Here is a 142,090-nt window from a genome sequence, read left to right as displayed (position 1 = left end):
TTCATCTGAAGGTTCATAGGAGAAGACTGGCTTCCAGTTAGCTAAGATGAGGGAGGGTCCTAACGCCCACACCCACAGTAACACACTTCCTTCAGCAAGACCACACCTACTCCAACAACCCAAATAGTACCACTCCCAGGGCACAGAGTGAGACCCTGTCTCAAAAGCAATAAACAAACAAACAAGCCAAAGTTTGCATTATACTTATCTGCAGTTGGAAGAACAATAGCAAAACCGAGTCTTCTTCCTAGAGCAAGGCTTTAGATAAACCCAAGGTTTAAATGGTTAAAATGAGAGGGAGGGAGGAGAGGGGGAGAGGGAGAGAAACCCAGGTGTGGTGGTAATGACCTTGTAGTCCCGCATGAGAAGAAGAGAACGGCCAGTCAGAGACTAGTCTAATCACTTAATGATTTACAGGCCCTCCTGGGCAATTCAGCAAGAGCCTGGGTGAAGACAGGCAAACAGACAAAAGACAGAAGACAAAAAACTGGTAAAATGAAACAAAGAACAAACCAAGCTAAGCAGTTGCCTTTGCAGCATAGCAGCCTCTTGTTGCACTCAGCTTTGATTTCAAGGCTGCTACAGTGTTAGACCCGTAAATGTTAAGGTCTTGGGGAACAAAGAGGAAAATCTTTTCAAAGGCTTTATATCTTGTGCTACTGGCTGTACAATATAAATGGATGGAAAATGTTATGTGTTTCACTTTATGGAATACAAGATGTCTCCTTCTGATAAAGCTGTGGAGAAACAAAACAAACCAACAACGTGAGCTCCCTTGCTTTTTGCTGCCTGTGGGAGGATTACCATTTGACCTGAGAATTGGAAACAAAACAAACCACCATTAGTCATGATTTCTGTGTATTGCTGCCCTATGCAAAAGAGAAACGAAAAGAGTAGAAGTCTCCCCATCACAATCCACCATTTAAAATCTTCAAAGAAGCTTTGCTAATGTGTTCTTGTTGCCCTGAAATATTTGGTCTCAGTGGCTAAGGGCTTTACAGACTCACATGTGCGCTTTTGAGTGGGTCTGTTTGGACTTTCCGACTTTTAGGAAAACCTGCTGTTTATCTGTGCCGCAGACACAGCAGTCTGGTCCTCATGTGTCTGCCTTGTTGCCATGGGAATTAAGCCACTGCAGTTTCAGTCTTGGATTGACAGATCAAAGTTCCCGGCCTCCACTGCGCTGAAACCGGATAGTGTGCTCTGTGTGGCAGGAAATGAAAGGTCACCTCAACAGCAGCACTCAGCCTCACACAGACTCTGTGGGGCCATCAATGACAAAAATGTGGATGCTGATGGAACTGTCTGGGTCACAGACAAATGCTGACAGGAAAGGGCATGTTCCCAGGACAGTATCTAAAATTGCAGTGCTGGATGACTCTAGAATCTGCCAAATGATAAATAGCGTTCCTAACCCCTGATTCCTCCCTTGAGGGAGGAGACATCACATGGAATGCGATCCCTGTATTCATTCCCCACATAGCAGACTTGGGATCGCTGTCGCTGTTGACTGGTTTCATTTATAGATTAGTTACAGCTCACACTAAGGGACTGGTAGCCTCTCCGTTGCCTCTTTCCTGGGATAAACACCTTTCTAAGGTATGGTTATCCATAATAAGGGGCTGTGTTGCCATGGGCAAATGATCAGGACAAAATGAATGGGAAGTTAAAGAAACCTGTTGTAACACAATCCAGGACTCTTCCTGAGCAATTCCTGACCATTAATATGTCTTTCCCATTAAACTGCATAAGGGTGTTTTCCAGTAAAAGTTAAATGGTTGGGAAATTTGAAGTTAGGATTACAGAGAGGCTCACTGCTTTTGTAACAATGGAGTGAAATGGGAAATGCTGAGAGGCTCCGCAGAGGAGAGAGCCAATGCTAAGTTTCAGTTTTTCCAGACCTCCTCGAATTTCTCCGTTCTTTCTGTAAAGGAGTGCCTGATGCATTGTTCTCAAGATGCTGTAAAGCACTCTATACTAAATACAGCTGATAAGCCTCCCATCCCCCACGGCCAGCAGCACAGATGAGACAAGAGTGATGCTCACACCCACTCTTAGCACACACATGGGAAGGTGGGACCAATGTGATGGATAAGTCAAACTGATGAAACCTGCCTATCCTCTGAAGCCAATAATTAAACCGAATCATATGGACCAAAGTGACTGGTAGGCTTCTCTGGAAACTAATGATCCAGAACACCTAACCAGTGTACATTTTGCTCGCATGTGCACCTGCCTATGTTGGTCTTGCCTTGGCACTGGAGAGAATTCAAATGTAGTTCAACTTGCCAATCAGAATTTGACTGAGCCAGAACAGATGCTTTGGCCATCCCCCCCCCCCCCAAAAAAAAAGAAAGAAAGAAAAATAAAGAAGAAATTTAAGAAGGTTAAGAAGGAAGCTACTGACTTTCTAAGGTAGAGTTTTGTGGTTAATGACATGTGTTTTAAGTGGTTAACTCCAGGTTCCCTGGAGGTTATAAATTGTTAAAAAAATAAGCTTACGGTCACAGAGAAAGAGACCATTATTTCAACTGAAGTGCCTGAACAAGGCAAATTTTATTCTTGTTCAAGAGATGTGCCACCAAAAGCAGACATGGAAGCCCGAAATGCTTTTGGTTTATATTCTAACTCAGGTGGTGGCTGTGTCTTTTCCCCATTGGCTGTGGTCTGATATCACAATCTTACTCATTTGGCTAGTCTGAAAAGAACTGGCACCCAGGAAATAAAGGAATGAGAAATGGGTCATTGCTACAAGATTGATACAAGAAGAAAAAGGTCACTTGACAGGCTATTTGTTGCAGTAAATATTAAAAAGTAAAAAATCTCTTTTCCGGCCTGGAGGTCTCACTCCTCAGGCCCAACCCTGATATGGAGCCACGTGCACTTCTGGTGCCTGGTCTGAGCCACCACTATGGCCCAACTTGTCGGTGCAACTTCTTTCCCTGGTGTTTTACTACCGCCTGTTCTCCGCCTCTGTCCCGGGTTATTTCTGTACCCCAAAATTCCACAAACACAACTTTACAGCCCAATAGCTTTTCATAGAGGTTTGTATTCTAACTCTCAATTGCACAAACCCTCTAGACAGAAAGATTGCATCAAATGGACAAGGATACAAACTGCCCTTCTATATGAGATATTAGACCTGTAATATATGTTCATAGCTATTTAACTCCAATTAATCCCACCTGGGTCCAGCTGGTCCTTGGGAACCTCCATGTCGCCTTCACTATCTGTCTTCTGACCTCCTCCACCACCCTCTCTACCTCCCTCGCCCCACCCAGTCACAGGCTTTCCTTTATTTTACTAATTGAAATGGGAAGGTTCAGTTTGAGTCCTGTGACTAGAAAGCGCTTCTTGGGGAAGTGGAATTAACATTAAAATACAAACTTCTTCAGGACAATCTACATAGACTAAAGAAGTGGGCTTTTGTGTAAACAAAGGTTTTACTGGATAGGGTGAGGACTCAGATCTTTGTATAAAAGTGGAGTGGTGGGAGAAGAAAACTTTAATTCCTTGTCACAAATACAAGTTGTTGTGGTTTTTGTTTGGTTTTAGTATTGGATAGAAATGACTCATATTTGAAGTAAATTCAAAGTGAATTCATAAGTGAAGTCAATACTATATGTAGTATGGCCTCATCCTGTTGCTAGGCTCCTACTAATAATTGTGCTATAAAGATGCCTTGGTCACCTACCTAGTCACAGAACACACTCCTGTAGTCCCAGTTTCTAGGGAGGCTGAGGACAAAGGAGCTCCTCTGGATTAGCGTCAACACAGACACACAGTGTGTCAAAAAATGTCTTTTCTGTCAGTCAAGGGACAGACTGGTTGCCTGGCAGTGCAATCATTTGAAAGGATGACATTTAGCTGTACTCCAGAAATGCTTCCTGTGTCTCTTTTCTGCTAAGGATGGTGCACTGTGTCTAAACTCCATAAATGGTAGGCAATGCTGGTCATGTACGCATGGTCTGATCACCTAGAATTTTAGTAAACACAAAACAAAGGGAGAAAACCCTTGGCTCCAAATCTTTGATGGGCTTCTCTGGGCATGTGGCATGCATTGCTGAAATGTTATTGCTAGTGAGAACTCCCAGGAGGAAGCTTGTACAAAGCATCCTTCAGACTCTGTCTTGGGAGTTTCCAACACACTGAGATAAAGTATACGAGAAAAATTTGAACTAAAAGAACTACAGATAAAATTTATAGTAAAACAACAACAACAACAACAACAAAACCCAAAAACATAGTGCAGGTAATGACACTTGCTGCCAAACCAGATGATTAAATAGGAGAGAAATAACTCTGGCAAGTTGTGTCCTAACTTCCACAAATGTGTTATGACATCCATGTATGTGCACACAGACACACAAAATATAATTTAAAAGATTAAACACAAATAGAGAAACATTCTGAAATATTTTGTCTATTTTGGTAGATAATAGTTGTTATCCGTGGCCTGTACTGTACCCACTGGAAAAGACATTGCCCAGTCTTTCCCCTGTTCATACTTGTCTTTAAGACAGAAGAAGTGAAAATAAAGCAAGCTCTCTCTCTCTGCTCATGCTTAGAGAAGAAAACTGGAATTGAAACTCTCATCACTTTTACCCAGAATTGCATGGCATTTTTAGTTTTTCATAATGACAAAAATCTGCCATTGTTTAGAGTAGCGTTTGTATACTGCATGTTTTAGCATAGTGGTCTATGTTGAATGTACCCAAGGTGTGTTTTCCAGTTAAACCTTAAAGTGTTTAAACAGGTTTGGTGTCAAGATGCGCACAGGTAAAATGTGGCACTTTAGCCATTTTCTGTGTGTTTGCCATGTTTAAGTGTGGATTTTGTTGTGTTTTTTATTTTTGCTAACCTCAAATCCCATGTCCATTAAATAACAGCTGCCCATCCTGCCCTTGCTCCAGCTCCTGGCAGGTCACTGCTTTCTGTCTTTTACAAATTTTATTACTTTGAGGACTAATATTGGTAGAGCTACATAATATTTGACTTTCTGTGACTGGATTGTTTTGCCTACATAATTGCTTAATGATTCATCAGAGGAAAAAGAGATTCTTAGGTGCTATGGAGGTAGCTTAGGATATCCAAAGTTCCTCACACAGATGTCATCTCAGGACTCAGGGCAGGAGAATCAAGAACCTGAGTGTTATTTACTGCTTCATAATGAAATTGAGGCCAACACGAGATTCATGAGATCATTTCTCAAAAGAAAAAAAGTCATTTTAATTGGGAAAGTTTAAATATACAAAAGAATATGGTTTGATAAATTCCTATGAACTAGACTTTATTCTAACAATTATCATCAATTTGGTATTTTGTTTAATATAATCTGTGGATTATTCTTAAGGTGTTTCCCCAACACTTTACAATGCAAAGTTTCCAACATACACAGATGTTTACTATCCCTACCTCCTAGATTGTATAATTCATATTTTGTCATATTTATTTTATCTCTGCTACTCCTTTCATCCCTCTCTTCACCACCCCATGTTGCCCTTTTAGTAGTTTTAGAAAAAAAATCCCAGATGTTATTTCAGAGAAAAACAGTTTACCTTTTAGCCTATGCATAAAATCATGTTTAACATAAAAAAACATAATCATGACTAAGTAAAGTTAACAATTCCTTGATATCATCTTATATCCAGTATATGTTTAATGCTTGGGCAGTTCATACTGAGTGACATTTGATTTCCTGATATCTTGGACTTTTTGCATGGTCCCTGGGCCAGATTCTCAGCAAAAGCTTACAAGATCTTCCTAGCATCTCCAGTTTAGGCCATGGACAATACCAGAATTGGGGATCCTAGAAACAGTATTATCCAGAGAACCCAGTATGAACACTGCGGCCGATGGCAACTGTCCAAAGAACTCCCTGAACCCAGAGAAATATAGTGACTCATGGACAATGAAGGGAAACAGGTACAGAAATGTATCCCGAGAGAAAAGGCAGGTACATAATGACAGGAAACTGAGATCCTTTGCTGACAGTGAGCACTTGCTGGTCTTGTAAGGGATTTGGGTTTGGTTCCCAGCACATGCATCAGGTTTCTCATAACTGCCTGTAATTCTAGGGAACCCCACACCCTCTTCTGGCCTCTGTGGGTGCTGTACACATGTGTTGCACACAGAGACAAGCATATACACACATATAAAAATTAATGGAAAGCAGGAACTGGAGAGATGACTTAGCAATTAAGAGCATTGATTGCTCTCTCAGAGAACCTGGGATCGATTTCCCAACATCCAGAGAGTGGCTAACATCTGGCTGAAACTCCATTCCAGGGAATCCAAAGCCTTCTCTTGGCTTTTGTGGGCACCAGACATGCACATGGCACACAGATGTACATGCAGGCAAAACACCTAAAAATACAATATTAAAAAAATAAAATTTTAAAACACATGCCTTTAATCCCAGCACTCAGGAGGCAGAGGCAGGCAGATCTCTGAGTTCAAGGCCAACCTGGTCTACAAAGCAAGTTTCAGGACAGCCTATTCTACACAGAGAAACCCTGTCTTGAAAAACATATATATATATATATATATATATATATATATATATATATATATAATTTTTAAATTCAATTTAAAAAGTAATCTATTAAGAATTTTAAAATGGGGGCTGGAGAGATGGCTCAGTGGTTAAGAGCACTGACTGATCTTCCAGAGGTCCTGAGTTCAATTCCCAGCAACCACATGGTGGCTCACAGCCATCTGTAATGGGATCTGATGCCTTCTTCTGGTCTGTCTGAAGACAGCTACGGTGTACTCACATACATAAAATAAATAAATAAATAAATAAATATTTTAAAAATAATTTAAAAAAGGTTAAGAAACTAATGAAAGACAAAAAAAAAAAAAAAAACAAACAAAAAGTCCCCCAAACCCTCATTCATCTGTATTCAGTTTCTGTAACTTTGTCTATTCTTGATATTTTATATAAATATAATCATAAAATATGTAATTTTTCCTGTCTGACTTATTTTTTTTTTTTTACTTAGCACAATGTTTTGGAAGCTCATTCATTTTGCAGCATATGTCTACATTTAATTCTTTTTATGTGTGGAAACATTGCATTTCACTTATCCATCCTTCTTTTCAAACATTTCTTTAAGAACTTATTTATTTTATATATGTGAATACACTGTCTTCAGACACCAGAAGAGGCCATCAGATCCCATTACAGATGGCTGTGAGCCACCATGTGGTTGCTGGGAATTGATCTCAGGACCTCTGGAAGAGCAGACAGTGCTCTTATCCACTGAGCCATCTCTCCAACCTCAACTCTTCCTGCGGTAGACATTTATTTGGGTCATTTCCACTTTGTGGCTATGATGAATCACAATACATTTTGTTAGTTTTGAGACAGGATCTGACTGTGTAACCCTGGGCTGTCCTGGAACTCACTATGTAGATATGGTGGCCTCAAACTCACAGAGACTCACCTGCCTTTGCCTCTGGAGCACTGATATTAAGGATGTGCACCACCCCACCCTGCCCTGAGGATTTTGAAAAATAAATCCTTGTTGGGTTTGAAAGATGACTCAGAAGTGAAGACTACTGGCTGCTTGCCCAGAGGACGAAGGCTCATAACTGTCCCTAATCTCAGATCCAGGGAATCCTGTGTGACGTCCGTTTAAATCCAACATAAGTCAAACATCTGATCAATAGAGATGATCAAAACTTTATTGTAATCAAGCCTCTGCTGATTGATCAAGGCCACAGAAGAGTCAGGAGCTGAACTGCGACCCTGAAGGGACACTGTACAGCATATTTAAAGGATAAAACCGTAAGGGTGGGACCCAGGTGGGCTGTACATTGTCCAATCCTATTTTGACATAAGAGAGTTTAGCAAAGCATTTCACATCAGGATAGGGGTAGGTTTCTGGACGTGGGAACAAGAACTTAGTGTGACCCTGCCAGCAAGATGGAAAAGTTGTCCTTGAGATGTCTGGACTGACACAACAGAAGCTGTTCAGCTATTGGGAAGTCCCTGAGGCCTGGAACTTTGAATTTAGTTTCTCCTTATGAGTAAATGGAGTCTGAAAATTAAATGGTAATATTTAGGGTAAGTTCCCAAGAGCACCAAACAAGCACATGGTACCTGTACACATTTTCAGGTAAAATCCACACATTAAGTAAAAATAAATACATTTTTCAAAAACTTGGTGGGCTGGAGAGGTGGCTCAGCAGTTAAGCATGGACATTGCAGCTGGGCATGGTGGAACACATTATAATTCTGGAGGCAGACAGAGTTCTGAGTTCGAGGCCAGCCTGATCTACACAGCAAGTTCCATAACAGCAGGAGATACACAGTGAGAACCTGTTCCAAAACAAAAACAGTAACAAAACCACCCTCCTCAATTTCACCCCATAGCTGGTTGAATCGTGGATATGAAGCCCATAGATATGGAGAGCCATATTAAAAATGGTGGAGAAACAGAGTGGGAAGAATACAACCATGACCAGAAGCTGGAATCCTCTACTTAAATATATGGGTCTCAAATTGCCGTTTTTTACCTTAGCGTTGACAACTGTGTTCGTGGTTCTACAGTACATAGTTTCTGCTCTAATGGGGTCTGAGATTCCGATGAGCAGCAGGGGGAGTGAGAGGGAAGCCCTTCCTGATACCAGGGCAATGTGCTTGGGTGTCAGGGTGGCCTAGGACATACAGCAAAAAAGCTGCCACAGATAGTTTCAGGAAGTAGGGGAGATGACAGATGTCATTTCCTAGTCCCCTTGATGCCCTCCTCCAGACACGAGTAGTGATTGAAGGCATAAGTCTTATTTGTGCCCTGCAGCTCGGCACAAGAACAGGAAGTAATGAAGACAGGCCCACCCCCTCCCTTCCGTGCCTGAGTCACTTCCAGATCCTGACTCACCCCTCCATTGAGTCAAGTCGTGGTGACAACTTGGAAGAGAGAGGCCATGGCAGGTGCAGGGAACAGAAGAGGTCAGCACTTTCCTGAGCAGAACAAGAGGGACAGGAATGAGTCAGCATGACTCCACTTCTCCTACAGCTTGCTGCCAGGTCCTCTCTGACCTCGGCCAACTAGGCGTGTGGAGTGGGGGGAAGGAAAAGTTCATAGGGCAGTTTTGACAAGCATAGACCTCAACCCAGCTGCAACCAGAGCTGTGCAAGAAGAGTACAAGAGATCAGCCACACTTTCCATCACCCTTCAGTCAAAAGGACCAAGACAGAATGCCCTCCACATCTGGATGAAGGATGCCAAGGCTTCCTCTCACATGGAGTTCTTTGATGAGGTTTTCCTTCTGTACCTATGTGTGTGAGGGGTGGTGGAGGGCGGTGTGAAAGCTGATTCCTTCCCTGGCCCTGTGCCCTCACCCACATACAGTCAAGTGATCAGGTAGAAGGGACTAGCTTAGGAAAGTCCTGAAAGTGATTGGTGCTTATTTGGTTGGAGAGGAGGTGTTACACAAGCACATGTATGTGATATGTACGTACTCTCAGTGTAGCCCAGATGCTCCCTGGAAACTCATCCTACTGAGTAGTTGGGACTACAAGTAGTGTCACCACTCTTGCCACAGTGCCATTATAGTGTCTATTTTTTCACAACCATGTATTGGACACCAAATTGTGCCTGGTACATATCAGCTGGGTCTCCTTAAGTTCCTTTCATCACACCAAAAGCCTCGAAGCACAGGTGCTCTGAAGCTCCCTAGTAGGAAACGTGGACTCCCCTGTGTGTGAGTGAATGTGTGTGTATATGTATGTGTGAGTGTATGTGTGTGAGTGTATGTGTGTGTAGTTTCTAGAAAGTTGGAGCCTAACTGTGCTTCTAGTGTTAAGTGTGAATAGATTTGGTCAAATTATTAGATTGAGAAATTCTTAGCTGTTTTTGAGCAGTGAAATGTTAATAGGAGACGAGAGGCCTAGGGTTTTCAGATTTGGGACGGGGGGGGTTAAGAGGCAGCTGTTGTTGATCAAAAGATGGAATGCCTGGGAGAAGCAGAAAGGACACAGATGTGTCCCCTGACAGCTGAGGTTTAATGGGGAACCCTGACTAATCCATTAGTCCACACTTTTGCTTACGATATTCGAATTCAAACGTTTCCTCTTACAAATAATTCAAGTACCTTCAAACATAAAACTTTCAATTAACATCTATCATCTATTTACCTATATTTATTAAGAGAAGAGGAGGATGGGAAAAGAAGATGAAGATACTAAGAGGTGGGAAATGGAGCAGTCCACGTAGCAAACCTGATGGTGGCGCTTAGGCAGGCAGAACTGTAGCCACCACTGCAAAGCGAGGTCCGGAGGCAGCCCCTCCCTGGGACTGCGGACCGCGTGGCGACGCCCTTGCTGCTGCAGAGCTTAGCCGTGTCTCGGGCGGTCTCTGGCGCCCCCTGCCGTTCACACTAAAACCTGGTCGCTCTCCCCGCCCTCTCCTCCATTTTGCATCTCCTGGGCTTTCTCCTGGCCGTTTTCCCCAGCCTCCTGGAGCTCTCCCTCGTGTTAATTTCAGGGTCATCTCCCGCGGGCACTCTTGCAGAACTAGCTGGTGTCTCTAGGCTTAGAGAGAATGGGCAGACAGAAAGGCTCGGAATGGCTGCCCAGCAGGGCCCAGGATACAAGCCCCTGTGCGGACTGCCGCAGAGCGAGTTAATTCGGCCCTGTCGCCCGGAAACCTCCGGACTGAAACCTCTGGAATGAAGCAGCACCTCTGCTTTCTGGCTCTAAGAGGATAATAGAATATTTTTGCGTTAGTGATTGTGGCGCTTGAAGGGTCATGGAATCCATTCCCCTATCCGCAGGCAGAGGAATTGGGATGTGAGGGAGGTCCAGAACTCTCTGGGCTCAGGGATTTGCAGCTTCTAGGCTCATGTCCCCATAAATACCTAAATGGCATTTCAAGATGGCAGGACAACGTGTTCAAGAGCCAGCAGAGGGGGTTCTTGATGCTAGGAATCAGTCTCCTCCTTAAGTCCTTTGTAACCAGATAATACCCCTCCCTGTTCATCCATTTTACATCCCCATTCCTCCTTTTCTCAAGTCTGACCCTGTTAGTTCTGGGTTTACTCTGTACACACACACACACACACACACACACACACACACACACACACACACACACACACGTCTTCTCTCAGTTTTATGTGATACAGGTGATACAGTGTTACCAAGGAAATTGGGCTCCCATTTGGATTCTTGGTCTCCTTAATAAAAAATTTCAGCCAAGGCTACACAGAGAAACCCTGTCTTAAAAAACAAACAAACAACAACAACAAAAAGAATTTTAAAGCAGACTGAGAATGGATCTCTGGGGTCATTTTAGTAGAGTTTAAAAGAAAAACAACAGGGCAGGTGAGCTGTAATCTAGCCAGCTGCCTAGTGACGGGAGAGTCGGAGTCCGAGACAGCTGGCTCGTTCAGTGATGAAAGCTGGCAGGCAGCTGGATGGCAGGTAAAGAAGGGAATTTTAGAAAAGCAAGTGGTAAAGCCCAAAGTGTTAGGAAAAGATTCGTAGGCTTTTGGCCAGTACCCACCCACCCCCCCCAAAAAAAAAAAAAAAAAAAAAAACAGAAAGGAAGAAAAGGAAAAGTTATACTTTCTGTGTTAGGCAAACTTAGTGCATAGGGAAGCTCTGTGTGCAGCTGTATTAGAGAAAGAGCTTCTGGGAAGCAGATTTACATCACCTCATTAAGGAAATAATTGTTCCTCCCATTGACTTAGCATGACCTCAGGTTAATCAGTTTTCTTGAGGTGTGGTCTCCTCGCCAGGTGACCGACAGACTCGGCTGGATTAACTCTTTGGGTAGGAGACAATAGTATGGAATATTCTAATTTTCGGAGCAAATCAAAATATCCTACTCTGGGTCGTAGGATCAGAGGTAGAACTCAGATTGCATTCCTTCGACCAGTAGAAAAGAACTTTCCCTGAATGAGCTCCAGCAAAACCCTGACACCTCCATCTTTTCAGATGGTATTTTAAATTCTAAGGAAGGGCAGTCATGAAGCTTCCCTTTCTAGTTACCAGGGAAACAGGAAGTGTTAGCAAAGCAGAACCTGAGGGAGGAGTCCATCCTCAGTAACCTCTAAGTCTAATTCTTGGAACGCCCACCTATGTCAAGAATTCAGGCCCCTTGACAGCCTTTAGGGACCTCTGCCATCAAGCATGACACAGTAACAATGCAGACCAGGAAGTTCGTGACTGTCTGGGTCATAGGAAACAACGAATAATCACTAAAGTCTGTCATCCTGGGAAGGTAGCAGTGACAAAGATAGAAATTTAGGAAAAGCTAACTAAAATGTGCAAAACCACACCAGATGTCATCTTTGTATTTGGATTCAGAAACAATTTTGGTGGTGGCAAGACAACTGGCTGAGACCTGATCTAAGAGGCTTTGGATTATTCGAACGAACAATAAACAGACTTAGATGACGTGACTCTTTTTATTAATAAATTGGATATTTTCTTTACATTCCAATGTTATCCCCTTTCCTGCTTTCCCCTCTAGAATCCCCCTATCCCATCACTCCTCCCCTTGCCTCTATGAGAGTGTCCCCCCCCCCACTCCCTCTCACCTCTCCACCCTGGCATTCCCCTACACTCACAGGACTAGCCAATGCTATCCTCTGCTACATATGTGGCTGGAGCTATGGGTCTCTCCATGTGTGCTCAATGGTTGGTGTTTTAGTCCCTGGGAGCTCTGGGGCTCTGGTTGGTTGATAATGTTGTTCTTCCTATGGGGTTACAAACCCTTTCCACTCCTTCAGATATGACTTGTGTGAGGAAAAAGGTTTAGTTACATCATCAAGTACAGCCCCCAGGCAGCTATAAAATAGGAGGAACGTAAGGAGAAAACAGACCAGAAACTAGAGCCCTCCAAACACTTCTGGGGGGCCTGGCCTTCACCCAGGATATAACCAAGGCCATTTTCAGTTTCTAGCCAGTGGCAGGGACAAGAATTCCCAGGATCCTGGTATAAAACTAATTGACCAGTTTCTAATCTCTTGGACTCATCAGTGTCAGCCTTTAGATTCCAAACCTCAAGTCCTTAGCATGAACTGTCTAATTTTAAAGATTTGGCTTGTATCTTATTCATCTGTATTTCAGGCAAACCGGTACTGATTCATCATGACAGTCAAGTATAAAACATCATCTTACAAATCTTAAGGAAAAATAAAGCCCAAATCTTAAAGAACAAAGCAAGATTTACAAGAAGCTCAATAGGTAATGCAGTTTGCTGCCGAGCATAACAACCTAAGTTCAGTGTCCAAGATTCACATGATGAGGAAAAGAACTGCTCTCCAGCATGTTCTTTTGATCTCAACATGCCTACCCCCAGCACATAGACTAGCTAAATGAATGTAATTTTTTAAAAACCATTTAAAAATGCAGTGATTATAGAGAAACAGTTGTAGACAGATGGTTGTAGAGGAAATCAAAGAAGCATATTAGAACTTAAATCCTCAACCTGACAATTGGCCTTTTTGTAAGTCAAGTTTGCCATTGACCAAGAACAGAAATGATTAACCCTTTATCACACATCTCTGAGATTATTACTTCCCACACTTGAGGTTAGCATTTATACTATATATGTCTCAGACATTCAAACTCATAAGAGATCTTCCAATCTGTAGGTGTCAGAGACATCCTGTCTGTGGTAGGAGAGGTTATGGCAACCTACTTGGCCATACTCTAGTATACTCCTTCCCCGACTCCTCCCCTTCCTTCCTCCCTTCCTCCCTCCCTCCCTCCCTCCTTCCTTCCTTCCTTCCTTCCTTCTTCTCTTCATTTCTTTGGTTTGGTTTTGCTTGGAAGCCTTGTGTCTCCTCCTCACCATTATGCATATCTCACGGTGCCCACTGTCAATTTAGTGGTTGGCACATGACCCCATAATCAGTGGAGGAAATCTGGTGAAGGCTGTGAAACCTTCTAGGTTGTTACAGATGCATGTAAATCACAGCCTTAAAGTCAAAGTTTAATTTTATCAGGTATGTTGGCACTTGCCTACGATCTCAGCTTCGAAAGCTGATGAGTTTGAGCCCACGAGGCCAGCTTGACAACCATAGGGAAACTCTCAAAAGAACAAAATTTAAAATTATGCCACTCGATATCAGAGGCCACCATTTGTAGTTCGCTTGTTATAGCTAGAGAATGCTTGTTATAAGGCAGAGTGCAAGGACATTTTTGTTTTCTTTTGTTTTTCAAGACAGGGTATCTTTGTGTAGCCCTGGCTATTTTGGAACTAGCTCTGTAGACCAGGCTAGCCTTGAACTCACAGAGATCACCCTGCCTCTGCCTGCTGAGTGCTGGAATAAAAGGCATGCATCACCACTGCCTGGCTAGGATGCCTTTGTTTTTAATGGCTAAATAGTATATTCCATTGTGTAAATGTGCTACATTTTATCTATTCTTTTCTTGAGGGTCATCTAGGTTGTTCCCAGCTTCTGGCTATTATAAGTAGAGCAGCAGCGAACATGGCTGAATAAGTGTCTTTGTGCTACAATAGAGCATTTTTTCTGTATGTGCTCAAGAGCATATTGCTGGGTCTTGAGGTAGATTGATTTACAACTTTCTGAAGAACCATACTGACAATTCTGAGATTTTGGTTTCTTTTTTTTTTTTTTTTAAAGCCACATGAATAGTATAAGAATGTGCTTTTTTTTTAATCCTGGGTGTGGGGACATGGGGCTGCTTTGGACTGACTATAGCTGACTAGGATTTGCCTCAAGCTCTAGCAGAGGTGTTCTTTTGGCCATCTGTGGATAGTTTCTGGGATTGTGTGATGCTTGAAATTATGGGAACTTTTCAGGGGATAGATAAATGGGTTCTGAGAGGAAATATTGGTGGTTGGTGGCAGTTTAGAGGGGTTGCTTGCAGTTTCTTAGTAGTCCATGTTCAAAGAAGAAATAAAAGGAAAAAAATTATATTCAGGTATTTCTATCTCTTCCCACTCTATGCTTCCTTCTCTCCTTTCTAGTGATAAGGGGTGAAACTACAGGGGATAAAGGCTGGGAAAAAGAAGTACCCACAAAGAAGCAAAAACTAGCTACAAGGAACTGCCATTTGATTCCTAGAGTGGTTGTACAAATTTTCACTCCCTCCAGCAATGTACAAGTGTTCCTCTTTCTCCACATCCTCGCCAGCATCTGCTGTCATCTGAGTTTTTGATCTTAGCCATTCTGACTGGTTTGAGGTGGAATCTGAGGGTTGTTTTGATTTTCGTTTCCCTGATGACTAAGGATGTTGAATATTTCATTAGGTGTTTCTTGTAGAGATTCATCTATCTGCCTCTGCCTTCTAAGTGCTGAAATTAAAGTATTATTTTTTAAAATCTCTCTCTCTCTCTCTCTCTCTCTCTCTCTCTCTCTCTCTCTCTCTGTGTGTGTGTGTGTGTGTATGTGTGTGTGTGTGTGAGTGTGTGTGTGTGTGTATGTGCCTGATACTTATACAGCTCAGAGGATGTGTAAGATACTTATATAACCCATGAAACAGAGCCCATAGAGTGTCACATCCCTTGGAACTGGAATTAGAGGCAGTTGTGAGGTGCCTGATGTGGGTGCTGGGAATTATACCTAGGTCCTCAGGACAAACAGTGACCTCTATTAACCACTGAGTCATCTCTGTAGCCTTTTCTATTCATTCTTTCTTCTCTCCCTCTCCGCCCTCTCCCTCTCCCTTTCCTTCCTCTCCCTCTACCCTCTCCCTTTCTTTAGAGGCAGAGTCTCACTATGCCATCTTCTTGGCTGGCCTGTAATTCACTATACAGACCAGCTTGGCCTCAAACTCATACAGTCTTTGGCCTCTTCCCCTTGGTTGCTAGGATTAAAGGTGTCATCACCACTCTTGGCTTACTATTTATTTTAAATCAGAGCTGTGTTATGTTGCTCAGACTAATTTTCAAACTTCTGGTCCAAGCAATTGTAGTACTCTGTACTCTACTATTTTGCGTCTTTAAATAAAAAAAAGATAAAAAATAAAATAAAAAAGATTTTATGTGTATGAGTGTTTTGCTTACATGAGTGTTTGTAATAATAAATAATAAAAGTTGTGTGTCTTTTATCTAGGAACCCAATGATCAAAGTGAGGGAGAAACTCCAGATTGGGATTAAAAATTTATACAACAATGCAGTGCTGGAAAAGGCTATAAAAAGGCATCAGATATCCTGAAACTGGAATTACAGATGGTTTTGAGCCACCATGTGGGTGCTGAGAATAGAATCTGCATTCTCTTAACTGCTGAACCATCTCATCACTCCAGGCCTCTGCAATGCAATTGTTAATGGTGTATTTATTATCAACCTCTCTTTTGAGACAAGGCCTCATGGGGCATAGGGTGGCTTCAAAGTTGTCATGTGTAGCTAAGACTGACCTTGAATTCCTGAATCTCTTGTTTGTACCTCACAAATGATGGGATTACAAACATGAGCTGTGTTATCAATATGAGATAAAGGCAATGGAATCCTTTGAAACTTTGAATGTCAAAATAGCGTGCTTTAAGATGCCATACTATTTTGCTTTTTCTCTATTCAAGTAATGTCCTGAAATGGACCTATTTTTGATAATGATTAGATTAAGTACTTGTTCTATAGTCTTTTGCTGGGATCATCTGTGTAGAATTTCCGAGAGCTAGGGTTTCATTCCTCGGGATTTTTTGCATCAAAATGGTTTTGTACTAATTTCTCCCTGTGTTCTTTCCCTAAGAAATGCAAATAGTTTCCAGATGTTTCTAGGCCACTCTAGTAGCTGCTTAATGGGGACAAACAGGAAAATATGGTATGTATTTTATTAGTCCTCACAACAAAATAAAATTCCAAGATAAAAGCTTTAAATGCAAAACAAAACATCATGGATATATATAATTAAAAATAAGGGCAGAGCTGTGTATGGTGGTGTACATGTGTTCTCTTTACTATTGTGATGTGTTTCTTAATGTATCTTCATTTATACATCAGTGTATTTTCTTTTTTATTGGATATATTTTATTTACATTTCAAATGTTATCCTCTTTCCCGGTTTCCCCTCCATAAACCCCCTCTCCCTTCCCTTTCCCACTGCCTCTATGAAGATGCTCCCCCAACTACCCACTCCCAACTCAAAATCCTGGCATTCCCCTACACTGGGGAATCATGCCTTTACTGGTCCAAGTGCTTCTTCTCCTATTGATGTCCTACAAAGCCATCTTCTGCTACATATGCAGCTGGAGCCATGGGTCCCTCCATGTGTACCTTTGGTTGGTATTTTAGACCCTGGTAGCTCTGGGGTATTTGCTTGGTTAATATTGTTCTTCCCATGAGGTTGCAGACCCTTTGAGCTCCTTCAGTCCTTTCTCTAACTCCTCCAGTGGGGTCCACGTGCTCAGTCCAATGGTTGGCTGAGAGCATCCACTACTATAATTGTCAAGGCTCTGGCAGAGCTTCTCAGGAGAAGCATTTCCATGTCTCTACATCTTTTAAGTATATTTTAAAGCTGGACTAGCAATCTTAGAGGAATAAAGGCAGGAGGATTCTGAGTTTGAGGCTAGCCTAGGCTACATACTGAGATGCACCCCACCTATTTTAAATACGAATAAAAGAAAAAAAAATTTTTATGATTGACAGATCATAAAATCAGCAGTGGGGAAAGAAACATTAAATCCCCTAATGTTTAATTATTTGCTGTGCTTCTGAAGTTTCTATCGTTCTTCTATTAAGGCAGTTCCTTTTGTTTTACAGTGCTTCAGACCAAGCTCAGCATCACACAGAGGAAGCAATTGCTCTGATACTGGGTTGTAGCATCAGGCTCTAGGATGATTTTTTAAATGAAAATGAGACTAGTGAGTGCTTATTCTTCTGCAAGTTATTTTTATTCACTTGGAAATAACACAACATCTTTCGAACTTAACAATTCCTTTTAATGACTGTGTTTAAAGAGTGTGGATGTCTACACAGCAGTGTCGTTAATTACTACTCTTTTTAACTAATAACACACGTGAAGAGTGAAGAACCAGCCTTATACTGACACTAACAATTTCTAAACATCTGTATCAAAGAGTTTCAGACCCATAATTCAATTCCTCTGCTCAAAGTATGGCCAGAGTGAACGAGCCCTGAGAAGAACACTGTGAGAACACTAGCCAGGTAGATTTGAAATCTGACATTTAAAGAACAAAGCAAAACTGCAAATGTTTGGAGTAGCAGACACCAAGATGTCTGACACCAAGCCTGATTGGCTGGTGGAAGAAGAGAACTGGGGATGTCCTCCGACTTCCACATGTGCCTGCTCCATGGTATGCATGCACACTCACACATACACACAATAAATTAATTGAAACACAAATGTTTATTAATATTTCAAATATAATAAAGTTAAGGATGTTAAAAAAACAGTTTTGCTTTTCAAAGTGAAGATTTTTTTTTTCTTTTTGGATATTTTCTTTACTTACATTTCTAATGTTATCCCCTTTCCCGGTTTCCCCTCTGGAAACCCACTATCCCATCACCCTCCCCCTCCTCTATGAGAATGTCCCCCCCCCATTCCCTCCTATCTCCCTGCCCTGGCATTCCCCTACACTGGGACATCGAGCCTTCACAGGGCCAAGGGCCTCTCCTCCCATTGATGCCTGACAAGGCCATCCTCTGCTACATATGCAGCTGGAGCCATGGGTCCATCCATGTGTGCTCTTTGGTTGGTGGTTTAGTCCCTGGGAGCTCTCTGGTGGGGCTCTGATCGGTTGATATTGTTCTTCCTGTGGGGATACAAACCCCTTCAGCTCCTTCAGTCCTTTCTCTAACTCCTCCATTGGGGACCCCCTGATCAGTCCAATGGTTTGTTGAGAGCATCTGACTCTGTATTTCTCAGGCTCTGACAGATTTTTTAAATTACAATTTTAGTCATTCATTTTAAAAAACAAACTTAAATTTAATAGACCTCATGCATTATTAACACAAAAGAGAGGGGTATGAGCTTTCTAATTTGATTACCCAAATAAAATTTCTGAGCTGTTTCTAACTGACATTTAAACTCAGATGGATACTTGGTTCTTTTTCTTTGGCTCTTAGAATATTGCGCTTCACTATGATGAATTTTCTTTCCAGAAAATTCTCCAGATGCAATTTGGTGCATAGCCCAGCAGAGGGCCCCATTTCTATTTTCTGAGTGACGCCCAGCATACGCCCGAAGTCACTGCAGACAACAATCAGCAAATCAGCAGCGAGGACTGCTGTCCTCCTACGCTCCACCCACAAGGCTGGGGCTATTGGGTTCCAGTTCCAGCTGCTGAGCTAGGGACAGATGGTGTCTGCAGTTCCTTTCAGCCATGGAGGCGGAGATAGACGTAGTTTCTAAAAATAACTAGTAGTTCTGGAAGAGTCCTGTTAAAAGCATGCAAGTAATTTTTATTGCAGCCTTTATCTCTCCAAGATCCCTATCCTCTTTTTAAAATATACTTAAAAGATGTAGAGATAGAAATGCTTAGAAAAACATGTTGAAAAGTTACAGTTTAGGGGAACACCAAGGAGCTGAGGTGGAGACGGAGGTTGGGAGAGGGAGCACCTTCATGGAGGCAATGGGACGGGGAGGGGGAATAAGATTGGGGGAAAGGGACAATATCTGAATTGTAAATGCAGAGAATATCCAATTTAAGAAGTTGGAAAAAAAGATACAGATGTATAAGTGCTTGGCAAATGCACACTAAGAAATATTTCACAATAATAAATTGAAAAATTACAATTGCGTTTATTACATGTTTTTGTTTTTGTTTTGTTTTGTCTTGTTTTGAGATAAGGTAGGTAGGCTGGCTTAGAACTCATGACTCTCCTGCCTTAGCTTTCCAGGTGCTGGGATAAAAGGCATGAACCATCAACCTATGGTTGTGTAAATTTGTGTGTGTGTGTGTGTGTGTGTGCGCGTGCGTGTGTGTCTCTGTCTGTCTGTCTTTGTCTCTCCCTGAGTGTGTGTGTCTGTATGTCTGTGTCTGTCTTTCTGTCTCTCTGTCTATCTCTCTCTGAGTGTGTGTGTATGTCTGTCTCTCTATCTGTCTGTCTGTTTCTCTCTCCACCCCCCATGTGTGTGTGTGTGTGTGTGTGTGTCTGCACGTTCAGGAATGCATCTGTTCCCATCTGCTGCCAGAGGAAGCTTCTCTGATGATGACTGACTAAAGCATATAGCAGAATATCATTGGGAAAGATTTTATTGATGCTTTTTAAAAGCACTGCTATTTGGTTTTATTGCAGGTTTCTTGGCTATCTAGTCTCTGGTTCTTGGTCACCCAAGCAATGCCAGGTATAGGTTTCTTCCACAGAGTGGGCCTTAAGTCAAATCATGCATTCGTTAGGAACTCCCACAAATTCTTTGCCGCCATATCTTGTAGGCAGGCCAGAGTATAGGCCAAAGGTTTTTGTGGCTGTGTTAGCATTTACATCTCTTTCTTGGTAGCCTGCATAGTACCTTCTCACACCAAAGACACTAAACAGGAGTGAAGGCTTCATGCAGGCATCAGCTCAAATTGTTCATGTACACTAAGTGGTGTGGTTATTATCCTCAGCAATGGGGCCCAGTTGTCACTTTGACAACAGCCTGGGTTGTTTGGGGATTTCCAGGGGACCCATTTGGCAAAGAACTCAATTGAATGCAGCTCAGTCCCAGTATTGGAAGCTTCCTTTGCTGACAAGAGATGGTCAGTTGGGACTTCATCTCCACCAACATTAGGACACATTATTAGGGTCACCTTCATACATTTTAGAAAGTTTCTACTGCGTGAGATTTCAGTACCATCCCCAAATGCCCTGCAACTCCAGCTGTCTCCCCCTGCAATCCCTCCCTTAAACCCATCTTCCCTCCTTCTCCCCGCCTGAATTTCTTGTTCCCATCCCCCATCTCTAGTTCACCCAAAAAATGTGTTCTATTTCCCCCTCCCAAGGAGATCAGATCCATGTGTCCCTCTAGTCCCTTCCTCTATACCCAGCCTCTCCAGGTCTACAGATTTTAAGTTGTTTATCATTTATTTAATGGCTACTATCCACATATAAATGAATGCATACCATATTTATCTTTCTGAGTGAGAAATAATTACCCAGGATGATTATTTCTAGTTCCATCCATTTGCCTACAAATTTCATTTTTTTAACAGCAGAGTAATACTCCATTGTGTAAATGAGCCCCATTTTCTTTATCCATTCTTCTGGTGAGGGACACCTAGGTTGTTTCTAGTCTCTGGCTATTACGAATAGCAATAACAATGAACATGTTCAACAAGTGTCCTTGTGGTAGACTGCAACATCCTTTTAGTATATGCCCAACAGTGGTATAGCTGGGTCTTGAGGTGGATCAATTCCCAATGTTCTGAGGAATCTCCATACTGATTAACATAGTGATTGTAAAATTTTCCACTCCCACCAGCAGTGGAGGTGTGTACCCTTGCTCCATATTCTTGCTAGCACGTGTTGTTTCCTGTGTTTTTTTTTTTTTTTTTTTTTTTTTTTTTTTTTTTTTTTTTTTTTTATCTTAGCCATTCTGACAGGTATAAGATGAAATCTCAAAGTAGTTTTGATTTTCATTTCCATGATGGCTAAGGATGCTGAATATTTCTTTAAGTGTTTCTCAGTCATTTGAGATGCCTCTATTGAGAATTCTCTGTTTAGATCTGTACCCCATTTTTTAAATTGAATTATTTGTTTTGGTGAAATCTAGTTTCTCCAGTTCTTTATATATTTTGGATATTACTCCTCTATTGGATGTATAGTTGGTTAAAAAAATTATTTTCCCATTCTGTATAGGCTGCCATTTTGTCCAGTTGTAAGTGTACTTTGCCTTATGGAAGCTTTTCCATTTCCTGAGGTCTTATTTATTAATCGCTTGTTTTAGTGCCTGCACTATCATTGTTATGTTCAGGAAGTTGTCTCCTGTGCCAACGAATTCAAGATGATTCTCACTTTTCTATCAGTTTCAGTATCCTGTTTTATATTTTGGTCTTTGATCCATTTGGACTTGAGTTTTTGTGCAGAGGAATAAGTATGGATCTTTTATCCAGTGAGTATTTTTGACTTCTTTATAAAAAAAATAAGGTGTTTATCTGATCTTAATTTAACTTTGGTAAGCAGTGCCTATTAAGAAAATGATCTATTTCTTTTAGATTTTCCAGTTTGGTTGAGTACAGGGTTTAAAAGTATCACCTTGAGGTTCCATGGATTTTCTTGGTGACTGTTACATTCCATTTTGTTTCTGATGTTGTTCATTTGTTATTCCCTCTGTCTTTTAGGTGCTTTGAATAAAGGTTCCTCAATTTGGTTGATTTTTCTCAAAGAACCAACTCTTGGTTTCACTCATTCGTTGTATTGTTCTCTTTGTTTCTGATTTACTGATTTCAGCCCCGAATTTGATTATTTCTTGCTATATACTTGTCTTTAGTGTGATTACATCTTTTGTTGTTGTTCCAGACCTTTTAGGTGTGTTGTTAAGTTGCTAGTATGAGATCACTCCATTTTTTTAAACATTGGCACTTAGTGGTATGAACTTGACTCTTAGACAGGCTTTATTCTGTCATACAAGTTTGGGTAAGCTGTATATTTCTTTTTATTGTGTTTTAGAAAGTCTTTAATTTCTTTCTTTATTTCTGCCTTGACCCACTTTCCATTCAGGACAGAGTCGTTCAGTTTCCATGACATTCTGATAGGATGCAGGTTGTTATTTCAGTAATGTGTCTGTTATGACTTCCTTTGTTACTGAGTATGTGGTTAACTTTGTAGAACATTCCATGATGTGCTGAGAAGAAGGTATAATCTTTTGTATTTGGGTACAATGTTCTGTAAGTATCTGTTAGGTCCATTTGGCTTAGAAAGTCTGCTAGCTCTAGTGTTTTTTGTTTAGTTCAATTTTTGTCTGACTTGGTCATTGGTAAGAGTGGGGTGCCAAAGTCTCCCATTATTTCCATAGGAGAGTCAGTATGGGATCTAATTTAAGCTGTAGTAGTGGTTCTTTCACAATATATTGCTTGGATGCAGCAAAAGAACTGATCCTATCTTCGCATTGATTCTGTTAATCTGTCTTCTTATTGGGCAATTGAGATTATTGATGGTGAGCGATTTCCATGACCAATGATTGTTGATTCCTGTTATTTTGTTGTGGTTGTTGTTGTTGTTGGTGGTGGTGGTGGCATAGCAGTGGCAGCAGTGGTGTCTGTGGTGGTGATGTGTGTGTGTGTGTGTGTACATGTGTGCACATGTGTGTATGTGTGAGACAGAGGGAGAGTGTGTGAGAGAGGGCACTTCCTTTCTTTTGCTATTGCTGGTCTGAGATTATTCCTTGTGTTTTTATGAGCGTATTTAAGCACCTTAGCTTGGAGGTTTTTTCTTCTAGCACCTTCTGTAGAGATACATTTGTAGATAGACATTGTCTAAATTTGGCTTTATAATGGACTATCCTGCTTTCTATATCTATGGAGATTGAAAATTTTGCTGGGTATAATAGTCTTGGCTAGCATCTGTGGTCTCTTAGAGTCTGCCACTCATCTGCCAGACTCGTCTGGCTTTCAGAGTTTCCATTGAGAAACGAAGCATAATTCTAATAGGTCTCCCTTCATATGTAACTTGTTCTTTCCCCCTTTACACCTTTTAATATTTTCCCTTTGTTTTTATAATTATGTGGCAAGGGGAGTTTTATTTCTTACCCATCTCTTTGGTGTTCTGAATGCTTCCTTTTTAAAAAAATTAATCATTCCATTTGTTTACATCTCAAATGATACCCCCTACCTGGTTACCCCTCCACAACCCTCCCATTCCACATCTGTCCTCTCCCCTCTCCCTTTTGCCCCACTCACTTACCCTCTTCCACCCCACTTCTCCAGGATCTCGCTATACTTCGGCATCAAACCTCCCCTCCCAGTGATGTCAAACAAGGCCATCCTCTGCTACATATGCAGCTGGAGCCATGGGTTCCTCCCTGCACACTCCTTGGTTGGTGGTCTAGTTCCTGGGAGCTCTGGGTGGTGCTGCCTGCTGTGGTAGGATAGATAGGATGTTATTGGATGTGTTTTTATGCTGTTGTCTAGGCATCTGGTTTGGGATGATCTTAGGTCTAGGTACTGACTTCTTGATTTGTCTTTGTTAGGTGGCTGTTTTGTTCCTTGGATTCTATTTCCTTTCTGGATTATCAGGGTGTGTGATGGCTGTGTGTTGTCTGATAAAAAAAAATCTTTTTAGACAGTTTTGACTACTGGAGGTTCCAAGTAAAATGTGTTTCTTGATATTGGGAGGTGACACTTAGAAATAGGGAAAGGCTAGGGGTCTGAAGGAGTTCACAGGAGGAAGTGGAGCAGACTGTTCGACAAAGATCTGCTTATTTTGTCCCCTTGGGATGGGGTGGGGAGACAGTGAAGAGAGGGCACCCTGGAGGCTCTGCTATAGCACTGTGGATGAGCTAGGATATGGGTTGATGTTAAGGTGATACATGGCTGGACGGTGGAGAGGTAGGCAGGAAAAAGGCTAGGAAACCGGAAGAGGAGGAGAGAGGGCTTCCAGGAGGAATCAATGTGGAACTGGAGAATGAGCATCTAGATCCAGGTAGATTTAATTGACCATAGGTAGTTATGAATATTTTTAAGGGATTCTATAGGTCATTGTATCTTTGTCCATTGGATGTAAGCCTATTGTGTAGAGGGTTTGTGGATTGAGAATTTAATATATAAACTGTTTAGAAATGCTACCGGGCTTTGGAGTCATGTTTGTGCCGGGCAATTGAGAAATGGAACACCACGGGGCGGTCATATCCACCGGGGACAAAAGCAACAGGGGCGGTGGAGTGAACCGCACCTGAGTTATTAGAGGCGGCCTGGAGAGCCGAGTGGTGTGGGAACCAAATGTGTGTGCTTGGCTTCACACTAGAGTGGCGTCTGCGGAGGGGCGATAAAAGGTTAATGTACTGGCTGGTTTTGTGTCAACTTGACACAAGCTGGAGTTATCACAGAGAAAGGAGCCTCAGTTGAGAAAATGTCTCCATGAGATCCAGCTGTAAGGCATTTTCTCAACTAGTGATCAAGGGGGGAGGGTCCAGTCCATTGTGGGTGGAGCCATCCCTGGCCCAGCCCATTGTGGGTGGAGCCATCCCTGGGCTGGTAGACCTGGCTTCTATAAGAAAGCAGACTGAGCAAGCCAGGGGAAGCAAGCCAGTAAGTAACATCCCTCCATGGCCTCTGCATCAGCTCCTGCTTCCTGACCTGCTTGAGTTCCAGTCCTGACTTCCTCTGGTGATGAACAGCGATGTGGAAGTGTGAGCTGAATAAACCCTTTCCTCCCCAACTTGCTTCTTGGTCATGATATTTTGTGCAGGAATAGAAACCCTGGCTAAGACAAATTGGTACCAACATACTGGGGTATTCCTGTGACAACCTGACCATGTTTTGGGGAGGACTGTGGAAGAAGGACTTTGGAACTTTGAGCTAGAAGAGCCATTGGCATATTAAGAGTTTTGTGGGATGTTCAGTAGGAGCTTGGAAGATAATGTTGAGAACAGTGCAGAAGATGGAGGCCTGGCTTGTGAAATTTCAGAGGGAAGATTAAAGACTCTTTGATCAGGGCTGTTGCTGTTTTGGTTGTGAAGATTCTGTGGTTTTGGTTAGCTGGGGCTAAAAAATCAGCTGTTAATAACAGGATACCAGAACTACTAAAGCAAAACCTTTGCATTACTGGGACTATTAATGCTGGTCAGCTGGAGCTAAGAAATTAGTGGTGATTAAGAAGAGACCAGCATCACTGAGGTGAAATCTTCTGGGAAATGTTTTCTAAGAGGACAAAGAGGATGTGTTCCAGAGATAGCCAAGTTTGTACCTCATACTGTGGCTGGACTTGGTAATGTGTAAGAGTCACCCAGGTGGTACTGGTTTTGAAGGAATGAAGGGGTCATGGAGAGAAGCTGAGGCTTAGCACTGTGAGAGGCCATGGAAGGCCATTGGTGAAGGTGCAGCCTCGGTTGCAATTAGTGCCCCAGGACTGACAGTAGTGTTTTGGAGATGCCGGTACCATGAGATGACCGCCTAGAACAGCAGCAGCAGTGGAGAACAGACAGCTGGAGCCTAGAAGACAAGGTGTGTGCTACAAAGGGCAGAGCTGGAGAAGTGACCCAAGCGCCTGGAGGATCCCAGAAGTTCGTAAGTGGATTCCCAGACACTGGATGGTTAGAGATTGATTTTGCTTTGATTGTGACTGTGCCCTGTTATCTTTCCCTCTTGAAGGAAGAGGACTCCACAGTTTAGAGACTTTGAATTGTAAAAAGACTTTGATTTTTTTTTAAAGAGACTAAATATTTTTAAAGTATTGCAATTTTAAAATGTAAGAATTGGTAAAGACTGTGGGACTCTTAAGGTTATCTAGATCTTGGGGATGAACAAGAAAGTAAGGGTTGAAGCTTAATATTGATTTGTTTGTGTGTCAAGTAGACAAGGGGTCAATTGTACTGGCTGGTTTTGTGTCAACTTGACACAAGCTGGAGTTATCACAGAGAAAGGAGCCTCAGTTGAGGAAATGCGTACATGAAATCCAGCTGTAAGGCATTTTCTCAACTAGTGATCACATGATATTTTGTGCAGGAATAGAAACCCTGACTAAGACAGTCAGGCCATTCCAATTAATATTTAGTGCAACACTAGGAGATTGGATCTAGAAGAAATGAAGGAGAGAGGAAGTCAGCCTACTTGTTGCCCTGATCGAAGTGGACTATGGGTTAGCAGGGAATGCCTGCTAGAATTGGGGCCTGGGATAAAGCAACAAGTGGGGAGAAAGAAATTATGAGGGGAAGGTCTGTGGGATGCACAGTAGATGCCACAGGGGTCAGGGAAGACTGACACGGGTGTTCTCCAGAGCTCAGGATGAGACTTGGGGATTGGATCTGGGGGAACAGAGGGAGAAGAGAAGATCTGTAAGCAGCAAACCTGGTTTTCTGACATGCATGGCTGTGGGTTAGCAAAGGGCATCTGCTGGAGTTGGAGGCCTGGGTCAGCAACAAGTGAGGGAAGGGAGGCCAGAAGAGGGACTATCCATGGGATCCACAATAGATGGGAATGGGAGGTGTGCACAGGGTCTGGGTCGGAAAGTGCGCCAGAGGTATGTCGTGGCGGAGTTGGGGATGAGACTAGGGGATTGGATCTGAGGGAATAGAGGGAGATCAGAACTGCAGGGAGCCTACCTGGTCCTCTGGCAGTCATGACCCATAGGTTAGCAGGGGATGCCTGCTAGATTTGGGGCCTGGGCAAAGTGAGTTGGAGGAGGGAAGCCAGGAAGAGATCACTCATGGGATCCACAGATGTACATGGGGTCTGGGGGAAGGGGAAAAGGATGAAAGCTGCAGATGATGCTCTGCTATAGATCTAGAGATAAGACTGGAGGACTGGACCTGGTGGGAGGAGAGTGGTGAAGGTCCTCAGTTGTCTTACCTGTTTCCCTGGACTGCTCAGCTAACCGGTGTGTTCCTAGGGAATGCCGGCTGGTGTTGGAGGCTGGGATTGTGGGACAAGTTGGGGGAAGGAAGGTTTCGGGAAGAAGATCCCTGTGATTACCTGGGGTCAGAGAGGAAAGTGAGACCACAACAGGTTCTCTGCCACAGAGCTGAGGGTAATATTTGCGGGCTGTATCTAGGGAACAGACAGAGAAGGAAAGATCTGAGCAAAGACTTTAGAAAGTGGTTAGGATTAGATGTTAGGGTGACTGACTGTTAGGGTGGTCTTATAAAGCACAAGATAGGCCAATGAGATGGCTCAGCAAGTCTGACAATCTGAATTTGGTCCCTGAAGCCCATATTGGAAGGAGAGGACCAACTCCCTAAAGGTGTCCTCTGATCTCCACATGTGTGCCTACACTCAAGTACACTTAACCACAGTGTGTGTGCACACACACACACACATTAATATTTTTTAAAGTATGAGGCAGGTTTCAGAGATGGTTCAATGATTAACCACTATCTGTTTTCAGAAGAGCTAGGTTTGATTACCAGTACCTACATGGCAGCTCACAACCATCTGTAACTACAGTTCCAGGGGCTCTGAGGCCCTCTTTTTCTGATCCTCATGGGGACCAGGCACCTACGTGGTATGCTTACAAACATGTAAGAAAAACACTCATATACATTAAATAAATCAATAGATGAATAGATCTTTTTAAAAGAATATGGAATGAAATCAGAAGACACACTTGCACACACACACACACACACACACACCAATACTCACTGATATGTAAACCATCATCATACTGGATAGACCTTTGACCTGGGGTCAGAATTATGAATCTGTATCAACCCATCCACTCATCTACTTACCTACCTATGTAATCCATCTTCCTTCCTTTCTTCTTTATTTCTTCTCTCTCTTATTTCATTTATCTCCCCATTTTTTCCTTCTTTCTGTTTTATATTTTGAAATATAGTGGCCCAGGGTGAGCTATACAATCCAAGCTGGCATCAAACTGTGATCTCCCTGCCTCTGCTTTCCAAGTGATTATATATATATATTCATTCTGTGATGTTCAGTTACTAGTAATAGAAAAATTATGTATGTATAAATAAATGTATGAATAAATCTGTATAAATCTAAGAAAAAAATTTCAAGCTCAGACAACAATAAAATATGACTGTATGCTGAACAGAATGGCTAACATTTAAGTCGGAGGTAAGTGGAAGCAGGTGCACCATCATTTGAACTAGCTTGGCACTACAGAATAACTTTAGAGAGGCAGTCCCCACGAGGCAAGATGCAAATATTCGCGCACCAGGGCCATCCGCATGTGTTACTGAAAGGTTTTTCCACACGTTTCAGCTGGTATCCATATTTGAGTTCCAGGAAATGTGAACAGCAGGAGCCAATTTCTAACACCCATGAGCCAATAACAAATACTAACTTTGTAAATGAAAAGATACTGAAACTACTCGTAAAAATTAGCAAAGCCTCTAAGTGTTTGCTGATCAGAGAAAATGACAGATAAATAACTCAATAGCTTTTCAGAGCAAGAATTTCTAATCAAACACTAGGTCCCTGCTCATAGGATAAGATCCTGGTTAGGATGAGTCATTATCCTCGTGTGTCAAGTCACCTAAGACCAACAGAAACTCTAACCTGCTGCCAAGGGTCCTAAAATCATGCTGGGACTTGTTGCCCCAGCCACTGAGGGTGATATGAGCAATAATCCTCAAATGCCGATCCCTTTGGAGGTGGCTCAATTGCCACAGGCTTCCCTGCTCAAGGATATGCCTTTCTCAGGGCATCCGCATCCATTAGTGGAACAGTAAGCGTGGCATGCATCTTTATCCAAGCTCAGGAAATACATGATGGGTCTAGTTAGCTCCAGAGATTTCTTCAGGGATCAGGAAAGAAAACCGATGTAGGGAGCGTGTAACAAGTTAACTGGTTTTTCTGCTTTGCCCTGTCCTCACCTCTGCAAATGCACTGCTAGCAAGTTAACACCCTAATAAAGTCTGCATGCTAAATGACACTGCAGATCCTCCTGCTTCCAGAGCTCAGCCTATAATGCCAGTTTTCAATCTGGCTGCCTGGACTGTCAGCTTTTAATGCACTAACATGCTAGGCATTCTCATGTTTGTAATCCTAGCTCTCCAGAGCTCGAGGCAGGAAGGTTGGGAATTCAAGACCATACTTCTGTATATGCCTTCATATGTATGTTGTATGTTGCCCATTCTTTTTCTGCTTTCTGTGCTTCCCTCCCTTTCTTCCTTGACACAGGGTCTCCTTATGGAATTTTGTCTGGCCTGAAATTTGCTATGTAGATAAAGCTGGCCTCAGATGTACAGATATCCACCTGCCTCTGCCATCTCCTCTTCTTAAATAGAAAGTAGCCATATCAACGAAGGGCCCACTCTTATGATCTCATTTAACTTTATAGGTCTCATCTCTAGGACTGAGGATAAAGCTCCTAGGGTAGAGTGCACCCCTAGCATGTGGGAAACCCTGCTTCAGTCCTCAGCATTATATACTTAGTGTCATTTCCAGGCCAGTAATCTCAATATTCAGGAGTTGGAGGCAAGAGGATCAAAAATTCAAGGTGATTCTCAGGAAATGTTGTAGAGTATCCACCAGAGAAGACTGCTCACACATAGCTTTAAGGCAATAAAAAGTCTTTCTCAAGTTGAGATTTTATACCCTGGGTTGACATACTTTAGTTAATAAGAACAGTTTGCCAGAAGCAGAACTATAGAAACCAACAGCAAGGTCAGTCTATTTAGATATTTTCCAAAAACTATATAGACTCTAGTGGATTAGGTGTTTGTTTTAGTTTTGGCAGATGGAGCTGTCTAAGTGCTGAGTTTTACAGCCTAAATGGTACTTCCATCAGGGAGTGGGTTGTGCTAAGGTCTAGGGGCCTACTAAGGTCTGGGCCTTGTAATAAAACTACAAAGTGAAACCTCGAAGGAGAAGAAGGAGAAAGAGGAGAAAGTAGTTCTGGGGTTGGATCTATGCTCAGAGGTTAAAAGTAAGGTTCTTGTAGAGGACTTTAGTGGTTTGAATAGGTTTGGCCCCATAAACCGGTGTGTTTGAATGCTTGACCTGCAGAGAGTGACACTATTAGAAGGTATGTCCTTGTTGGGGGAAGTGTGTCACTGTGAAGATGGGCTGTACCAGTCTTCTGTTTGCCTTTGGAATAAGATGTAGAATTCTCAGCTCTTCCAAGGCCGTGCCTGCCTGGACTCTGCCATACTTCCCACCATGATGATAATGGACTGAAGCTCTGAACCTGTAACTTGGTGGTGGTGCCTCTTCAGAGCTATGGAAACCCTAACTAAGACAAGGACCAAAGTCGCATTCCCAGCACTCCAGAGGACCTAACCCAGTGTGCCCTCTGTGGGCACCCATGCACATAATTAGAAATAAAAATAAAGTCTTAAACATGTTTTAAGACAAACCAAATAATATCTGAGTGAACTGAATTGAAAACAAGAAGACCAAACATGTCCTCCTTGATCTCGGCAGTTACTCATGACTTACAATGCAATGGGCCTGCAACTGGGAGAAGGGGATTTGAGGGTACAGAAAATTAATGCAGAAAATAAAATTCTAAAAAAAAAATCAATCCATAGTAATTTCTAAGAAACTAAAATATTTAGAGTTATGACTGGAGCCTTTTTTCCCATGAACAGTTGGTGGTGTGGAGATTGAGTCTCACCCCTTGCAATATGACAAATAACTCACTATTACCCCAGCTCTATACCCATTTTCATTGGCGTATGTTGAACATATAGTATGTATAACTGTTTTCAGTGTACAGGGTCTAGTAAGCTTTGAAAAAAATCCACATAGAACATTCCAATTGGGGTTATGGTTCTAAAGGCAAGGAAATCCAAGAGAATTGTACCTGAACATGCTTGACTTCTGATAAGATCCTCGTAAAGATGAGGCGCAGACAAGAGAGCAGTGGAGGAGAGATAGCTCAGCAGTCAAGAGCACTTGCTGCTGCTTCATCTTGATTCCCAGTGCCTATATATATATATATATATATATATATATATATATATATATATATATATATATATATATAATGGTAGCTCACCTTTAGTTCCAATAACAGGGGATCCAATGTCATTGTCTGACCTCTGCAGGCACCTGCACACACACATACAAGGTGAGGAGAAATAAAAGAAAATCTCTTTTAAAAGTGAGGGCAGAATGGGTCAGGCACTATATAACTCATCCTGGGGTCTAGGGGAATGGCTCAGTAAAATACTTGCCGTGCATTCGTGAGGACCTGAGGATAAAAGGGAGCAGTAGTGTATGCCTGTGATCCCAGTGCTGAGAAGGTTGAAATAGGCAGATCCCTGGAGTTCACTGACCAGCCAATCCAACGAAAAAAAGGTGAGTTCCAGGTTCAGTGAGAGACACTCTCCAAAAACTAGGGGAGATGAGTTGAAAGAGACATCCCAGGCCAATCTCTGGCTTTCAAACATACATGCACATGAACTTGCATACACACAAACACATACATTAGCATCTACCACTATCTTTTATACATATGAGTTTGTCAGTGTCCAGCTGTACGTGTGTGTGTGTGTGTGTGTGTGTGTGTGTGTGTGTGTGTGTGTGTATAAACAAGGGCTCAACCTCCAGCATTCTTCAAGTGCCATCAACTTTGTTTACTATTATTACTTGCATTATTATTTTGTGCATTCACGATGGGGGTACACAGTGCTGTAGTATGTGTTTTTCCTTTGTGGAGTCAGTTTTTCCTTCTACCTTTTTGTGGGTTCCAGCTATCAAACTTAGGTTACCTGGTCTGAAATACAAGTACCTTTAACCACTGAACTACGTTGCTAGACTTCACCTTGTTTGTTGAGACAGGCCCTTCATTGGCCTGGAGCTCATTGATTTAGCTGGACTCGTTGGCTTCCAGGCTCGGGGATCTTGATGTTGCCTCCTCTCACTGGGATTACAAACACAGATAGCCACAATTGGTTTATTTTTATGTGGGATGTACCTGAGTACTTACTTTACTCATGCTTATGAAACATTTAACCAACTTGAGCTGTCTCCCTAGCACCCAATAACTCATTTTGAAGAGCAAGAACTAATCCACTGCTGCAAGAAAGATGTCAGTCCCTCTGATGGTCCCACCTCAGTATTCAAACATGGCAACCAAAATTCCAATATGAATTTTGACAAGAAGAGACCACATCCACACTATAGTAAGGTCCTCTCTGCTCTTCCCCCAAATGACAACTAGTTTGATTTCTTTCACCATAGACTTGTTTTTGCTCTTTTGTGCCTGTTTTTTTTTTTTTCTTTTAAACTTAGGTCAAGGAAATCCATCTATGCTGTTCTATAGTTGTGATTGCTGAGTGGCATTCTATTATGTGATCAGAGTCATCGTTCATGGTCAGTTCTTTTGGTGGATACCAAGGCTGGTCTAGGTCTTTTTGTTTTCAGTTTTTACTTTTGCTAATATGAATAAAGCTAATCTGAATATGTACATACATGTTTTAGTGTGGATATGTAACATGCTGTGGTTGGCTCACCATAGCCAATTTGGGGCCTCTTAACTCTGGTTTAGTGATGTCATATTGGTAGTTTGAAATAGTCACTGCAGGAATCTTTATGCCACAACTGAACAAATGTTACAAATTATAGCTGTTTTCTTCCCAAAAACCTGGGTGTAAACATTTACCAGCATACCACATGGGCCTGTTTTCATTTTTCTAGAGTAAACACTTAGAAATGATGTTGTTGGACTGCATGATTGATTGATTTTCCAATTATTTCTTATCCTGTTTTTGTAGCGAATCTAAAGAAAGAAATCTTGTCTTTTTATACAAGCCACAGACTCAACCCATTACATACAGGTTCTCAAAATAACCACTAACTTGTTTTGAAGTAAGAAAACATGACAGCACCATTTGGGACACAGTTTCTCTTAAATTCATCTATTAGTCAGGGTGGCCATCTGTTACTTAACTTTATCCAAAGGAAAACCAAGACTTAAATCTTATGAGAAAGAAGTAACAACTTTGAACTGGACACATAAAGGAAGTTCACATCAGACAGGGAGATAGGGGTGTTGTTAGATTTGAAAGAGATGGTTTCAAGACCTTTAAGGAAATTTTTCTGTGGTTGTAAAACTGGCAAGAGACCAGTCTTGGGGATAGCGGGGAGGCGGGGAGGGAGGTGGTTTGCTGGGAATTTAACTCAGGGCTTTGTGGTTCATTCTCATGTTGAACTACATCTCTAGAACCATATTAAGCTTTTAAGGAAGATTTACATATATCTCAAATAAAAGAGAAAACACATGTTTTCTGAAGGAAATGCTCCAAGAAAAAGAATGTAGCTACATGTGTGTGTGTGTGTGTGTGTGTGTGTGTGCGCGCGCGCGCGCGTGGGCCTTTTCTTATTCTGATGCTTGGGTAAGTTCAATTTAAGAATTATATTCATCCTAAAATATGTCCACAAATGGCTGCCACAGTATGGCATTCCAGAACAACACTCCCTTCTTCACCTAGCCAGCTGTAGTCTGTCTTTCAAATTCCTCAACCCCTTCCCTAGGGAAGCCTCCCTCCCTACAGCCAGACCTCTAGCATGGATCCGCTAATTAGCAAACGTTATGAGTACAGTTTCCTACAGCTGGTAAATGCTGAACGTCATTTCGTCTGAGTCCACCATGTTTTAAAGACCATCAAACTAAGATATATGAAGAGTCCTTTAAAATGTGCTTTACAATACTGGCCAAACTGCATTCAAGGGTTTCTTTTGCTCATATTCTTAAGCCTGTAAGATCAGTCTCAAATGACCAGAAAATACAAAACTGAAATCGAGTCGTGCCTGCGACATTCAAACCAAAAAAGGACAAGCTTCTTTATTTTCTAGCACTGTTAGGGTTAAAGTCCTAAATGCGCAGTTGTCGCCCTGACTGCGCCTGCGCACCAATCAGGCCAGGCGAATTTGCCCTAGAGACTGCCATTTGAGCCCACCCCTCCTAGTCCGGAACACGACCCACATCCCGCTGGTCCTGTCTTGATGGGCATGAATCTCCTCCAATAAAAACGGAGGGACGAGTCCTGGAGAGCCAATAGCAGAAAGCCGAGGGACAGTGGCGGTGGACTGTGAGAGGAAACAAGAAGACAAGCCCAAGATGGAGGCGGTGGTGGTGGTAGCGGTGTGACAGGTGAGGGCAGGCCTGGTAGGGTTCGGGGTTTTGGAGCAGCTGCGGACCCGGGTATGAAGTCCGGACCGAAAGCACATCTCCAAGATGCTTCTGCCTGAATCTCAACATTCTCCCGCTCGGAACCAAAGCAGTGGTTTGACCCGGGCGAGACCGTCGTCATCAACCGTGGGAGTGGATGGAGGAGTCGGCCTGCAGGCTGCAGTGGTGGTTTCGCTTGCTGCGAGTGGCAATGTGCCTTGCACAGAGCTTGAAGCCCTCGGGGAGGGCGGGGCCGAGCCAAATTGGGTCTGGGGTCTGGGGCTTGGGTGCGAAATTCCAAGGTGAATTCTTAATCCCTTTAAAATATCTGATGACGTTTTCTCACGACGTCTAGGAGATGCTGCTCTCTCCCATGTTCTTTTTTTTTTCCCCTTAATATTCTACGCCACTGAGGGAAATGCCTGAGACTCTTCCCATTATCCCTAGTTCACCCCAATTTATTTTCATGATTTCACAGTGTGTTTACATCAGTAGTCTGTTTGTGACCCCTCAGTAGTTAGCAGGTACAGTTTTGGAAACCATTTCCCCAACCTTACCTCCATTTTCCTCACCTGGATACCATTGTCTTCCTTTTCTTTTTTTCCTTGATAGTGTTTTCTGATGAGCCATTATTGGCACTGCATTTGATTTAGTGTGTAATGTGGTCTATTATCCAGCTGTTTTTCACAGTCCGCAGTGATTCCTATTACATCTCTCTTTAATATAGTGTTTCATGAACCTCTGTGAACTCATCACAGAATCTAGTGACCTCAATTAGCTAGCTGACAGTACCTTTGATTTCTACCATCAGCCTTACAGCTTTGGAATGTCCAGAGTGCCTTTTAAGGTCATTGGTACAGTCTTCATTTCCTCCATCTAAAGACAAGGTCTGATGATCCTCCATTTTCCTGTCCCCTGTCTGTGACTCCTTTCCCTATAGCGTTTGATCACCCATCCTCTCAAGCTACGACAGCCTGTTCATTCCCATCGTGTTCCCGAGACCTTCGATCCTCAGTGCAGTACATACAACCCATTAGTCTCTAGAACAGTCTTGTGTTCTGCACCGCCCAGAACATTGTGCACTGTCTCCTTACTGCAGTGAGTCTCAGATCTTGGTGCTCAATTGTGAGACAAGCAATAGAGATCCTCAATAGAGAAGGGTTAGTTCATTGGGCTCTTTCATAAAGAGTGGGATTCAGGAAGCCGTGGGAGCTTGGAGATGGAAATTTCTGTGTCCTTTGCCCCTCTGCTTTACTAGACCTCTAATTTTTCCTCTGCTCTCTGCTAGGAGGCATATGGCAGCTGCCCAGTCCTACCTCAGCCCATCTTGAAAAAACCCATAGGCGTCATGGAACCACCACGAGGCCCTCCTGTTAGTGGGGCTGAGCCATCTCGGGCAGTTGGCACTGTCAAAGTGTACCTGCCTAACAAGCAACGCACAGTGGTGAGTCACTCAGTCAATACTGGCAGGGGTTCCAGATGGTCCTAGTTGTAAGTCTGGGATCAGAAGCGGGTAGGGGGAATGGCTACTGCAGAGGGAAGGAATAATTGGCTAGGGTACCTGATGGGTATTGGGAAGACCCCCAACCTCTGTATGCACACACACACAGGTGACTGTCCGGGATGGCATGAGTGTCTATGATTCTTTGGACAAGGCCCTCAAGGTGCGGGGCCTCAATCAGGACTGCTGTGTGGTCTATAGACTCATCAAAGGGTAAGTAATGAAATCCTGTGCCATTTACTGGGTCCTTACACACCGCCCTTCTTCAGTGTCATTCCTCCTTGTTTGTCTTGGAGTTTTCCACTATTTGAGGTAACCCAGGTGGCATCTTTTGTTCCCCTTCATTGACTGTTGGAAGGTTTGCAACTCACCATCCACTTAGCCCTCAAGTCCTCAGTCTGTCACCTTCCAGAGTTCATCTGTTTTGTTCTTTAACAATTTACCAGCTCTTTCTTTTCTCATGTTACCTATGGACAGTGAAGTTGGTCTCCATTGACCTTTCTAGTCTTGTGTTTCTTGGTGCCTTAACTTTTTGGATGAAGTTCATGTTTTCATTTTACCTGTTTCAGTGTCTCATCAGCCCCCTTCTCAGGTGCTGGCTTACTACTCCTGAGATGTAGTTTCATTTGCCTCTTACCTCATGGTTAAAATCATGGATTAAATCTGGGATGGTGGGTATACTTGTGAGTCTAGCGCTTGGGCAGTTCACCTAATTGCTTGAGCCTGTTTCCTCGCCTATAAAGTGGGAGTAAGAATAGTGACTAATTTTATTTTTTATTTGAAATTTTACCCTTTTTATGTGTATGAGTGTCTTGACTTGCATGTATGTGCACTGCGTGTGTTCCTCATGCCTATGGAGGCCAGAAGAAGGTTGAAGATCCTATGGATGGCTGTGAGCTACCATGTGAGTGCTAGGAACTGAACCTAGGTCCTCTGAAAGAGATGCAAGTATTCTTAACTGCTGAGCCATGTCTCCAGCCGCAAAGTGACTAACATGTGAGAGAGCAGTTCGTGGAGTGGATTGAGAGGAACGTTTGGAACTTCCCTGTCTACTATGGTCCCAGTCCACCATCACTCATTCTCTCCTACACTTCTTGCAGAAGAAAGACAGTCACTGCCTGGGACACAGCCATTGCACCTCTGGATGGTGAGGAACTCATTGTGGAGGTTCTGGAAGATGTGCCACTGACCATGCACAATTTTGTAAGTCTAATGGGAATGGTGGGGGCGGGGCACAGTGTGGACAGAGAGGGCCCTCAGTCAGGCCTGCACTTCCCTGCTTTGTGGCTGCAGGTACGGAAGACGTTCTTCAGTTTGGCCTTCTGTGACTTCTGCCTTAAGTTTCTGTTCCATGGTTTCCGCTGCCAGACCTGTGGCTACAAGTTCCACCAGCATTGTTCCTCCAAGGTTCCCACAGTCTGCGTTGACATGAGTACCAACCGCCGACAGTGAGCCCAGCCTGGGGGTGGCTTGAGGGATGGGGAGGACAGAAGCCCAAGTACAAGGGCTTACAGTCAGCTAACCTATACTCACCGCCTTCTTGTTTTACACCTTTATGTCCTCAAGGTTCTACCACAGCATCCAGGATTTGTCTGGAGGCTCCAGGCAGCAGGAAGTTCCCTCAAATCTCTCTGTGAATGAGCTGCTAACCCCCCAGGGTCCCAGGTAGGGATGTCGTAGGTGAAAGGCCAGGGGCCAGTGAAAGAAGGATTGGAGGACCCTGACAGATTATGCTTTCATTTGTTTGTTTACGTGATAAATACTATTGAGTACCTACAAGTGTTGAATAAGGGACTGTGGGATCATTGGTAAGGCACCCAATCACTCCAGCTTTCATTTCCTTTCATCTGGGAAGAGGGGATGAGACTTTTCCATAGTGGGTTCTGAAGAGGATTAACAGTTGAGATATTTGCAATGCTTAAAGCAAAATCTGATAGAGAGTGAGTAACAAGTCGTATTATTGATCACAAGTGTATATAAAAACGTCTAGTTTGTTCATTTCGTCCACTATAACCACACCCCAGTCTTTTCTCTTTGAAATAAATGTTACTGTATCAGAAAGTACTTTTATTTCACTTATGTTGGCTATGATAGCATATAGTTTTACATAATATATAAAAATAAGGTTAATGTATTATTATTTGTAGTTATGAGTGTATGTGTGTTGATTTACCTGTGAATTTAATCTAAGAATGGTGAAAGTAACAGAAGAATGTTTTTCTGTAAGGTATAATTCATGGGAGGTGGAGGCAAGACGATCAATAGTTCAAGGCTACCCTCCACTAAGTAGCAAGTTCAAGGCCAGCCTGGGCTACATGAGACTGTCTTAAAACAGTAAAGTTTTTTTGTATCGTGATACATGTGTAATCTTTCTATGTTATGTGTAATGTGTATTACATAATATGATAATATGTGTAATGAAAACGTTGCCACTTTAATATAGGTAATGCTCATTATAAAATAAATAATATATTTGAAAAATACATGTCATTATGATATGTAATAAAAAAGTCATATCTTACCCTTTCTCCAACTATCTTTGTCCTTCATTGTTCCTTCTTTAGACCTTTCCCCAGTGTTACCCTTTCTGAGAACCCACTCCTGATCCCCCAGGGACACTTCTACCTCCTTACTTTATTTATTTTCTTCTTTTTGGTGCCTGTCACTAACTGGCACATTATATATTTGTTTTTTATTCTTTTATCTCTGCTAAGAATGACTCTACAAGAGCAAGAGCTTTTTATTTACGGTATCCACAGTTTGATCTCCTGTTTCGAGAATCTGGCACACAGGAGGCACTCAGTAAATGTCTCTTGAGCAGATGATTGCTGGCATGACCAAGAGACATGTACTGTTTATGAGTTCAACGCACATTCAGGGTGGAGGAGTCGGGCTTTCTTTGCTTTTTAGTTCCTTCTGCAGCAATTTCACAGCCTTTTCTCTATTAGCCCCTTTACCCAGCAACGTGACCAGGAGCACTTCTCCTTCCCTGCCCCTGCCAATCCCCCACTGCAACGCATCCGTTCCACATCTACTCCTAACGTCCACATGGTCAGCACCACAGCTCCCATGGACTCCAGCCTCATGCAGGTGGGTGTCAAGGAGGTGACAGTGGGGAGCATGGAGCATTGCTTAGAGCCATTACTATTTCCATATCCTCACTTTGACTTCTGCTCCCACCTCCTTCCAGTTTACTGCTCAGAGCTTCAGCACCGATGGTGAGAGAACCCCCACCCCTTTCTGCACCCTGAGCTCTCTCTGCCCCACCACCCCACTCGCCTCCACTCACAGCATTCTGTACAACCACAGCTGCTGGTAGAGGTGGTGATGGAGCCTCTCGGGGTAGCCCTAGCCCAGCTAGTCTGTCTTCAGGGAGGAAGTCCCCACATTCCAAGTTACCTTCAGAACAGCGGGAGCGGAAGTCCTTGGCAGATGAAAAGAAAAAAGTGGTATGCCATAGGAAATCCTTGGGGGCCACCACAGCCTGAGTGCTATGACTGAGGGTTGTGGGTAGGCCCCTCTGATGCCACCCATCTGGCCTACAGAAGAACCTGGGGTACCGGGACTCAGGCTATTACTGGGAGGTGCCACCCAGTGAGGTACAGCTGTTGAAGAGGATCGGGACAGGCTCTTTTGGCACTGTGTTTCGGGGGCGTTGGCATGGCGATGTAGCTGTGAAAGTGCTCAAGGTGGCCCAACCTACCGCTGAGCAGGCCCAGGCCTTCAAGAATGAGATGCAGGTACTCAGGTGAGGTCACTGTGTGTGTGAGTGGGACAGGATGGTGACAGGCAACATTTAGTGTTGGGGAAAATGCCATGCTGTGGTACTTCCTGGGTGTCGACAATATTTTGGCCATGTTGGAAGCAGAATTGAGCTCAATTTCTCTCTTAAGAGATGACCCTTTATCCTCTGAGCAGTGGGGCTGCTGATGACGACAATAACGATGCTGATGATGTTTCTTTGGATTAGCATTGCTATTTGCTGGCTGCGAACTAAGATCTAGCTATAGGTCATTCCCATGATTATTTAACACATGAACCTTTTATGTAATCCCAGCTCCAGAAGTGCTCACGCCCATCTTTTTGCTGAGTCACTGCTATTATATTTATTGTGTTGTGGACTTGTTGGTAATTATAATTTTATAATTTATAATTTGCTTTGATGCAAAGAACAATATTAATTCCAGTTATGTAGTTATTATAATTGCTGTAATTAAGGTATAATCAACACTATATTAATTCATTCAAACTGAGAAAGCCAGGGTGGCTGCCTTTTAGCCACTACTGTTATTATGTGGCATATTATTTTGTGCCTTTATTTTATATAAGGAAGGATGTATAGGGTGTGTGTGTGTGTGTATAACCCACGGTTTCATCATACTAAACATTTGTTCAACCATTGAGCCATACTCTCAGGAAGGTATATTTTCTGACAATCTGAGGATACATATGTACATGGGCTTCCCCCCTCTGTCAGATAGGCACAATGGATGTCACAATAAGAAAACTTATTCTCAGTTCATCTCTGTAAAGTTTGATGATTTGAATATGCAATAATTTGCCCTCTATTATATTTTATATACTGGCTTCCTACTATTAAGAATCTTTATGCTGAGATGACTCAGCAGCAAACCGGAGTTCATTCAGTTCCCAGGACCTGAAGGTTGTGCTCTGTTCTACATGCTCTGTAGACACAGATAAACACACAAAAGGAATCTTCATATTCCGTCAGTAAAGCGCTTGCCATGGAAGCACTCGAGTTTGGATTCCCAACACCCAGATAAAAAGTAAAAAGCTGGATGCCGTGGTGCACACCTATAATAGCGCAGATAGGAAGATTCCAGGGGCCAGTCTAGAGGAATTGGCATGCCCCTGGTCCCAGTGAAAAGTCTCTGCCTCCAAACAAGAAGTTGATAAAATAAGTAAATATGTAAACAAAGTGAGTAGCTCCTGAAAACAACATCCTAGTTTGACCTCTGGCCTTAACTTAAATCAGCATATACATGTACTAACAAATACATGTATACTTTATACATACAAATACACAGGTTGTTCAAACAATCTGGGTTATGCAATGAAACCGAGTCTCAAAAAAAAAAACATATTTGCATTTGTGTAGCCGTGTGGTAATACATGTCTGTATTCTTAGAATTTGGTAGCCTGAGGCCTGAGGATCAGGAATTTGAAGCCAGACTGTGATTCATAAAACCATGTTTCAAAAACCAAAACTAATCCTCATCTGTAAAAGTCAGTGGTAGAGCGTGTGCTTAGCATATGAAGGGTTATAGGTTCCACCTCAAGTATCAAAACAGGACAGGAATGTCCTGGTGCTCTGTTGTCTTCTGTGATCTAAATATCATCCCTGTTGTTTACGTTTGTATATTCAAACTGTGGTTAATACTTATATAAAAGAATGTGGTTTTCTTATACACCATATTAAAGAAGTTTATATAATATAGACAGTTTCCATGAGGTCCCAGGTCCCAGAAACAAACTGGAAGTTTCAGGTTGTTTACTGTTTGTTCAGCTCTTTTAAGGACCATACAGATCATTTCTTCACCCTTTGTGACATCTTCATAAAGCAGCTGCTGTAATGATAGCAGTTGTATGTTTTGGGAACAAGAAGACCAAAGAGATTAGAAGTCCTCTCCAAGGTTGTACAATGAGTAACTGGTGAGGTTTGGACTGAATTTGGGTTGTAACATGGTTCCTGTCTCCAGATTCTTTACATCTAAGCCTCTCAAAGTGATTAGTAAACTATCATCCTCCTTGTCTGGGCCCGGTCTCTATCAGTATCGATAAAGAAGGTTGGCTTTCCACTGTCATCTGTAAAATAGCCACTGCTAGTGGTGGTAGGCTCTGCCTATGACCCCAGTGCTTGGGAAGCTGGGTCAGAAGGATCACGGAGAGTTTGATGCCTATCCAGGCTACTTAGTGAGCTCCAAGCCAGCCTGCTATACAGTGTGAGACCCTGTTTCAAAAACAGAAGAAAATAATAAAATAGAATTTTGTTAAGGAAGGTCAGGACATCCACCTCCACTCAACTCCCAGCAGCCCATCGAGTCTCACAGATTGGGATCTGACAACATTCTGGCCCTGAGCACCCTTAAAGACAAGGTAAAATGAGTGACAGTGAAGGTAGCTGACATTGCTTTTCCTGTTGCTGAGTAAACACATGACACTTGTTCTATTTCCTGACCCCTTCCCCAAATCTACAGGAAGACACGACATGTCAACATTTTGCTGTTCATGGGTTTTATGACTCGGCCGGGGTTTGCCATCATCACACAGTGGTGTGAGGGTTCCAGCCTCTACCACCACCTACATGTGGCTGACACGCGCTTTGACATGGTCCAGCTCATTGATGTGGCCCGGCAGACTGCTCAGGGCATGGAGTGAGCCTCACATCTTAGAGAGTTGGGGAGGTGGGAGGGAGAGCTGAAATAGTCTCCAGATAATTCACTACCCACTTCCATCTCCACAGCTACCTCCACGCCAAGAACATCATTCACCGAGACCTAAAGTCCAACAGTATCTACCTGTCCCTGGCTGGGATTGGGGGTGGGTATATCAGAGTGATAGTTTAAAGGGATGATTTGGGGGGTAAGATTCTAGAAGTGAAAAGGGAAGGGCCTGTATCCTGTGGTTTCTTGCCAGGTGACAAAGCTATACCTGGTGAAGGACCATTTAAATGAAGGACCTTTGTTTAGGGGTCAAATGGTTCACGTACTATTGGGTGCTCTGGTCAGGTGAGATATAGTAGTTCTAGATGATATTACATGGTCAGTGTCCCAGGCATGACAGCTTTAGGTGTCATCCAGAGGACTTGTCAGTCTTTGGTCACAGTGGGGGTCCCATCAGTTGTAGATAGTATGAAAAGAGGGGTGGCTTCTGGCAAGAGACATAACTCATGAACACGGGCTGAGAACCATCCAGTCAGGGTATGAGGCATAGCTATTGGGATTCCTTGTAATGGCCCTTGACCCTGCTGGATATCTTCCTACACGAGGGGCTCACAGTCAAGATTGGTGACTTCGGCTTGGCCACGGTGAAGACACGGTGGAGTGGGGCCCAGCCCTTAGAGCAGCCCTCAGGGTCTGTGCTATGGATGGTAAGTTGGGCCAGGCTAGATGGGGAGCAATGGGAGATGTGAACCTTTGCATTGGGACATGCCGGGCAAAGTGGGGATGCCTATGCCAGGTGGGGGTATCTGGACTGCCCATGTTTCACCTCAAGTGGGTGGCACTTGAGTTGTCCTCAGTGTAACTATGAGGATCTGGTACTGTGACCCTCATGGTCCCCCCTGCCCTGTTTGGCCTACCAAAGGCAGCTGAGGTGATCCGTATGCAGGACCCGAACCCCTACAGCTTCCAGTCGGATGTCTATGCCTATGGTGTTGTGCTCTATGAGCTTATGACCGGCTCACTGCCCTACAGCCACATTGGCAGCCGTGACCAGGTGAGCCTCAACTTACCCTCAGTTCCCAGGGCTTCACACTCCAGAGCCCCTCATTTGTACAGACTGTTAATAGTTTTTCCCTCAAGCCTAGGATTTTTCTGGATGAAGAGTCCTAGAATCTGTCTTTTAGATGTCTCATACTAACTTCCATCCTCCTCACACATCCACAAACCCCTGAGCCAGAACCCTAAAAATCCAGATTTTTTAAACTCCCTTAATTCAGAATACCTCTAGACCCCCAAACCCTTCAAGATTTACAGTCTTCTACTGTGGATGAAAATACCCCATGTGTCCAACACTCAGGCCCTTTGTACTTTTCAAATACCCATAGTCACCTCGAATTTGGGGTCCTGGAATAACACTCTAGGTCTTAGGTTCTCACAGTTCTCCAAATTTAATATCTAGAACCTTCCCTGTTCTTAGATACCATGTCCAGATATCAAGTATTTGAGCTTTGAGTATTCCACAATCTACGTAGACTTATTTAGACCCCAGACCCCTACAGAAATGGAAGTTTCCCCAAGAAGCAGTATTCTGCATTTCCCTGAGTCTTCGTATATTCTGGGCTTATGCCTCTCAATAACTCTGGACTCCTATTGTTCTGGGCCATACACACCTACGGTCTTTGACACACTGAATTTAAATCCCTCTCTTTTATCAGCAGAAAATCCTCCAAAGTACTCAAGGGCCTAGTCTCCTCTGTGCCTTAGTACTAGACACCTCTCGTCCTCAAAAATTAATCTAACATATTTTGATATTCATAGTTCCCTGGGCCTCCCAGCCCAAACCCAAAACAACCCATTCCCCCCCCCCCCCCCACACCAGATCATCTTTATGGTGGGCCGTGGCTATCTGTCTCCGGACCTCAGCAAAATCTTCAGTAATTGCCCAAAAGCCATGAGGCGCCTGCTGACTGACTGCCTCAAGTTCCAGCGGGAGGAGCGGCCCCTATTTCCCCAGGTGGGCTGGGTAGGAGGGCTGGATACCTTGGGGAGATGCGCTGTGAGACAGAGGAAGATAGAGGCATATATTGAATGTGAACCATGTTGAAAGCTGGGGATTGGGGATGTTGGAGTGTCTCTGGGACTCTGGACTCCTCTCTTCATCTCCACCTGCTCCCAGATTCTGGCCACGATCGAGCTACTGCAGCGGTCACTCCCCAAGATTGAGCGGAGTGCCTCCGAACCATCCTTGCACCGCACCCAGGCAGATGAGTTGCCTGCCTGCCTTCTCAGCGCAGCCCGCCTTGTGCCTTAGACTCCACTCCCAGCCCACTAGGGAGCCAATTTCAGCCTACCATGCCAAGGCACACCTTCCTACCAGCCAATCATTGTTCTGCCTCTGCCTTGACACTGCCTCAGGATTCCCTATTCCACACCCTGGGAAATTTGGGGGACCCCAAAAACTGAGGTTCTCTGCTTTCTACATAATTTGGTCTCCTCTTGGCTTTGGGGATAGTTCTAATTTGGAGAGCTGTTTTATCTCCAATGGCTGGGATTCAGTGCAAGGATTCCACTCAGAACCTCTTTCTAAAGTTTTTGCCTGATGTGTCTTCACTGGATTTTGGGGTTCCCAGCACCCCATGTGGATTTGGGAGTTTCCCTTTGTCTCCCCCACTATTCAAGGACTCTTTACCAAGAAGCACAGAATTCTGCTGGGCCTTTGTTTGTTTATTTTGCTTCCCGACTCTTCTCTTGGGGTTCAGAGCCGCTGAGGGGTGGGGCAAGTCCAGGCAAGGAGTGGAGGTTGGAGGAAGATGCGGACCACACAAACAGCGCCACTGCACGCATTACCACAGGCGGCACAAACAAGGACCACATATGCCAAGCATGGCACAAAAGGAGGCCAAGTCAGTCACAGACACAGACATTGGCAAAGGTGGGGGAGTGGGAGGCCATAGGCCTTCCTTGTGCAAAGGATTCTGAGAGGATAGGTGGAGTTTGCATATTTAAAGACAGCTGTCAGAGGCAGGAAATTGGGGAGGAGGTTTCAGGGAACTTAAGGGTCCTAGAAGTGGAAGGAACTTCCAGTATGTTGAGTGGGGTTGGGGGAAGAGGTGAAGGGAAGTCCTTGAGGGACTGATTGGTGGATGGTAGGTGACATTTGAAGATGTGGATCTCCAGAGAGATGATCTATGGAAGAGGTTTAAAGATAGGGGTTTCTTGTGGAATTGGAAACTTCTGATTAGGAACAAGGTGTGCTGGAGAGATTCAAGACCAAGAGTAGAATAGGGTTTTCCAGGAATTCCGGAGCTCTGAGAAAGGATTTGATGAATTAGGTCAGAAACAGGTTTTCTGCCACTCAGGAACTTCCAGGGAGGAAATCACCCTTTAGAGGTACCAGAAGTAGAGGTCTTCAGGAATTTGGAGGTGACCAGGAACAGGATTCTAAATGGACTTGGGGATTCCCAAGCATGAGGACTGGATTAGGACCAGGTTTCTCAAGGGACATCTTGAGGAATGAGAAGTGGGGGTGTAGGAGAACCAGGAGAGAGGGGTTCTCAAGGGATTTGGAGATTCCAAAAGTGAGAAATGGATTCAGGACCCAGAGAGGGTTGTCTAGGGGTTTAGGGATTCTCAGAGTGGGGTGTCAGTCGGAGAAGAGGCTGGCGAAAGACTTCCTCAGGCTGCGGATGGTCTCAGCTTTCACCTCATCCTGGCTAAGGCTGGGCCTGGGCGGGGCTGGCTCTGGAAGGTTGAAGGCATTGGTCAGAGACTGGGATTTGCTAGAGAGAGACAAGGTGGAGGCATGGGAGGAAGGGGGGAAGAGGAAGGGGAGGAAGGGAGAGAAACACAATGTTACCCCAGGCCCAGCCCCAGCCCTGCCCCTCTGATCCTGGGGCTGTGCCTGTGACCTTCCCACCCCCAAGCATGGCCCTGAACCCCGATGGATTCTCAAGGGTGAAGAAGCTGAGACCAGGGAGGACGTGGGGTCAGCTAAGAGGGCTTAGTTATAAGATAAGGGGGTGTAGTTTAATGGGAAGATTCTCTGGCCCAGTTCTAGGCCAGTTTGATATGAAGGATGAAAAGGGGATTTCCAGTCTAAAGTAGTCTCAGAGAGGCCTGGGCTAGGGAAAAGTCTAGTAGGAGGTAACCCAGTCTTGTGGGAGAGGGAGCAGATGGGGTGGGGGACAGAGAAAACTTTTGAGCTAAGGGCTAGGGGGATAGAATGGACAAGGAGAAGCAGAAAGGGTGGTGTGGTTATCTGGGAGAGTATGAAGTGGCAGGAGGATCTGGGGATGGACCAGAAAAGCATCTAGACTAGTAGGGGAGGCTTGAGGAAAGGCCGAAGAGTGAACTTGATGGAAGGCTGCAGCTTGGCCTGAGGGAGTTCAGAGATGTCAGGGAGGAGGGTGATGAGAGTTCAGATGGGCAGGGGAGGTACTGGAAGTAGGTCAGTCAGGCTACTGGGATGGACCAAAGGTCTGGAAGAGGGACTTCCCCAGGGCCTGTAGGGGAGGAACCTGAACTGAAAGTAGAGATGCCGGGGATTCTCCCAACTGCTGGGGCTGAGACAAAGGGGGTTTGGCCCAGTCTGGCTTGAGTTGTCAGGCAAATGATATCTGGTTTTCTTTGGGATCTGGGGATGCCCTACTGTGAGCAGCAAAGGCCAGGGTCGCTATATAGGTCCCCTTACTTGAGCTGGGGGTGCGGGGGTCCCCCGGCAGCGGCGGTGATAGGTGGTGGCACATCCTGGCTGGGTTTCTGGGCCAGCTGTGGTTTGGCAGGACGTCCAGCAGGACCTGGGCCGCTGGGCCGGGGCTGCTGTGTGGTGGGTGGCCCAGTGCGAGGTCCTGGACCTGCCTGGCTGGCCTGACGAGTGGGACCAGCAGGGCCTGGGGGTTTCTGGGGAGGGCCCTGGCGCTGCTGCCCTCCGGGTGGGGCTCCTGAGGCCTTTGGTGGAGCTGGACCAGAGATAGATGCCTGACGGGTAGCCTGCGGGGGCCCCGCCTGACGCTGTGGAGATGGGGAGGCCGGTGGGCGAGCTGCTGGAGGTGCTCCAGGGCCTCCTGTCACTGGCCGTGACTGGCGGCCTTGACCCTGGGTCATTGGTGTGGCCTGAGAGGCAGACTGCTGAGGTGCTGCGGTGGGACTTGGTAGGCGCTGGGGCAGAGGGCTGCCAGCTGGGGGTCCAAGGCCAGAAAGATGTTGCTGGCCTTGTGGGGGTGGGCGCTGCTGCAGCGGGGGTCCCTGGCGCTGAGGTCCTGGGCCTGGCTGTGGAGGGCCTCCTAGAAACAGGAAAAAAAGAACAGTGAGAGTGAGCAAAAAAGCGGAAGCTGCTTGGGATGGTGGGAACCCAGGAGGCTTTCCCTCATTTACCCTGGGGTGGAGGTCGTTGTTGAGCGGGAGGTCCTGCAGGCTGCTGGGAGGTCTGGCGGCCCAAGGGCAGGGCTCCTGGGGATGGAGTCTGTGGTAGATGAGTGGAATTCAAGAGATTAAAAATAAGTTACCATAGAGTGGGAGCAACAGCCAATCAAAACGACATAGATTCCTTGTGTGTTGGGTGTTGCCCCATTTGTGGCCAGTTGAGGGGATATGGGGCTATGAGGCCTCTCGCCCCATACTTGGTCAGGAGACTCTTAAGAATGGCAAGGTAGCAGCAATTTATTAATATCACATATGCATAAAGGTGGCACCAATAGTCCACGGATACCACCTGGATGGCATCAGCTTGATCAAGGGCTGGCCTCCTTCCCACTAGCTTAAGACGGAGGGCCTGACCTGGCTGTGGGAGCCCCTGCCAGGGGAAGCATCCCGCTGCCGAGGCAGAGCCTGAGTCATCTTGTTGACCACAAGTTCCACGATGAGCTGCTTGTCTTCATCCTGGTGATCACCAATGAGTGGCATGGAGGAGCCCACCACCTGTGGGAGGAAAAGGGATCCAGTATTGGGGGAGGCAGGAAGTGCGTGTGAGGCCACAGTGTCAACAACACACTTTCGCTTGGCAAAAAAGCATGGTGACTGCAAAGAAGAGAGCTCTGTCTGGCTTCTGAGGAGCACCGATTGTACACCGTAGGGAAAGCCTGCCAGTTCCAAGGCTCCGGACAGCTTTGGGGGTGGAGTGTTAGAGCTGGTTCTGCACTCAGGGTCCATGGGGCAAATCTGGCCTGCTACTTGTTTTTCTGTGGCTCATGAGCTAAGATATGTTCTATATCCTTTTCTTTTCCTTTTTTTTAAAGGAAGCAGAACCACAACCAAACAGGCAAGCCTAAAACCCACCAGTCTAGCCCAGAAACCGTAGGCATGATCTCACCCCACCCTCCCAAGTTGCTAGGGTTACAGGCATATAGCATAGTTCAGGCTACCCTCAAACTCTTCACCCGCCTTCCAAGTGCTGGGATTACTGTTTCTTACTGTACCCAGCCTCTGATGGCTTTCAGTGGTTGGGGAAAAAAGATTTCATGTGTGCAAAAGATAGGGAATTTAAACTTGGTGTACTTAAAAGTTATAGACATAAACACCTAAGTGGCATCCATATGGACAGCCGCACTCATCTGCCACCTTATTTGTGGCTGCTTTTATGGACCTTAATCAGAGTATCAAACTGCATGATCAACAAAGCATAAAATATGTACTGCTGGTCCCAGCTTTTACTGGGCACTTTGTCTTTTACAAAGTGCTTTCTTGTGGTTTCTAGGACACTTTCAAGGTTAATTAAGTGCTTTGCCATTTACCAAGATCTCTCTATTCACAGAACACTTTATATCTTAGCAAGTGTTACCGTTCACCAAGGATGTCCAAGTTTTTACCATTGCCACTTGCTAGGGATGTCCCAGCTCACATAGTACTCTGCAGTTCCCACCGCCCTTCCCGGAGGACTTTTGAGTCCTGAGATGCTCTTTTCGCTCCTTCCCATGCAGCCACTCTTCCCTCTGAGCCCCCCAATCCTGGGGGGGGGGGTTCCCACCTCAATAATGTGGTCCCTTCCGTCCTTGCCATGCAACGCTTCCACTGCGCAGATGTCAAGTCCCCCAAAAATCTCTGAGCACGTGTCTACCCACAACTTGTACCTGCCAAGACAAGAGGCAGGACAGCTTGTTATTGCTCTGCTCAGATAGTTCTAGGCCACCCTTCCTCCTCTCACCCAATCGTGTGTCTCACCTGTCAGACATGGCAATCTGCTCAAGCATGGCGGAACCTGTATTGGTCTTCCAGTTCCCTGACACTGATGTCCTCCTAGTGAGGGAGTGGGGAGACAATTAGTGGAGCTTGAGAGGCATGAGGCACCCCCCCAGGCCTCTGTCTCTCTGCTCACATGTAGGCCTTGTAGTTCTGCCCAATCTTCTGGACGCGCACATCATATTTAGCATCAATGAAGGGCTCAGCGGTGGCATATGTCTTAGTGAGTGCCACCACACTTGCAATATCCTGGAAGTCATGTTGGTTGTCTACCTTGACCTGTGGGTATAGGCATGGGATGAAGGCAGTAGTAAGGACTGAATGAATCTGGAAGGATGTGTAGACAGACACAAAGTAGATATGCCATGTCACCCAAACATGCATAATTATGGGTAACCTGTTTCATACATGTGCACACAAACATAAAATTGTTTGTATACAACTCTGAATATGTTAAAGACCACTCTTTTTTTTTGCAGTGCTGGGGACCAAACAGGGCTGTTCACATGCTACACAAGCTCTCTTCTACTGTGCTACATCCTCAACTCAAACCATCCACTTTAAACGGGGGAGTAGAATGAAAGGTGGAATTACATTTCAACAGAGCTGTGAAAATAAAACTGCACATAGGGCACAAAACCTCAGAAGCTGAGACACACTCAAACTTACAAATTACAAGTCTGCTTGCTACATACACACAGACAAAATCAGCTGGATGGAAAGCATACTGGACCCAAAGAGCCTGGAACATAAAAGATGATGTGTGTTCATCACAGAGCCATGCTTCTTATACATACATACATATATACATATATATATGTGTGTGTGTGTGTGTGTATATATATATATATATATACACACACACACAAACATACACATATGCTTGGTATACTAGCACAGTAACAGGGCATACAGAATTGGCTGATTGCATGAGTAATATATGGGCTGGAAAAAGCAGCTAAATATGAAAATACAAAATCCAATTAAATTAAGACATCCCAGAATGTATCATCACACAACCTTACTGTTGTGTTCAATACACAGATGTGCATCTAATTACATACAGTGCCAAGAACATGCACTATACAAACATGCACATATATGTCCTGCTGGAACTTACCTTGCCCATCCCAGAGTGTGCATGGCCCATCTTCACAACCACGGGGTATGTTGTGCTGCTGAGCTGGTAAACATGAAAGCAGAAGAGGCATGGTCAGAGCAGTACTGCTGACCTCCAAGAGTTGGTGACCCATAGAATATGAGCCATAGCGGTTGCCACATTTTTCCCCAGAAAAAGGTTGGTCGAAGACAAGCAGAACTGCAGTCCGGAATTTCACAGCAGCTTTGAGTCCCAAACTGAATGCACAGCCTTGCCCGATGGTCTATTCTCTAACCCCTAGGCTTTCCATGTCTGCTTTCCCAGGCAGAGGCCTTAGATGAGGGCAAGGAAACTTCCCAGAATAAAGTTTGTTTTTATAATGAATAGATGTTGGAGTTTGTGTGTGAAGGTGTGGTAGTCTGCATGCAGCAATGAGGCATTTAGCCACACCTTACATGTAAGCTTCATCTTTCTGTACACACACACACACACATACACACACACACACACACACACACACACACACACACACAGAACTCCATTCAAAGCCAGGGGTGTCCGCATCTCTTGGGAAGTCCACATCCACTGAGAAACAAAACCAGAAACTTAAATCACATTTAGTTCTGGGCCTTCACAGAGATCCAATCAGTCGGCTTGTGTGGTCATCCTGCCAGCCAGGCGCGCTTAGCATGGGACAGCAGCCAGTACTCCTAAGCAACATGTACTCCACACTCTTAAGACTCTTAGAGCTTGGGCTGGAGAGAGATGGCTCAGAGGTTAAGAGCACTGACTACTCTTCCAGAGGTCCTGAGTTCAAATCCCAACAACCACATGGTGGCTCACAACCATCTGTAATGGGCATCTAGTGTGTCTAATGCCCTCTTCTGGTGTGTCTGAAGACAGCAACAGTGTACCCACATACATGAAATAATAAATCCTTTAAAATAAAAAACCTTTGAGCTCACATATGGGCTACCTCTCCTTGCTCTCACCTACATAACAGAAGGATATACATCAGAGCCACTCATGTAGTATAGAAGCACACACAACTCCAGAGGCATACCATAAATGGGCATATGCAGCACTCACTGCAAACAGAAGAATCAATACAACATATAGAAGGTGAATGCATTCACATAACTCAGACCTCATCACATTCCTGGGTCCATGAAAAGTATATCTAGACATTCAACATGCTTCTCTCATATCTGCAATACAAACATACAGTAAATCAGTCACACAGATAATACTCCCAGGCATGGACACATCCAGGCAAGTATGTGTTAGGCAAAGATGTGTTAAGTCTCCCTGTGCCCCAGGCTAGACAAAGGGTATGAGGACTGTAGCTCCACCATACCCATGTGCAAATCCAGGGCCTCCTACTGACAGGGGCTCTGGGTTAGTGGCAGTTTCCAACATGCACGGGAAGCCCTGTAGTCTAAGGCTAACTGATTAACCTTCAGGTCTCTCCCTCCCTCTACAATCTTTTCCTTCCTCATTTCCCAAATGAGTGGCATCATGGGGAGGCGGAGGGCTGAGTGGTATGGTTTTGTAAAGGGGGGTGTTGGTAAGGATGTCATCCAGGCAGCAGGCCAAAGAAACAATGCCAAGATGTATATTGTGCAAGTATGTGTGTGTAAGGAGAAACCTAACACTCGGGCATCTACTCATCATATAGAGAAGCTTGAGACAGGCATAGTTACAGTTGCAACCTTCCACTCTCAGAAGCAACACACTCAGGCACACACCTGGCTCTCAAGAAGGGACATGGAGCATGCTGAGGGACATATGCCACCCCCCAGAGGCACAGATACACCAGAGACCTGTACATACACAAGAATACCTATTCCCATCTGCTGAACTTTATGGATCCTTTTCACAAACCTGCTTTGCTTCCTCTGTTCATAAGATGAACACTGTGGGTACGTGTAAGTGTGTGCCTGTCATATGTGCATACAGGGGGTTTGGAATTTCCTGGGGAGCTGTAGCCTGCTATCTTGTCCTTTCTTCTTCCCAAGGCCATACAAAATCCCAGGTAGATACTGTCTTTCTGGGCCTCAGTTTCCTGATCTGTACAAAGGGAATAATCAAGATCAAGCACTTAATACTCTGTTGATATCATAAGGTATTAGCACGTGACAGCAGATCACCATGGAAACCTCACACCTACCCAGTTTGGCAGATAGTCACAGGCCAAATACTGATGTCCACCCCACTCCATCTCAAACCTGTACAATAACCTGAATCCTCAATGCAAATAGTTGGCAAAACTGTGCTGACTCAGGTTTCATAGCTAAAGAGCTGTCGTCAGAAGCAGGGTCATAGAAGAGGCGAGACAGTACTTTCCCTGTTGTTACGTCTCCTCAGTCCCGCCACCTAGTTACTCAGCCCCCTGTCTCATCCACATTCTTATGCCTCACTTTCACAATCAGATGCTTGGAAATGTTGGTTTCTTTCCCTTTCTCCTTTTCTTTGAACCTCCTCCCATAGCCACAGTAATTTCTTCACTGTTTTTCCTGGACAGATCATTTGACTCCTTTCTGTATCTGTTTTCTCACCAAATAGTGAAAATATGAATCGTACCCCACAGATATGTTGGGAAGAATGAGTCAATTATTTTAGAGAAAGGAAAATCTTAGTATACACATATAATAAACCTGAATATTCAAAGTCTTGGTTACTATTGTTGTTATTGATTTAATACCTCTTCATTAATTAACATTAAGGAATAAGGAGGACAATAGCAAACAAACAAACAAACAAACAAACAAAATTCCTGGGCTGGCAATGTAGCCCAGCAGATAAAGATGCTTGCTTCCTCCGTGCCTGATAACCCAAGTTTGAGCCTCAGAACCCATAGGGAAGGAGAGGACTGGCCCTGCAACTGGCCCTATAAACAATACAAGCATGTCATGGCATGAGTACTCAATAATCATCACTAGCATATTCTCTCTGTGTCCTCACTGCGTATTTCTGGCTGTTCTGGAACTCACTATATAGACTATGTCCCCTCTAATTCTCTGGATCAGCTTGCTCTCTGCAATTACAACCATTGTCATTGTTATTGCTCTGTCCTCCCTCTATTAATTGAGGGTGCCAATCAGCCCATAGACCCCTTCCACAGGAGCCCAGGGAATACTTCTGCATCATCCGGAAGCTGGTTGGCAGCAGTTGCCTCATCCCACCCCCACCAGGGGCGTGGACTGGTTGGTGGGGGAAGGGGCAGGACAGGATGGAGTAGGGATGGTTTTTCTACTGACTCACTAGCTTTTACCATCATTCACCCCCCTTCCTCCCCACACAGCCCCCTGCAATGCTCACCATTCCCTGCTTGTCAAGATTGTGCCCTGCTTGAGTTAAGGTTTAGGTAAGTGGAGTCAGGAAGCCTAGGTTTAAATCTGTGTTTTGTCCTGTGACCCTAACAAAGTTCTTCTTCACTTCAGTTATTTGCCTGTTTGGTCTTGTTTCTGTTTTAAGACAGAGAGGGTCTCTTGTAGCCCAGAATATCTTCAAACATCCTCACTGGTGTATGTAGCCACAGCAAGGTTTGGGGAAGAGGTTAGGCTCTGTCTGCATGCAGCCCCAGTTCCTCCCCAGTTCTGCGGCATCAACTGCCATCTTGGATAAGTCATAGACACTCTCAGTGTATCAGTTTCCCCACTATGTATTTATGCCTTTTCTCCCGTGTCCTGTCCCTCAACTGCTTTTCTAGTTTGTCTCCCCTCTGCCACCCCTCACCAGAATTCCAGATCCATAGGAAAGCCCTCCTAGTGAGTTTGTTTCATAGTAGATGAAAGGCGTGGGAAAGAAGTTATTGGCTTCAGCCATAGGAAGTTTGGGGAATGTGGGAAACCGGAGAGGCACAAGGTTTTAGGAACTTGGGCGGTCTTTATTCTGCCCTTCAAGGCCGCCAGGAAGGAATGTGCCTGACGTGGAGCTGGGGGAAGGGGGTGCGGTGGGCTGGCTGGCAGAGGAGGGAGTATCTTTGGATTTATCCTGGGGCCCGCCCCTAGGCTTTGACTCCAGCGGTGGGTGGATGAGTAATGCGTCCAGGAAGCCTGGAGGCAGTGATTTCCGCGCCAACCCCGCCCCTCGCAATGCCATTTATTCTCCACTGCGCAGTCCCTGCCGCCATCACCGCAGATCGGGGCTCCTAGAGACACGCTAGAGGTAAGTGGGAGCCGGGTGTCCTGGTAGAACTGGGGCTTGCCTGGAGCTTGTGTTGGTGCAGCCACGTGGCCCATCCAGTCCCTTGCCAGACTAACCGCTCAACTTGACTTCCAGGTATCAGTATCCCTAGTTAGCCAAGCGGGGATATAACGGGAGAGCGTCTGGAATGATTGTTCCAAGCTGGACTCTCCAGATTCCTTCATGCCCTTGGCATTCATCTCCAAGTGCTCCAAACCCGCAAGACTTTAATACCCTAAAGGCTTCTCAACTTGCCATTTCCCCTGAATTTCTCCATGGTCCCTCAATCCTTACGGCTCCCATAGCTCCCTTGTTCTCTTTGCCATGTCTGGCTCCTGGAACTTCAAAAGTTCCTCTGCCTTCAAAATCCGTAAGCATTACCATTACTGTAAACCTCCAATTTCCCCAAGACCCTTAATCTCCATTTCCTCCAGCTCCCTAAAACCCAAACCTATTCTAAATCCCCCGATATCTCTGAACTCCCCAGCCCATTATATTTGAATAGCCCTAACTCCCCATTATGTCTCCAGTTTCCCAAACTCCAAATTCATCACTACACAAATTCCAGACTTCCCCAATTCTGTTACATTCTCAAAGTTTTCAGCTTTCTTATTCATCAACTACATTCTCTAACCTGAAGAGTTCCCAAATCTCTCTAGGGCCAATGGCCATGTAAGCCATTGGTTTGGGAACCTACTAACACCTAGTCTTTCCCAGCAGATACCACGATGGGCCCCTTTGCATCTCTGGCCTCCGGCATCCTCTTGTTGCTATCATTGATAGCTTCCAGTAAGGCCTGTAGCTGTGCCCCACCTCACCCACAGACAGCCTTCTGCAACTCGGACCTGGGTGAGTCTGGCCCCCTTTCTGTCCCTCTTAGTTTAAAAGGGCTCATTAGGGCAGTTGTCTCTAGGACCCTTCTACTTACCCTTCTGTGCGTTTGCTTTTTTGCCTTACTAACATCCTTGGGCCTGAGCTCACCTTTGTGCTGGCTGCTCGTAGTACGATGTACATGCTTCTTTGTAGTTCTCAACATGGGTGGCTGTCTCAAAAGTTATCTTACTGAGGTGCCTGCCTACTTGCTTTAATTTTAACCCCAGCCACATAGGACACCTGATCCCTTGTTAAATAATGCTGTTAATGACTTCATTCAGGACCATGACAATCAGAATTTGCAGAGAGAGAGAGAGAGAGAGAGAGAGAGAGAGAGAGAGAGAGAGATATGATAATGGGCTTAACTCTCAACATTACATAGACAAATGAGTAGAAATATCAAAGGCAAGAGGATTCAGGCTAAATTCATTAAAAAGATTTATTTTTATTTATGTTTATGTGTATAATTTTGTGTGTTCCATGTATGGTGTGTAGGTGCTCGTGGAGTCCCCAAAGGCATCAGATCCCCTGGAGCTGGAGTTATGAATAGTTGTGAGCTACCCTATGTGGATTCTGGGAACCAAACTTGGGACCTCAAAGGGCAGCAAGTGCTCTTAACCATTAAGCCATATCTCTAGCTTCCAAGTTCACTTTTTGTTCTTGAGATTAGGTCTCACTATATAACCCAGACTGATCTTGAACCCCTGATCCTTCTTATCAGCCTTCCAAGTGCTGAGATTACCAGTCTGTGCCACCACACCCAGGTTGGGACTCTTGAGGAAAACTGGCTAGTGTAATTGTCTGGTGGCCCCATCACATACTGAGGAGAATCAGATGAGGGTGGGTGTTTTCACTAAGCTAATTTACGATACTTCGCTACAACTGGATTTTAAAGAGAAACTTCACTAATGAGCTTGGAAGGTTAATGAGCCTGAGTAAATTGTGGTCAAGCAAAGCATATATAGTCACCCCCCATTCTAATTTTCCAACACACTTGATAGCCACAAATAACCCATATACCTTTTCCCCCCTCGGTACTGGGGATTGAACCTAGAACCTAGGCAAACACTGCACACTTGAGCTAAGAACCCAACCTTTTTTGTGAATTTTTTAAAAAGACTTATTTATTTATTATATATGAGCACACTGTAGCTGTCTTCAGACACACCAGAAGAGGGCATCAGATCCCATTACAGATGGTTGTAAGCCACCATGAGGTTGCTGGGATTTGAACTCACAAGCTCTGGAAGAGCAGTCAGTGCTCTTAACCATGAATTTTTATTTTTAAACAGGTTCTCACTAAATTGTCTAGACTGGTCTTGAACTCATACTAAAGTGACCCTCCATCAGGCTCTGGCAGAGCTGGGGCTACAGGCCTATGCCACCACACCTGGCTACTTAATGTTAGTCTGTCTCCATAAGAAAATGGATTCCTGCGTTGGGTCACTGTCCTTTCCCGAACACCCTGAACGGTGGCTGGCATACTTCGAGTACTCCAAAATATTTTTTGAGTAAGCCAACAAATGGATAAATGAAAAGGGCTTAAAACAGTGCCTAAAAGAATAGACAATATATAGATGAATCAACTGATGGGGAAGCCATTAAGTGTGCTGTTTCTATTTGAACTATGCTGTATATATGTTTTGCTGCTATGGGTTCATGCTGCCTGCCCATTTGACTCCCTATTTTCCCCTTCCTTTCCTCTAGTCATAAGGGCTAAATTCATGGGTTCCCCAGAAATCAACGAGACCACCTTATACCAGCGTTATGAGATCAAGATGACTAAGGTATTTCCCCTCCCTCCCTCCATAGCAGTACCTAACCTCTTCCTCCCCCTCAAAATAGAAGCATCTAGCCTTTCGTTGGTGTGGATGTTTTCGGTAAACTTGTGATTTAGATAAACTGCCATCAGGAAAGAGAGTGGAGTGGGAGGATTATGTCAGTAAAAGATACACTTTTTGTCACTCCTGGGCAGATGCTCAAAGGATTCGACGCTGTGGGAAATGCCCCAGATTTCCGGTTCGCCTACACCCCAGCCATGGAGAGCCTTTGTGGCTATGTCCACAAGTCCCAAAACCGCAACGAGGAGTTTCTCATCGCGGGTGAGGTCCCGCCCCTTCGCTTTGGGCCACATCCCTTCATCCTCAGATGCTTTCTGGCAACTGGGAGGAGCTAGGCTCTAAAGGGAAGGGGCCTGGTTAAAATGGGAGTGGGAGGGTCTGTAACCTAATGCTAATCAGGTGATCACTCCACTACGACACCACCCAGCCAATCAAAAGCCTGTTGGTTTCTGGCTTCTCTTACAGGCCGCCTAAGGGACGGAAATTTGCACATTAGTACCTGCAGCTTCTTGGTTCCCTGGCGTAGTCTGAGCTCTGCTCAGCAAAAGGCCTTCTTAAAGACCTATAGTGCTGGCTGTGGGGTGTGCACAGTAAGTACCTGGATCCAGTTTCCTCCTGAAGATAAGTCTCAGAATGGTTTCTTTTTCCCTTTGGCTATTGTATGCCGTTGTAGCTGCTTCCCAAACCCAAGCACTATCTTTGATTTCTCTTGCCATTGCTCCACCCCTGGGACTGCTCTTTTGGAAATTCTGGTTGTTCTGTTATCTTGGGACTGCCTGTTCCCTGAACTTTCGCTGTCTGTCTAACTTTCCGGGACACCACTGTCTGTTTCAGACCTCCCTGGACTGGGTTTGCTTCCTAGGCATAATCTGCAAGAATTTAAAATACTATTCTCCAAATCCACAGGGACATGTCGGCCATCTGGCTATTTCAAAACCATTCATTGGTGGCACCTGTGACCAACCCCTCTCCCCAGTCATTTAGGAGAGCCCTGGTGCCTTTTCTCATGCTTGCTCTCCCTTCATGCCAACTGCTCCCCATACTCTAACTTCTCTGCCCTGTAGGACGGGTCCTCAGGAGGCCTGCCTGAGTGACTTCAAGTGACAGGTCCCTAACCACAATTCCAGAACACTAGCTTTCTGTTCCCCACATGGGGGAAGCTGGTCTTGGGTCTAAGCACAAGTAGGACAACACCAACCCTTCCAGTTGCCAGAGGGGGGGGGGAGGAGAAAGAGAGACAGACAGACAGGGAGGGAGAGACAGAGACAGGGAGTGCATGTGAAGCACACTATGTAGGGGAGAGAACAGAGGAAAGAGAAATCTTCAGAGATGGGCCTCTCTTCCCTCTTCTAGGTGTTTCCCTGTTCAGCTCTCCCTTGCAAACTGGAGAGTGACACGCATTGCTTGTGGACAGATCAGCTCCTCGTGGGCTCTGAGAAGGGTTACCAGAGCCGTCACTTTGCCTGCCTGCCACGGAATCCGGGCTTCTGCACCTGGCGATCCCTTGGGACCCCAATCACCCACTAAAGGCTGAAATCTGAACACTGTTTACTTTTTCTCCCCATCTTTCTTTTTCTTAAATGGTGAAATAAAGAACTGTCACACAGCAGCAGCGTTTCTGTATAATGTCTGGGAACAAACTCAAGATACTGGGTCTTTTTTTTTTTTTTTAAATCAGGGACCAATAAAAAAGGAAAAGATGCAAAATGTTGAGTTTGGAGGCTGGAAACGTAGCTTAGTGGTAGAGCGCGTGCCTAGAAAGTCCTAGGTTCAATCTCTATCAAAAAAGAAAGAGGAAAAAAAAGGGCCAGATTCGTCTACAGAACGAGGTTTTGAAGTTCAGAACAATGCAGAGAACCCCTATCTTGAAAAACAAACTAACAAAAAAGGCGTCAAGTTTTTATACTTTACAAAAATTTTGATATATTGGTGACAATCTCAACATTGACATTAGCACAGAGAACCTGCAAAATCAGCAATGATCATTACTTTTCGCTATCAACTAAGATTTATTGAATACTTCCTTTACTCAAAACTTAGAAACATCTTAGTAGAGTTATTTTTTTGTTTTCTCTTATCTTGATGAATATGCTGATGTGTATCAGGCTTATACATGTCATGGAGGCAAATGATAGCCTTGGGTGTGTGACATTAGCTTTACTTTATTCGACACAGGGTCTCATTGTTCACTACATACACCAGGCTAGCTGCCCTGGCACTCTTCTTTCTCCCCTTCCCAGTTTACATACAGATGCTACCACTGCCCAGCTTTGTGTGCATCCAGTACCAGGTCGTCATGTGCAAGTGTTTTGTCCACTAGGACATCTCCCCAGCTCCATTTTGCCAACACCCATTTTAAGACAGGCTGGCCTCACTGCAATCCTCCTGCCTCTGTTTCTTCATTTTTGGGATTATAATGGACATGTTCCACCAGGACATGTCTACTATAGACATTTCTAATTCTTACTTGCCCAGGCTTCTCTAGTTAATAAATTACCACACACCTGAAAATTCCCCTATTCACAGATATTACCCATTGATAAGTGTTGGAAAAATACCCTCACATTAATTGGTAAACATCTCCCTGCCTCAAGGGTTATCCTCGTGTCAAATGAAGATTCTCCATCCAAGCCTTTACAGTTCCTAAATCCGACTTAAGTGAAAAGAAGGGTACCCAGAGATGTCACCTAGCCAGGGACTCTGGAAAATGAGACACAGCTGACCTTATATTCAGACATACACTGAAGCAAAGGAGTGATGCTGAAAACCCTCTTGTTTCTTTCATTCTGACTAAGTAGGGAACACTCAGTGTACACAGATATGGGGTTAGGGCTTAATGTATTTATTTTCTTTTTTCCTTTGTGGTACTAGGGATTGAACCTAGGTTTTATATATGCGACATGAGCAGCAAGCCCTGTAAAATTAGGCTATATACTCTAGACCCATGTACAGTTTAAAATTAGGACTATGCATGTACTGGCTGGTTTTGTGTCAACTTGACACAAGCTGGAGTTATCACAGAGAAAGGAGCCTCAGCTGAGGAAATGCCTCCATGAGATCCAGCTGTAAGGCATTTTCTCAACTAGTGATCAAGGGGGAGGGTCCAGCCCATTGTGGGTGGTGCCATCCCTGGGCTGGTAGACCTGGGTTCTATAAGAAAGCAGGCTGAGCAGGCCAGGGGAAGCAAGCCAGTAAGTAACATCCCTCCATGGCCTCTGCATCAGCTCCTGCTTCCTGACCTGTTTGAGTCCAGTCTTGAATTTCGTTGATGATAAAGAGCAATGTAGAAGTGTAATCTGAATAAACCCTTTCCTCCCCAACTCCCTTCTTGGTCATGATGTTTTGTGCAGGAATAGAAACCCTGACTAAGACAATGCAGGTCTCAAATTGTGACCCTCAAATTTCTTAATCATCTTTCTCTGTAAAATTTGAACGGGAAAGCTGACAAACATTGCTCTAGGATTTCCAGCTCCTATAGATGGGTTCAGGTCTGTCCAAATTCTTTCAGCCCTCAGGTTCTGACCCATACTACAAAGATTCTGGTATGGGAACCAGAATGTCATATTGAGGCACCCAAGAGAACACTGAAGTATTGTGTTGACCTAGAATGTCAAGAATTTGCTTGATAAAAAGTAACTCCAATGTGCCTTCATTAATAAACAAAAGGACCCTCAATTCCCTCCTGTCAGGCTACCCATCGCTCCTATCAACAGGAACAGGCACGCATGGTGCCTTTGCCTGTAATCCTAGCACTTGGAAGGCTTAGGCAGAGAGATCATAAGTTTAAAGCTAGCCTGACTTACATGCAATGAGCCTCTCTCTTTCTCTCTCTCTCTCTCTCTCTCTCTCTCTCTCTCTCTCTCTGTGTGTGTGTGTGTGTGTATGTGTGTGTGTGTGTGTGTGAGAGAGAGAGAGAGAGAGAGAGAGAGAGAGAGAGAGAGAGAGAGTTGGGGGTGTAGCTCACTGATCTAACTTATAAAACAAAACACAGAAGTACAGACTTCTGTATGACATTCTAGGTCAGCACATGTGGCCCCCAGGGTCTCTGTGGTCTTTACCTTATAAACTTTTACGTTGCTAGGAGACTTAAGCAGGCCCACGTTATACTCTATATATTAGGATGAGCAAAATTTTAAAAAGATTGTGTCTTCTATATTGCTCAGACTGGTCTGAAACTTGTTATGTAGTCAGAACTGGCTTTGAATTCATAATCCTCCTGCCTCAGCCTTCTTAACCCTGGGGATACAGGTGTCACTCAGACAGGCAGATTCTGAGCACATGGTATTTATTCACTTGAGTAGGGAATGCCTGCTGCAGCAACAATGCAGAAAAACCGTGCTGATTGATGGAACTACAAGGCAGAGGACTAGGTCCTGTTTTTGCTCTGCGAACTTTGCTGGCATTGCTTCAGCTGCCTGAAAGATTTTGGCAGCTTCTGACCAGTCACCAAACTCTAGTACTAGCTCCCCGAACACCAATGAGACTCCCTGACTTCAGGCCGGTTCCTTAGAATCCTCAATTATTTTTAAATAGCCCCTGGAAGGAAGCCGAAGGCTGTAGCAGGAGAATACAACTTAGTACTGAGAGCCATTCTTCTACTAACCTGTCAAGCACGCAGGTAGGACCTGGATCCAGACCCAGTATGAAGAAGAAAATGCATGCATGACCTGATGATCAGCCTACCTGGCACACCACACTTCTAAGGAAGAAGCATGGTAGTACAATACATGCCTGAATTTTTTCAGATGTCAGATCATCAAATTCTGAACTACCGTGGGTAGCCAGTAGCTGGCCTGTTGGCATGTCTGCACGCTCCACATCTCCTTTAATGTGCTCCTTCGGCATAGAGAGCTCACTGTCTAATCTGAGGCCATGTTCTAATTAATCATAGTCTGTAGGTTTCCACTATGTAAGTAGTTTCTCAATGCAACAAAAGAGAAGCTGTTCCATCTCCAGAGTGGTTCATCTCCATGAGCAGCACACAGGCACTGCACATTTGCTGGGGGGAACCCTGGTAACCTTTGCAATGGTACCAGTACATCATGAACAGGGCTGACAAGTGCCTCAGGGAACACAGAGTCCAAAGAGTATATAAGGTCATTTCTCCCAGAGACCTGGCACAAGCTCTTGGCAGTATTTGTAGTTCTGGGAGTCCCTATCTTCCATCACTTCTCTAGTAAAAGCACTGGACACACTTAAAAGTCAGCACATTCATTTGTGACCTTCTTTGAGAAATTTGTATCACAGTTGAGATTAAGTGCATAGATGGGGTCACAGCTCTGTGAATCTAGTCCAATTCATGACGTGGGGGAATTTGTCCCTTTCCTGGGCCTCTTTAAAAACTGGGGATCATAGTCCTTACCCAGACCCTTTAGAGTAGTAAGGGCAGACAGATGATTATAAAGTATGATTGCCCTGTGGTGAGTGAGTGAACGAGGTTCAGAGTGAATGTATGCTGCTGATGTGGGCTCCAGGGTCTCAGCCCTGTGGGACTAGCAAAACCTTCTCTGAGTAATGCTCAGATGGATGGCAAAGCCTTCCTCAGGAGTTTGAGTGCAAGTGCCGACAGTGTGTGCAGAAAATGTTCACTGTAGCTCTCTCTCCCCATATTTATGGCCTGAGGACTATCCCCTGTAAAGACTGATCCTATCAAGATTAGCTAAACTTGCCTCCTTGATTTAACTGTATACCACAAACACCATCCCCTTGTTTAACTGTCTGCAATAACCCCATCTCTCTGTTCAGTGATATATAAGAAACATTCTGAGATGGGGGTAGTGGGGAAAGGGCTATGGTTTCTCCATCAGAGAGCCTGAACCATTCAATCACACCTTTTCTGTATGACTGTGTTTCTGTGTCTTTTCTTCATTTCCTTAAAGCCCCAGTCACGCCAAGTCCCTAAGGCCTCAAGAGTAATTTTCCCCCTCTTTTCAGTTTTTAATCTCCCATGTATGTCTAGTTTTGCCTGCATGTGTGTCTGTGCTCAAGGAATCTAGAAGATAGCATTAGATTACCTGGAACTGGAGTTCTGGCCAGTTGTGAATCACCATGTGGATGCTGGGAGTTGAACTTAGGCCCTCTGGCAGAACAGCCAGTGCTCTTAGAGGCTGAGCCATCTCTCCAGTCCCAACCCTTCAGATATTTTGAAGGGTGGGGATGTGGGGGTTAGTATAGTGATACACACTTTTAATCCCAACACTATGGAGGCAGAGTGCAGGTGGATCTCTGTAATTTTGAGTCTAGCTTGGTCTATGTAACAATGTCCAGGCCAGCCAGGGCTGCATGGTGTCGCTGCACTTGCCAAACAGGTACACAGGCCTAGGTTAGATCCCCAGCCTGAGCCCTGTACACAAAGATAGCACAGAACTTTTATATTAATAACTAAATGTGGGCTGGAGAGATGGCTCAGTGGTTAAGAGCACTGACTGCTCTTCCAGAGGTCCTGAGTTCAATTCCCAGCAACCACATGGTGGCTCACAACCATCTGTAATGGGATCTTGTGCCCTCTTCTGGTGTGTCTGAAGACAGCTACAGTGTACTCATATACATAAAATAAATAAATCTTAAATTTAAAAATAACTAAATGTATAATATTAATAACTGTGACCTAATTTCTACCCAGGTATGAACCCTGAAGTTCGATCATCTATATCCTACTCTTGCTCCTGTCATGCACTCTTGGGAAAATCAGATTGCTGATTTGTGCTTCATTCCCTGCATCTTCAAAATGGGCATAAAAACATGCCTAATTCATAAGAACAATGGATGTATGAATAAAATAACATGCCCAGTGCATAAAATAGTGCTAGGAATGTAGTTATTTCAAGTAGTAGTCACAGTAAATAAAATTTAATGTACATCTTCAGTAGTGATAATTATCAATAATGATTATTACAATACTATACATTGTGTTTGACATTATTGGAAATATTGTATAGTATTAGTAGCAATGACTTAATGCACCCTGGAAACAAAGCTCAGGTTAATTCACGATTGTGACAATCTCCCTTCAGAATGTAACAGATACTTAATAGGTTCCTTTGTAGTATTACTGGTATGATGCTTATAAGCTACTTTCTAGTGTGCAAATCTATCCACTGACAAGTATCAACATTCTCAAAGATTTCTGAGGAAAGTCAGCCTCCCAAATGAGGTACTGTTACCGTGCAATCCTCATTGTGGACAAATCCCTACTTTTATAAATCTCTACTGTTGTCAAGGCTACAGAAGCTAGATCTCCAAGCCCTTGTAAATTCTTCCTTCGATTAGGCCTTTCTCTTCAAGGAGATAATCTGTTCTGTCACAAATACCTCACTAAGAAACAATATTTTATTACTATTTCACAGACACCTCCCCATTAGTTAACTTATAGGCAAATAGCTCTATTTACAAATACTCAGCAGCAATCTACTGCCTGCTGATAGACCCCAGCCACAAATATCTTTCTTAATAATTACCCACCTGTTGAAACCCCTCTTGCTGACAAATATCTCTTTACAACTATCTGTTTATTACACAATATTTGTTGGCAAACTTCCCCACTGACAAATTGTGACCTACTAGCCTATTTCTCTATTTGAGTTAGGAATGATAAGCCTCCCCAGACATATTTTCTCCCAGTCCCCTCAACTAGTTTCCAATCTGGTTACTGACAAATACTACCACTAAAAATTATTTCATTAATAATCCTGATAAAAAATCCTTCAATTCATAAAAGCCTATCTATCAATATATACTTTCTATTGATTGACCCCTACTGACACATTTCTGATCTTAGGCATTTCCAGGTATGGAAAATACCCCTGCTAGAATATCTCCCAATATATACCCCCATATGATGAACCTTTTCTCCCAACTCTCCAGTGACAGATGAAGAAGTCAATTTGTGTGTGTATGTTTTACTGGGGATTTAACCCAGAGCCTAGAATATGCTTGGCAAGTGCTCTACACTGAGTTATGTCACTTGCCCAGAGAAGTTGATTTATATAAGGCACAGTCTTTCCACTTTTTATTGGTAGTCAAGCTCCACAAAAGAAAATTATTACATCACAAATTCTCTCTGGAGAAGTCCCTTCCTCCATCTCCCTTCTTCTCTGAGAGAGTGAAGACACTCCTGGGTACCCCCTATCCTGGCACATTAAGTCACTGCAGGGCTAGGTGCTTCTCCCACTGAGGCCTGACAAGACAGCCAAGTTAAGGGAATGTCTGGAAACAACCTAGATGTCCCTTAAGTGAAGAATGGATAAAGAAAATACGGTACATCTACACAATGGAATACTATTCAGCTATTAAAAATAAAGACCTCCAACTCTTAATCTTTCTTTTGTCGCCAAAGTACTGGGCTTATAGGTATGCATCACCACATCCAATTTATGTCTGAGATGGTTGCTTTTTTTTTTTTTTAATTGGGACAGGGTCTCATGCAGCCCAGGCCTGCCTGGAACTCCCGATCCTCTTGCCTCCATTTCCCAAGTGCTACCATTAAATGCAGGCACCACACCTGGATTTTGTTTTTGTTTAAAGGAAATTGAGGGTTCAGAAAGGTTAGGAAGATGGCTCAGAGGCTAAGAGCACTTTGATGTGCAATCCTGAAAACTGGAGCTCTGATCCCAGCACCACATAACAAACCGGCATGATCCTGCAGAAAGATCCTGCATGAAAAGGAATAAGGTAGAGAGCACTAGATAAGCATATTTAAAGTTCTTCTCTGGCCTCCATGTGCACCCTCGAAAGTGTTCATATGTCATACACACAAACACACTCAAGTACATACTTTCATTAAAATAAATATCTTTAAAGAAAGACTTATAGTCAGTTAAGGTGTTACATGCCTGCCTGTAATTCTACCAGTTAAGAGATTGAGGCAGGGGGCTGGAAAAATGGTTCAGTGGTCAAGAGTATATACTTCAAGAGGACCTGGGTTTGACTACCAGCCCCCATACCAGGGGCTCACAACTACCTCTAATTCCAGTTCCAGGAGTATCTAACTCCTCTAACTTCTACAGGCACATACCCCACCACCCATACAACTTAAAATAATAAAAAGTGAAAATTAAAAAAAACAGACTGGGGGAAAAGATTTGTAGTTTCAACTGAGTCTGGATTATATGGTGAGACCCTGTCTCACAAAATAAAAAAAAAAACACAGTGAAAGAGATGTAGCTCAATGGTAGTAAATAACTTGCCTAGCACAATCCCTGAGATTGATATCCAGTATCACACACACACACACACACACACAGACACACACAAAAAGAAGGAAGGAAAGAAAGAAGGGGGAAAATGTGGTTAGAGCTCCAGATACTACAAAGTAGCTCCTGGTTCCAGTGGGAACTGCACCTGGTCTCCTGAGAAAGTAGTTCATGCTGGCAGCAATGTCTAGACCACACCTCCCACATGTGGACAACTTATCTTCCATCGAGCTTGTGTGTCCTGATGAGTTCTTTGTGGAACTCTCTAGCAACTTCTAATGGAGGTGGAACCCCTTCTTAAGTGTCTTCTGGCCCACTACCTCAATATATGAGCCCTTCTCTGACACCAGATGATCCCAAACCTGTCTCCCAAACACTCAGCCCCAGGTTCCTGCCATGAATCCTGCCTTCCTTTAGTAATTCTCATTGCAGGTCAATTGATCTGTTCACATTCTGGAGGCCCTCAGAACAGAGTCACCATTTCAACCCACTTCTGTAACCAACACAGGTTACTGTGCTTCTACTTTTAGCCTGCAATAGCAAATTCACCCATAGTGGCTGAAATTTTGGAGACTTGGGTTTCATGTGCATCCTAGCCAAGGCATACCAGGGCATGCTTCTACTGACCCGTGGGGTATGGCTTCTTCCCACAGGCCTCTATGGCTGAGAAGCCATAGGTTGAGAGCTGAGTCCTTGGAAAGGTCTGCCATGAAAGGCCTTCTTGAATACTGATAAGAAAAATTAGCATTGGTCCTTGAATGGCAAGCCTGCAACCATCTATTTCCTCTGGGTGGTCCAGTTTGTCCCCTTTTATTTCTGTTCCCTGCCCTCCTTTGCTTGTCCTCATTTTCTCCTTCTTTGTCTCTGCTCCCTATTCTGTTCCACATTCTCAGCCATCTCTTCCTTGTTCACAGTCCCTACTCTCGGGCCCCTGCTGTAACCGCTTTACCTCCCCTACACCCTGCTATCCCCTATGTCCTCTTCCTTGTCTATGCTCCCCTATCCCTGTTCCCAACCCTGGGCATCTGACCCTTGTTCCCAGCACTTGGGAGACAGAGGCAGGCAGGTCTCTGTGTGTTCGAGACCAGCCTGCTCTATACAGTCAGGCGCTGGTTTAAAACAAAACAACAAAAACCACTGACCACCCAAAAGAAACTCCCACCTCATCAACACACAACTCTGTCCTTCCTTTAATTCCTCACTCACTCTTGTCTCCTCCCCAAACCTCAAATTACCACATCCCTGATACTGTTTATTGTTACCTCAAAGTATCCTCTCTTCATGAAAACCAGGAATCCTGGACCCAGGGAAGGGACTAGAGCCAGAGGGGTCTTGGAGTGGGACATTACTTGCTGTGAGCACTCAGTAACTATTTGATGTGCCACAAGTTATCTGATATTAAACTGCAAAAGAGAAGAACTCCCTATTTCCACAGCGTACACCTCAAATTTGTGTGACAAAATTGATATGACCAAATCACAAGGCTTGGGGAGTGGAAGTGAAGAAACATTCAATTGTGCTTATGGAAACCTTCCCCTGCCTTACTCTAGTCTCCACTTTTGACCATTTAGATACAACCAAGCTAGACAGTCCTCAGAGGAATCCTGGGTCCCGCCTGGAAGCAGGTAGGCGTTGAGTTGGAGTGACTCCAACCTCAAATGGAATATGGGCATTCTTACCAAAGGTTCCTGAAGCAGTATGATGCAGTGAAAACCTAGGCCTAGCGTTTGATCCTCCATGGTTCACAATGAGGTGGTTGGACAAAAGAGGAAAAGACTTGGTACGCTGTTCTGTGGGCAGTCCAATGCCTCTGCCACGCCACTTCTGCTTTAGATTTGCCTGTTTGCCAGGCACAGAAATCCTGCTCTCTGTGCATGACAAAGTAACCTCTGCACAAGAATCCAGGAAGTATGGCTGTCTGACCAGATATCAGAAATGAATGAGAAAATATTAAGATGTTGTGCTGCCAGGCATGAGGGGACATACTTATTATCCTAGCAGGTTGGAAGTCAAGGCAGAAGGATCAGGAGTTCAAGGCCAACCTTGGACACATAAGGAGTTTTTTTTTCCCCCTTTGGTTTTAAAGAAAGGGTCTTTCTACACAGACCTGGTTGTCCCAAAACATAATATGTAGACCAGAGTGGTCTCAAACTCAGAGAGAGCCTTCTGCTTTTGCCTCCTGGGTTGTGACATTAAAGACTTGCACCACTATGCCCAGTTACATAAGGAATTTGAGGTCAGCCTGGGTAACATGAGACCCTGTGTCACAGAATAAACAAACAAATGAATAAACATGTGACAAGGAGAACAGAAGAGTTAAGGCCTTTTCACATATATGAAGGGCGGGGACTAGTTACTTTTAAGGTAGAGTGTAAACTGCTATCTACCTACCTGCTACCATTTGGATACAGCTTGAGTGTGTTCCCAGAGGTTCATGTGTTGGAAGCCTGGTCCCCAGTGTGGTTGTGTTGATGGGATGGAACTTTTAAAAAGTGAGGGTCCATTGGAAGGTGGTTAGGCCCTGGGGGATACAGTGCTTGGAAGTCATTAATATAGTCCTCATGGGACCTTGGTAAGTTCCCTTGATGGGTTGTTATAAAAAGGATGAGCCTAGTCCCTGTCTTCCTGTCTTGTCATGTGATCATTCCCTCATGCACGCACTTCCAGAACAAACTACAGCAGTGCTACACACTCAGTATCAAAATCTATTTCAGACGAATAAAGAGCAGCAGTGCAAAATATAATGCTGTACTATGAAGCCCCTCTTATCTCTGATCATTAGCATTGTCACTGTTATCATAAGGTGCATTTCCATATGTATATAGCTCTGCCCAGACTTGGAAGTCTTGATCCATTGCTTTTTATATTTATTGTTGTTGTTATTGTCCTGTATGTGTATGATGTGTGCGGAGACTGATTCACATGAACCACAGTGTGTTTGTTTGCTCCTGTGAAGTACTGTAAAATTTAAATAATAAAAATATTTTTCCTTTTTTATTGGACATTCTCTGTATTTACATTTCAAGTGTTATTCCCTTTCTCCCTTCCCCCTCCCATTGCTTCCATGAAGGTGCTCTCTCTCCCAACCACCCTCTCCCACCTCAGCACCTTGGCATTCCCCTACACTGGGAAAACATGCCTTCACTGGACCAAAGGTCTTTCCTCCTATTGATGCCAGAAAATGCTACTAGTGTTTTAGTCCCTGGGAGCTCTGGCGGGTTTGGTTGGTTGATAATGTTGTTCTTTCCATGGGGTTGCAAACCCTTTCAGTCCCTTCTCTAGCTCTTTCATTGGGGTCCCTGTGTTCAGTCCGATGGTTAGCTGCAAGCATCCTCCTCTGTATCATTAGGCTCTAGCAGAGCCTCTGTGGAGGCATCCATATCATGTTCCTGCCCATAAGCACTACTTGGCATTATCAATAGTGCCTGGGTTTGGTGGCTGCATATGGGGTGGATCCCCAGGTGAGGCCATCTCTGGATGATCTTTTCTCCAATTCCTGCTCCTCTATTTGTCCCTTTATTTCCTCCCGTGAGTGTTTTGTTTTCCTTTCTAGGAAGGACTGAGGCATCCACAGTCTTTCTTCTTTTAGAGCTTCATAAGGTCTGTAAATTTTTTCATGAGTATTCCTAGCTTTTTGGACTAGTATCTGTTTATCAGCGAGTGCATACCATATGTGTTCCTTTGCGGCTGGGTTACCTCACTCAGGATGATAGTCTCTAGTTACATCCATTTGCCAAGGAATTTCATGAAGTCATTGCTTTTAATAGTTGAGTAGTAATAATAAAAATCTTAAGAGGTATTTGGTGGCAGAGGTATTAGATTCCCTATAACATGGTAGCGTTAATGCCTCCTCTAACCTTATCTTCATCATTGATAAGGTTAATCAAGGGCTCTCCTTCTCATTCTTTTGTGTTTACTCTCTTATGTGCCCTTCTATCAACTCATCTACTTCTAGATAAAAATGTATAGGTATATTTTTATAGTCATATTCTTAGTAAATCAAAGACCTGAGTATATAAACTGACATTCTAGAGATATCAGTTCATTTTAGCCAACAATAAGGAGCAAACATGTTTTTATATCTTTTAAGAGTTTTTAATCATTTCCTCATAAATCTGTGTGTAACTTTTTCCCTTTATGCTTGCAGTGTTATACAGGTACATAATAAAATATGATCAGAGCTATCTCCCATTTCTTCCTCCAACTTCCCCAATATCTTGTATGCTTTTATAACCCATTAAATCCAGTCATTAAAATATTTAAAATATTTTTGTTGTTATTGTGAATACTGTTTTCTAATATATTTTCTGTTATTGTTATTTGTGTACCAGAAAACTACTGATTTTCATCCTACATTCTGTTATGCTGCTACTACATTATTGTATTGCCCAGGTTAGCATTATAATTGGTGCCTTCATATCATCAACACAGGTACTTTATTATTTTGGGGGATCAAACTTAGGGTTTTGTACATGCTAGGCAAGTACTCTGCTCCTAAGATACACCCTGGCCCAAATAAAGATTGTCAAATGTCCTCTTACCCATTTTTATGGCTATAGTTTTTTGTTAAATATTTATTTCATGTATGTGGGTACACTATCACTGTCTTCAGAAACACCAGAAGAGGGCATTGGATCCCATTACAGATGGTTACGAGCCACCTTGTGGGTGCTGGGATTTGAACTCAGGACCTCTGGAAGAGCAGTCAGTGCTCTTAACCACTGAGTCATCTCTCCAACCCTATAGTTGTTTTTTTTTTTTTTACATCTAAGTGCATTAGTTCGACATATCTATAATAATTTCAAAAAGAAGCAGAGACAGTAAGCACCTTTGCCTGTTCCTGATCTTACTGGATATACCCTCAGTGTTGTCTGTGTGGTTATAGTCATAGAACTGAGATATGCAGATTTGATCATGATAAAGCACTACCAATTGATTTCTATTTTAAGTACTTTTATTAAAATAAACTGCTAAAAGTTTCCTACATAACTATGGGAATAATAATTTTCTCCTTAGATCTATCAACATACTGCATGATTGCAATATATTAATTTAAATGAAATATTATTGTATTTTTAGAAGGAAACTCTCTTACCTCCCTCCCCCAAAAAAAGAAGAAAACGCTCTTGATCTTCCTCCTTCCTTTTATCTTTTGTTGTTATTTTATTTGAAGAGACAGAGTTTCACTCTACAGCCTAAGTTGTCCTAAAACTCACTATATAGTCAAGGCTTGCCTGGAACTTGAGACAAGCCTCTAGAACCACCATAAGTGCTCTTCTTAATGTATTATTGTTGTTGTTGCAAAGTGGCAAAGAAACAATAAAGCAAAGAGATAAAACAAGACCAAGACACAGTATCAAGACTGAGAGCAAGTCACATAGGTGAGGGTTCTGAAGGTCTAAAGACTAGTGTTTTCTTATTATTTTTTTATATTCTATATTTGTTAGTTAAAAGTTCAAGATTTTTTTGCATTGATATTCATGGGTAAATTTATATATGGTTTAATTGTGTGCTATCAATGTCATAAATGCTTTAGAAAAAAATAATGAGCAAGGTTTTTTACTTTTTATTATTTGGAATAATTTGTGATTTACATGTGAAAAGATAAAATCAGTATAGTTTTAAAACCTAAACATTTAATAAGATTTTTGGGAGATGCTTTCATGAACTTATTCTATAACTGAGACGAATCTGAATGCCTGGTACTTCTGCCTTTACTGCATAATGTTGGCGTTTACCATCACACCTGACCAAAATGACTCTTTTCTGCAGCCTCTACAGTGACCAAAAATGTATAATAATCTAAGAAAGCTGCCATTTCATGAAGTGTGGTAAATTCAATGAAAATTGTAAGAGATCATTGTTATTGAGATCCTGCACTAGGGTCCAACAGACAATAGGGAAAGACAATCAAATGGAATCACTCATCCTAAAGTTTCTCATAACTAGATCAAAATGAAGATGCTATCTGACCTTCCAAAAAGTCAGGAGAAATGACAACCAACATTTCCAAGCAGGCTAGTGTCAGTTGGCATACCAAGGAAGGTGCTGTTGTTTCCTGTTGGTTTGCTTGTTTATCTTTACAAAAAAAAGATAACGTGGAGCTGGAGAGATGTAGCTCAGGTGGTGCAATGTTTGCCTTGGATCTGATCTTTAGTTCTACATAAAATTGAGCATGGAAACAGATACCTATAATCCTATCACTCAGAAAGATGAGAGCTTCAAGTCATCCTCTGCTATATGGCAAGTCTGAGGCCAGGCTGTGCTACATAGCATGAACCAATCTCAAAAATTAGTTAACAAGAAGTGACCTCATCTTATCCAGTTATTTTCCTATGGTTCTACCTCCCCATGCCAAGCTTGTAAAGAGAGTAAATTTGAAATGGTTAATGTGATTTTGTCTTTTGTTTCTGCTTCCTTTGGTTTTTAATGTGTATAAAACTACTCTCCTCTGCTCAGCACATCAGAACACATTACACGGAATAGGGTGTTGCTAGCTGCTAGAATTGAAAATAAAGTCAATTAGAATCATTAAACTAGGAGGCCTGATCTTTTCTGGAGGGAAACAGAGGATCTGGGAGAGGCGAGGGTGGGAGGAGCTACTGGGAGGAGTGGAGGGAGGGGAACTACAGTTGATATCTAATGTATGAGAGAATTAAAAAAAAAATCATTGAATTGTAATTTTGCCTTTTGACAAGCACTGGATGAGATGGAACAGGGCAGGAATTCCTCCAAAGCGCCATTTCCAAGACAACTGGCTGACCTTGAAGCTCTACACAAGCAGAAGTGAAGTTGTAACTGGTCTGCCAGGGCATAAAAGGCAGGCCCTAACATGCACAACAAGGTCATCAACAAGGCGTGGATGTTTACACATCATCCAGCCAGATGTCTCAAAAGAAAAAAAGAAAATGGGCTCAATTAAGAGTGGCTCACTCACCAACCAGGCAGCATACACAGGCTGGCCCGAGCCCCTCCCCTATCCCCCACACATATACAGCAGCGAACTGTCCAGTCTGGCTTCAGTGGGAGGAAATGCACCTAATCCTTGAAAGACTTGAGATGCCAGGGAAGGGAGATTCACCCTCTCAGAAGCAATGGGGAAGAGGAATGGGAGGGGGAACTGGGAGGAGGGCAACAGCTGGAATGTAAATAAATAAAATAATTTTAAAAAAGAATGGCTCACGAATGGAGAGGAGGCTTCTGTGGCTGCACATGATAAATAATTATAACTTTAAATAATCAGCTCAGGAAAGTCACTAAAAACGCAACAGAAATATATTTGGGGTAGGTGGGGAAGAAACTATTCCCGAGTTGCCACCTAAGATTAATTAAGATGAACAGTTTCAACAAAAATGTATGAGCTGTGCAAGGAATTAACAAAACACAATACAAACACAGGGACTGTTAGAAGTCAAGCCTTCCCCTTGCCTGCCTTCAGCAACCTAGTGCTGGCAGCTAAACTATGTATGTCACCACTCACCAACCCTTTAAAAGGTCCCCTCCATCACAAGTTAGTCTCTTACTCTGTTCCTCTCTCTTGCTGTGTCTCTCTCTCACACCCCTCTACACACCTCTTGCCTGAGATCTATTGTGTGGTGCGATCTCTGCTGCATCATTTATTGGCTCCCATCTGCCAAGACACCCTGGCGCTAAATCCTCTCACTGGTGTTGCTGGCTCTATAGGTTCTCCTGGTGCCTGTGCACCCACCACCCTCAGTACCACTCCACTGGACTCTCCTACCACCAGCAGCCTAAACCACACTGGGACCCTACCCATCTGTTCCACCTACCCACCTTTTGGACCACCAATCAATTATTAACCTTCCATCGATCACTGGCAATTGGTGAGTGATCCCTCTCATTTGGCTTAAATGCTTCCTGAGTCTCTGGTAATCTCGGAAGTGGAGGTACCCACCCATGACCCTTTCCTCTATGTGGGCACCTATGTGTTTCTCTGGCTCTTGCAGCCTTCTGCATGTGTGTGATGTCTCCCTTCTCTCTTGCAACCACACAGATTCAGCTCTCAGCCCTGTCTTGGAGCTTATAGGAACACACTAACTAGCAGAGTGTTCAGTTTTTTGAGTCTCTCTTCCTCCATGGACTCAGATTTTATTACAACAGCTTGGCCTCCGTACAGATCAATGGCAAAAAAAAAAAAAAAAATATGGTGAACTCAATTTCCGAATTCTCACAAATTGTTAGCAACTGCACAGAAAAATGACCTGTAATATCTTATATATCTTTGCTTTGCTCTACACTTTCTCTACTTCCCACTCTTAAAAATACATCATCTCTATGATTTCTTTGTACTTTGTTGACAAAAATGTTAAGATTATGCTGTAAACTCTTATCTGAGGATTTGCAAATTCATTGGATATAGTACGAAATCTGTAACAAAATTTGGCTTTAAACTTGAAACAAAAGGCTTATAATAAAAAATCTATACATTTGTAATTCAACTCTGGATTAGGATATACGTAACTTGTATTTAAGTCTATATGCATATGTATGTGACTTGGACTCAGCTCTGAGTGTATGTGGCTTGAATTCAACTCTCACTATAAACTTTGTGTGTGTGCTAGGAAAATAGCAACCATGTGGCTCTCTACCATCTTTTCTGGTAATTTCATCAGGAAATAAGCCGCCACATGGCCGGCAAACATCTTTACTAAGGTTAAAGAGGATATGCCATGTGACTTCACCACCTTAACATGACCACAGAGCATAAAGCAACATTTGTAATACTTCTTAGTCCCGTTTATCTGTTTATCATTGTATCTCCTTTTAGACTAAGGAAGCAACAACGTCAAATATCTTGGATTGATATGGACTTTTATATGATAATACACATTCAAGGTTATATTTACTACAACATACTATATATGTGATTTAACTCTGTCTTCGACTATACTGTATATGATAATAATATTTTTTAAAGATTTATTTATTTATTTATTTGGTATCCGAGTACACTGTCGCTGTCCTCAGATACACCAGAAGACATCAGATCTCATTACAGATGGTTGTGAGCCACCATGTGGTTGCGGGGATTTGAACTCAGGGTGTCCAGATAGCCAGCAACTCTCTTGTCATTTTTAATAGATTCAGGAGCTGCTTGATCTGTGTTTCCTGCTTACTCAGGTGAAATCCATCCTTCTCAAGTCTCTGATGGGACTGATAAACGGGCTAGTGATAGATTTGTCAGAGTAACAGCAACAACCAAGGCTTTAGCCGCCTTCTCAGTTCTTTATGTGTAAAAATAAGGTCACAAACAAGATTTCAAAGTAACTTTTTACTATTCCTTTATTTAAAGGAATTGGCTTTACAATGACTGCTCCTAGTAATTGACCACTTGAGTCTTGTGGTGAACAATTGGGTAGAAAAAAGGTAAAATTTATGTAATATCTGAAAGGATGAAAGCTTAAGTAGTGAGGATCTAAAAATCTTTTAGGGTCTAAGATGTGTAAACGCAAGTTATAAAGATCTGAAGATAAGAAGCTTTAGTTGTGATAAGAAAGTGACTTAAGGTATAAAAATAAAAATGTTCCAGATTTCTACAGGTATACTGCTGATATACAAAAACTTCAAAAGTTCAGAGTTTTAACATTAATCAATGGAGTTCTCACAAAATATTAATCTAGATCTGGTAAGCACTGACTACTATTATCATAGTCACAAGCTCAAGATTTTAAATTTCCCTTTGTTATCTTCTTTCAACTTTTTTATTGGAAATTCTCTGTATTTACATTTCAGATGTTGTCCCTTTCCTACAATCCCATCCCCCTGCCTCCATGAAGGTGCTTTCTCTCCCAAATACCTTTCCACCTCAGCTCCTACACTGGGAAAACAAGTCTTCACTGGACCAAAGGCCTCTCTTCCCATTGATGCCAGACACTGCTGTCCTCTGCTGCATATGCACCTGGAGCCATGGGTCTCTCCATGTGTGCTCAATGGTTGGTGTTTTAGTCCCTGGGAACTGTGGTGGGTTTGGTTGATTGATAATGTTGTTCTTCCCATGGGGTTAAAAACCCTTTCAGTTCCTTCAGTCCTTTCTCTAGCTCCTTCATTGAGGCCCTCTTTCATCATCCTCTAAGTGTAGATTTAAAAGTGCTTTTCATTGTCCTAAAAACGTCCGTCTAATCTGTATTTGGCCAGTCTTCTAAAAATAGGAAAGAGGTCCTGCTTTTGCCGTCCATATTCATACTGAAAATGAAGGGAGGTTTTGCCCTTCTGCTCCAAGGGAGGTCTCTGTACTCCCTGAGCTCACCTTAAAGAGTATTCATGCTTTTAACCTAAACTAATTTCCTAAGCTTCTACTATAACAAGAAGGTATGAGTCTACAGTCTTTTCTAGAATGTAGATTTCAATAAAGATTACAGTGTAATGCTAACATGTCTAAAATTTATCTCTTTTAGTAAACTTACAAATTTCTCATAAGCTTTGTGGAATCAGATTGAATGCATCTTTCATTGGTCAAATGAACTCCAGATAAGTGCTGTCAATAAGCCTGTTCCCTTACTTGCCTACTTCACTTATTCCTGAGGGTGGGATCTCTCTCTTTCCCCCTGCTTTTGGGACTCCCCTACCCCAACTACCAAGATCATAGGCCTAAAAGTAAGAAAAAAAATCCCATCTAAACTCTTTATCCTCTGCCCCTACCACTATATGTAACACCTGTTCCAGCATCCTGCCAGATCCAGGTGTTCCCTCAAAATCTGCATCCCAGACAACTAGTGACTAGCCCTAGGTGGTCCAGCTTCAGAAACTGCTTCAACTAGGACTGTATTTCCCTTGCCCCAGATGATCCCACAGAGCCTGGACAGCCAGTGAAACAGCCTGCTCTTCCAAGACTTGGCCATTATCCCAGCTTTCTTGGGTTCCCAAAGATGTCAATGCTCTCACTAGGTCAGCAGGAAGTAGTCTAAAGAGTACAGTGTCCCCATCCCTGCCTCACAAGTCACCCCTTCCTATTTCCTCACCTTTTATAATAAACAAAAGGGAAGGATGTTAGAAATCAGATGTTCCCCAAACCTGCCTTCAGCAACTCAGTGTCAGCAGCTAAGATACATCATCACTAGTTGCCAACCCTTTAAAATGTCCACTCCATTACAGATTAATCTCTGTCTTCTGGCCTCTTTGTCTCTCTGATGTCCCCCTTGAGATGTCTTTTTGCTCCCCTTCCCCCCAATAAACCTCATTTATAAGATGGTGTGATTAGCAGCTGAGACTTTGGACTTCAGGAGGCAGTGAAATGGTAATTACAAAGTGCTGAAAGGAAAGGCATATACAAACCAAGAAGTCTGCATCCAGAAATGTTACCCGTGATAGTTTTAATCGTCAATTTCACATAATCTAGCATCCTCTAGGGAGAGAGTCTGGCCGAGGGACTGCTCAGACTAGGCTGGTTTCCGGACCTGGACCGCGGAAGAGTGGAGGAAGCCAGCTGAGCACTGAGCATGGGTACATCTCTTTCTTTCTATATGATTATGGTTGGGACAAGCTGCTTCGGGCTCTGCTGTGGTGACTTTGATACTATGATGGACTGTAACCTGGAATTGTGAGTGGAAAGAAACCTCTCTCTCCACTAAATTGCTTTTTGTTGTGGTATTTTATCAAAGCAATGAGGATGAAACTTGGACACTGTCTTTCAAAATTGAAGAAGAAATAAAGACATTATCAGATAATATCTGAAATAATTAATCATTAGTACATCTATTCTATAAAAACAGTCAAATGAAAAAATTGTCTAGAAACTTGAATCTTCATGAAGAAATAAAGAACAAATGATAGTAACCATAGAGGGATTTTATATATGCACACATGCACACACAGAGATATCTACACACACACACACACACACACACACTTATTTATTTATTTATTTATCTATCTATCTATCTATCTATTTATTTATTTATTTATTTTTGAGGTCGTCTCTTATAGCCCCTTGAACTCTATTTAGCTATGGCTGACCCTGAACTCCTGATCCTACTACCCCTAACTCCAAATGTTGGGATTCCAGGCATGTTCCACCTGGCCTGTCAAATAATGATATGAATGCTTTGTTTTGTTTGATATACATTTTTCTTCCCTTACTTAAAGGTAACTATATAAGGCATAATTATGTTTATAGTCTTTGGTGCACAATTGGTAAAGATGTCATTTGTATGCCAACAATATCATAAAGTGTAACAGTGACTTTATTCACCTGATGTAATTGTTGTCTCCAAGGCTTACTGCCTCTGTGTGCTGACCCAGGCCTAGTTCTGGAAGCTTCTAGCCTTTGTACAATGTAATCTAGGCCTAGAATGCTTTCAGCCTCTGAGACTTACTACTGAATGAACTCTCTCCTTAGTATTTTCTGATCTCTGGCTGGGTAATTCAACTCAGCTGTTCTGGCTTTAATTCCTCCCCCAGCTAACTGACTCAGGCTGCTTCTCTAGTTTCTCCTGAATTGCTCTACTTGGCCTCAGACTAACTCTGGCAATCTGTTCTGAAATTCTGACTCGTTCTCATTCTCTAGTTTGTTCTGTCTTTATCTGTGTCTACCTTGTTCTCTACCTGCATCCTGTCTCTGTACAACTGTTCCAGTAAAACTGCCTCTTTCCTCTCTCTTCACTGCTCTCTTAAGTAGCTTCCCTTTCATCTCTTTTTATGAGAGTTGGACATATCCTATTTTGTCAACTCTTTATCTGCCACTCAAATTCCAATCATAGCTGTATAAGTTAAGAAATCACCTGTAATCCCCAGGAAAAACACTAAAACTATATATTTGGAAAAGTGAATATTGAAAAAAAACCCTCAAAATTGCAAACACAAGACTAAAAGAATTGCTGGATATGGTGGATCATACCATTAATCCCAGCCTCAGGAGGCAGAAGCAGGCAGATCTCTCTGAGTTCAAGACTAGCCTGGTTAGTATAGTGAATTCCAGGATTTCCAGGGCTACACAGTGAGACCCTATGGAATGTGTTTTTAGTGACCCTAGGGGGTCAAGGCAGAAGGATTATATTTAAGATATGTCTGGGCTATATTATGAGTTCAAGGACAGATTGGACTGCAAAGTGAGATTCTGTCTTAAAGAAAAAAAATAAAAGAAGAAAAATTGCAAGCATAAATCCTAACTTACTAGTAAATAGGTTGAGTGAAAATAAATTAAACACTCCATTTAAAGACAGAATGGGGTTGGAGATTTGGCTCAGCAGATAACAGCACTTGCTACTCTTGCAGAGGACTCAGGTTCAATTCCTAGGAGGAAATACAGGAACAAAGTCTGGAGCAGAGACTGAAGCAAAGGCCATCCAGAGACTGCCCCACCTGAGTTCTGGCCCATATATAGCCACCAAAGCCAGACAATTGCTGATGCCCAGAAGTGCATGCTGACAGGAGCCTGATATAGCTGTGCTCTGAGAGGCTCTGCCAGAGCTTGACAAATACAGAGGTGGATGCTCACAGCCAACCATTGAACTGAGAATGGGGTCCCCAATGGTGGAGTTAGAGAAGGGATTGAAGGAGCCTAAGGGGTTTACAACCCCATAAGAACAACAATTCCAACCATCCAGAGATCCCTGGGACTAAACCACTATCCAAAGAGTAGAAATGGATGGACCCATGGCTCCAGCTGCATATGTAGCAGAGGATGGCCTTATTGGGCATCAATGGGAAGAGAAGGCCCTGGTTCAGCCAAGGCTTGATGTTCCAGTGTAGGGAATTATCAGGGCTGGAAGGTGGGAGGGGCTGGGAGGGAGCACCCTCACAGAAGCAGGGGCAGGGGCATGGGATAGGAGTGTTATGCAGAAGAAACCTGGAAAGGGGATAACATTAAAATGTAAATAAAATATATCCAATAAGGAAATAAAAGAAGACAGCAACAACAAAACAAAACAAAAAAACAAACAAAAAGCCAAACCAACCAACCAACCAACCAAAAACCAGAAAGTGCTTGCCTACTCCAATAACATGAGGTGTTTTTTCTTCTACCTTTTCTATCAATTTTAGAGTTCTGGGTCTTATGATAATGTTTCAGAAAACTAAATCAGACCTACCAATAAGTAGACCTAGCTACATCATGCCTGGGTAGTTACCCAAAAGATATCACAGCACTTTTCCCAGCAGCTAAACTGTGAAACTAACAAGGAAGCACATAAAATGTGGTTATATACACAATGACATTTTTTAGTCATAAAGGAAAATGAAGTTATATCATTTGCAGAAAAATGGATATAAATGGAGATAATTATATTAAGTGAAGTAAGTTAGTTTCAGAAAGACAAAAATCACGTTTTCTCTGCAGGTCCTAGATTTTTTAAAAATAGATACATAGAATTGCATATATACAAACGGCATGAAAATGGAATCAAATTTATCTGGGGACCAATGCAGGGCAAGGGGAGAAAAGTGAGAGGGAGTGTAGCCTGATTTTGGGGAGGGTGTTGCTCAAAGCACAATATATACTTACATGAAAATGGCCTTATGTAATGTATGTATCATAAAATAAAATACAGAAAAAATCCTTCTACCAAATATTTAAAGAAGATGTAACATCTATTTCCCTCCCCCTAAAAAATAGAAAGGAATCAAATACTATTAGGCTTTTCTATGATAAAAAATAGTGTTCTGATACCCAAAGTACATTATAAAAGAAAACTACAGGCCAGCACTACTTCCAAATATAGATGCCATAATCTTTAACAATGTACTATCTGAATCCTACAGTGGATTTACACTATGACCAAGTGAGCCCAGTAATGCAAAATTTTACAGCAAGATATATTAAAAAACACATTTATGAAAATATAAAATTACATGAAAATAAATTAATGTAATATAGTATATTCATAGAATAAAGAGCAAAAGCCACATGATCACATCAACAAGACAGCAAAAGCATTTGACAAAGTCTAAGACCCTTTCATGATAAGAACAATCACTTGGATAGAAAGATAACTTCCACCAACACACTGAGCAGGTAAGATATGCCAGGTGGAGGGCTTTAATTACTTCATATGTATTCAGTAATTTCATTCTCACACTAACACTATGATTCAAGAAAAATTATTACCTGCATTTTACTGATGGATAATCTAAGGTGCATGGCATTTAATGAAGTTGTCTTGTGTTAGTAAATAGTAAATAGTAAATTGTAAGGCCAGTATTTGCACACAAAAATTCCAGCTATGGAGTCCATGCTCATAATGGCACTCAACTGAACTGGTTCTCACAGAATAAGGAATAAATAATAATGGTGATAAATACATTTTGGGGAAATTGGATTTTCATAGATCTAATGGTTTGGCTGGGCATGGTAGTGCATATATCTTTAGTCCCAGAGCTAAGGGAGGCAAAGGCAGGTGCATCTCTGTGAGCGCAAAGCCAACATGGTTTCCAAAAGAGTTTCAGGACAGCAGAGTGGTTACATAGAGAAACCCTTTCTTAAAAATTCAAATCAAACCAAATAAGACAGAACTAATGCCTTGATATGTAAATAAACCTAATTCATACATTTTAAATTTATATGGACAACCATAAATACTTGTAATATTAGAAATAAAGTCAATAATACTATGTTATCACTGATATTTAATTATAATTTAAGTCATAAAATTGGTAATGTTTATTTATGTAAGTAAATATAACTTGTAGCACTGGAAAAATTAGTAATTAGTTGTAGACTTTGATGGATTCAAATTTTTAGTTATAACTAAAATTTGACTCATAACCATTAGCACTTATAGTTTCTAGTAACCATAATGTAAATATCAATATCTATATTGATATATATATATCACTGAAATATTAACAATTTGATTTTTTCTCAGCATAAATACTAATAATGTATATAGGTAACCTTAGTTTGCTACAAATGCAATAAACTATAGTATTAGTTGTTACATCTAATACATCAAGTATTAGTAATGATAGTTTCTATTTGAATACACTTCATAACAAACACTTCTAATTTGTATATAAGTATAATTTGTGATATAATTACCTATACTCTTTGATGATACTAGTAATGATTATTTGATTTTTAATGTAGCCAGGCTGGCCTCAAACTTATAATCTTTCTGCCTCTACCCAATCATTGCTGGGATTATAGACCCATGCCACTATATCTGGCTGATTATTTGATTTCTAGTAAAATTATAATTTAATTTATAATATTGGTACCCACAATGTATATCAATTGCAATAACATGTACTATTTATGATCATTTGTAGTAATAATGACTATATTTTGTGACAATAAACAATTCAATTCTTCTATTTGTAAATAATTTATATTACTGCTATTGAACAATTTAGTTGTCATTCTTAGTTTTAAATATGGGTAAAATTTCTATCAGGATGAATATTTAATAATTTTAGTAGTAATTATTTGCTTTCTACATGGAATGCAATCTGATTCAGCATGTTAATCCTATTAATTCACACTAGAAATACATCTTTAATACTGGTAAGAATGAATAATATAAAAATAGGATTTGATAAACATTAGGATCGATAACTTAATTCATACTTGTAACTATTAAAAAATTTGTGGTCCTGGCTGAACATTTCTCATCAAAAATTGAAAATATGAAATGTTCCCAATGATGAACCTTTTGAGCACCACCATGTACTCCACAAGTGTCATGTTCTACATGTGATCTCATATGCCAGGGAGCAGTCAAGACATAGGCTTTCTAAAAATACTGTACAAGAGTAAACTGGAGTTTTGTGAATAAGGTATATGTGAAACATTAATTTCATGTTTAGACTTCGGCCCCAGACTGGAAAGAGATGGTTCAAGGATTAACAGCTGTTACAGAGAACTGAGGTTCAGTTTCTAGCTCCTACATGATAGCTTACATTGGCCTGTAACTCCATTTTCTGGGGATTTGACACCTTTTTCTGGCTTCCGTGGGCACTGTGTGAATATGGTACACAGACACATACATATAGACAAAGCGCCCACACACATAAAATAAAAATAAACTTTTAGATTCAAGTTCCATGCTCAAAATAACTTATACATATACAAATATTTCAAAATCCAAAAAGAAAACTCTGAAATCTGAAGCATTTATGATTTCTAAGCATGTTGAACAAAGGCTATATAATATCTGGTGTGTGAGCACTGTGAAAGAGTTGTGACACACAGGTTGAGAACTGGTGTAATACTCGGACATCATATTACCAATACAGCCATTGGTAACATTACAGTAGTTCTGAATCTTCTCCACTTCGTTCTCCCAGACTTACCATCTCTTTGTGATTGGGATAGAAAGTCTGATCAATCAGAGGGAATTCCTCTGTTCCAAGCTTCTTGTGTAGTCGAACCATCTGGGCAAACTATGAGAACCAGGAGACATGAATCAGTGAGTTCCTTATCTCAGGGGAATCTTTAAACTGATAACCCAAGTGCTAATTTGGATTTGGAATGTCCTCAAGGTCCATGTGTTAACAATTTGTTACCTAGAGTGCTACTGTTGGGAGGTGGTAGAAATTTTAAGAAATGTGTCTGTCCTACCTAGACGTTTTAGGTTGTTGGGGAGGGGTACTCTCACAGGGGATTGCCGTCGTCTTCTTCTCCTTTTCCTTCCTCCCCTCCCTCCTTCTCCTTTTCCTCTTCGTCCTCCTAACTCTCCTCCTTCACTTCCAGGCCACAAGAAAGGTCGCTTTGCTCCACTGTGCACTGTGCTACAAGCCCCGAGCATCAGGGCCAATATACCATAGATTGAAACCCCAATATACCATAGATTGACACCCTAAAAACTGTGAGCTGATTATGTCATGTATTGTTAGTGATGTAAAGCTAACTTGCATATTAAACTTTTAAGCATCTTCACTTCTGAAAACACAGAGTGGCCCTAGATTCCCACGTGCACATATGAGCCATTCCATCTCCATTAGTACGCTTCCGGTAACTTACCACCCAGGGTTTGTCACAGAAGTTGTAGACAGAATGCAAAGAGTTGACACTGGGGATCCCAGCATACTGCAGCCCAATGACCAGACTGCGGTAGTCTCCGTTACGCGCCATGCTGAAGGCATGCTGGCGGATCAGCACGAAGTCTGGCTTCAGAGACCTGGGTTGGGGGCACAGATACAAAGGTTGAGCTCCCCACCCCACCCCCCACACACCAGAAAATTCCCTACCACTCTTTTGAATTTCTAAGTATTCATAAGTCCTGGAAATTGCAAAGTATTTTCCCCCTGTGTCCAAATGCACAAGATGGCCCTGCTGCCTGGAGCATTGTAGCCAACCTTTTCCCATCTGGTGATTGATTTCTTTTCAGACTTTCCGATCTGCTGAAGGTCAGCTTGCAACTCTACCCACGCTGCTTTGGCATCTCCCTGGTCTCAGTCTCTCAGATTCCCAGTTGTCCTCCAAGTGTGTTGCTCAGAATAGACCGCAGCCTCAGGGGATCTGTGAGCTCTTCCCTCTGCCTGCAATATTTCACCTAGCACACCTACAGGAATCTCTCCTTCACTTTCTTTAGGTCCTTCTCAACCGTTTCTTATGCTACCAGGTTATGCTCTATCCAAATTGCAAACCCCACCATCATCTTCCAACAATCCCTGTATCTGCTTTACTGTTCTGGGTTTTCCTTTGTGGTTTCATTTTTTTGCTGTTATTTTTTTTAAGATTGTATATATATATATATATATGGTCTGTCTTAATGCACATCAGAAGCAGGAATCATATCTCATTACATATCCCATTACAGTTGTGAGCCATTAAGTGGTTGCTAGGAATTGGACTCAGGACCTCTGGAAGAGCAGTCAGTGAGCCATCTCTTCAGCCTCTGTTGTTTTGAGACAGGGTTTCCTCTGTGTAAACCAGGTTGGCCTCGCACGCACAGAGATCTGCCTGCCTCTGCCTCCTGTCTATATTTTCTCGTTATCTGCTCAAAGAACAAGTTAAAGGGCTTTATATTTTTGGGGATTGTTTTGTTTTGTTTACCACTAGGTCACTTAGCATGTAAAAGAGTTCTTGGTACACAGTAGGTGCTAAATAAATGTTTGTTGGTGTCAAGTGCTGGGAATAGAACCTACAATAAAGTAGATGTTTAGCAAATATTTGTTGAATGAATAATTGAGGAGTCTCCTTGTGGTCTGCTGGGCTCTATGGCTACTTAGAAACCCCCATCCTGCCACATTCTGCACCTAAGAGTTTGCTCACTGAAGATGTGTGTGAAGCTAGTGTCTCTTCGTCAGTTCCAAAGGAGTCCCTTAGGCTTTTCTCCATAGTGCCTTTTCCATGCTCACCTCACAACTTTGACCCCATTCCGAAGAACTTCCATGTCCACAGAGAATCCACCATTGGCATGAGCCACAAGGTTAAGATCAGAGAATTCAGCCTGGAAAAGATAGAAGATCAGTGGTTTGCCCATATCATGTAAGTGTGAGTAATCAGTCTACAGCCCGCAGTGGCGTTCCAAGCGTGCCTCCTCAACTTACTTGCTCTACTTTAATGTCAATTTCTCCATGGATCTTCTTCCCTTTGAAGTATTTTGCCCTGGGGAAAAATACAGAGGGGCACATCCATCAGTGTTTAGCTCTCAGACATGAACCTTTCCCCCTTCAGTGCCGGTACAGAAACCACATAATATTTTAAAATTGTAATAGTTTGTAAAAATTAATGACAGTGCTCTGTGAACAATTAAGACTAGTGTAATATCTGTGGAAGTATCTAAAAGATATTGTAAAAGGCCATAGAGAGCGGATGTGTTCCAAAATATGACATCTCACCCCATTACTAGTCTAAATATTCCAGTAAAGGCTGTGGAAAATGAATGGTGTTATGTCAATTATAACAGACTTTGAACTACATGGAGGTCTGTAAATGGCTAAGAACCTCAGAGAGTGTAAACATGTGACCTGCGCCTGTTGTGTGATGTGTTCCAGTGCCTGTGTGGTTCTTGGTACTTAAGTCTGCAAGGGTCCAAAGGAACTCTGTTCTCTACCATGAAGCAGCAGCTTGATCATGGTGTCATCCTGCTATGGGTGGACAGTTGCGTCTGAATAGGAGCTGCCAATTGAGAGGTGAAGGCTGTGGCTGGTTGTAAAGAAGCTGAAGCCAGCAATGATGGGGGAGGGAGGAATGCATCTGAGGATGAGGGGAAGCCACAAGAATAGGAACGGGAGCAGCAGCAGTAAGCACATAACAAATTGCTTTGTCATTGTTTCCAGCCCCACCCAGCTTCCAGTAGCCTTCTCTCCTAGGCTCCGGATTCCTACCAGACAGGCTATTTCACAGAAGTTCCGGTTCTGATTTCCACTGAAGGGAGATGAAAGTAAGGGATACTCCTAGGAGCAGTGGTCACGGGCATACACATAGTCAGAAACTCTGATACATGTATATTGCACAAATAGGTTCTTTTGGCTTCACTAATGAGCACAAAAGGACTCAAGAGCAGTTCTCTTTCTCTGTAAACTCTCTCTTTGATCTGTCTCCTCCATCTGTGTCTCTGTCCCTTTCTGTGCCTCTGTCCTTCTCTGCATCCATCTGAACACTCTTTCTCTCTCTCTCTCTCTCTCTCTCTCTTACACACACACACACACACACACACACACACATACACACACACACACTGTTTCTTATCAAATATCAGAAGAGAATCTTTTAAAATCTGCTTGGTTTCCATTTATAACTGATAATAAATGTGGACGACACATAATTTCTTAAGGTTAACCCCTGACCTATTTCTGGTCTCATGGGGGTATAGGGGTGTGATGAATAGTTTTATGCCAACTTGACAATAACTAAAGTCATCAGAGAGGAGGAAGCTTCAATTGAAAGAAATGCATCCATCATTGCTTTTCAAGTTTTCTTTTGCTTGTTGACAAATATACTTGCTACTTTAGTGTTCTGCTTAGGATCCTCTTTGGGATCAACAAGTTGTGGTCCTTTTGACAGTTCCTGGATTTGTCTCCACTGGCCAATGTGATATCTAATTTCCTTCCTTTTAAACTTCCTTCTTTCCTTTCTCCACGCCCCCCAAGGTCTCACTGTGTAGATCTGGCTGGCTGGAAACTTGATTTGTAGACCAGTCTGGCCTTGAATTCACTGAGACCTGCCTGCCTCTGCCTCCCAAGTAATTTGATTAAAGGCATGAGTCACCATGCCCAGCAACCCTTAATTTCTTGAGCTGAGCCCCAGACCTATTTCTGGTCTTGAAGGGAAAACGAAGGTGTGCTAGGTAGTTTTATGTCAACTTGACACAAGCTTGAGTCATCTGAGAGAAGGGAACTTCAACTGAGGAAAAATGCACTGGGCTGTAGGCAAAGCTACAGGGTATTTTCTTAATTAGCAGTTGGTGTAGGATGGTCCAGCCCACTGAAATGGTGCTACACCTGGGCTAGTGGTCTTGGGTTCTAAAAGAAAGCAGGATAATTTTTTCTTGTACTCTTTGGTTCTACCATTCAGTTTTTTGGGCACTTGCTAGTGCTGAACATCCAACACTATGTCTTGAGAAATTGAGGAAATCAAGGATTTTTTGCTCACAGCTCAAGGAAAGGATGCAAAATCCATCAAGATCAAGACTAAGAACAAGGATAATATGAACTTCAAGGTTCACTGTAACAGGTACCTTTCTACCCCAGTCATTGCAGACAAGGAGATGGCAGAGAAGCTGAGGCAGGCCTCTCCCCCTTACCCCTAGTTTGGCAGTGAAGGAGCTGAAATGAACTAAACCTCCACATATGATTATTAAAAACACCAAAAGGTCAAAAAAGAAAGAAAAAGAAAGAGAAGTGAGGCTAAGCAAGCAACGGACAGCAAGCAAGTGAGCAGCACTCTTCCATGACATCTGCATCTTCACTGGCTCTCTTTGAACTCCTGCTCTGACTTCTTTCAATGATGAACTGTGATGTGGAAATGTAATTTCTAACTTGCTTTTGGCCATTGTGTTTCAACATAGCAATGTTAACCATAAGAAAGAAGGTTAGCCTCTTTTTCTCATTCTGGGTTGCCTCTGAAAGGCCATCTCTGCCCCAGAGCACCCCATGGGAACAGCTGAGGCCTCTGACCTGATGATGGCCTAGCCTTTCCTCTGCTCTTTCCTCATTATAGTCTTGACCCCAAAGGCATACCCAGTAAGGCCTTCTGCATGAAAATCCCTGCCTCCTGAGACTGTTCTAGAAAGCCAACCTATAATACTGGGCCATAGGAGTCAAACTACACACGAAGACTCTTAACATGATTCTGTAGCTGGGTCATCCAGCTCCCAGTCGGAAGTGAGCACCCTTAGTGACAGGACAGCCCATAACATACTATAGCCGTGCAAATTCCTCTGAAGCAAGTGCAGTTTGTGCTGGAACCTTGATACAGATCAATGTCATATGATCTGGCAAGCCCTATGACACTGGAGGTGTCAAGAGCGGCAATGAATGAAAGGGAATTTTTTCTCCTGAGGGATGAGGAGTGACAGACACCCTGGGATCCTGGTGTTTGGGAGTAGCAGTGATGGTGGACTGCAATAGGAATCTAGGGGAGGAAAAAGAAGCAGCTGGCGAAGTAGCCTTGCACTTGACGGATGTGAGGGAAATGGTAACCAGATTGTGGTAATTGTTTGTTAAATGGCACTGGTTAACTATAAAAAAATCTGATATAACTGCCAACTCAAGGCAAAATATGAAAGGCAGAAGATGTTCCTGGCTCTTTTAAAAGAAACCTTAAGGTGTAGCTAGAGAACAGATGGAAGGGAGGAACCAGACTCAGGATTCGACTTTAAGTAGGATGGAACTTCAGAGAAGAGTGGTCTACCTCTCTGCCACACCATGTTCAGCCCAACAGGATAGGAGTGGTGTTCTAAGGCTTGGGACAAGGATACATGGATAGACACAGTTAACCATCCTGACCTTACAGGCCCACCTGAACCCATTGCACCAGCAGAAGCAGTTTACTCACCCTTACTACATAGACAGCTTCCCTCTGTTTGGGAAAATGCAGAATGCCTTAAGTAAACTGGGTACTTTATAAGTCAATGTTGGGGGCTGTAGAGTGGTGAAGAGCACTGACTGCTCTTCCAGAGGTCCTGAGTTCAATTCCCAGCAACCACATGGTGGCTCACAGCCATCTGCAATGGGATCAGATGCTGTCTTCTGATGTGTTTGAAGACAGCTACAGAACTCATATACATAAAATAAATAAGACAATGCCTTTCCTGCTCAGGATATACTCCAAATTACTACCCAGGAAAGCTGACTAATAACTAAATCCTGTTCACAGTATATCTCCCAGACCCAGAGACACCCTAATGTTCATATCCATGACTGACCCCAGTGGGATTAGGAGTTAGTGCAGAGGAGAAGTTCAAATAGGAGCTTCTGAGATGGTATCTCAATGCCCCTACCAAGGCAGTAAATCAGGGCTGGGTGTATATGTCAGTGGCAGAACTAGGTTTCAACACCAGCACTGGGGATTAAAAAAAACAGTATATTGAAAGCAATGCTATACAAATGCTAGTAAAAGAGGCAAGCCAGAAAGAGCTAGAGGATATGAGGACACTTCTCTCATCATTCTCTATTGAGCTGGCCAGTTGTGTCTCTGGGGAGACTGGAATTCCAGAGATTCTTGTAGACCACTGCAAAATGTCACCAACTAGTACCTCTGTTTGCAGCTACCATGCTGGACATGTTATTATTACAGATTAATAAGATATCAAGTATGGCATAAAGCTATCAATTTGGCAAATGTACTTCTTCAATTCTGATTAGGAAAGAGGACCAAAAACCAGTTCATGTGGCATGGGTAAAATCTGTTGATGGTTTTTCCCTATACAGCATTCTGCTGTTTCTTTCAATCTACATTATAATATAGTTCAGAGGAATCTAGAGCATCTGGACATCCCACAGAATATCACACTGGACCATTATTTCGGTTACATCTTGTGGATTATGTAAGATAAATAAGAGATGGTTAGCATATTGCCTTGACAAGACACATGTGATCTTCTGAAGTAGTAATGGTAGCTCAGCACCCAGAAGCCTAAGGCAGGAGGATCATCAATTTGACACAGGGACATACCAAAACCATGCCAGATCAACACTTCCAAAGATTGCAGTAGAGTTTTGAATTTCATGCCATTTATTGTGAAGAGATATAAAAGGCAGGCTTCTTTCAAACTCTGGAAGCATCATATTCTACACCAGGACCCAAGTTTCAAGAGATATGTGTAGTGGCTATTTCTGGTTGTCAACTTGACTATGTCTGGAATGAACCACAACCCAGAATTGGGAGGCCCACCTTTGATCTTGATCTTGAGGCATAGAGGCTAAGAATCTTAGGAAACTAAGGTAAGGAGATCTCTGAGTTCAAGGTCATCTGGGACAAGCAAGTCCCACATCCAGGTGTGGTGGCACACACCTTTAATCTGGGACACACCTTCAGTTGGAGACCTACATAAGGACATTGGAGCAAGGAAGGCTCTCTCTCTCTATGCCTTCCTGCCCTGTGGGGCTCTGCCTGCTTGCCTCGTGGGACTGAGTGTCTTCTAGATCCTTGGGCTTCACAGCTGCTGCCCGCCATTGTTAAAGAATTGGACAACAAACTGTAAGTCACCAACAAATACCTTGCTATATAGAGACCATTCATAAGTTCTGTGACTCTAGAGAATCCTCACTAATAAATATGTAAAGTTATGTTATGAGTATGGGTCAGAGTATAAGGGGGCTCTGTGGCAGATCTAAGATGTAGGGCAAACAGTCTTATCACTTAGGATATTTGACCTGCCAAGTCTTTTAACACCAGATGTGTCATTAGTGGAGACAGATACATAGTGGAGCCTATTAGAAGCCTAAGTATGAGACTCTCAGGGTTCTGGAGCTAGGCCATACCATCTTCAGTAGGGGCTTAGATACCATTGTGGTTGTTGTACTTGAGATGGGGTCTTACTATGTAGCCCTGATTGTTTTGGGACTTACTATGTAGCCCATGTTGTCATCAAACTAGTGATCCCTTTACCTTAGTCTCCTGAGCTGGGGTTGCAGGCAGGTGCCACCATGACCTGGCTCAATTATATGCCATCTGAGAAACAGATTCCACCATAGTATTTCTCTCTAATAGAGACAGAATGCTTGACCACAGGGCACCAATGGACTGTGAACCCAGAACAGCTCATTATGAGCTGAGTCAGGCCACACCCACCAAATAAAGTCAGATATTTATGGACAATGTTGAATGGTTTATATGGTTGTTTAGGGGCCAGGAAGGAAAGTGACAAAAAGATCATGACAAGGAGGTCTGGGACACAGACTGTGGTTGAACATATGGAAGTGGGCAAAAGGGGATGATAAAGATCTTTTTACTGTGTGCTAACACCCACCAGGCTTCATCCGCCATTGAAGTGGTACTAGGCAACCAAATAGATAGGATGAGTCAGCCAGATGATGTCAGCCAGCCTCTAATGAGCCACCCCAGTGCTAGCAGATGGGTGCACAAATGAAATGCCAATAGCAGCAGAGATAAAAGCTGTGTGGAGTCAACTTTCCAGCCTTCCAGCAAGACAGATCAACATTGAATCTTTGATATGACACCATGTCTCAAGACTAAGTAGCCACTTGGCAAACTGACTGCACTGGGCTTCTTTTACTCTACAAAAAAAAAAAAAAAAAAAAAAAAAAAAAAAGGTGATCTGGTTTAACTAAAAATTTCCATGTTTGAAAGGTTTGCCTTTTCATTTTCTGACTAAGACTAGCAAGCATCTCTGTCCAGAGGTTTAAAACTATACTTGATCCCCAGCAGGATGGGATCCCATATAACATTGCAGCAAACCAAACGGTACGTGTCATAACAAAGTAAAGGTGTGTTTATGAAAGCAACCAGTGAGGTTCCTTACCACACCACCCAGAGGCTGCTAGCCTGAGAGAATGAAGCCATAGGTATGACCTCATTTTGGAGCTGACACCATGCAAGAATGGGCATTACCTTCCTAAAAGCATGGAAACCCTCAGTCCATAATTATTGGGTATGTTATTCTCAGAGTAGGTAAGAGTGCACGAGTCTGGGAAGTTAGAGGTCACAGTGGGAATGGCGCAGCTTACCATCAATCCCAGTGATCCACTCTTAGAATCTGTGCTTCCTGTTCCCTCAGGAATTTGCAAGGTTAGGGGTCCCGGTTCTCCAAGGGGCAACACAGGAATCTTATTAATTAAACTCTAAGCTATGATCACTACCTTTGCACTTTGATAAGTAAAGAGACGTCACCAGCAGAAGAATGTAACATTGATAGCTAGGAAGTAGGAGGTAGGGCTGTTGGTAAACAGCAAGGGCAGATGTGAGCGAATTTGGCACCCTGACCACCCGCTTTGGCATCTGTTGAAACTCTTTGTTCAGTTTTCATGGTAAGTAAACAAGAAGCAGCCAGAGTCTGAGTCAGGTGTGGGGACACAGGCTCAGGGATCCCTCAGAGATGAAGGAATGAATCACCCACCAAGGAAGGCACTGAGACCAACAGAGGTGCTAGCTGAAGGTGAAGGGTCTGTTTCCAGGGAAGTCTATCTAAGAAAAGAAGTCACAGTAAGAAACACAGTTTACATAATCCACTATATACCTATTTACATAATAACTCATGCTATACACACATCTATACATATATATTATATAAGACCCATATGTTTTATGTCAAACATGATTCAGATATGCCTTATATAATATATACTACATAAAAGATATATACATGTCTCTAGGTTGTATAACAATATACATAAGTATACATATACAAGTGGAATTAGAGTTTCAGCTGGGCATAATCCTACACCTTGGTAATTCATCACCTGGGAGATAGAAATAGAAGATCATGAGTTTGAAGCCAGCCTGGGTTACATATCAAGGCTTTCTCCCAAAAATTAGTTTTGGTAAATAATTACCTTTACTGTATGCAATACAGTTTTGTATTTCTTGTTCCACTTTCTTCTATTTTGTGAAGAAAATTCTATACTTGTAGATACATTATAGACTATAAACTCATTCTATAACACACACAATATGTAGTTTATGTCATATATATTATATATTATTGGAATAACAGTCTTATCAAATATCTGCTTACTATGTAAAACATGCTCTGTTCTCTACTTTTATTTGTCTTGCTTCGTGAAGAATGTAGCATGCTGATCATGGGCAATAGTTGACCCACAGATTGAAATACACAGGAGCAACTTATCTCTTAAACATTAAAAAATTAAACCCTCTCATCTTTGAGGATGCAACATCCAAGCACAGAGGCTCAGTGTGAAAGAAGAGTGGTAAGGACTGAAGAGACGACATCAGGTTATACATAGGGATGCATTTATTTCAAAATTGTCAAATTCATTTATTCCAACCTGAAACCCTCAAAGCTTGCATGGTTCCGAAGGTCTGCAAGTTCATGCAGAGCTCTGTTCCCAAACTGAGCCTGGCATACTTAGGCTCTCTCCTTTCCATGTCACCTAGCAGACACTAAACGAATATTGGCCAAATTGCCTAGAAGAAAAAGTCTGAAGGAGCTGTTGCAATAAATGGGGGTTTTGAGGAATAACCTTTTGCTGAGTTCAGTAAGTACTCAATAAATGTTTTCTGGAGGTTAGAAAAAAATAAAAGAAGGCATTGGATTGCCATTACAGAAAGAGGAATGGACACCAGTATTCAATTGAGAGACTGGGGGAGGGGCAATTAAATAACCTGTTTATAGGGTTGGAGCAGAGAAGGAATGTCTACCAATATGTAATATAGGCTTCAATAATATTTGCTGACTTCAATGAAGAAAATGGAGCCCAAGCAACAGTACCCTGGGGAACAGCACGTAGTGAAGGCATTCTGAACTGTGCTCAGTGTATATTTTAAGGGTTGCTGGAGGAAAGGTGAAGAAGCTGCACCGATGACAATGTGGTTATTTGAGCAGAATACAGCAAGAGATTAATAAGTACTTTCTGGACTAATGAATGAGGGGAAGAACCTCTAGTGAGGTGGCTACAAAGTGTGGGTGTATAGGCAGGATCTAGTCAAAATATTGGGGGGAAAGGGCTGAGGGGCTAGGAACACTGGGTGCTCTTCCAGAGTTTCTTGAGTTGAATCCCCAGCAACAGATGCCTTTGTGTCAAAGACAGCTACACTGTACTTATATACATTAAATAAATAAAGAAATTTTAAAAAATAATGAGAAATTAAACTTCAGAGAGGCATGTTCTTCAAAGTATACAATATGTGCATATTAAATGCTTTATGGGGTTAAGTAGGAAAAGTTATAGAAAATTCAGCTAGTAGTTAGGATTGGAAGACAGGGGAGCTGAAGGAGGGTTCTTCCCAGGAAAGAGAAGTGATTCGACAATATGCATTTCACATGCTGTCACATAGAAAGTATGCAACAAATATCTGGATAATGGATTAAAGGGCTTAACATGGCATAGTGAAGGCTTCTGAGGGAGGGGTGACCAAGCCAGTAAGCAGATGGTACCCAGTAAGTTTTGACTGAAATAGGTCTCTGAAGTGTAAGCTCTTAAGGCAATGGCGAGGACTTCCAGAGCCCTGGCAAGAGGAGGCTGAGGATGACTCATACAGTTGATGCTCAGTAAGTGTCAACTGGCTTAAATAGACTAACAGTATTTTGGTATGTGGACTTAAGGTTGGGAAGAGCCGATCCTCCGGGGTTACTAAAGGGAATGGGTGGGGGTAAATCTTATTATATACTTGGTTCTGGGTTAACGTAGGGCAGCTTTTAGAGGCAGGCTTCATCGCTGGGCAGGTTCTCCTAGGGGTAGTGAGAGGAGATGCACTTCCTATCAACAACAGGTACTGCATAGGTGCAGGCTGCATCTACTGCAGGAAACTGTATCCGAGGAGCATAAACATACTAAATTTCCATACATGCTCACAGGAGGTACTGGAGGAAAGGGTCTTTGGAGGGAGGTCATCAGACTGGAGTACAGAGTTTACTGAACTGATTCGCAAATGACCTTTGAGAAAGGCTAAGAATTGTTTGGTAAATGCCCCCTTGGAGGAAAAGCCCCAAATGGAAAGGGGAAGGGAATGCATAAACTTGATCTAGGCAAACACAGTTCTTTTTATGCAAGGAAAATTTTTGTGGACAAGACCTAGACCATAAATGCTCTTAAAGAAGGATGAAAGAAAAAAGCCGTTGGCAAAAGTGACTCAAACGACGCCCAAAGCAACTGCTAGATGTTTGGATATTGGATTAAGTCTTGTCACAGACCTTTATGGAGAGGTCTTTGGCTGGGTCATGCAAAAGGTGCTCAGTATACAGTGATGGAAGTCCCTGAAGAAAAAAGCATTGGATAAAGGTTTGGGCGTGGGGTATATAGCTGATACTCAACAGATGTTTGCTGAAAGGAAAGGATCCACCAAAGACCTTTGAAAAATGTGTCTGGAAAACAGGAGATTCAGGAAGCACTCAATAAAAGTCTTCTAGAATCATTACGGGAAAAGGTCATTGAGGAGAGACTGGTAATGAGTCACACACAGAAAGCTTAAACCCTCACACGATTCGTGCTTGGAAAATGATTCTTTTGAGGCAGGTTTAGGAATGGGACATGTCCAGCATTTAATGCCTCTTAGATCTTTTGGAGAAAACGTGTCCCTTCAGATCACGCACCTGGACTTGGAATACATAGAAGGCATTCAGTCAGGGTTCACAGGATCCATTCGAGTCAGCTTGTGATGAGAAACTGGGGTGGAATACACTACAGGCACACTCAATCACCGCTTACAGACAAGTCTAAAAAGGTCTTTGAGGGCTCTGGGGTGAGACATAGCATCAATTGGGTACACCTTCACAAGATCCATTAGAGAAGGCTTTAGGGCAAGGGTAGGGGCAACCAAGCGTGAATCAGACTCTCAAAGAGTGCTCAAGGAAGAAGGCATTAAAGCCAAAGACCTCCAGGGAAGGGGGCTGTGCAGTGAGGTATAACGCAGGTGCTGAATAAATGCTTACGAGACTCATTGTGGATGAGGCCTTCCAGGCAAGAGTTGGACAGAGGCGGTAGGGCACATTTGGCCCTTGAAAGCTTTCTCCATATATCAAAGCCAAAAGCTTTTGGGAATGAGTATTAAGACGAGGTATAGGCAACAGATAATTGTTTCTTGTACCCATTTTAGTTTGGGGAAGGTAAAAGCGGGGCTTAAAGGAAGAGCTGAGCACAAATCATTAAAAAGAAGGAATTGGGTGAGGGGCCAGATATCAGGCGCACAAGTGGCGCTCGATAATTGCTCATTCACTGTAGAAACATCTGGGGACCCAGGCCCTCGAGGAGGCGCAACAGCGGCTTACCAGTCGGTGTGCGGCTCGTCGATGACCAGCAGCACCCTGGAGGCGGCGCCCCCGCGGCCTGCACCCCCAGAGCCACCGCCCACCTGCTCGCTGAAAGTGGCGGCTGCGGCTGCTGTGGTCTGCTTGACCGCATTAGACAGCGATGAGAAGAAGCCACCGCCCCCCGAGGATCCGGGACTAGGGGCTGCTGGAGAGGCCACCGGCGCAACTGTAGAGGCCCTCTCGGCAGAGACAGTCGCGGAGCCGGGCGTGGCCCCAGGGCTGGCGGCTGAGGGCGGAGGCGGGGGCGGCTGCGGGCGCTGCAGGTCTGTCATGTACCCATTCGGCAGATTGGCCATGAAGTTGCTGTCCGACAGGCGGCGCCGCAGGTAGTTCATGGTGGCGGCTTGGGGCAGGGGATCCAAGGGGCAGTGGGTCCTTGGGCCGCGGGGGCGGAGCGCGAGGGGCTCAGGAGCACAGCGGCGCTCTCTGGCACGACGCGACTCCTCTGCTGCCCGCTGCAGACTGAGGCAGCGCTGAGGCTCTGCCGCCGCAGAGCGTATGGTCGCGCCCACACCCCCCTATCTTGCACCTCTCGTGGTGCGGTCCAACTGGACTCAGGGCAGCATGGATGCGACCAAGGCGGCGAGGAAGGGGAGTTTGGGGAGGGCTGGAGACTGACGTCAGCTCGCCTTTGGTGCTGGGGAGGTGGTGGAGCGCGCCGGCAGCGGGGGCGAAGGCTCTGTCCGCGGTGCTAAATCTGACAGTGCGCACGCGCCGCGCCGCATCCTCTTCCCCTCCCCCTCTGATAGGGGGATGCGCAATTTGGGGAGTGGGGGTGGGGTTCTTGTCCGGAGGGTCTGGACATAGTAAGGAAGCTCCCTCCCACGATTCTACCCTGTTTACCAGCCTCTTCCTAAATCCTCAGGCTAAGTTGCACTCATACACTATTACCCTTCCCAGCTACTTGGGGTTCCAGTGTTAATTTTCACCTCTGAAGACATTTTGGGGTCGAGGGTGGAGATAGAAGCAAGTAGAAATTCTCTCCTTACTGCAGTTTTCTCGGCGAGACGTCTCCTACAACACTGTCGGGTAAAGAAAAGAGCACTGGGTGGCGTAAACATCAGCAGACAGGCGGAGGTGGACACTTGGGTAGTTTACATATCCATGCCCTTGGTGGTGACAGCCTGAACGAACACATGGAATAACACAAATAGAAAAGCAGGGAAAGACACAGGGTATAAGTACATCACAGAACACACACACACAGGCATCCAGGTATATATGTAGACACAGAAGCCCAGGGTAACACATTCAGGCAACACATTGACATACACCCAGAGAATCTCACACATGCACACACATCTAAAACAAACAAACAAACAAACAAAACACATGCTCCCAGATGAGTAAGGAAACTCATGTAATGCAGAAGCATTTCCTACAATGCTGGCTCTGATGTGTATTAAGACTCCTCCACATGCACATATTTAGTCTATATGTCCTCATTGCATAGATGTCTTCCTCCATGTATGAGAACTTTGCAGACAGGAAGCCAGTTAATACTTTCATATGAAAGAATAATGTAATTTTGGTGGTCTGAATAAGAAGGTTCATATATTTGAATGTTTAGTCACCAGGGGTTGGCACTGTCTGGAAAGATGAAAAGGATTAGGATGTGTGACCTTGTTGGAGGAAGCTTGTCACTGGGGTGGGCTTTTGGGGTTCAAAAGGCCATGCCAAGCCTGGAGTCTTTCTGTTGCCCATGGATCAGCATGTAGCTCTCAGCTACGTCTCCAGCATCAAGCCTGCGTTAGCCACCATGCTCCCCATCATGGTGATAATTGACTCATCTCTGAGACTGTAAGAACGCCTCAAATTAAATTTTTTTAAATGAGAATTGAACTGCCTTGGTGATGGTACCTCTTCACAGCAATAGAACATTGACTAAAAGAGTAATCCACGCAGTAGTAGGATGTAGAAAGCATTATATCTGGCTATAACAAAATTACAAATCTATAGTTGTTTATATGTTTAAATTGATTATCAAATAATCTGATGGATAGATAATATAATCTGTACTTTTCTTTTTAATATACAAAACAATCTTCTATTTATTCAATATAGGGTTCAAGCAGACCCAATTTAAAAGAACAAATAAAACAAAAATAACAGCACAGCTAAGAAATCAAGGAGAAAGGATAGACAATCTAAGAAAAAAAGAGAGCTGGACAGCTTGTGTCTGGGCTCTTGGGTGGAGACCTGCTTTGAATAGGTTTCTTGCAGGTACTTCTTAGATGCTGTGGGGTTTTCCCAGAACTCCTCAGCATGTGTGTTCAAAGGCTATCAATGTTGGGTTCTCCTAGCAGGCTCTGGATAGAGGGCAAGATAGTCCTGACGTCATATAGTGCAGACCACTTATCCTTGAGGATGTCCAGGCAGATGTTGCCCTGGGTGTCCACATTGGGGTGGTAGCAGGAAGTGAGGAACTTCACTGTGGGTGCATTGTAGCCACTGGGGAACTCTAGGGAGTTTATACCTCAGGTCTTCATATATGGTGCTGGCTGCTTTGTGGATGGTCTCTACCCATTTGAACAGGTTGTCTGATTCAGGAAAGGCAGAAATATTGTCACCAGACATCATGAGGGTCATCAGCTCCTGCTGTAGCCTCTTGCCCACAGGGCCCTGGGCGGCACCCCTGCAGCGCTCAGCTTGTTTTTGAAGGCAATGCTGGCAGCAACTGGGTTTTTGGGAGGCCATTCCAGAGGTGCTGGCACCGAGACAGGAGTGTGGAGACAAAAGGCTAACTGCCAGTTTCTACTTTTCAAATGAGGGGAATCTATGAACTTTAAATTATCTCCAAAGAGTCATGTTTGCTGTGATTGGTATATGTGGCAGGAAGATGAAACAGCTAGTGTTGTGGCATCACAACAAAGTGGAGTGGGGTTTTAGTAAGGCACAGAGCCAGAATGACTGGGTGCATCACTGACCCCAGTGAGCAGTGATAGTGGACCCGTGGCAGGAGATACGCAAGAATATTTGGAGTTGCCTGAAAGATTTTAGAATCACCTACTTATTCACTTCTTTTTAAACCAGATCTTGCTATGTGGTCCAGGTTACCTGATCTCTGCCTCTACAGCAATGACATTTTTATTTTATTTAGTTTATTACCAACTCTGGCCATTTGCTCACTTCTTATTTATGAAATCAAATAGTGTGGGATCTGGAGTCACATGAGGAGCTCAAGACCAGCCTTCACAATATATTGGGAAAGTGAGTTAATCTGAATTTTTCCCCCTTCATCTTTAAAATGAGGAAGGAAAGACATAACCTCTGTGTTTTTGAAAGTGCTTGTAGGCCCATCAGAAACCTGCTTGCTCATCTTGTCTCCAGAAACCATGCCTCCACTTAACCTTTTTCCATCCCTTTCTCCTAGGTTCCTACAGTCCTAAATGCAGTATTTCTAAGCCATCCTCATAATCTCTCCTCCATCCTAGTATACTTCAGTCTCAGAATTAGCCTTTGGTTGCCTAATCCTTCTTTCTTTGCAGGATGCCCTCTGGCAATCCAATAAGGAACTCTCTGCATATGGGTATTTTCTAATATTTTAAAATATGTAACTATATCACTGATTTTAAGAAGAAAAGCATGGCCTTAGTGACCTCTTTGGTAACTAAGAAGCAGTTGCAGGTCTTTAGACAGTTTTGGCTCCTCTGGGCCTGAATCAGAGCTCTGCACAACCACGCTGAGTGTGGCTCTTCCTATGAAATATTTGGACTTCTAGTACTTTTAGCTTCCTAGAAGTAATTTTTAATTTTCCTAGGTGGCTTAGTCTCTAGAGATTAACTTTTCCAGATTGTCTTTTAAAGGAAGACCCTCTCTCTCCTTCTGGAGTGTCTTAGCTCTTCAAGGAGAGAGATAAAACTCGCACCAACAGCAAGAAGAGGCATACAGAGTATCTAAGAATCACTTTCGTGTATATTGAGCAACTTACTTAAATATGCATCCCTGACACAAGTTCATGCCAGGATTGTGCCTACAATACCTATCTACAAATTCCATCTTACTGAGAGTGAACACACACACCCCTTACAGTTTTGTTATAGCTATAACCTCATATACCACACATCTAGTATATATAGTCTGTAGTCAATTCCTGGTTGTCATCTTGACTGTATCTGGAATGAACCACAATCCAGTATTGGAGGGCTCACCTGTGATCCTGACCTTGAGGCGGAGAGATACAAGTTTCTGACCTGGATCTTGGCATGGAGATCTTGAGGTTAGTGGCTATGAATCTTAGGACACTAAGGCAAAGAGATCTCTGAATTCAAGGTCATCTGGGACAAAGTAAGTCCCAGATCCATGTTTGGTGGCACACACTTTTAATCTGGGACACACCTTCAGTTGGAGACCTACATAAGGACACTGGAAGAAGGCTCTCTCTCTTTACCTGCTTGCCTTGTGGGACTGAGCAACTGCTGCTGAACAGTTGGGAAGTTGGACTACAGACTGTATAAGTCACCAACAAATCCTCTTAAGATATAGAAAGTACCCATAATTTGTGACTCTAGAAAACCCTAATACACAGTCCTAATTCCTGCAGAGCTTTGGAAGTCTGCTTTACACAGAGATGCGTACATCACATACACAGCCAAGCTTCTACCTTCTTCCAAGCAACTGTCTCTTACACCCTGTAGCAGCAACTAAAACCCCTCGCTTTGACTCAGTCTTCCCAAGATGACCAAATCCTCATTGACTTGTCTCTACTTCTATTCACTGAGTGGATCATATTATATGTTCTGACAAGACTCTGGGACTCACAAATCTACTGAAACACTCCCACAGAAAAGGGTCCCTTTCACCCACTGTACAAAGTTGTAAACTCTGCTCTTAATAATTAATACTGTATTGCTATGTGAGGTGCTTCAAAAATATCTAGTTCATTACTGTTGTGTGCTAGTTTCTTCCTTTGTAAAATGGGGATAATATTGACCCTCCTGAGTTCATTGTGGATTAAATGAATCCACACTATGGAAAAATTTAGGCACTACTGGGCTTTCAGTAAATTGCTTTCTAAGTGTTAGCTATCACCCCGATTATGATGATTCCTTCATAATTTCATCATGAAGGAGCTTGGCATTCAGTGGATGGTAAAAGGAATGAGCAAATTCTAAGAACACTGGTGTCTGGGTTTGTTCCCTTTACTGTGGAAACAGGCAGCTGATCCCTTCCTTGTGTCCCCATACTCAGCACTATTGTTAGTATACAGTAGGCGTTAAACATTGAATGCGTGTTTGAACAAAAGGAATGACTATTTTGAGTCAGCTCACTGGCTCTCAGATGTTCTCACCTTCTACCAGCCCTCCCCCAGCCCAGATGCTCTGACTTATCTCTAGCATAAGTAGACATTAAATTGTTAAATGAACAAATACAAAAAGGTGAATCTGGGTTTGTTTTGGGAGTTCCTCCAGGTCATTGTTAACTCTAACTTCTCTTTGCCCCTTCCCTAGCTCAAACTGCATTATAGCCACCTCCTCAGTGCCCCTACCCCCAGCTACTTGTTGTTGGTAATTGCAGTTTTAGCCTTAGGCTGTTTTCCAGTGGGTGGGTGCAGGTGTTTTCTCAGCTGGGGGCCAACTCTGGTCACTTCCCACCCAATTCATCACTGTAGCAGATCTGCCAGCTGGGGAGGCTCTGGTAGGTGGGTGGGAACCTAGGAAACTTCATAAAGTAAGAGACAACAACTAAACACACAGACCAATCAAAAAGTCCCTGCTAAGGTGATTAGCCAATGGCAAACCCCACGTTGTTGCCCTGTCCTCTAGTCCCACACCCTTATATTTGTGGCAAAGACAGGCTGGGGCTAGACACTTTCAGACTTTCCAAGCTTCAAACACAATACAACAAAATATGTCACAATGGGCCGTTGCTCTGTTGCTCTAGAAAATTCTATTGATTCACTTCCAGGAATGGGGGCAGGCTTCCCTCTTCTTTGAGGAATCTTAGAAAGAGTCTAGAAAGGCTGGTTTTTGAGGTCTAGAAGGTCAGGGGGGTCAGAATGGAAGCAAGGGATTTTAGGGTTTCTTCTCTTCTGGGTCTTTGCAAGAAGGTGCATGTAGACATGGCCGTTTCTCTTCCACCACCAGCTTCTGCCCCTGGAGCGCCTCACATAGTGGCCGTGGGGTCCCCCAGAAGGTAACATTCTTCTCACCCTGACCTTCAACCATGGAAACTGTAGGCCTGGGGTGTTGGGAAAGCAATGGAGGAGAAAATTTCAGGTAAGGCAAGAATGTATTGAAAAAACTTCATTTTTTGAGAGAGTCCAATCTCAATGATACCCCTGCTACAGCTTCCCAAATGTGGGAATTACAGGCAAGTCTCATATCATTTTTTGTGCCTTTACTTGCTAGGAAATGCTCCACCATACTCCCATAGCATAGCATTCTATTTTTAAAAAATATTTATTAATTTGTTTATTTATTTTAGGTCCTACTGACCTACCCTTTTTACCCAGGTGAACCTTGAAGTCATTCTGTACTTGGGAGATCTTGAACATGTCCTTTTGGCTCCAGCATTTCAAGCACTTAAGATTATAGTTCGCACCGGTGCACCTGAATTAACATCTCACTGTGCTTTACTCTGTGTCTGACTGATAGATACTGGGGTATTTCTGATATTTCTGTACTTATGTGCTTCAGTTTCCCTCATCTATAAAATGGCAATAAGAGCAATAATGTTTTACCTTCAAACTCTTTGTCTTTCCTCACTCCCCTTAAATGCCTATTCCAAGCCATTACTTCCCTCCCTTTCTCTTTTCTTTGTACCTTCCATTTTACCCAAATAGAACCTTATATCCACTAAGATTTTTGCCAGGAAGATCTCTCCTAGTAGGCAAGTTCTCGATTCATTTTCATCCACATTCTCTCAAATGGTCTTTTTCCACACAGCCTCTATGTGGAAAACAGGAAATTAAAAACTGGTTCCTAACTTAAGGAACCAGTCTGATCCCCCACATCTAGAAAATCCTATCCCACGGAAGGGCCATTTAACAGCTGGGAAAAGGCCATTTAACCATGTATTGTGTAAGAAGGGATGGGTAACAACCCTTTCTAACTTTTGTGCTACTGTGGTGTCCAGTAAACACTTGGTGAGCTAATCAACTCTGTTCAGAACCTGCTCGCAATCTGGATGTCAGGAGTGCTTCTCCAGAAAGGCCTAATTAGCTTTCTAGGGCCAGAGGGTAGTAGTGGTGGTCTCATTGCCACTCAGCTGTCATTTTTATATAGATTCTATCACAACTCACCTGGGTACCTTCTACCCACAGATCAGGGTTCTTTTTCAGTGACTTGCTAAAAAGGCCGTAGAGTACCTCAAGGGAGTGAAATGTGGAGTGGATACGTTGAGGCATGAGTAACTCAAAAGTATGCTAAGGTGTCAGTGACATGGCCATGTGAAGGATTGTGTGCATGGGAATACAGCTAAGTGACTGCATTAGAAACTGGGGTGCACAGAGGCTGTGAAGTCTTCCCTAACTGCTTCTCCTCTTCCATTTTCTCCTCTTTCTCTAAGCTAGGAGATGGCAGTGGCAAGGCAGGCACCTTTGATCCCGGGGTGAAGCTCCAGTTCAGTGTAACCAATTCCCTTCTCATCCAGCATCATGACCCCCTCCAAGAAACACAACGTCCCTCAACTCACGAGTACTTGGGGAGCAAAGGTGTGCAGAGGCGCTGGCGGACACGAGTGGGATTGGGTCCACATGGTGGTGTGCACAGACCCCAGGTACTCCACTGTGACCATGAACCTTTCACTGCAATGGAAGGGGGTAGTAGAATGTCACAAAGTCAAAACTGGAGGTCTCAATGGGAAAAGGAGACTGCAGGGGCACAGGTTACCCAGCATAGTTACTGCATGGTTGCCCACCCTCAGTGCTGCTTGTGGGTCACTCACAGACACAGTTATGGATGTCATAGCAATGTCGAATATCCTGGAGTTTCCCAGTACATGGCTGCCCATTAAATTTGCGCTTGCCACAGCTCCTTGACCGTGACTGCTGGCCTGGGATTTCATCACAGCTGATGGACTTCATTCTCACACGGCTGCAGTGACTCCATTTTCCCCAGTCCTCCCACTCTCCATTTACTGTAGACACAAGAAGCAAGAGGGTTTGGAGGCAGTAAAGGGCCTCAGGAGAAGGAATGAAGAAGGCTTTGGGAGGGAGTGGTAGTGAACAGATAGATGTGGGAATAAAGGAGGAGAGATAAACTAGGGTATGGGGGCAGGAAGAGGAATATCAGGCAGGAACAAGGTTTTGGCAGCAAGAAGTGGGCAGCAGTGATGGGCAGGGGGCTTAGGCATAGGCATGATGCCTCTTGACTTGCTAACCAGGGCAAGGCGTGGCTGTGTTACAGATGTGCTTCCGAGTAGCGTCCCCAGCACAAAAGGGGCCCCCATGACGAGGTACAGGGTGATCACATGTCCGTTGTTCTAGGACCTGGCCCAGGCCACAAGTCACAGGGCAGGGGCTTGAAGGGCCCCATGGTCCCCAGCCACCAGCCACTGTTGGAGTGGGAAAGAAAGTGAAAATAAAGGCCACCTTAATCATGCACACTTCCCAGCTTCCCTCCCTGTCACCTCTAGACATTTGAGGCAAATTGTCCTCAGATGTTAGGCTTCTTGTCACATGGTACACGAATTCCATTCCCTCAAATGGCACACCATCTTGGTCAGAAATCCAAAGCCCTGATAGCTGTACGCCAATGGCCTCATCCCTGTATACCTGGGCAAGGTGGTAGGCCACTGCAGCCCCGATGCTCATAAGCTGGTCCTGAGCAGGGCTTCCCAGGGGGCTGCTTTGAAGGTGCTGGTGCAGAACATGAGCGACTTCGTGTCTCCTTAGGTTCTTGAGCTCCACCAAGGCAGGATCCTGAGCAGGGGCTCCAGGGTCCCCAGGATGCCCAGGCCCCATGTGCTGTCGTAGGAGTGGAAGGATGAGCTATGGTCAAGCATGCATAGAAGTCTTCTCTACCTGGCAGTTTCCTGTTATAATCCAGCATTCTGGACATCCCTTCTATGTCCTGTGACTACTCTTACTCACTGGGGCAGATCTTCTGAGTGTCACAGGCCTGTGTTTGCTGGGCCTCTCCTGGGCAGTGGCCCCCACACTTAGGAGCAGGATTATCACATACTCGTAGACGGGTCTGAGTTCCTTTGGAGCAGGTGACAGAGCAAGGCCCCCAGGGTCCCCAATCAGACCAGCCACCCATCTCTGGAAGAAAGAGAAGGAAGTGGGGATGACAACTTAGGATTTCTTTCTTTTCATGTGTCCCATAACATTTTATCCTGTCCTATCTCTTGTCCCCTATACCTGGCCTACCTGGACTATGGCAGCAGCCTTCATACTCTTCCCTTTGCTTCAGATTCGGCCTGTCCTCTTCCCAAATTAAGTCAAAGTGAATTTCTCCCCATCCCATAAGCCAAACCATTCAGACTAAAGCCAATGTCTTCACTTCTAGACATCTTCCTTCAGCAATCCTAGCCTCCTCTATTCCCCTTAAAGCCATACAAAGGTCTGTCCTCAGGGCCTCTACACTGAGTCTTATGGTGCTGGGGGCTGGGTCTATGTCCATACTGCTGATTTTCCTTACCTGAACAGCATGACTGGTCCTCACAGGCCTGCAGCTGCCATTCAAGAGCTCCAGGAACCACCTTCTCAGAGCACTGCCCACCCCTGCCCACACAGCGCCTGTGTCGCAGCTGGGACCCCTCAGTGCATGTAACTGAGCAGGGCCCCCATGAGGACCATGCTGACCATTGTGGGGACCTGTTGAGAGGAGCCCATGATCTATCTTGGTATGAAATTACAGGATAGATCATTGAGAGCCTACTTACCACTTAGGGATGGGTGGGTGATTGAACAGGAAGAAGTGAATATACAGGAAATATATGATAAATTTCATTTCCTTTCATAGCAAGAGCCCTGGAAATGCCCCAGGGTCAAAGCCAAATGCACAGTAAGCAAATTTAAGGACTAAAAACCCCAGAACTTCTGCCAGGAACTCAATAAGTCACTACCCTGTAGGGTACCAGATACAGAGAAAGTATTTAGTAAGCAGAATCTCAGAAATCCCTTCAGAAACATCCTAGAGATATACGTTGCTTCTGCACAGGACTGACTGGGTTTGGGTGCCAATATGGGTATGCATGTCAGTGCTTAAAACACATGAACTGTTAGCATGACCGATGGCCCAGAGCTGCTCTCCAACATCTTCAAACCCATCATCTTTACAATGTTATCTGGAATACATAGTAAGCAGTCATAAAATATATATGTACAGTACAGTAAGACTCAACATACATAAACTGGAAGTCATGATTAGGAGATAGGTGCTTTCAGAGATCAAATTGCCACAAAACAATGAATGTGTCTTGATAAGATTTGGTCTTGCCCTCAGAATATTTTTATGGTAGTTCTATCTATGATAAGCACTCAAATATGATGTTATAAGTTAGGAGAATGTAGTTACCATCAAAAATATCCAAGTTATACTCTGCCCACAATGTTTACAGGAAAACCTGACTTTTAAAACACTTTTATATCAGGGTTATTTTATCTCTCCTAAGGGACATTTGGAAGTGTCTGGATTCTGTTAAGATTTTTTTTTTTTTTGATTTGCCGCTCATACAATACAGCCTAACTACAGTTTCCCTTCCCTTCATTCCTTCCAGTACCCCCCACTACAATCTCCTCTTCCACAGATTCATTTCTCCTCCTGTCCCCCTTTAGAAAAAAGCAGGATCCTTCAAAGGATGTTAACAAGATGTAATAAGACTTAGCACAAATCCTCATATCAAGGATGGATGAAGCAACCCAGGAGGAGGAAATGGGCCCCAAGTACAGAGACACCCCATTCCCACTATTAATCGGTGCAGAGTTGTTAAAAAAAACATTTAGGGAAACAATGCACAGCTAAGAACTCATACCCCCAACAAAAAGCTCCAAATGGCAAGATTTTGAAACCCTGAACTATGGTCATAAGGAGGGCTTGTGGGGGCTGGAGCACTTTTAGAAGCTCCAGGGCAAAGAGTACAGTTCTATGTTATAGGGCCAGGTTCCTCCAAACCTGCATGGCTGACAGAGGCCACCATCATGTTCCTGAAAGGCATAGGCAGTGTTGAGACAGCAGTCTTCCACCATGATGTCTCTTCCAAGTAGGCCTTTGCACCTGCCAGAGGACTCCTCATACTGGGTGAAGCAGAGCACAGGGTCTGAGTCTGTAAGACCAGGGGAAAGGGATGGGCAATCAGGAGCGTGTCTGGCCTGGGCATCCCTGGGAGGATATGTGGGCCCTCATCCACTTACCTGTGGCTGGCAGGATAAGCAGTAGCAGCAGGAACCACTGAGGGGCTTGCATCCCAGCAGGCATTTTGAGCACTGTTTCTGCACTCCTCAGAGAGGAGGCCTTGGCTTTGTCTGAGCTGCCCTGCTCCAGAAAGAGGAACCCAGGGCAGGAGGAACTGGGAGGGTATGGCCTTTTTAACTCTGACCTCTCCCTGAAGCACTCTACCTCTTTTCCCCTCTCAGTTTGATCCTACTTGGTCACTCAATCTTTGTCACATAATACCCCAGCACAAACAGAAACCTCTTCTGTTTCAATCAGTGCTTAGGAGACAAATTCTCACTGAAGGGCAGTGGAACCTGAAAGTCTGAAGCAAGAACCACCTAGGTGTGTGAACTTTGGCAAGTCACTTTACATTCTCAGTTTTAGTTTTCTTTATTTCTTTTTTGTTTTTTGAGACAAGGTTTTGGAACATAGCCATACCTGAAATTTGCTTTGTACACCTGGCTGGTCTTGAACAGGCAAGTGACACTATGGCTGGCTCATTTTCTTCCCTGTAAAATGTATAATCCTGACTATAGTTAATTTCATGGGGGTACTGAAGAAGGGTGAAATGAGAGGAGCCTCGCCAGTCTGCCAAGAAGGCATCAGGGCAGCTACTTTATCTACCATCTTGAAAACCTAACCCCTTTCCTAAAAGTGAGGTTCCTGTGGTCAGCATGTATGTGTAGGAGGTCAATTCAAGGGAAGTGAAAAAGAGAAGTGGCATTGTGTGGGAAGCGATTCAGAAGAGGGAGGTTCACTGCCCAAGGGAGAGGGCATCTGAGGAAACACATAGAATCTACAGGGGTAGAGAAGAAACAGCTGGGCCACATTCTATTGTATACCTATGGCAGATAACATTCTCCTCTGAGCCTGTTTCCTTTTCTGTAAAATGTGCCTATAAGCAGGGCCTGGGGAGGTACAGGACTGTCTGTAATCTTAGCTTAAGGCTACAGTGTGAGTTCAAGGCTATCCCGGCTGATTTTGTGGGATTGTCTGAAAAATAACATTTAAAAAAGGGGCAGGGTAGTTAAGAAAATGCTCAGTTAAGGTGCTTGCTGCAAAACCTGTTGACCTGAGTTTAATTCCTAGGGCTCACATGGAGAAAAGAGAACTGACTTAGGTTGTCCTCTGGCCTCCACATGTGCACTGTAGTTCATTTGTGTGGTGCCCTCACCAATTAAATGGATGTGATAGAAACTTTGAAAGGCTGGGAGTAGCTAGAGGTGTTGCTCAGTTGGTAGAGTGCTAGCATAGCATCGATGAAGCCCTTGGTTTGCTCCTTACCACCATATAAATGAGCAACTGGGGTAGTAGAGGTAAGAACATCAAATTCAAGGTTATCCTTGGCTATACAGCAAGTTTGAAGATAGGGTACATGAGATCCTGTTGTAAAAACAAACAAACAAAGGAATGGCTAGGGGTCTAGCTCAGTGGTATGCCATTTGCACATGAGCAGATTTAGGTCTGACACTCAGTACACATTTATAGCACTGGACATAGCACAGATCTGCCACAGACTGAGAATGAAAACACTTAGGAACAGTGCCTAGCTGTGTTTATGAAAATTGGTTTGTTCAACAATTATTGAGTACCTACTGAGCTTCAGAAGTAGTTCTTAGCATTAGATAGATCTCTAAGAAGATAGAAAAAAAATTCACTGGCTTTGAAGTACTTACTCTACAAGGAGAGACTAGCAATAAAACTCTTTGTGAAAGGTCTTCTCCTGTGACCTTCCTGGATGCCAATACCCACTAGCTTTAGTACAGACAAGAATCACCCACAGGGATTCCCTGATCCAATTGCAGATTGCTGGATCCTATTTCTCATTCTCATGTGGTGTGGGGCTCCATTAACACACATCTAACAAATTCCTTAAAGACACTGATACTGGTTGAAAGAATGTTTTGAGAACCACTAATTTGGTCCTTGGTCCCTTTTTAGTTTTTTTGGTGGGTCATATCTAGAGAAAACAAAATTTATAGTGCCTTGTTTCACTGTTAGTGACTTCTTCAGCTCATTTTCCACAAAGAAAATCTAAGCTCCACAGACCCGTTTTTCATTGTTAAAACAAGCCTCAATGAGTGAAATTGTAGAACCTGCTTTAAAAAACAGCACCCTTGGTCTGGAGAGATGGCTCATGGGTTGAAAGTACTGACTGCTCTTCCAGAGGTCCTGAGTTCAAATCCCAGCAACCACATGGTGGCTCACAACCATCTGTAATGGGATCTGATACCCTCTTCTGGTGCGTCTGAAGACAGCTATAGTGTACTTATATGTAATAAATAAATAAATAAATAAACATATAAATAAATAAATAAATAGTCTTTCTATAAAAAAAAAAAAAACAAAAAAACCCTAGCACCCTTGTGCCCTGGGGATGTAGTTTAGTGCTAGACTTTGGGTTTGATTCCCAGCATTGCAAAAATCAAGAATCAAATAAAATCTTGATAGTCCACAAAAAGGAGCTTGAGAAAGGTGACACTTGTTCTCTTGCAGTCACAGATGAGCTTCAGTCTACAAATTGAATTAAGATAGAATAAGTTGATCAGGGTTTAAAGTAGAAGTCCATCAAGAATCTGCTCTTGATTTGGGTAGGGGTGATAAAATCTCTATTATTAAAACAATGTTATTTTGTTACTATCCACCACAGAAGTACTTGTTCTCTGTGTGCCTTGAACAAAGGAATCTTGTTAAGATTCCAAGACTATAGCTGTCAGTGCTTTAATCTTGTGAAAACAAGGCTGCATTATTTAATCACCTTTTGTTCCAGTAATACTAGAATTGATATTTCCTTCGATTCTACACACCATAAATCCTCATAGTCCCGGTGGATGAGGAACTTCAGATTCCTTAAACAAAAACAAAGAATGAGAGTCTGGTTTTATTACTACCTGATATAATTTACTTTTCTCTCCTGTCAGTTTCCCTACAAAGCAAGTTTTGTGTGTGTGTGTGTGTGTGTGTGTTTTTAAATGGGAGATGAGATAGGGTCTTGCTATTTAGTTAGCTCAGGTTGACCTAGAACTTGTGGTAGCTATCTTGTATACCTGGGATTACAGGCTTGAGACACAGTCAGTCAGACAGTCAGACAGTCAGTCAGACAGACAGACAGACAGACAGACAGACAGACAGACACACACACACACACACACACACACACACAGAGTTCAATACTACTGTTGTTTTACAATAAGGTCTTTCTATGTAGCCCAAGTCTCACAGCAAGTCTGTTGCCTCAGAATCCTGAGTATTGAGAAGGGCAGAAACTTTTGTCCATTTTGTTAGCTATGAGGTGTTTAGGACACCAGATAGGCAAGAGCTAACAGAAGACAAACAATAAACACCTGCTCAATCAATACGTGGAATAAAAAAGTGCTAAGAGGGTATCACATGTATTTCAAGTGCTAGGACCAGATAAGACTATCTAGAGACATTCATGAGGAAGGAGTTCTGGGCAAAGGCCAGCATTTCAAGTTTTGGAGAATTGGAGGCTAACTCAGGAGACTGAGCTGGAGAGGCTTGTGGAGAAAAAACAAGAGGAGTCCCTGGCACAGCCATTCTGTGATGTCTGAGACATGGCTTCATTTAATTTCAATCACATTCTCTCATGTCATATATGCATGTTTATTACCTATATACAGAGTTCTAGATCTCTAGTCTCTACCAAAGCCTCTTAGAAACAGGCTCGCATACTTGTTGTTAAAAATTACATTTATTTCTTTACTGTTTGTTTATGTATGCATGTGTGAAAATAAATTTGTAGGAGTTGGTTCTTTCCTCCTATCATTATGAGTCCCAGGTTTGATGGCAAGTGTCTTTACCCGCAGAACCACCTTGCTGGCCCCTTTTTATTTTACTCAGTCAGAGGACAACTTTTCAGAGTTGCTTCTCTCCTTTAAACACGTAGGTTCTGGGGATGGCAAATAGGTTACCATGTTTGTGTGGCTAGTTCACATAACTGCTGAGTCATCTCAACTGATCTACATGTGACTTTGTGTTCATTTTTCAAGATAACAGGGTCATGTAGCACACATTGCCCCTGAATTTATGATACAGCCAATGATGACCTTGAACTCCTAAGCCTCTTGCTTCTACCTCCGGTGTGCTAGGGTTACTGGCATGCCCCACTACGGCTGGCTACGTACATATTTATGTGTGCTTCATTATATAACGATAGTTCAGCCACCATCATTCACTCAGGGCATCCTTGTCTCTGCCATAGATCCCCAGCTTCATTAGTCTCGTACTGACAGTCACAGACACACACAGACACACGGTTAATATTACCAGTACTTTTCTTCACTAGGTTAGTTTTACCACATGTTGCACAGTCCCACCATCATAGAAACTATTTCCTTTGGCCTAACATTTTCTTACATGTAGTCACTACTAAGTCCCCATGATGTTTCTTGCACATACGCAATGGCCATTTCTGTTCTCCTTTCTCTTTAAAGCTATTTAGCCATCCTCCCAAATTCTTTATTTACAGCCTGTTCATTGCAGTCTCTTCTGAAGTTTGTCACCTGAACACACAAAGGCACATTACCTCAGATACCATCTTCATCACATGATTATTAATTTCTTCTCAGTTACCTTTTACCATATTAACTTCTTTATTCACAGGGTTGCGTTTTGTTTTCAGACATGCTTGTACTCTATAGCCTAGGCTGGTTTTAAATGCACTATGTACCTAGGCTAGGCTTGAACTCAGTGATTCTCCAACTTCAGCCTTCAGTGCTGGAATTAGATATGAGTGACCATGCCATATGTACAGTTTCTCACCAGCATTTTCCCTCAGTCCTCTTCTGATCTATGAGACCACTAATTAATTCACAATTGCTATAAAATAAGGCTTTCATTAAGTCTCCTATGACCAGTTTCCTAAGCCGTGGTCCATCAATCACACCATTATTCTCTTCCTATAGTACAAATGGATACATTTGTACACTTAACCTCCAAGTTTCTCATACCCTGGTCATGGTCATTCACTTGACTCAGTATCATTTTGTTTTTCATACACGTGCTTTGATTCAGTTTTATGGAAATGTTTCATTCATAGACTTACATACTTCTCAAACATCATTTGCTTGTCAATTTTCTTTCTCACAACTGCTGACTATGACTCCTTGCTACTGCTGGTCCCATGTGAACAGTCCTTCTTTTCTCCTTAAAGACAGGTTTGTGTTTCAGCTCCTCAGTCTCACCAGAACCTGTAGGGAAGCTGTGATTGTTAAATTCGAACTAGCTGCTACCCACTAGTTGCAGGATAATATATTCAGTCAGTCTGTCTGTCTCTCTCACACACACACCAACCTTTTAGACTTTAGTAAACACAACCAATCCATTTCTGTCTTTCCTATGGTTTCTATAAAGCATTTTACAGTGTCATACCTATGTCTTATCAGTTACTTCTTGGGCCTCATGATCATTTTCTCTGAACAACTTTCCCCTCCCTTCCTTCTTTCTTCCTCCTTTTATATTTTGAGACAGGGTTTCTCTGTAGAGTCCTGGCTATCCTGGAACTTGCTCTGAGATCCACTGCTTGTATTTCCCAAGTACTGGGATTAAAGACCTGTGCCATCACCACCTGGCCACACAATCAATTTCTTAAACATATACTTCATAATTTCACAGACAAACCATGTATCAAATGCTGAGGGTTGCTTGCTACTAAACAGCATGAGTTCTTATCTACAAATTGTTGGGACCGGAGAAATGGCCTAGTCAATAAAACCCTTGCTTTACACGCATGAGGACATGTTTGATCATATAATACAGGTAAAAATTCCGGGCACAGAGGAACATGCTTGTAATCCCAGAATTGGGAGGTGGAACCAGGTGGATCCTTGAGGTTTGATGGCTAGCCAGTGTATCCCAACTGATAAAGTCTAGGTTAAAGGTGAGACCCTGTCTCAAAGGATGGGCCAGTGTTCCAGTGGAGAACATACCACACACAAGACCATGCATAAAAATATCTGGGGTCATAATTCTGGACTTTCCCACACAAATCTAAAATCTTTCAGTTTCTTTCACCACACTGGTGACCAATCAGCAGTCTCTATCAGTGTTTGACATATGCCACCATTTTGCTCCTTTTACAGTCAATTTTGCCTGGCCCTTATTGTTTTTCACATATATTTGTGGCTGTCATGGCTCATTTTGACGACACCAGGAGAAAAAAAATACCAACAGCTTTCAGCAACACCTTTAAAAATATATATTTACAGGAACAATTCCCCATTCTCTGGGACTCTTAGAAAAAAAAGGTCCATTTTGGGGAAGCAAAACAAACAGTGGAGACGAGTATAGCACCGTCCCCCAAATCACCAACCACCAGGTCTTCAGGCCTGGTCTGGGCCAGTGCTGACAGGAGGTGAGCCTGGGAGTCTTTTGCTCCACTCCCCTCCAGCCTAGATTGATATAAGACAGGCTCCATGTCCCCCATTCCTCCCTCCCAACTCCAGGGACACTTAAAAGGGTCCTTTGTACCCGCCTGCAGGAAATTGGGGGGCTGGGAGGGAGGGAGCTGAAAATACATGTTTGGTATCAAAAATAAACACTTGGGGGTGGCAGGAAGACCGCCTCCAAATCCCTTACTTCCCACCCCCCCCACCTACCCACCCATCCGATATAGGAAGAGATGGTTCCCTCTCCCCTATTGAAAAGCCCCATTTAAAAATAGATTATACTATCAAAATGGAAGGGGGTGGGAGACAGACCTGGAGTACTGGCTGGAGGGGCCCCCCAGACGGGGGCCACTACCCCAAAAAACCCTCCATTGGGAGGTAATAGGCAGGCCCCCAGGAAATTTGGCAGACAAAGGAATGGCTTCTCAGGGGGAAGAACAACAAAAGGAATATTCCTCCCTGGCCAAAAGGTTACTTGAAAAAAAAGAACAAGCTGACCGAGAAGAAGGTTGGGGAGGTAGCAATTCCTATTTTAACAGTGTTGATTCCCTGGCTACCACTCCCAAACCATTAAATCGTACAAGTGCTCCCTGGACTCAAATACAGCCAGGAATAATAAAACAAAACAAACTAGCTCTTCAACCCATGTCCCAAATGAAGACAGGGCACCCTCAGTTCCCCAAGGGCAGGCTGAGAAATAAATAAATAAAAGTTCTTCTCAAGCCATACCCTGATTGTCTTGTTTTAGAAAAAAATGGGGAGAAAATGGGGGGGGGGAATGCCTTACCCACTCCCCTAAAAAGGTTGGGCCAGATTCTTCCCAGTGGCCTTCAAAAAATAAATAAATAAACCGCCCCACCACTGAAGTAGGAGACGTGCAAGGGCGGCCACTGGGAGGCTGGCAAAGAAGAAAGAAGTGGTCTGTTTTGGGTGGAGGAGTTAGTGAAATATCCTCTTTCCCAGGAATATCCACCCCACCACAACCAGAGCATAATAAGTCTGTCAGTTAAATTGTTTCTCCTTGAGATGGCTAATTAGAGTTCAGGAGCATGGACGGATGGACTCCAAAAAGGGGTGGTGGTGGTAGTCATGGCTTCTGGGGCCCTGGGGAGAGCACCACGGGGGTGGAGAGGCCATCCACGCTGATGGAAGGGATGTGCACCTGTGCGCTGCCACTGGATGGAAACTGGGGGAAGAAACAAGGAGAGGTCATGGATGAGTATACCATGGATGAGTATGCCATGGATGAGTTACCATGCTAGTAACTCTTACCCTTTCCAACATAGGGGGAGGAAATCCTACCTGGAAGGAGAGCTTGGCTGGACTACGGGGTGCAATTGGACTCAGAGTGCTCCAGAAATGGATGCTGGGGGGCAGCGAGCTGGGTGTCAGCAGCACCGGGGTCTGTGGAGATAGAGTAGCAAGAATGATAAGTATGAGACGATGAAAAGAACCTACTTTCAGCACCTCTTCACGGCTCGCCATCAGATTTCCAGGGTTATTCCTCAAAAGTTCATAGACCTGGAGTATAACTAAGGCCATGCCTATGATATCTCTCAATCTTTCCACCTAGGAGCCCATCTCGATACTGAAACTTAAATGGGCAAGAGTCTATCCATGCACTACTCTCAAACCTCATAAGTGACCACCAGAAGAACTCAACTTCTCAGTCTTAGATTCAATCCCTATACCTCACGAGGAAACCCAATATGCAAACACCATGGAAAGCAGTAGGGAGTCAGGTTGAACAAAGTCCTCAGACCTGGCCTTCTTGATTAGCTCTATCACTTCAACCTAAGACCAAGAGCAGCTTGTAAGCTACCAGTTCCAATGCCACCCACTAGGCTGCTAGTCCTTGCTCCTCTGCTAGGCACTCACCAAGGTATGTGTGGGGAGCAGGGACGGTGTTAGCGCTGGCCCCGGTGCCTGAAGACCAGAGCTTGTTCCTGATCCTGGAGTCCGTTCTGGTCCTGGGCCACCCAACAGGCTTGGGCTAAGTGGAAGTTCCAGGTCCCTGGGCTTCCGGCCCTTCTGGGGTTGGGTGATCTCAGTGGTGGAGGTGGAGAGGCCACACACCTGTGCTGTATTCTCTGTTAGGATGGCTGGGAGCCGAGCCAGCAGGCCTTCTGAGGGTGAGACTTCTGGTTCAGGTTTGACAGCTTCTGGACTGAAACCTCCAACCCCTGCAGTTTCCAATTCTTCCTTAGGCCCCTCCACTTTGACTTTTGGGGGTTGTGGACGGCCAAAACCTGGGTCCAGACTCAACTCTTCAGATTTCTGGTTTGGGGCCTCTGGTGGGGTTAGGATAACCTGGAAGAGATGTGTGTACAAATGGAATGAGTAAGATCGTGTATGTAAAACCTTTTTCTGTGGGTCATCCAAAGATGTCTCTAGAAGGACAATTGGTATTGGGAGCAAGGCTGTACATGCAGCATATTCTCTAACTGGTCATGGGATTTAATGGAAGTGGAAATAATAAATCCTCTGGTGCAGAGATGCTGGGTGAGACTCTAGAGGTACCATTGTCATCAGAAACTTTGAAAATGGGCCCGAGCAATCTGTATGCAAGGCCACTCTAGTGATTATGATGTTCTGCTATAAAAGGACAATTAGTAAATTAGATGTGACCCTTTAAGGAGAGGCATAACTTTCCTCCCTATCTATTTCTTTGAGGGAACTTGTATCCCCTCTTCCACCACTATGTCCGGTACCAGGACAGCCATCTCTATGATGCATACTTTTCCTCCAAGCCCTTTCCTAAATTTAAAGTTCCAGTACTCACCTGCAGGGGCAGACCAGCCTCTTCTGCCTCCAAGCAGGCTTCTAAGGGGTTTGGGCTGGTGCTCCTGCTCCCTGAGGCGGGTGCTGGTACTCCTGCAGGTGTAGTGTTGGGAAGCACTGAGGCAGGCCGAGGATGAAGGGGTGGTGGTGGCGGTGGCGGTGGCGGTGGCTGTGGCTGCGGCTGCGGCTGCAGGGACTGTATTGTGAAGGTAGAATAGAGGCCCGAGCGCATGTATTCATTCCGGCTGCTTCGTGCTAAGCCACCTTGCCCTGATATTCCTGCACCCTTTGGTGTTCCTGGCTTTCCAGTGGCATTGTCCCCTGGGCCTCCATGGACAGTAGCATGGGCCATTGCTACGGCCGAGGTTACAGACACCTCAGGCTGGGTTGGGCAGTCTTCAGTGGAGCACCCTGCAACCTCTGGGTAGGACACAAACTTGTAGACAAACTTCTGGCCGCTCACTTTGCGGATGATATTCTGAGAAACGAAGAACAGAGTGAATGGTGGGTCTTGAGGGCTGTTTCTCCTCCTGATGTTTTTCCATTTGCTCCTATTCCACTCACCATTTTTAGGTATGTGGAGTCTTCCCATGTGTCTGTTTTCCTTTCATTCCCTTCTCTGCATCCCTCCCCAGTTTCAGCTCCTTCTCTAGGCTCCCTTTACCAATTCTTTCTTTAGTGTCCCTTCCACCCATCTTTTTCTGTCATACACCTTTATCTGTCTAATTCTCCTCTCCCCACTGACTACATAAGAGACTGATTTAAGGGACTAGGTAAGATCTATGGACCTGGGTTTAACAGAGTCAGGCTTTAGGAATGTTAAAAAACTGCAATAGTAAAATGAAGTAACTGATACATGTTGGAAGAAACTAAATTAGTGTAGATGAATAGGAGATGATATGACTGATACAGAAGGCTTTTATAACAATGTATTGATTGTTGGGGAGGGAAAATGAGGGTGACTGATTGTGGGGTATAAGTGTGTCAAAACACATGTAAAGGTCAAAGGACAAATTGCAGAAGATGGTAGCCTCCTTCAGGTATGTGGGTCCTAGGCATTGAACTCAGGTTCTCAGGCTTGGTAACAAGAATCTGCTAAACCATCTTCCTGATCAGAGATAGTGGATTTTTAGAAGCTATCAATGCTGATATGAAAGTGTGTTGGTTATTTCTTTTTGTTAACTTGACAAAAGCTAGAGTCGTTGAAGAAGAGAAAAAAATGCTTCTATCAGATTGTCTTTAGGCAAGTCAGTAGGCATTTTCTTGCTGTGGGTGGTGCTTTCCCTGGAGAAGTGATCCTGGGCTGTATAAAAGAGGTAGCTGAACAAACTATAAAAAGCAAGCCAGTAAGTAGTTAGTGTTTCTCTATGGACTTGTCTTCAGTTCCTGTCTGCAGGTTCCTATCTTGATTTCCCTTTATGATGGTCCTTGCTAAGCCATCTCACTGGCAAGAGATAGTGGGTTTTTAAAGATGAAGGAAACCTTTTCCTCCTCAAGTAGTTTTTGGTCATGGTGTTTACTGCAGCAATACAAAGCACACTATGACAGAAAATTAGTACCAGAGAGGGCTTACTGCTGTGACAGACCTGACCATGTTGCTTTGGAAAGGGCATTGGGTAGCATCTGGAACTTTGGGCTGCAAAAGCTTACTGTTCATAGCTTTAGATGAGATGCCGAGGGAACTTGGAAGATAATTTGGAGAGCAGTGCATATGGTGGAGGTCTGGCTTGTGAAGCTTCAGAAGAAATTCTGAGAGCCCCTCAGTCTATAGGGGTCATTTATATATTTTGTATTAAGACTGTGGTTTCTGGTTACCAGCTGTGATTAACAAGAGACCAGCACCTCTGAAGTGAACCCTTTGCTTTATTAGGACAATTGACACTGATTAACAGAGGCTGACAAAAATCAGCTGTGAGTAAGGGGGAGATTGGCATCACTGAGGAATTAATTTTTTAATTAAATAATTAATTTTTATAATAAATTAAATAATAATTAATTTTTCAGGAAGTGTTTCCTCGAGATCAGTGCACAGAATCTGTGGTTCAGAGGGGTCAAGAATGCATATTATTAATGCTGGTAGCATGAACTTGGCAATGTGTAAGAAGAATCTTCCACATGGTATTTGGCATAAAAGCTGCATGCCAAAGGGTTGTGGAGAGCAGCTTGGGCCTGGTACTTTGAGAGGCCAGGAGAAGACACTGGTAAAGACGAAGCCTCAGTTGCAATAGATGTTCAGGATTGAAAGAGTTATAAAGAGAAACTCGGGTTTGGTACCATATCATAGGGTTGGAGTCCCTGCAGAGAGGCTAAGAGGCCAGTAATGAAGGTGCATCCTCAGTTGCAGTGGAGATCCCAGCCTACTGGAGAAGCAAAGACTATGGGACCACCACTTAAAATGGTGAAAGAGTGATATGGAAATATGATATGGCTGCAGATGGTGCAGCTGGAGAAGTGGAGCTGCCTAAGCTCTTTGAAGCCTGAAAGATCATGAGTGAGTCCCAGGTGCCAGATACTGACCTGCAGGATTTACTGCACACTGCTAGAGTACGGTCTTGTTTTCATTTGATTATAACTGGATCTTTCCTCTTGGAGTAAGAAAGTACTTATTTTTTATATATTTTTATACAGTTGAGAGATACTAGATATTTTAGAGACATTAAATATTTGAAGTGTTTAAAAGGATTTTCAAGTTATTTTTATTTTGTGATATTAACATGAGACATTGGGGATAAATGCAAAGTTAACAATTATACTCAAATAGTGATATTGGGTCAAATGTCCTGGTTAGCTTTTTGTCATCTTGATACAAACTACAGTTATCTAGGAATAAGGACTTTCAGTTAAGAAAGTACTGCTGTCAGATTGCTTGTAGGCAAGGCTGTGGGGGCATTTTACTGATTAATGATTGTGGTAGGGCAGCATAGAGTGCTCCCACCCTTGGGAAGGTGGTCATTGGGCAGTACAAAAAAAGAAACGCATACTGAGTGATCCATGGGGGAGTAAGCTAGTAAGCAGCCTTCCTCTATGGCCTCTGCTTTAGTCTCTGTCTCCAAGTCCTTGCTTTGAGCTCTTCTCTTGGCTTCCCTCAATGATGGACTGTGTCATGAAACTATAAGAGAAAGAAACCCTTTCCTTTTGATCCTCATGCTTATCCTAACAAGAAAATAGACTAGAACAGAAATATCACAAAAGAGTGATGTTTCATTACTAGGACCATTCTAGATATGTAAGCTAAAGCATTAAGAAAATGAGGGAACTGGCAGTAGAGAAGACAGTGAGGAGCTGGTGTAACCATGAGGAGGGGGACAGCAAGGTTTGCTTGGGTGAGTCAGAAAACATTCTTTGAGGTATCTTAGGACACATATGGTCTGGAGGGTTTCAGGGATGTCCTGGTGATCTCAGAGGACAGAACAGGTCATTATTTTGGAGGTTTGAACGGAAAGAGTAATGCATGAAACTGGAATACATGCTGTAAACTGCCAGCACAGGTGACAATTATTTTGGGAGTGGGCATGAAGAATATGGGGCACTAGGCATTTTGGTGAATGTCTTAATGCTAGTCATAGGGTATCTTTGTATTTTTCAGGAAATGAAGGAAAAGGGATAATTATTAATATTGTTTTGAAGGTTTACACTGAAGAAATATGAAATAATTAGTGTAAATATTGGGAGGAATACAATGCAGATCTGGGAGCTTGAAAAACCTAAACACTGAGCTGAGGTAGAGATCTAAGAGTGCAGGAGCTGGCACTACACATGTTCTGGAGCATTTAGTTAAAGGCAAAGATTTGTAATCTTAGCACTCAGGAGACTAAACAAGAGGAATGCAAGTATGAGGTCATCTTCAGCAATGCAAAGAAAGCCTGCTTCAAAAATAAAAACAAAATAAAACAAGTGATTAAAGATATTGGGTTCTAGAAAATGGAGTAAGGAAACTTAGTATTATAATGTCAGGATGATTTTGAGTTTAGAAATAAGAACATCATTATTGTGTACTAAGAGAAGATTATATATAAAGTAACTAGGGGAACTTAACATTGGTCTGAGGATTCTGAAAAACACCCTTATTATCTCCAAGCATGCATTGAACTAGAGGATAGAGCAAAAATTAGTAAATTTTAATATTGTTTTCAAAGTTATAGCTATACTACTGAGAACTAGGCCAGAGGTGTAATTTCAGGAATTGCAGGTAGAGACAGGAGGACAGTGAAACTGAAGCCAGCTTAAGCTACATAGTTAAGTTCCAGACAAATCTAGACCTTGACTCATAAGAAAAAAAAAAAAAAAAAAACTACAGGAGATTTTCTGACAGTAATTTCAAGGGTTTCCAGTCCTGGTCTTTGAGGACATACCTTATCGTAGTAGTACCGCAAGGCCCGGCTAAGCTTGTCATAATTCATGTTGGTCTTGTTCTTGCGCAGTCCCCATAGCCGGGCCACCTCCTCCGCATCCACCAACTTGAACTCACCACCATCCCGTGAGGTCCAGGAGATGATGTGGCCGTTACCTTGTTCTCTCAGAAGCTGCAGCAGAAACTGCCACAGCGTCACAGATGGGTCCATCACTAGGGAAGCACTCACGCCATCCCAGGGGTACCTGGAAGACAGCAAAAATGATTCCTTTCCTGTTATCTGGCCTCCAAATCTGTTCCTAAATCTTACTACTATTCCCTAAACAGTCTCTTAAACTTCCTTATGTAGCTTTGGATGCCCCTTTCACACGTGTGACAAAAAAAAAAATAATTGAAAGGAAAAACTATGTGGGCATGTCTGTGTGACTGTATGTAAACATGTGGACATACATGGAGACGAGAAAAGGGGAATGGATTTCCTGGAGCTAGAGTAACAGGCAAATAAGCTGCCCAACATGGGTGCTGGGAACTGGACTCTGCTTCTCTGTGAGAGCAGCAAGCGCTCTTTATATTGAGCTCTCAGTCCAGCCCTGATAAATGTGAATCTTTAGGAGATAGAGGGAAGACAGACTACAATCTGTCTTCAACTCCCAGTTATTGGAGTCTGTGACCACGTTATGCTACATAGCAAAAAGGAATTCTGAGATGAAATTAAGATTATAGACCTTAAGATCTATAAAATCACTCTGGTTTTATTTGAGGTCAACCACTCACTCACTGTATGAGCTCTTTTAAAAGCAGAAAAATGAGGCTAAACAGAGTTTAGGAGCATATTGGCAGGAAAAGGACTTTTCCTGCTATTCCTTATTCTGGAGAAGGCTCTAAGACAGGAAAATCAGGCGTCTTCACAAATCTGGAATGACCCTCAGCCTAAAGTAAATAAGAAAAGGACAGTATTACAACTCAAGAGGCAACTTGAATGAGCGGGAAACAAACCTCTTCTAGAAAGAACTAAAAGCCCTGCCAAGACCTTAATGTTACCCTGGCAAGATCAGTGTTGGATTTCTGAGACTATCAGATGATAAATGTATATATATATTTAAATGACAAAGTCTTACTATGTAGCCCAGGCTGGTCTTGAACTCTTGCCTCAGCGTCCTGAGTACTGGGAATACAGGTATGCACCAATGAACCTACAGAAATGTGTAGTTTTAAGGAGATTAAGTTAGAGATAATTTACAAATCTGGACTGGAAAACTAGAGAAACATGTACGACTTGACTCACATTCATTAGCTATCTACCTACTTTTCTGGTATATGCCTTTTGGTAGCCCCTTCCAAGCACTGTTCACTGTACATGGGGCACCTTTTCTCTTTTGAGCATTCGCCCTCCAAAAAACCAAAGAGTTCCCACTGAAAGGTCCTTTGCTTTAGGAAGCTTTCCTGAATCTGAATGCCTACTCTTTTCTGTCCCTTGATCTCCCATTTTTCTAACCTGTGATTGTTCCTCTATGGTTTAGGCTTTTAATTTTTTTTGATGAGCACATTAATTATACATAACAGGTTTCATTATAGAATTTCTAATATAATGACTTTGATTACATTTACCTCCATTACCCTATCCTGTTCTGCTTCCTTCCCACTGATTACCTTCCTCTTCTCTATGATTTTTTTTCTGTGATCCAATGAGTTTCAGTAGGGTTGCTTACAAGGGCATGGGTGAGTGTTTGTTTTCAGGTCACATGAATCCCTCTTTTTTTTGCCATTGTTGCTACAGTTTTGTGATAGGGTCTTATGTAGTTCAAGCTGTCATCTAACTCCTGATGCTATTGTCTCCCAAGTGCTGAGATTACACATAGCCCGGCACACAAGGCAGCTATTTCTTTCTGCAGTGCTGAAGATCAAATACGTGGCCCTATGCATGTTATGCACAAGTCTAATCACAGAGCTTTACCCTAAAACCATACTTTTTAAAAAACAAATATATATTTATTCCTTAATATTATGTCAGGCACTGCTCTAAGCAGAAAGGCATCTTGCCTACCTCACAATCAACCTAACTGTTTAGACTTCTATGGGTTAAATTCTGGATCAGTCGGTTATTAGCTATCTAGATTCTAGCCAAATTCATTAACTTTTTTTTTGTATCGAAAATCTCAGCTGTGAAACAGGGATAGTAATATGTTTAGCTATAAAATAGAGACCATATATACTTATTATTGTGTGAATTTTAAATATAACATGTTTGGGATATATGCTTTAAGTAAATATTTCCTAGTTTGTTCACAAATCTTTTTTCTGCTATCCCTAAATCCAAAACACTCTAAGAACAAAGGCTTCTTTTTAATTCCTTTGGCAAGAAAACATGATTAGAAAGAAAGCAAGGCCCATTCTGGTTTTTATTGATCCTTGCTTTTGATCCTTGCTTAGTATGAATGTTCATACATTCTGGTGCAGAGATCTAAAAGCAGCTGGTGACAGAGCTGGGTGAGGGTGTTATGTAACGTATCATATGTGCACCATGCTACCTTTCTAAACTGAAAAATTCACAGTTCTGAAATACATCTGGTCTATGGGGTTTAAGATAAAGGCACGGGCTGTTATTTTCATAGGCACTGACTCACTCTCTCATCTCAACTCAGAAAAATTGGCATTTTTTCCTTTTGGAAAGGAGATATTCTTATTACAATATCACTAATTTTACACAAGGCAAAAAGATGTCCAAGTGACTTTGCTATGCCACACTGTTGTGACAGTTCCTGCATTTGACCCAAGTATCATATTCCAGGGGTCTAAGTGGATTGTTATTTATTTTTAGAGATAGGGTCTATATAGCCTAAGGTAGCCCCAAACTTGCCACACAGATGAGGATGACCTTGAACTCCTATTTTACCTGCTTCCACCTCCCAAGGACTGAGATACTTGGTATGGGTCAACATGTCCAGCTTCAGGGGTCTGAGCATTTAACCACTCACACCAGATCCTTTGTGTACATGTTATGGCTTCCAGTTTAAAGTGTTCTTCCAGTTCCTAGTGTTCAAAGAAACGGGTCTGTTTCTCGGGCCTTCTCTTAGGCTATTTTCCTTTTGTTTGCTTTATCTTTTACATTTTATTATTATCCCTTAGAAGCCTGTTTCTTTTCCTTCTTTCCTTCCTGTTTTTATTTTGAGACAGGGTATGTATAGTACTGGCTGTCCTGAAACTATCAGGATGGCCTTGAGATGGCCTCAGAAATCCATCTGCCTTTGCCTCCTGAGTGCTTAGATTAAAGGCACTCACTACCACTGCCGACTTTTTGTTGTTTTGTGAGACAGGGCTTCTCTGTATAATAAATACCTTTGGCTGCCCTGAATTAAAGAACTGGGAGTAGAAGTAGGGGTAAACTACAAGCAATATGTGTGTGTGTTTGTGTGTGTGTATGTGTGTATGTATGTATGTATGTATGTATGTATGTATGGTGAGGGGGGGATTGGGGGAAAGGAGAGAGAAATCTATGTTCAATAAAAAAGCCAAACAAAATATCACCTCAACAGAAGGATGTTCATTGTTTACCTGTTATCCCATCATTACCCTATAAGCAAACTAAAACTAACTCTGAACCTGCTTAAGTCCTTGTAAGGATGGGACATAATCAACCAACTGTCCACCTGGCTGGGGTTGCTGGATTAAGGATTAAGAATAAACCTTTTAAGCTTTTGAAGAACCTATGATTTAGATTTATAGCTTTATTCTTTAATCTGCATGAAATTACAGTATGATCCTCATATGTCCTGAGCCAGTTCAAGGTTCATTTAGCAGAAACAGTTAGGCAGCTGTCCAAATTACAGTGCCAAGGGACAGTGGAACAGAGTCCCCTCCTCGGAGCTCTAAGGGACTAAATAGTCCCCAAACCAGATTCTTCCAGAGGCCTATAGAGTGCAGTGTGACCCCTAGTGTTAAAGATAGGCAATTTCACCACTACCTGAGCTATGCCAGAACCCAGTAATTGAGAGAAATCTGCCCAACTAGTGTCTAGACTATCAAAAACATGGGCTGAATTTGATCACTGCTTCTTTCACACAGGTCCTACCAAGCATCCTAGACACTTGCCCTTCCCAGAAGGCTTTCCTTCCACTTCTCACCTCATTCGCTGGGTGCCTTAAGACAGCTTAGGACACAACAGACAGGAGTCCCTGAATGTTAGTATAATCCACACATTCATAGGGCAGTAAGAAATGTCTCAAAAAAGAAGGAAACAAAATAATAACACCATCCAAAAGGTAGATTATATTACTATCTCCATTCTGCAGACAAGTCAGTGAATGTGGAGAAAGATGTTAAGTAACTTGCCTAAGGTCTCACCCTTGAGTGAGATGCTGGATGCTGGTGGGCAGAGTTCAAACGCAGCATTCATAGCCACTCAAGGCCAGTTCTCTGTGAAAACATAAACGGTCAAGATCCCAGAGTGACAAGTAGGACACTTCCCTGAGGAAGTGATGTTTGGTAGACGGCGGGTAGCAAGTCATAGTGATGTCCACTGGAAGGATAATTCTGGTAAAGGGAAAAGCATATATATATATATATATATATATATATATATATAAAAGCTCTGAAGTGTTTGCCTGAGGCATACAATGTTCCTTGCCAGGAGTGCTATTGGACCAATTCTATCACACCATCTAATCCCTCCCAGGTAGAATTTTTCCTCTGTTTGATCCAATGCATAGAATAACTTGTTTGTCCTTGCAAATTTGTTCTGTCCTGATCTTCACAGCCTCACATTCTGCTCCTTATTGTCTGTGTGACTTTAAGCAAGTTGTTCAACCTCTGTATGCCTTATTAAATACCTGTAAAATAGGGTATTTTACTCTCAAATCAAAAAAAGAATTTTAAAAAATGCCTATATATGTAAAGTACTTTGGAAAGTGTTTGTAGCACATGGTAGAAATGCAATAAATGTTAGCACTTAGGTTGTGGGTCATCTTTCTCCCCCCCCCCAACTTTCTGTAGCACTTTACAACTTTCAGCATTTCTATGACCTTGTCTTCTACCCCTCCCCATCAACTCGTTTCTAGCCATACTGGCTTTTGAACATGGTAGCCATAATCTGGGCTTCAGGGTCTTTTCATTGAGTGTTCTTTCTGGTACACGCTTCCTTTACACATTATGGTGTCATGTGTTTCCTGTGGGCCTTAACTCACGAGTCACATTTCTAAGAGTAGCATGCCTTGTCTCTAAGATTTCAAGCACCTTGATACACTAGTTCTATTTGTCCCACTTCATGTCTGTTCTTTAGCATTTGTATAATATGTTATCTAATTTTACCTATGTACAGTCTGTCTCCCTCACTTTTAGTAATGCTTGCTTTCTATGTGCAGCTTGTTTAGCTTCTCTATCTCCAGCATCTAGAATGAATGCTTGGTACTCACTAGATGCTTAGTAAATAGCTGTTAATATTTAAATAGTCACAACTAACATCTTAATTCTCACATTCCACTTTCTTCTTCTTTATCTACACCCCACTTGGTGATGTCTGGGATACAATTTTCACTGACAGTTTTGTGACAGGATCTCATTTTGTACTTCAGGTTGGTCTCACCGTCACTCAGGCTAGTTTTTATTTCCTGCAAATTCTCTCTTGGTCATCAATGCTGGAAATATATAGCTGTGAGCCATCATGCAGTCTGGATACCACCCCCAAGTTAATTTGTGAAACAGACTATTTTAAGCACCTACTGTACAGAAGGAACATTTTTACATGAAGGTAGAACACTGAATAGCCCATAAGTCTCCATAGGATGACTATTCTGAGGAGAGACAGGCATGTATATAAGCTAAATATCTAACCATTACAGAGCACACAGGGACAAAGCAAGCAGGAAAGGTGCTGGGTATGCAAGATCAGATGGTCAAGAAGAGGTGAGTGTTGGCTACTTTGTTTCACAAAAAAGTCATTTGAAACATTTTTTATATGTACCTTTATATATTATATCCCAAGCACCAGTGTGGCATGTTTTACTGAAACCCAGATGCTAAGACATGAAAGCACTCTCTGAAGCATCTATTTGTGCCTTTTCATATCCCCATCGCCTTTCTGTTACACCTTTTACACTCATTTTATTCTCAAATCAAATGGTGTTCTAAAAATATCTTTAGTGTGTTCCCCGCACAGGGTAGTGAAAAAGTTCCTTTGGGTATGGCAAGGTATGGACCTTGGAAGTTGCCATACAGAGATGTGGGAATAATGTTAACAGAGAAACAGGAGCTAATGCAAAGGCCCTGAGGCTGGCCAGTACCTGCTGTTTTTGAGAAGAGTGAGAAGATCAGCATGGCTTTAGCATGGGTCTGAAATGTGGACATGAGGAGGTAAGGTCAGAGAGGTGACTTGTTTAACCCACATACTTTTTATTGACACTGGAAAGGATATAGTTCTGACTCCCCCATTTTTGCCCAGTACAGGGAGAAAGTAGTTAAGCTAGTCATATAAAGTCACACCACTGCTGGGACTTGAGGTGATGGGTCCTGAGACCAGTGTAGAATGAAGACCTGCTGACAGAAAGAAGAGCAGAAACAAAAGTCTTGTAATTGGAACTAATCTGGCTTTCAAGGAATGTGCCCTCATATGGGATGTAATGAGGTGAGAGAGGGACATGTCAAAAGTGTTCCTTTATCTAAGTAGTTACTGGGTCACCTCTGAGTAAGGCTCTAACCTCCATATGCCCTAGTTTTCTCATTCACCTGTGTCACAGGCCTATGATGAAGAATAAACAAGCTGGAGACTATAGAACACTCTTACTGGCACACAGCAAGTGTTAAGTACATTAGCTCCAACTGTCATTAACATCAGTACCACTACTTGAGAACTATAGCAAAGTAAAATGTCTAGTGGTTAAGAGTGTCTATGAGGAAACACGGTATACATTAAAAGTCCCTGGGTTTCACAAGTACACACTACCTCCTAAGAGATGGGGGCAGAGAAGATTGACCCAATACATGGAGAGAAAGAGGGAAATAAAGTTTAAAGCCTATCTTTGGGAAGGGATTGCAAACTCTGAACTCTGAAGGATATGAGAGAATGTAAACAGTGGAGTGGCAGAAGGCTTTAAAATAGAACTATTACAAAAGTGAGAGATGGTTTGTTTAAGCTGATTCCTATACAACCACAGAGAAGAAAAGCCATCACATAATGATTAAAAATGAAAGATAGGACAAAGTCATAGACTGGGCTGTAGAAAATATACAAAAATATATAAAAAGTACAAAGCACCAAGCTGATCCACTGTTAAAAAAAACATCCCAAAGACCAGATCTACATATAAGGGAGAAAAGTTAGGGTGCTGATAACTAGAGGGATGTGAATGCAAACATACAAACTAATTCATGCTAAGATGGCAGTGGGAGAAGTGGGTAAAGTCATAGGCACTGGGGACTCAAGGGGGCAATAATATAAACTTAGGTGGGCTCACAGTTTAACAATGGGGTGTCTGGAGTGGGTACAGTGCCACATCTTGATTCACCACGATAAACAGGAGTTCAATAAACAAGGCCACAGAAGGCTCCCTTAAATTTGAGGCTAGGGGAAATGGAAACACTGTAGACACATCTACTACTAAAGGGGGACTGGACAATGCAACAGATTGGTTCCCAGTAAGTGGGGGTTGGGGAAGGCAAGATCATGGACGAGTCCATTAAGTTGGGGTGGGGAAAATCATAAGCTCATAGACCAATCCATTAAACAGAGAGCAGGTTAGGCCACGCTCAGATCCACTATACAGGGCAAAAGGAGCAGGCAATGCACGCACAGGGACAATCAGTTAATGTTAGTGGAACCGAACACCGGCAGGCCGGGCCAAGCCACATCCCTTCCGCGGGGGCGAAGATACGTGGGGTCATGGTCAGGGCCCTCCACCTTGTGGGCTTGGGGCTCACCTGCGTGTGGCGCGGCGGTGGCAGCGGCAGCTCCGGGGGGCGGGGGCTCCATACGAGGCCCCACCGCCCCCCAGGCCTGGGTTCCAAGAAGGCGGCGGTGGTGGCGGAGAGGGCAGAAGCAGCAACCAGAAGCCGCCCCTGCGTTTCCCCACCGCTCACGTGGGCCCTCGTGGGAGGAGCCAAGCGTCCTGCTGCTCGCTGATTGGACAAAATGCCAAGGCTCCTAAGCAGATTCAGGGTCTGGTGGTGGTGTTGGAATCCTAACAGCTAAGATTCCACGATTGGCTTAAAGGGAATTGATGGACTGCGGGTGGCGGACTGAATCTATAGAGGTGTTGGGCGGCGCTAGTGCCTCTCGCTGCTGATTGGGTCAAGGACTAGTTAGCGAAGTGCCAAGGTTGGGGCGGGGCGGAGGGAGGTCGCCCAGTTCACACCGATTGGCTTAAATGAGATTGATGGAAGACAGACAGTCCCAGAGGATAAAGGGGTGGTGGATGGGCTCCGTTTTCAGCTGATTGGCGGAGACTCCCAGACAGCGGCCAAAACACCAAAGTAGGTGGTGCTGCACACCATACCGTTCAACGGAAACAGGACTTATTTAGAAAGGGGAATAGCTGCTCGACTCTACGTAGGCGGGTAGGGTAACGCTATGGTAATTAGCTAGGCAAGACGAATTTAGAATCCAGCAGAGGGAGGAGGCCAGAATGGCTGCCAGAAATACTGAGTTGAGAGGTGGAAATTAACTGTCTACAAGGGCAGTCAAGCTGCAGTCAGTTATAAGGCTGGAATTAGGTTATTAGTTATCCAAGACTGGACTTAAACCTAGCCTGTAGGAGCTTTAGCAGGGAGGGCAGGGTCTCTGCCTACTGGTGTAAATATTGTAACGATTTAGGGACCAAATCAAGGGTTGGACGGTAGTGTTATTTAGGTACCTGGATTACCACTGGATTGTGAGAGATTATAACCCTTAGGATCTGAGGTAAAATGCTGACAACCATGGAAACAAATTACTTTGAACTGGGACTTTAAAAAATTTGCATCAAGGGTCTCATGTAGCCCAGGCTTACCTTAAACTTAAAAAAAATTCTCGTCTCTATGGGGTAACAGGTGTCCCACACACCCAGCTTATGTACACAGAACTGGGACTGAATTTAAGGTTCTAAGTGTGGTAGGCAAGCACTCTGCCAATTGAACCTCATCTTCAGGCCGTCAATCAGTCCATTCTTTATGGTAATACAAAGGGCACAGATACAGATGTCTAGGAAAGGGAATTAAAGTGTGAGAAGCAGCATCAAGATTCAAAAGGTGACAAAGCACAAAGTCAGGAGGAAAGCACAAGTCGGAAGGAAGAACGTTTAGAGTTTCTACAGAAAGGATGGGTCTTCCAGCAATTTTGGTGCACTTAGTCAATTAGTGAGAATTAGGGAAAAAATGGCTATGTGATTCCAAGGCATTCAGGCTCTTTAATATTGGAGGCTGGGAAGATGCAGTCAATGGGGAGATGGCTCTGGGAAATTCTGCAGGCCTTGTAGTTCTCTAAGACCCTGAAAAAGAGGACAAAGTATACTGAACAGAGGCTGGTTCCAGGTTTGCTCTGTTTTTGACTCCTTTGGTTTCAATTTTGAAGGGAAGATGACCCCTCCCTTCTTTGACTTTCTCCTGTCTTCAGGTTATCACCCTAATAATATTTGAAGGGTGGAGTGGAGTGATCTGCTCTCACCTCTAGCATCATGTGGATATGGGCCTTGATATTCATGGAGTCCTTGGTGAGACTGTCGCTGAGCCTAGAAAAAAGGAACAAGAAAGGGCAAAATGGGCCCCACTTAGGGTTGTGAGGATGATTCTTCCTCATCACTTCAAGAAATGCTTGCATCCTGGATGACTTACACCTGCCCTGATCCTATGCAGAGATGTCTGGCTACCACCTGGAATTTCCCCATTTAAAGAATGAGGGGAATAGAGCTCAGCTTGTAAAGTTTGATTGCTGCTAAGCTTGACAACTTGAGTTCAATATCCAGGAACCACACAGTGGAGAGAATTGACTTTAAAAAGTTGCCCTCTATCCTTCAAATGTACTCAGAAAAAAAAATGCAGTAACAATTTCTAATAAAAACAATTAAGGGGATGAGGGAAGTAGGTGGTATGGGTCTATGAATATGATCAAACTCTTTATGAAACCCATCACAATGACTATATGATGATAAGAAGTAAAGATTATTGAGCGCCTTCTGTATTCTAGGCAGCTTTTAAATAATAGGGAAATAGCAGCAGAAACAGCAGCAGATGAAACAATTTTTGGTCCCCTGGAGTTCCTTTTATGCATGTAGGAAATATACCATGAATGTAGATTTCCAGAGGTTAGAAGAAGATATCAGATTCCCTGGAGCTGTAGTTACAGGTGGTTGTGAGCTACCCCTACATGGGTGCTGGGAACTGAACTCAGTTACTTTGGACAGCAGTATGTACACTTAAGCACCAAGCTGTTTCAAATACTAAGAGTCAAAGTATACACATGCAATTATAATGTGTTAGATCTACCTAAGTATATGGAAATAAATAGTATAAGGAACTAAATACTGAAGAGGTAGGAAGATGAGGTTTCAATTTCAAAGAATGCTCAGGTTTGGCTTCACTGAGAGCTTCCCTTTTGAGACTATATAGTCCACCCTGATTTCCAATTGAAGATCCTCCTGACCAGACTGTTGAGATTACAGATGTATAACCCTACCACCTAGTGGGGGTGATTTGGAAGGTAAGTGTTCCACTGCAAAGAAAAAGCAATACAAAGGTGATGAGGTAGGAGTATACTTGCTATGGTGCAGGCACAGCCACAAAGTCATTGTGGCTAAAGAATAAGAGAAGGAGGATCCTACGAGGTGAAGTCAAGAAGTAAGGAAGGAGGCAGAGGCTGGAAAGTCTTTAGGACCATGGTAAAGACCTTAGCTTTTACATTAAATAAGTGCTAACAAGGGGGAGGTTGAGAGTGGAGGACAGATGCAAACTGATTTGAGAAGTAAACTCATCAGGGTTTAAAAGAATCCACCTGGCTGTCAAGCACTGCACTGACAGGACAAGAAACTCAAGTGTGAAGGCAGCAAGTCCAGTGAGGAGGGTAATGCAATAGTTCAGGTGAACAAAGGAGGTTCAGATCACAGGGAAAATAGTAATAGTAATGAGAAATGACTCATTTTTGGGTGTATTTGAAGGCAGTTCAAGAAAAGACTCCAGGAAGAGGCTAAAATAACACCTGGGCAAATGGAGGTGCCTAAAACCATTCGAGCCCTGGACTGTTTAGTTACATAGGCAATTCTTTTTATCCAAAAGTCTGCTTGAATCAGGTCTCATCTTAAGAAAATCCTTATGTATACAATCAGGCAAAATGAATACATTAGACCAAGAAAGAACTTTCTGAAGAATAAAAATGAAGATAGAGTGAGAGTTTACATATATATCTTTTGACTCAGATAAATGTAGCTGTCACCCCTCATTTAAAAAGCTTCTTTTTGGAACAGTTGGAGAGATACAGAGATCCACAGCTGGCCAAAATGCAGAGAATAAGTGACTGACCCTGATCTGTAGTCCAAACCCTAGCCCCAAGGCTCAGGGAAAATCATAGAGAAAGGGTGGAAAGATTTTAAGAGGCAGAGGCCCAGGGTGTCTGCTATTAAGATATTTCCTAGACATGATGGGAAACTGTACACACAAATGCCCAACAATATGGTTGCCCGAACAAGACCAGCATGATAACAGCAGCTGACATGTGGAAAGGGGAAATTACACACGACCCCACCTCTACATGAAGGACTACAAGTGGTCAATGTCTGGTGACAGAGGGAGAATCAGTCTCCTTTAGGGACAAACTCCCATATAGGTTGCTCAATCCCAAGTACAAGTAAAGCTTAATGGACCCAGTAGATTATATATACATGTGTGATACACACACACACACACACACACACACACACACACACATCACAATAATCACCAAAGAAATACACCAAAAACAATAAATACAAAGTTGCAGGCAACTTTGGATACATAAAGCAACCAGAAGTATGCCAGTTTGAAGTGGATCCCAAGTAACCAAATTATAAAGAGAGAGAGTTCAACTACACACACTCAAATTCTAATCTGGGATGATGAAACTTTGAGATAGCTTTATTAGATATAATAGAGCAATATGAGGTCAGGCACATATTTCACCATGCTGGTAGAAAGCAGATCAACAGAGGTTAACAGATTACAAAGATCAGGCAAGGAGTCTCCTAACTTCAAATACCTTGTTTTGTAGGAAAAAAAAATTCTAAAAAACAAAATATACCAAGAAAGCAAACAAAACCCTGTTTCACAGAAGAAAAATGTGCGATAAAAACTGGACTTGTTCTAAATGGCCATAGTTCAGAATTACAGTAACCTTCATCAAATTGTATGCTAATTAGCTTGATTACCAAAATTTAGAAATCTTAGCAGGTTTCAAGTCTACTAACATTAAAATCTCTGGAAAACTTAAGAGGATAATTACTGGAACCATACAGAAGACAACTAAACTAAGAATAAATACGACCAAGGAGAAATTTACATTGCAAGTGTTCATACTTTTGAGTGGTTATTTATCTAAGTATATTGTTCCCTGTTCCCTCATACTCATTCATTTTTCCTAAGCTATGCCACACACAAGCATGCCAGACACACTGTACCTTTTGTTAAGAATATTCATCCCCAGATAGCCCATGGCTCAAATGTCACTTGTCTGAGTGGGAGTTGAGGCCTTCTATGTGGCCTCCACTAGCTACTTATTTTATGTGTATGGATGTTTTGTCTGTGTGTATGTCTGTATAACACTTGTGTGCTTGGTGCTCAGAGGCCAGGAGAGGGGGTCAGATCCTTTGGTACTGGAATTATAGAAGGTTGTGAACTGCTATGCAGGCTCTGAAAATAGAACCTGGGTCTCCTGCAAAGAGAGCTATTTCTTTAGCTACAGCACTATCTATATTTCAAGCTTCTCACCCAAAGTAGTTCTTCCCTACATAAAACCAAAAGTAACAAGGAGCCACACTTTCTCTCCTCACCACTACCCATGTAGATAAGTTTTCAATCATCTATTCCTTCAGTTTGCTTCAACAGAAGCTGTGACTTATACTATTTTATAGTTATCTACAGTATAAACTTTTTCCTTTACATTGTCTATAAGTTAGGCTAGGGGCATACAATTTAGTAATAGAATTCTTGCTTACTACACAGGAGACCTTGGCTTCAAGTCTCAACCCTGTAAAGAAATGTAAAACTTATCTAATTGTAAAAGACAACGAGCACAAGAAAGAAAGGAATTTCACAGTAGATTTTAAGAGGTAATAAGATGCTAGAAAGAGAGAAAACTAGAAGATAGCTTGGTGGGTAAGGGTGCTTGTCACATAAACCTGGAGATCTGAGTTCCAGTCATGGGATCACTGGAAGGAGAGCATCAACTCCACAGAACTGTACTCTGATCTATACATGCATGCTATAGCACACTTGCCCACAGACATGCACATATACACACTAAAGTATAAGGGGGCAATTCAAGAACACTAGGAGTTGCAAGTTTGAAGTTTAAGAACTTGTTATTTATTCAAGACAACCTGATGTTCAGAAAAGAAACTACATGGGGAAAATACTGCAGACACCAGTAGCTACTGAATGCTCTCCAAAGTAGGAAATGTTTAAAGCATGTGTTAGGGCTAGGGACAAGAACATTTGCTGCTCAAACATAAGAAGTGGAGTTGGAATCCCTAGAACCAATGTAAAAACTCACATACCTCTGACCCCAGCACTGGTGCTTGCTGAAGCCAGAAAATAGCAAGCTCTAAGTTTGGTGCTGAGACCAAAAATGGCAAGCTTTAGATCTGGTGGAGACACTGTTTCAAGAGAAATAAGGCAGACAGCAATAGAGGAAGACATTGTCTCTGTATGTGTGGGTATAGGCACATGAAGTTCTGAGAGGGGAAACCCAGAGAATGGGCAGAAAAATTAGCAGATAGTTAAGTGAGAAGCAGCTTCTTTGACTGTTACTGATTCTTAGGTTGAAATCTCATAGATGTGGTCATAGATATGACTCTTCTCTTTTGTTTACTGCTATATTCCCAACACTAACAACACAACCTGGTATACATAAGATGCTCAATAAATGTGTGAAGGAATAATACAAAAACTACTCATTGAGTGTTTAGTATGACATCCTGGATGAACTTTGCATCCTCATGTTTTAGCTCTAGCCCTGAAGAGGAGAAAGGCAGTATGGTTTTTTAAGTACCATCTCAGGTAGCTACAGGGAAAACAATAGAGTGTTAAAATTTGTGATGTCTATTAATTTTTTCTGATATATAACTGTTTTATATGCAGGGATTTGTTTTATCACCCAGAGTGGCTTCAAAATCAGGATCCTCCTGCTTGATTCTCTAGAGTTCTGGAATTACAGGTGTGAACTACCACATCTGACTTTTATATACTTTGTACATGTTTTTGTGTAGTGTGTGATAGGGATAGAACCTACGGCTTCACACATGCTGAGCAAATGTTCTTACCACTTCCCTGTGCCCTTAGCCAATGTAGGTGGCTTTAGATACTATCTTCCTGGAATGAACTCACTCTGTCAGGAGAGAACTCTTTCGATCAATGAACTTGAGAGCTTCAGCCAGTGTCAGTTCCAGGAAAAAACCATATCCCAGCGCCACATAGATGCGTGAAGTATCTGGTCTGAGGAAAGAGGTTGGAGGAAGTGGAAGAAGTTACCATTTAGCATACTGTATAGTTTAAGGTATTTCCTATTCTTTCCTATTCCCCAAAGTGAAGGCTCTGTAAGGGTAGATATTGTGTTCATTTCTGCCACACCCACAATATGTTGCTTATATCCTAATGCAATATAAAAGCCACTAGAGCCTGGTATACAGAAAATACTAAGAAATACTTGTTCCATGAAAAAAGGGAGAAACTCAGAGGGGGAGAGAATACACTCACACCACTGTGTCAACGAAGAAGTTACAGCCCAAATCCACCTGCATATATAACTTCGAGTGATTAGTTTCCTATAGGGCCAGGAGAAAAGAGGTAGGTGTCAGTGGACAATTTTTAATGCAGATAAAGGTCTTGTTCTGGAGGTTTTCTTCCCACCTCCTTTCTTTGTGCACATACACAAAGTGGCACACAATTTAGAAGCCTTTACCTGGAGTCGCTCAATGACATTTCTTAGTTGGAGGTATACAGACAGCTGCTCATATATCTTGTCTCGATGGTCCAGCACCTTTCTGATACATAGAAATACAATAGTGAACATTAGGCAGCCTAATTTATGTCAGGTGTGGTTGTCCATGGGCTGAGACAGGAGAATTATGAGCTCAAACTAGTGAGACAATGTGCCCACCTCCCCCCAAACATACAATGGGGTATAGACAGAGACACAGCAGGCATTTCAATAGATACAGGTCATCCTGACCTCTTCCTAGTAAAGTGACTATGGAAAGTAGAAAACCTGTTTGGGGTTAAGTTTCCCCACAGAGATGGCAGTATTAGCACATGGGAGTTATTAGAATCAAGTGTTTACTAAAAGTGTTTTAAAAGCTAGCCAAATTGTAAGCATTATATACCTACAACTGTTATAATTTCAAATATTGTATTTTACTCAGTGACTTATGCCAATTGAAATGTCCCATCTTCACCCTAAATGTACCTCTTTTAGCATGCTTACACAGTAATGACAGAAATAGTAATCATCCAGTTTTTGAGTCTTTTAGTGTATTTTAGGCACTGGAGTCAAATTCCTTTTCCAAAACAGCTCTCAAGGTCATTTGTTTTATTTTCCGAGATAATATCTGAGTTTCTCAGGCTAGTATTGAATTTGTAAGCACACCAAACAATCCTTTCCTCTCTGCCTCAATATAATAGTAGTTGGGTTTACCTGCATTTTAAAAATGTGTTCATTTTGTGTATATATTTGGGTGCCATGGTGCACACCTGGAAGTCAGAAGTTTTTTGGGAGTCTTTTTCCTTCCACCATGTGGCTCCCTTACCTTGGGGTGGGAGGCAAGCCATCTTGTTGGCCCTAGTTTGCTTGTTTTGAGACATAATCTTAGAGCCCAGAGTGTACACAACCTCGAAATGTAGGTGAATATTACTCTGAACTCTGGATCATCCTGCTTCTGACACCATCCCACCAAGTACAGGGATTGCAGGCTTTTACCACAATGTTGTTGTTATTTTTTGGTTTTTGTTTTTTGCTTTGCTTTTAAATAGAATCTTGTTTTATTTTCAAGGTTGGCTTGTAATCCTGGCTAAAAAAGTGAATTTTCCCGCCTCTCCACTAGAGGTAGCACACACCATGGAGCCCGAGCCTGGCTTTGTTCTATTTTTCCCCCTTTTGAGAAAGTCTGTAGCCCAGATTGGTCTCCAGCTTACAAAGATCCTCCTGCTTCTGCTTCAAGAGTGCTGGAGTTGACACATTTAAAACTCAAACACCACGTTAAGAAGGCCTGGTAAACTTTCCATTTCATAGACGAACAAAGTCCATAAAGCCTACAGAGGCGAAGTAAGGTATAACTTGTTCATACATATTGGTTAAATGGCATACTTAGAAACACCCTGGGTTCGAAATGACAATTTTAAACCAACAAACAAGGTCGGAACTCTGCTAAAGGGACAAGTTCCAACCAAATCTCAGCCCAGAAGTCAACCCTTTTCCCAGAAGTCTTGGTTGGCCAATCCGAAAGTTTGGCAGGCATTCTGTCCCACCCACCACGTGGAATTTCTCAAACGTCACGCCTCCCGCGTTGTCACTCACTGCAAGTCTCGCTGCAGTACGTCACTGATAAAGGCCTCGTACCGCAGCACTTTCTCCCTCACCGTATCCAAGGCCCGCCGTTTCGGGGGTGTCGCCATGATGGACTCCTGGGGAGTGGGGGGGGGGGGAATAAACACGTTGAGCGCTCCAGTTTCACTTCACAAAGTTCTCTCCAACTTCTCAATGTTGGAGATGACTTCTTTCGGCTCATGCTACGGAGTTCCTTCTGCCCAACCCGACTTTAGGACTCAATCACTCACCGGTACACAAGCGCGGAGCTTACCTAAGGGCCACCGGCAATAACTGTTAGTACGAACCACGGCGAGCCGCGGCTTCCGGGTGGCGCGGATGGATGACGTGTTTCCAGCACGGGAGCCAACCAAATCGATGGGGAGGGGCGGTCCGGCGTACCAGAGGACGCGTTTAAGGGAAGGAGACCTGCAGTCAGGGCCGGAGTGAATTCCTGGTGGTAGCAGCATCTTACGGAGCTAGACCGACCCGGCAAGCTGTCAGCCAGCAGGCGAATAGTCGCGAACCAGCAGGAGACTGGTTTGGGTGACGTTTAATGGGATTTGGCGGTTTCAGAGGGAGGTTGGACTTACAGGAAGGTAGGGAGAGGGAGTTAAGTGTTTATAATTTATTTATTTGAAGTGTGTCTATTAATTAATATTTTGAAGTGTGTGTGTGCGCGATTTAGTACTGGAGTTACAGGCAGTTGTGAACTACCATGATGTGGGTGCTGATAATGGAATTCACATTCTCTGCAAGAGTTTTATTTTATGTGCTCTTAACTGATGAGACATTTCTGCATTCCTCCCTCCCCACTCTTCATTTTTTTTCCTATGTGTTTTGTCTGCATGCTTATGCACCACACATGGGCAGTGCCCACAAAGGCCAGAAGAGCTTGTGGGATTCCCTGGAACTGGAGCTACTGACAGTTTGTGTGCACCATGTGGGGGTTGGGAATCGAATTTGGGTCCTCTATAAGGATAGTCAGTTCTCTTAATTACTGAGGTATCTACATAATACCTGTTTTTTCATTTAGAAACATTTCTATTCTTTGAGAATTTTATAGATGTATACAATGTATTTTCATCATCACCACTTCCTATTCCTCCCAACTTCTCCTAGACCCCTCCTGCCACACTCCCCTTCCAATTTCATATTCTCTTTAAAACAAAACAAATAAAAAACAAACAAACAGAAAAACCTCACTGAGACCACTTAAGCTTTTACTAATTTTAAAAACACAAGAGTGCCTATAGACAGCAAGGGTTATGGTACTAATCTATAAAGAAGTCAATATATCCTGTGGGAATCTGATATCTATATCTATCACATAGTTTGGTTTTCACCTTTCATAAAGGGAATGAATAAGAGCATATAAAAATGATTAAATGGAGACAAATTCATTTTGAGCAGATTTCTTTATGGTGGCTTCTATTCTATAATGAAGGTTACAGAAAAACCTTGTCCCCCCAAAACCAAAATTTAATGTTACATATATTTAAAATTAAATTTGACGTGCTTAAACAGATGTTAGGGAGCTATAAAATATTAGTTAAGGAGAAAAGTTTGAATAGGTTAGAGTTGGGTCAGTGTTAAGTGTATTAACTTATTTTTTGGGGGGTGGTGGGGGAGGAAATGAATTATTTGGCCTATACATCCATATTTCTGCTTAATAAAAGGAAGTCAGGGCAGGAACTCAAGCGGGACAGGAACCTGGAGCAGAAGCTGACATAGAGGCCATGGAGGGGTGCACTGGCTTGCTCCTCATGGCTTGCTCAGCCTGCTTTCTTATAGCACCCAGTACCCGGGTTCTATATATTCTATAGAACTAACAACTTACAGTGGACTGGGCCCTCCCCCATCAATCACTAATTAAGAAAATGCCTTACAGGACTGCCTGCAGTCTAATCTTATAGAGGTATATTTTTCTTAGCTAAGATTCCCTCCTCTTAGATGACTTTAGCTTAAGTTGCCAGTACAGGGTGTTGGGGAAGGCCTCATGGAGGAGGAACTCCATGAGGGTCAGTGAGAACACCACAGGAGAAGGGGAGGGGTAGGCACCAGTTTCCTCTATGCTTCAGGGGAAAACTGGATGGAGGGGAAAGGCATGCAAGGGAGCCATGAGACATGAGGCTGGAGCACAAAGCAGGTCATGAAGATGCAGCACTTATAAACTTGTGCAAGACTCTGGACTTTCCAAAGCCCCCTGTGCTGTTCATGAGAACCATCTTTTTCATGGGGGAGGGAGTTATGGGTGTGGCTCAGTGGTGGAGCACTTGCCTAGTATTGAGTTAATTCTAGTATTGAAGTCTTGAGTTAATTCTCCAGCATGGGATTGGGATATGAGCAGCAAAAATCGGCTCAGTTTTCCAGCTCAGCCATGGAAAATAGGCCTGTACAGAGAGGCCCAGTAGCTCAGTGGAGGCTGAGTGGGGTGATGGGATCAGGCCATCCTGCCTTGGGCTCTTCCAGCTGGTAACAGTGGACCCATATAGGGTTAGTGTCAATTTAACTTCTTCTTGGGCCATTGTGCAGTCTGGTTATTATATGGGGAATTCTAAATGGAGTCCAGCTCAAGGTAGCTTGATAAGAAATTCTGATCTTGGCTGGAACGGGCATGCATACCTTTTTATCCCAACACTTCAGAGGTAGAACTCTGAGTTTAAGGCCAACCTGGTCTACAGAGTGAGTTCCAGGACAGCCAGGGCTACACAAAGAATCTCTTGTCTTGAAAACACAAACAAGCAAAAATCCTGATCCTTTGGGCTGGAGATAGAGTTCCGCTCAGTGGTTCTGAGTACTGCTGCTCTTGTAGAGGATTTAGTTTCAGTTCCTAGGACCCAAAGGACAGCCTATAACCTTCTGTAACTCCAGCTCCACATTCTCAGATGCCCTCTTTTGGCTTCTGTGTACACTGCATACATGTATAATATGTATAACCATGCATGTAAGCAAAACCACTTAAATACATAACATAAATCTTCTTTTAAAAAATAAAGGAGAAAAAATCTTGATCTTGTCCCTTAAGCCCCAGCACTTCCTCTGTCACTGGAGACTGGGTAGAAGTTTCTCACTCTGGATGAATCAGGATGCCCTCGGGTGTTCGTCTTCTGTGGAGAGCTGGGTAAACCAGGAAGCAGACATTCGTGACCAGATCCCCCTTTCTCTAGAATATCTTTCAGGGTCTGTGACAGGCACCATCTCAGCATAGGGATGGTCCCATGGACTAAAGAAGATCAGGCCAAGAGACAACTGGAGGTTGAAACCCCAGCCTGTCTTCCATACCCTAGAGCTGTGTTCTTTGTGCTTCATCATCCAGTTTGGTTCTGC

The 142,090-nt window shown here is 43.2% G+C and overlaps 6 protein-coding genes and 2 pseudogenes across 14 annotated transcripts; 3 read left to right on the top strand and 5 right to left on the bottom strand.

The window, feature by feature from the left end:
* The first annotated feature begins 34,525 nt into the window (after window positions 1-34,525).
* Window positions 34,526-45,223, top strand: ARAF (A-Raf proto-oncogene, serine/threonine kinase). Of its 2 annotated transcripts, none has more exons than XM_080910530.1 (16): window positions 34,526-34,593; window positions 35,900-36,055; window positions 36,222-36,325; window positions 37,213-37,315; window positions 37,406-37,560; window positions 37,679-37,777; window positions 39,061-39,202; window positions 39,303-39,330; window positions 39,422-39,561; window positions 39,658-39,860; window positions 42,331-42,507; window positions 42,597-42,643; window positions 43,105-43,223; window positions 43,463-43,570; window positions 44,396-44,530; window positions 44,693-45,223. In XM_080910530.1, the coding sequence occupies exons 2-16, from the start codon at window positions 35,960-35,962 to the stop codon at window positions 44,825-44,827; spliced, it is 1,791 nt and encodes a 596-aa protein (XP_080766656.1). In that variant the 5' UTR covers window positions 34,526-34,593; window positions 35,900-35,959; the 3' UTR covers window positions 44,828-45,223. The 2 variants fall into 2 exon arrangements, with proteins under 2 accessions (XP_080766656.1, XP_080766655.1); XM_080910529.1 differs by having other exon boundaries at window positions 43,439-43,570.
* Window positions 45,224-46,159: 936 nt separating this feature from the next.
* Window positions 46,160-97,509, bottom strand: SYN1 (synapsin I; the record flags this gene model as incomplete). Of its 2 annotated transcripts, none has more annotated exons than XM_080910724.1 (13): window positions 46,160-46,295; window positions 47,207-47,798; window positions 47,890-47,977; window positions 48,292-48,432; window positions 49,478-49,580; window positions 49,672-49,746; window positions 49,826-49,968; window positions 50,810-50,872; window positions 84,126-84,215; window positions 84,796-84,952; window positions 86,136-86,227; window positions 86,328-86,385; window positions 97,133-97,509. In XM_080910724.1, the coding sequence occupies 13 exons, from the start codon at window positions 97,507-97,509 to the stop codon at window positions 46,160-46,162; spliced, it is 2,115 nt and encodes a 704-aa protein (XP_080766850.1). The 2 variants fall into 2 exon arrangements, with proteins under 2 accessions (XP_080766850.1, XP_080766851.1); XM_080910725.1 differs by having other exon boundaries at window positions 46,230-46,257.
* Window positions 54,896-59,260, top strand: TIMP1 (TIMP metallopeptidase inhibitor 1). 2 transcript variants are annotated; one of them, XM_080910399.1, is made up of 6 exons: window positions 54,896-54,958; window positions 55,697-55,825; window positions 57,557-57,636; window positions 57,825-57,951; window positions 58,156-58,280; window positions 59,044-59,260. In XM_080910399.1, the coding sequence occupies exons 2-6, from the start codon at window positions 55,705-55,707 to the stop codon at window positions 59,215-59,217; spliced, it is 627 nt and encodes a 208-aa protein (XP_080766525.1). In that variant the 5' UTR covers window positions 54,896-54,958; window positions 55,697-55,704; the 3' UTR covers window positions 59,218-59,260. The 2 variants fall into 2 exon arrangements, with proteins under 2 accessions (XP_080766525.1, XP_080766526.1); XM_080910400.1 differs by having other exon boundaries at window positions 54,920-54,958; window positions 55,694-55,825.
* LOC308415760 (large ribosomal subunit protein eL38-like) lies at window positions 86,983-88,556 on the top strand (annotated as a pseudogene). Its single transcript has 2 exons — window positions 86,983-87,022; window positions 88,344-88,556. The product of its transcript is annotated as a large ribosomal subunit protein eL38-like (transcript).
* A 70-nt stretch (window positions 97,510-97,579) lies between the features above and the next one.
* LOC308415819 (ubiquitin-conjugating enzyme E2 C-like) lies at window positions 97,580-99,817 on the bottom strand (annotated as a pseudogene). Its single transcript has 2 exons — window positions 99,345-99,817; window positions 97,580-97,916 (listed from the first exon to the last, which is right to left on the bottom strand). The product of its transcript is annotated as a ubiquitin-conjugating enzyme E2 C-like (transcript).
* A 3,245-nt stretch (window positions 99,818-103,062) lies between these two features.
* On the bottom strand, window positions 103,063-108,601 carry CFP (complement factor properdin). Its single transcript, XM_080909847.1, has 9 exons — window positions 108,474-108,601; window positions 108,235-108,385; window positions 106,759-106,934; window positions 106,209-106,379; window positions 105,891-106,082; window positions 105,497-105,670; window positions 105,062-105,253; window positions 104,810-104,921; window positions 103,063-103,354 (listed from the first exon to the last, which is right to left on the bottom strand). The coding sequence occupies exons 1-9, from the start codon at window positions 108,535-108,537 to the stop codon at window positions 103,189-103,191; spliced, it is 1,398 nt and encodes a 465-aa protein (XP_080765973.1). The 5' UTR covers window positions 108,538-108,601; the 3' UTR covers window positions 103,063-103,188.
* A 6,086-nt stretch (window positions 108,602-114,687) lies between these two features.
* ELK1 (ETS transcription factor ELK1) lies at window positions 114,688-130,085 on the bottom strand. Of its 3 annotated transcripts, XM_080910788.1 has the most exons (9): window positions 129,943-130,081; window positions 126,364-126,447; window positions 123,153-123,227; window positions 122,813-122,964; window positions 122,036-122,279; window positions 117,685-118,161; window positions 116,781-117,212; window positions 116,205-116,306; window positions 114,688-116,088 (listed from the first exon to the last, which is right to left on the bottom strand). In XM_080910788.1, the coding sequence occupies exons 5-9, from the start codon at window positions 122,243-122,245 to the stop codon at window positions 115,990-115,992; spliced, it is 1,320 nt and encodes a 439-aa protein (XP_080766914.1). In that variant the 5' UTR covers window positions 122,246-122,279; window positions 122,813-122,964; window positions 123,153-123,227; window positions 126,364-126,447; window positions 129,943-130,081; the 3' UTR covers window positions 114,688-115,989. The 3 variants fall into 3 exon arrangements, with proteins under 3 accessions (XP_080766914.1, XP_080766913.1, XP_080766915.1); XM_080910787.1 differs by lacking the exon at window positions 122,813-122,964; XM_080910789.1 differs by lacking the exons at window positions 122,813-122,964; window positions 123,153-123,227; window positions 126,364-126,447 and having other exon boundaries at window positions 129,943-130,085.
* A 1,188-nt stretch (window positions 130,086-131,273) lies between these two features.
* Window positions 131,274-139,090, bottom strand: UXT (ubiquitously expressed prefoldin like chaperone). 2 transcript variants are annotated; one of them, XM_080910384.1, is made up of 7 exons: window positions 139,035-139,090; window positions 138,752-138,858; window positions 137,141-137,222; window positions 136,936-137,003; window positions 136,567-136,674; window positions 131,663-131,726; window positions 131,274-131,486 (listed from the first exon to the last, which is right to left on the bottom strand). In XM_080910384.1, the coding sequence occupies exons 2-7, from the start codon at window positions 138,847-138,849 to the stop codon at window positions 131,433-131,435; spliced, it is 474 nt and encodes a 157-aa protein (XP_080766510.1). In that variant the 5' UTR covers window positions 138,850-138,858; window positions 139,035-139,090; the 3' UTR covers window positions 131,274-131,432. The 2 variants fall into 2 exon arrangements, with proteins under 2 accessions (XP_080766510.1, XP_080766511.1); XM_080910385.1 differs by having other exon boundaries at window positions 139,012-139,050.
* Between the last annotated feature and the right edge of the window lie 3,000 nt (window positions 139,091-142,090).

This window comes from Micromys minutus (assembly GCF_963924665.1).
Source record: "Micromys minutus genome assembly, chromosome: X".
In the NCBI taxonomy this organism is placed as follows: domain Eukaryota; kingdom Metazoa; phylum Chordata; class Mammalia; order Rodentia; family Muridae; genus Micromys; species Micromys minutus.
Note: the sequence above shows the minus strand (reverse complement) of the source record. Positions and strands in the feature narration are given on the sequence as shown.

Bases quoted from the DNA above. Each gene is read 5' to 3' on its own strand.
- ARAF (XM_080910529.1), top strand. From the start codon at position 35,960: ATGGAACCACCACGAGGCCCTCCTGTTAGTGGGGCTGAGCCATCTCGG. The intron at 37,316-37,405 runs GTAAGTCTAATG...TTGTGGCTGCAG, and splicing joins CACTGACCATGCACAATTTT to GTACGGAAGACGTTCTTCAG. The intron at 37,561-37,678 runs GTGAGCCCAGCC...TATGTCCTCAAG, and splicing joins ATGAGTACCAACCGCCGACA to GTTCTACCACAGCATCCAGG.
- TIMP1 (XM_080910399.1), top strand. From the start codon at position 55,705: ATGGGCCCCTTTGCATCTCTGGCCTCCGGCATCCTCTTGTTGCTATCA. The intron at 55,826-57,556 runs GTGAGTCTGGCC...CCTTTCCTCTAG, and splicing joins CTTCTGCAACTCGGACCTGG to TCATAAGGGCTAAATTCATG. The intron at 57,637-57,824 runs GTATTTCCCCTC...ACTCCTGGGCAG, and splicing joins ATGAGATCAAGATGACTAAG to ATGCTCAAAGGATTCGACGC.
- CFP (XM_080909847.1), bottom strand. From the start codon at position 108,537: ATGCCTGCTGGGATGCAAGCCCCTCAGTGGTTCCTGCTGCTACTGCTT. The intron at 105,671-105,890 runs GTATACAGGGAT...CCACTCCAACAG, and splicing joins TGGCCTACCACCTTGCCCAG to TGGCTGGTGGCTGGGGACCA. The intron at 103,355-104,809 runs GTGAGTTGAGGG...CCAACACCCCAG, and splicing joins CCTTTGCTCCCCAAGTACTC to GCCTACAGTTTCCATGGTTG.
- ELK1 (XM_080910789.1), bottom strand. From the start codon at position 122,245: ATGGACCCATCTGTGACGCTGTGGCAGTTTCTGCTGCAGCTTCTGAGA. The intron at 118,162-122,035 runs GTATGTCCTCAA...TTCGTTTCTCAG, and splicing joins TGCGGTACTACTACGATAAG to AATATCATCCGCAAAGTGAG. The intron at 116,307-116,780 runs GTGAGTGCCTAG...CTATCTCCACAG, and splicing joins TGCTCCCCACACATACCTTG to ACCCCGGTGCTGCTGACACC.
- UXT (XM_080910384.1), bottom strand. From the start codon at position 138,849: ATGGCGACACCCCCGAAACGGCGGGCCTTGGATACGGTGAGGGAGAAA. The intron at 136,675-136,935 runs GTGAGTGTATTC...CTCTTTCCTCAG, and splicing joins TTCTTCGTTGACACAGTGGT to ACCAGATACTTCACGCATCT. The intron at 131,727-136,566 runs GTGAGTTCATTC...CCTTTTTTCTAG, and splicing joins AAGAGTTCTCTCCTGACAGA to GCTCAGCGACAGTCTCACCA.